We start from the raw sequence: 144179 nt of genomic DNA on the forward strand, positions 1-144179 counted from the left end.
CGTGTGTGGTCAGTAGTAACAAATAAGTGTGGCACTTTCTTATCGAAACCGTGTGTGGTCAGTAGTAACAAATAAGTGTGGCACTTTCTTATCGAAACCGTGTATGGTCAGAAGTAACAAATAAGTGTGGCACTTTCTTATCGAAACCGTGTATGGTCAGAAGTAACAAATAAGTGTGGCACTTTCTTATCGAAACCGTGTATGGTCAGAAGTAACAAATAAGTGTGACACTTTCTTATCGAAACCGTGTGTGGTCAGTAGTAACAAATAAGTGTGGCACTTTCTTATCGAAACCGTGTATGGTCAGAAGTAACAAATAAGTGTGGCACTTTCTTATCGAAACCGTGTATGGTCAGAAGTAACAAATAAGTGTCGCACTTTCTTATCGAAACCGTGTATGGTCAGAAGTAACAAATAAGTGTGGCACTTTTTATCGAAACCGTGTATGGTCAGAAGTAGTAAGTAAGTGTGGCACTTTCTTATCGAAACCATGTATGGTCAGAAGTAATAAGTAAGGGTGGCACTTTCTTATCGAAACCGTGTATATTAAGAAGTAATAAATAAGTGTGGCACTTTCTGATCGAAGTCGTTTATGTGTGGCACAAAATAATATTATCGCCTTCTGGGCGAACTTGTATAGTTTGTATAGTTGGTCCAAAGATTTGGTCTCATTCGTTAGAACTCTTTGACGCGGACGCAGTGCCGTTAATTTCCGCCCCCTCCGAACAACCCCCTTAAAGGGAAAGTGACCGAAAAAACAAGTTGGTCTCATTCAATTTAGCTCTTGGACGCGCACGCAGTGCCGTTAATTTCCGTCCCCTCCGACCAACCCCCTTAAAGGGAGGGTGATCGAAAAAAACAATTTTTCTATAGAACAATAAAAGTAAAAGATTGGAATCGTCTACGCTCGCGTCTACTTGAAAGAGTGAGACCAAAAAATCCAAAGCAGTCGAACTTAGGGCGTGTTGCAAAAGTCTGCTTTGCTAGAATCAAACATGTTAAATTCAATGGGCTAGCACTTTGCCTAGCACTTTGGCAACAGGCCTTTAAGCTGAAAAGTATGCGACCATGGGGACAGAATCTCCGTCTTGCCATATTTGTAGTACATAAATATATTCTTGCAATAATATGATTTATGCAGTTGTTAATACTCCATATTAAATATCTGCTCTAAGAAAATACTAATTTTATCACCGAGATAATATAAAATCACATGGCCTGAACAGCTTTTGTATTGGTTTGCCCACCCGGGTATCCTGAGGGTGGGCGGTGGCCACTCTTTAACATAGGATGGTAAATTATATATCAAATGATAGGAAATCACATGGCCTCAACAGCTTTTGTATTGGTTTGCCCACCCGCGTATCCTGAGGGTGGGCGGTGGCCACTCTTAAACATAGAATGATAAATTATATATCAAAAGATAGGAAATCACATGGCCTCAACAGATTTTGTATTGGTTTGCCCACCCGCGCATCCTGAGGGTGGGCGGTGGCCACTCTTTAACTTGGGATGGCAATTTATATATCAAACGATAAGAAATCACGTAGCCTCAACATTTTTTTGTATTAGTTTGCCTACCTGTGTCTACTAAGGGTGAATGGGTTTGCCCACTCGAATACACTGATGTGGAACTAAATTTAGTCAAACAGTCATCATGGTTTTCCGTAACATTAATAAACAAGTTCGCCAAGAAGGCGATAATATTATTTCGTGCTCTTATTCCATTTAAGCAGGTAGCATAAAATCATGAATTAGTAATTAACCTTAAATTTGAGTGAACTATTACTTCTGGCCATACACGGCTTCGAAAAGTAAGTACCACACTTATTTATTACTTCTGAGGGTCATTTCTCCGAACGATATTCAATCGGGATCGGATTTTATTACCCATGGCTCGCACTTCAGCAGCGTTCTCATTGACTCGCACTTCCGGGTCGGACCTAAGCGACGCTCGTGCAGCTTCCTTTTGGTTCTGACTTCGGTGCTATAAAGTCGGACTTTCGTTGTACAATTGTATATTTGTGCAGGAGGGCTCGATATCTTTGAATCAGAGGTACTACGCACTGAGCTAGTTGCTTCCAAGAGTTCTCCTTCGGGATAATCAGATATATCGGCATTCTGGATTTGGATTGGAAGGAGTAGTTCTTCTGGCTGAGCGTTGGAACCTGAATGTGTTTCAAATGCAACTGGCCCCGAAGTACATTGTTCTTACTGAGCATTAAACGAATCTGGCCCCGAAGTGAAATCTAATCGCCTCCGCCTTTTCGCTGCGTTCAAGCCTGGCGTTGCCTAACGTTTTCTCTTTTCCGGAATTCGGGATCAAGTTTTTTGGCAGCGTACCTTTCTCTAGCTTTAATCTTATTTCTTTCTCAAATATCAATGTCACCTAAATCTCTCATACCTGACATTTTTAATAATTACAAATAAGCAAAAATGACCAAAGGCTATCTTATAAACAATAAACAAAATGTAGAGGGCAATAGGAATTTGATTTAATATTTTTGTAAATGAGCTTATAACGGCCGATATAAAAACTCCTTGCTCTGGACATAATTTAGACGCTACATTTCGTAAAGGAAAAAAATTCTAAAATACTTTTATAATTGGTTGATAGGTAATGACCTCGAGCTGAATTTTAGTCAAACCGTCATCATGGTTTTCCGTAACATTAATAAACTTCAATAAAAGCAAAAAAAATGATACAAAAGGTAAAACCAAAAATTAAACCAAAGTATTCTTAATTACGCCAGGAACATTTTTATTTTTAAGGGAAATCCCCAAAAACATGCAATCAAAAGCTTAAACCAAATTATTTTTAATAATAAGAAATTAACCCCTCAAAAGACGGAGTTGCCAGATTAATTTTAAGGATCCCGCACACTCAAAAACACTATAAATTGAGAAACTAGCCCGAAATCTCGCGCAAACAACAATTGTTATCTCTTCGATACAGCCCAATTCCAGTCAAAGGAAATCGCTGTTACCTGATGATTAAAGCAATGAACTACGAAGGCACTTCTAAACGCTCTTAAGGATTTGGGTGTCATTTCCCCCGCCCCCCCCCCCCTTTCAAATATGGTTCTTCATACTTTTTGGATCATATCTTTTGATCCAATTACGTTATAAGGCTGTATAAGGATTTTATCTATAGAAACTTGGCTATTCTATATTTCATAAATGAACACTAAACTTCCGTGGCTAATCACAACCAAGTTAGGTGCGTGGGAAACGGCTCGAACTTTCAGTCAAATTAGGATTCGATGTATAATTTTAATAGTGCTAGCAACAAAATATCAAACCATTAGTATACTGTTCCGCTAAGCTGAGTTTATAATTTTCAAACAATCGCAATGTGTATCGGTGGTTCTGTGGTAGAACATTCGCCTGTCAGATAGAAGGGCTCGGGTTCGAAACCTGGGCGGCGCATTTTTTTTTATAAACAGAGAAGACGTTACATTAGAATATCTTCGATGCAATAATTTAAATGGAACACGAAATTTCGTTCTAATTTAAAAACCGAAATTTAATACTCTGTTATTTTGCAATAAACGCTTCCGCTTGAGCTGAGCTTATAATTTTCTTTCAGCCGTAGCGTGTATCGGTGGTTCTGTGGTAGAACACTCGCCTGTCATGCAGGAGGGCTCGGATTCGAATCCCGCTCGAAGTGATCGCAAATTAATACTAAGACGAATACCTTTAACAATTGGTGGAAACCTTGCCATTGGAAGTTGAGAGGATTCCATAACACTCAGCACTCGGTCCGTCCCAAAAGTCAATAAGAAAGAGTTGGAGAATACGCACCCATAACAAACGTATCGACGGTGGGCGTTAACGAAAAAAAAACTCAACGCAATCGCAAATTTATCCGTTAACGCTTACCGTCACGCGGTCCCTTATTGCCAACCTTTAAACTGCTAAAACGCAGTGATTACCTTTGCCCCGAAAATGCGAACGCGTTCGCAGGCCACACACGCACACACGCGCACACACACAGACTGACACGCTGGTTGTATAACCTCTTCTAGAGGTAAAAAGGCGTTTGATTACGTAAGCCACGAGAGACTGTTGCGGTAGATATTTAGGGATTTGATTTAATATTTTTGTAAATGAGCTTATAACGGCCGATATAAAAACTCCTTGCTCTGGAACGCTGATGATACATTAGCACTAAATCGAGGACATAATTTAGACGCTTAAAGGAAATAAAATCCTAAAATATATTTATAATTGGTTGAATTTTATATTTATAATTGGTGGAATTTTATATTTATAATTGGTTAAATTTTATATTTATAATTGGTTGAATTTTGTATTTATAATTGGTTGAATTTTAGTCAAACAGTCATCATGGTTTTCCGTAATGTTAATAAAAAATATGCGCCGAAGAGTAAAATTTATTTAAATGATATTGAAATTCCAGAGGTAAGCGAAGTCAAATACCTAGGTTTAATTACGGATAAAAAACTGGCTTGAGCTTCCCATATAAATAAGTTAGCCAAGACCATATCTTATAGTATTTATATAATTAAGAAAAATTGCGTAAATGTATGTATAAACGCTTGTAAACAATTATAATACTCTTTAATGTACTCTCGTCTTACATTTTGTATGACGGTATGGGAAACGCGCCTCTCACAAACCTTCAAAGAATGCTTTGACTGCAGAAAATAATAGTCAGAATTATAGAAAATAAACCCTTCGACGCTCCAAGAAAACCTAATTTTGGTTGGCTTAATTTGCTAAATTTGTTTCAACTATATGACCTTCTGTCCTTTAAATCATTATCCATATATAATCCAATTTTGAACGACTGCGAAAATATAACACTAGGAAAAAATATCTCTTGGTAGGAGAAACTTTTCGAGCTGAAAAAAGGGAAAGTCGATTTTTTACCAGGGAGTTAATCTGGAAATAAGAAACCTGTTGCATTTTCAAAGAGAAGACGAAAAATGGTAATGTTTAAAACAATGAAATATGGACTTCAAAATAATGTTCTTCCTGTAAACTTACGAGTAAAGTATAATATGCTTTGCATTATAACATAAAATACCTATTAGTCATTTTTGACTTGGCCTGGAATTTCAAAATCTGTAGCAATAAAGAAAGTATGAAATAAGCTCTTTATAATTATTATTTATTATACATACATTATAAAACCTATAAAACAAAATTATTAAATATTATTAAATTAAAGTATTTTAATATAACTTAAAGATTTTATTTCGTATAGCGCTTGTTTTGAGAGTAATTATAAGCTATAGAATGTTGAAATAACCGAATTAGGTAATTAATTTTTGAAATTACCCCCGACGCAAAATTAATATAAAAAAATATAGATATGTACGTTGAATTTGGTACAAAGCTAGTATTTGAGGCCCTAAGCAAAATCCTAAACGCTCTTAAGGATTTGAGTGGCACTTCCCCCGTTATGCCCCCCCCCCTTTTTCAAATATGGTTCTTTATACTTTTTGGCTCATATCTTTTGATCCAATTACGTTATAAGGCAGTATAAGGATTCTATCTATAGAGACTTGGCTATTCTATATTTCATAATTATACACTAAACTTCCGTGTCTAATCACAACCAAGTTCGAGCTTTCAGTCAAATTAGGATTCGATGTATAATTACCTCTCCGAGGGGACTTTGTACCCTAGGAGGGGTTATACAACCACCATGTCTGTCTGTCTGTGGGTGGGTGGGTCTGTCTATCTGTCAGGCCTGCGAACGCGTTCGCATTTTCGGGGCAAAGGGTAATCACGGCGTACCCAGTTTCTTAGAATCAGGGAAAAGGTTTTTCCAAAAGCGCCCTCTTTTTGTCATTGGGTGTAGGATAATTTTTTAATCGGCCGGGATTCGAACTCGAGCCCTCTTGCACGACAGGTGAGCGTTCTACCGCAGAAACACGGATACAGTTACGCTTCACTGAAAATTAAAAACTCTTCCGAGGAGAGGTATAATTTGGCTTGCCAACTTGTTTTATTAGTGCTAGCAACAAAATAGATTACTCGTTAAATAGTTAAATGAAATTATAAGTGCCGCATTGTAAGAATCTAACGCCAAAGTTTGCCTAGAAAAATATCGAAAATTTTATTCTTTATTGGCTATAAATTCTGAAACCAAAGTTTAAGGTTCTATATTCAGATTTTGAGAACTAAAATTACTCATCATCTGATGAATCGGAAAAATGGTTTCACTGGCATATGGATTTGTGTGTACTATTTTCACAGGGTACGTGGCCAACACCGCCATTGTAATAAAATGGTGAATGAGACGTCAATCGATCCCGAGCCAAGAAGTTGGTCATTTTAACATTTTAGCGCCAATTTTCGTTTTGACATCTAAATATACCAATGATTGAGTTTTCACAGGATGATTAAGATATTGTTGGGTAAAACTTGGGTCTATTTGAAAGATCATGTTTAAATATACTCAAAAATATCAGTCGTAAATTTTTTATCTTTTTTTAATGACGAGAAATTAATTTTTAAACGAGCGAAATTTACCCGCCAAGCGAGCTGCCATTTTCTTTCACCTTCCCTCCGCAGACCGCAGGCGGAGCAAGCGCGCGCAGGGAACAGAGCGCTGTTATAGCGCGAACAGCGCGTGATTAAAGTCCTAAAACGTCACCTCGAAACAAAATGGCAGATCGCTTGGCGGGTAAATTTCGCTCGTTTAAAAATTAATTTATCGTCATTTACGACTGATATTTTTGAGTATATTTAAACATGATCTTTCAAATAGACCCAAGTTTTACCCAACCTGGACTTTTCCTTTAAATATACCAACGCTCATTTTCGATCAAATTCCTTTTGGGTTAAGATTAAAATATAAAATTGTTATTGGAATGATTTAACCGTGATTAGAATTATAAAACTGTGATTGTAATTTTTAAATCGTGATTGGAATTTTAAAAACACGATTAAATTTTTAATAATTTATTCATGATTATTATAACACCCTAAATCTTAGTGACCTACCCCTCGAGTTTTCTATAAATTTGTGAAGTAGAATTGATCAATATTCATGAACGCAATACAATTAATAAATATTTCGAATTTGAAAAAAATTATGGACGCAATTAATTATCCAGTTCTGAGAGAGCGTTTTTTCACAACCTCGGGACTGACTGTTTTGAGGTCATAGGCTTGTCCCAAAAACTCCATGAGCAATATAAAATATTTGGTCATATTGATTTTTAATCCCAACTCGCTGGTAGCGAAGTCAGAAGGGAAAGAGTGGTGGAAATTGTGGAACCCTTCTCCCAACGCGAACAGCGATACGATGGGGTTCTCCTTGGGCGTGAAAGATTTGTCGTAGGGTTGAGATCCCCACATGTGGGCGAAACTGTTGACGGCGAAAGTGCAGTGCAGAGTGAAGACGAATCGCAGTATCACAAATCCAAGAGCGAGCACGACGTTTTCGTTCCAAAAGTAGACGGGAATCAACGTTGGAAGGACTAAGGCAAACCAAATCACTAATCGATCGTAGTACCTGATTGATTAAAAGATTCAAATTAATACGTGTTAAATTTCTTTGCATTTTATACATTTGTCAGGCTCAGTGTCATAACGTTTGGACGCGGGAGAACACAGTAATACCCGAAAGTTTTAGGTCTTGAAGAACTTGTTTACTGTTAATGATAATATAGATAGTGCCAAAATAGGATAAATGAGAAGCAGGAAACTAATTATACATACATAATGGTGCAAAAATTCGATGGTGGTAAAATAGATAGTATTTACACGGAATTATCACGAAATGTACACAAGTGAACAGAGGCGGCCAGCATCGAAATCAACATAACACATGGAAGTGTTCTATTATCATGGACCTTAATTTGAAATAATCCTTGACTGAAACTAGATTTGGGGAAGCGAATTGCAATCCTTAATTACATGTGAGATGGAGTGGAATTAGCACATGGTTCAATTAGTGTAAGAGAGTGCCCCAGTTTTTAGAATTTCATTGAGAGTAAAGAGCTCCCAAAAGTCTAGTGTCATGTTATTGTAGACAGATTTGTGGTATAAACAGACGTTTTTAACTTTATGCCCAGTAAATACCGATTGAATATTCAGAGTTTTCAACCTAGAAAAGGCAGAATGATTCTAAATTTTAGTGATAAGCTTTGAGAATTGGTTCTGGCCTTTTTAAAGTGTCAGTTTCTCTGCCGCCAAATGGAGGGTTCCAAACAGGGGAACAATAATCAAAGATAAGGATGACAGAGATTTAATGAGTCTAGGGAACCGAACTCGTTTAGCAACCTTGTTAGTATGAGAACTAAAGAGTTGGGTCAATGGTGAGTCCAAGTTCTCGCTCTGACAGAGTGATTTTTAGGGTAATTCCGTTGACGGAATATATATAATTTTTTTTTTTAACTTTTATTATTTTGTACTCGTAGTACAAGTTATTGCGATAGTTTGAGGGGGGAGGTCCTTGTACGAATGTTGTATCGTGAGGCTTGGCTGTTGGCGGACGGTTGAGTTTCTACGGCGACGGACTGGGCTTCTGTGGCAGGCGGCGGGGTTTCTACGGCAGGCGGCTGGAACCCTACGGCGGGCGGGTGGACTGGTAACGGTTTAATGGTAGCGGCTTTACGAACTAGGCGTATTGCTCTGGGTCTGCGGTGAAACTGACCGGACTCGGCTGAGGCCCCGGTATTTATACCAAGCTCGTTTCCGGTGTTTCCGAAAGAAGGGTGAGCGCGGACGTTATGGAGAGGACCGCGAACCTTGTGGAGACGGTTGTCGTACAATCCGCTCGTTACAATATCAACTCCTGCAAAAAGAAACCGATTGATATGCGACCAAAACGATTTAGCACTCGCACTTATTTGAGCAGCGAGATCATTATTTATGTTAACTCAATCCAAAAGCTTCAATGGCAATATACGAAATAAGAAGTATTTATTGTTAGCCCCCTTTTGGCTTAAAAAGAAACGATACCCGTCCGAACTCCAAGGTAGTGTTCACATTCGGACGCCAAACCCCGGAACCGGTATCATGGGATAGCCCCGTTAAAAAGGAAAAACGGAGAAATTCTTATGTTTATCATATGCGGGAATTTTTATTATAAGCCATGTGTTTGACGGCATTAAGTCAAAATTAAATTCAGGTACCTAAGAATAAAGCAAAGCAGAGATTCTAAACCCCAAACTCGCATATGATACTTTGTAGCGAGAGTTTGTCTGTTTTCTATAACTCGGGAACACTCTGTCACTTTTTCTCAACCGATTGTGATTAAGATGTGGACAAACATCCACTATGTGATGGTGCTTGAAGAGGCTAATGCTATTGGCCCATATCAGCCAGGCTAATACCCAAAAAACCTCTTTAGGCAATTAATTTCGGAGGCAAGACCTTCTTCACCCAGTACCACAAGCTAGGATCGATCCCGGCTAATATTTCTGCGAGGCAAAAGTGCTAGCCGCTCCTCTACCCCGCTGATGTTCTTAGGTACCTGAAAGTCCAGAATCTACGATTGGGAGATTGCTGTGCCGCGTTCGGTTTTCTTGATTTACATTTGTTAATTTGTTCATGTAATTGGGACCCTTATAACGTGGGCATTAGATGTTTAATAAATAAATAACGACGGTAGCCTGCTATGGTCTCACCTTCGATCTGGTTATTGGCGACTCTGGGGCCCTATTCTGTAATTTTTTCAGTTGTCGATTACGATCTCGAAGCGAAGTCGATAGCGAATGACCACGTAGCGATCGCGATCCTTCTCGATCGAAATGTGGTATTCTCTAACTCAGCCGTTCGACTTCGTTTCGGGAGCTTTCGATTTTCGTCAGAGCTAGGAGTAGTAAACACACTACTCCTAGGTCAGTGATAATGAAGACGATTTTATGCGCACTTCATTTTACGATTGCGCATGCGCCTGCCTTTCCACCAATCAGAATATTAGTTGCATTAAAATAATAAAACACGCGTATAGTATTTCTATTACAATTTACAAGAGAATAGATAAAAGTGGTCGAAACAGCCGTGTCTCTCCATCACAACAATTAACATTAATTACATTTTTCGAAAAAAATTAAAGATATAAGACAAGAAAGTTTTCATCTAGTGTTACGAACAGGAACTAGCCCAATTACTAAATAGTGATGGAACGGGTCGAATGAAGTGTTGACAAATGAAAAAAAGCAAGTGTACTCTTATTAATCATGCTAAATCCTATAATAAAAATTATTATTAATGATGAAATAGGTCCTCGCTGAGCTATTAGAACCTAAATTGTTAAAATATAATATATTTATTATTCATAAATAAAAATAATGGTAAAAATTAAACTCAAGACAATAACCTTAGAATCAACAGAAAGAGAAGTGCTTCTTCGTCCTGACAAAGGCAAGCGTACATGTTCACAAAGTTCTAAAACTAAGGCTTTTTCAAGCCTATATAAACGTCTAAAATTAAGGTTTGATAGCTCAAATGCCTGAGATTCATCTCGAATTACTCGTTGCCGTCTTAAATCCCTTCTTTGATCGATTTCCATCGCGAGATTAAGTATATTTTCGTGAAGAACAATAATAGCAGCCATTATATTTTCTTTCTTTAGCATTCCTCTCGAATCTCTCATATCATTGGACGATACGGCTAGCGAAGTCGATGTCGACAACTCCGACCCTTTCGCGATCGTCTTCGCTATCTTTGTCGAAAATCGAGAAGATAAATTCGATAAAAATTTTAGAGAATACCGTTTTTGCCATTTTCGATATCTCCGTTCGCGATCGACAGAGATGTCGATCGACATCTCGCTCTCGAAGCTTACAGAATAGGGCCCCTGATAATATGGCTAAACCCATTCCATGTGAGTCTCATATGTTACGGCTGGGCTGACTTGTTTTTTCAATTGCAGACTATAATTTTTGTTCTATGACCATTTTAGAGTTACAACCTGAGCGACCATTTTATATGGTGCCACTTTTTAAAAATAATGAAGATTAGTCTTTACTTTTTTTGAAACCTGATAACTGGGTCGGCTTCCAAATCACTGATGTCAACTTTACTGCCTTGAGTGATAACATCGGGATGCTTTTTCATCATGAACCATCCAATGTGCGAAAAGAAAAATCCTCTGGTTGCCGTGTAAGGGTCTGCATTGGTGTCGACGAATTTGTGATGTGTTCGATGATCTCGGCACCACCAGCGTAAATCCCGCTACAAATAAAAGGGGTTTATAGTGTTAATGGCGAAAGAAACCGAAGCGATCTCTATTGTGCTATCGCGATTCGTCCCGCGCCATGTGCTGAGCATAAACGTGATTTTATCACAAAACAGACAGCATTCTGTGATTACACTGCCACCAGACATCATTTCTTATAATTAGAAGTTGAACTATATGAATCTAGTGATAACGCCATGCTAGACGCCATGACAGGATGAGATCGGGCTATTTCAAATATGAAACTACGCTTTTAATAATGCGCTTTGAAAGGCTGAATTATTTTATAAAATTATATCAAGAATGTATTTATTTATTTCACCCGTTGGGCCCCCCCGGTATGCTCCTCCGCTTTAATAAAATCAAATAATACTGCAATCTCATTGGTTCTTAAAAATTACGTTCTTCGACGCGATTAACGCTGCTGCGAGGACGCAAAAATAAGACCTCCTCCTTTTTCCCTCCCCCCCTTAGCGTAACGGGGTTAGGGCCTCAACGTGTCCGTCGATAGTCTCGACATATTCATTCTCCCAGAGTATAAATAAATATATTCTTGATTATATAGAACATATTTCCTTTACATTTAATAAACTGAAGTTCATTAGTGAGGATAGGAAAACTATTTTTCAAAAAAAGTTCTTTCGTATTTCATTCAATTTTAAAGAGATAATTGTAAATTATTCCTTTCAGGGACGTACCTTTGGGGGGGCAGGGGGGAGGCTCCCCCCCAAAGCTTTGTAGAGTTGGCAAATCGAGGTGGACTTGGCAAAATGTAAATTATGAAACATGTTAGTTAATTAAAAAAACTCCTAAATTGATGGTAAACGAGATTGCAACAAATCATTAGAATTTCCCAGCAATTTACTTCCCTAAAATCATTAATTATGTTTGAGATTTCTATGTAGTTGCTTTTCCTTATGTATAACTTACAAGACCTGATTTCTATGCTAGGCAGCTAGTATGTCGGAACTTTAGTTCAGCCTTGTGGTAAAAGCTTTTTAAATAGTCATTTTTCCTACAGCACCTTATAAAATTGAAAGGCAGATAGACGCGTGATAGAGACTATCGGTTGTTCGTTATTATTTCAGTGTTCATTTTCTACGTTAAATTTGGCAATCCGTATAAAATGTATAAAATAGTTTTAATTTCTATAGGAGATGTTACAGTTTTTTTTTACTTAGGGTAAATTAGGTAAGTCGTGAATATTATAGTGATATTGTTCAGGAAAGTGAAAATTTCACAAGCCAATATTCCTAAAGTTGCGTTGGGTAAAGATAACGTGTGATCATATGGTGTGATACAGTGTCGGTTGCTCTTACGTTAATATTTCAGTAATAAGTGTTTGAATTGTTTGTTATATTTGGGTATGAATAATTCCAGTTATTCAAAGCAGTTCCGTTAAACAACAACTAGTATTCGTCAGAATGAAATGTATCTATTTTTTACTACAGCGGGATACACGACGAGAAAATAGTAAGCGGGTTTGATGGGATTTTTAAATTGCTGTAGCATCGTTCAATCTCTTTTTTCATCTTCGTGTATCTCGCTTTATATATAAAGAGAGTACGCAAATGCTTAACTCACTAACTAGACGCCGAGCCGTTTTCGCCATTGAATTGGGAATAGTACCGCTAGAATGACATAGGCGCGTTCGGTAGTCGTGGTTTCGCGAAACAAATTCTTAAATTTCCTTCCAGTCGGCGCACTCAGCCGTCAACTCTATAATTATACGGGGGGCGCCATCTATAACTTTCAAGGTACATTAGTACTATTAAATCAATTGTATAGTATATAGTTCCCGCCGCTAACAGCGGATGGCGCCACCGATTATAATTTTAATGAAACATTTAAATTTAAATCTGCCGTAACAATCCAAACTTAGACGACTTGACAAACTTTGTTTTTTACTTGGCAAATTTCACTTACCTCCCATCCCAAACGTACTCTCTTCGGTACGCCCCTGATTCCTTTCCGGCTTAATGTATTTATTACGTTTGAAATACCCCAATGCAAAGTTTAACCGTTAGGAATGTCGACCAACGAGATAAAATTGTTAGTAGTGTAGTGTTTGTATATAAACTAAAAAAAAGAGAGGGAGTTACTCCACCGAATGTAAAGTTAAAATGTACGGGTTTGGTGTGTTAATTAAAATAATGTTTTGTTGTTTACAAGAGAGTTATTCTTTAGTTAAACAGTAATTTCAAAATATAACATTGGCGACGGAGATTATTTTTAACGGTCATCAAGCAAGTTCCTGTGCTTGATACTGGAACTAATGCCGAATATGGGAAAGTCATTACTGCGATAAACGCTTATTTTAACCGTTAGTCTATAAAGACCATGATATTTTTCTTTTTCGCCAAGCCAGTCAAGGGGAAAATGAAACTGTAGACGAGTATTGTATTCGATTACGACAACTAGCAGTAAATTGCGATTTTCATGATGTTGAGGCAGAATTAAAGGCCCACATCATCCAATCTTGTCGTTCGTCAACGTTGCGACGCAGAGCGTTTAGGGATCCTACACTAACGTTAACAGGCCTGTTAGACCTAGCACGGTCAATGCTCCACGCTGATGCTCACACAGAATCTATGGAGAAGCAATTTCAGGCAATGAAACTCGAGCAAGAGAGTAAGGGCTCTTCGATTAGTGGAGACAATACTGCGGTACGAAGAATTCAATCCGGTGCTAGATCTGACAAACCAAAAGCTGTGTGCTATAATTGGGTAAATTATTATCCTCACACTGGTGAGTGTCCAGCTAAAACTCGCAACTGTAATTCTTGTGGACGCAAAGGTCATTATGGAAAGATGTGTTCACAGAAAAAGAACCAAGAACCTGGTAAGCGAAAACCTAAACGGGCAAGACCTCATAAGAAGAAACATGACGTACGCACTGTTGAGAAATCTGTAAAGGACAACGCACAATCTAGTGACTCAGAACATTCAGTATTCACTGTATTCCGATCACACAATGAAAGAACACAAGTTATAGTTGAAGTTGACGGTATACCAATCACTTGGCTTGTAGATACAGGAGCGGACATCAACCTGATATCTTCAAATGTTTACAAAAATTTGAAAACAAAACCACCGTTTTACAAAGTCAAGGCCAACGTGTACTCTTATGGTTCTCAAAACCCATTGACACTGGATGGAAAGTTTCATACCCAACTTGAATCTAACAAGAAGATATTAAGTACTGAAATTTATGTTATCCATTACCAATTTTAGGTTACAAAACGAGTTCAGAATTGGAGCTAGTCCATTTTGCCACTTCTATTTCCACACCACTCAAAGATACGTTTGGATGGTATGAAGATTTATTTCATGGAAAGTATGTAAAGCTTTTTAAAGGAATTAGCAAACTGAAGGACTATCAAGTGAAACTTCATATTGATCCCAGTGTGCAACCAGTTGCTCAACGTCATAGACGAATCCCTATACATCTCCGACAACCTTTAGAAGATGAGTTAAACGAGCTTGAAGAACAAGGAGTTATAGAGCGGACTACGGGTCCTACACCTTGGATATCACCTCCAGTCCTCGTTCCTCGACCGAAGTCCGGTAAACCAAACGCCATACGTCTTTGTCTTGACATGAGATGTGCTAACACGGCTATCGCGAGTGAGCGACACGTAACACCAACTTTTGAAGATATATTCACTAAACTCAGCGGAGCCAAGTACTTTTCAAAAATAGATTTTAAAAATGGCTACCACCAGTTAGAGCTACATCCAGAAAGTCGTAAAATATCGACATTTTCTACGCACAAGGGTCTTTATCAGTACAAATGTCTCAACTTAGGTGTTTATTCAGCTGCTGAAATATTTCAGAACGTAATTCAACAGATAATTAGTGACATTGAAGAAGCAGAGAACGTAAGTGATGAGAAACTGATTATGGGGAAAACCAAAATGGAACATGATAAAGCCTTACATGCTGTCCTCCAAAGATTACTAGACAGAGGGCTCACCTTAAAAAAAATTTGTGAGTTTGGAAAAACGACAATCACGTTCTTTGGTCATTCATTTGGTAGAGAAGGGTGCTCTCCTGAAATTGAGAAAGTCAAGGCTATTCAAAATGCCAAAGCGCCAACATGTGCCAAAGAAGTACGTAGTTTTCTTGGGTTACTTAACTACTGTTCACGTTTTATTCCAAATTTAACTACTATTGTCGAACCTCTGCGACAACTCACGCGAGAAAATGTCCCTTTCAAATGGTCGAACGGTGCGGAGAACGCTTGGAGTAAAGTCAAAGACGCAAGTACCAGTACACCGATTTTAAGTTACTTTCATTCAGACCGCAAAACTTTCGTCGCAGTTGAGTTGATGCGAGCCCGGTAGGCTTAGGGGCTCTTTTGTCACAAGAAAACACTCAGGGCAAACGATTTATAATTTCGTATGCTAGTAAGGCTTTAACTACCACTGAACAAAAGTACTCTCAAGTTGAAAAAGAGGCTTTAGCGTTGGTTTGGGGTATCGAGCACTTCCATTTGTATCTGTGTGGTACCCAATTCACAGCTGTGACCGACCACAAAGCGCTGGAATGCATTTTTCGAAATTCACTGTCACATCCACCAGCAAGAATTGAACGATGGGCGTTAAGATTACAACGCTATAACCAATACGTCTACTCCACTAATGGAACTCCGACGTACGCAGGAAGCAGAGCAATATGTTTATCATGTATCCAAGCTTTCTATACCACATGGGCTAAACATTGACGAAATAAGAACAGCGAATACTGAAGACCCCACTACTCAACTGATTTTTCAATTCATTAAGTGTAATCGTTGGAATATTTCTGATGTAAAAACGCGGGACGGAATTAATTTGTCCTATTTGACAAGTATGTTAAAAGTCAAAGAACAATTAAACGTAAAAGACAGCATTTTACTCAAAGACCAACAAATTGTAATACCACCAACTCTTCAAGAGCGTGTGCTGAAACTTGCGCATCAAGGACACCAGGGAATTGTGAAAACCAAAGCCATGGTCAGAAGAAAGTTGTGATTTCGCTTATCAATGAGCGAATCGACAGTATGATTAAGACTTGTGTCCCGTGCCAAGCTACCAGCAGCGAATCGGCACCAGCACCGTTATCCATGTCAGAACTACCAAAGTATCCTTGGCAACATTTATCGATGGACTATCACGGTCCTTTACCAAGTGGAGACTATCTTCTAGTTTTAATTGATGAGTATTCGAGATTTCCAATTGTGGATCGTGTCCCGTTAACATCCTGTGAAGCTGTGAAACCCATTCTATTGAAATACTTTGCTATGTTTGGAGTCCCTGAAATTCTGAAGTCTGATAATGGGCCACCATTCAATGGTAACGAGTTCAGACAATTTACCATAGAGCAAGGCATTCAGCACCGAAAGATCACTCCAAGATGGCCCCAGGCTAATGGAATGGTAGAGAGGTTTATGCGCTCGCTTGGAAAAGTACTGCAAACTTCGCAAGTTGAAGGTACAAATTGGAAAGAGGTGATACACGAGTTCCTCCTTAACTATCGCTCTACGCCACACACTACAACGGAAGAAACGCCCGTTTTATTGCTTTTTGGTAGACCGATTAGTTCAAAAATACGTCACTTCGAAACGAAGCAAAACCCCAAGGTACACGACAATATAAAGTATACGGACGCCAAGAACAAAGCGAAAGCAAAAGAATACACAGACGAGAGACGAAGAGTAAAATCTCCCGCTTTCAAGAAAGGCGATATGGTGGTGGTTAAGCAAATGAAACGCAATCAATTAACAACTCGTTTCAACCCGTTACCTATGGAAATCGTACGCGTAAAAGGTACTATGGTTACCGCGGAGAATAAAAACCGACGTGTACAGTAGCGGCGCTAAGGTTTTTCCACAGGTGGGCTAATTATTTTGTGGCCCTTAGCGGGAACTTTGGATTGACCATATTTCGCAAAAGTGGTGAAATCGAAAAAACCCAAACATTTCCAGGAAGCGAGAAGAGCAAGGTCGTTTTATTGTTGCGGCTCTCGTCGCGTTTTCTGGACCCCCTACTGACCTTGTATCTGACCTGGAAGGGACACGTGCATGCCTGGGATATTTCCCTAAATTCCCATAAGCCCCTTTCTTTTCAACTTTCTCTCAATTTCCGCTACCTTCCTCCCGAATATATAGTTTTATGGTCTACTACCTTTTTGAGTAAACAAATTGATTTTGAAAGATTTTTTCCAGAAAAAACGTTTCTTCGCAATAAAACCAATTTCTAGAGATAATGAAAATTCATAAATTAAAATATGTGGCCTCTTAATTATGAATATGTGGCCCTTTTAATATAAATATGTGGCCCCTCTCAGAAATGCAGGGGGTCTAAAGCCCACTTCAGCCTACCCTTAGCGCCGCTACTGGACGTGTAACGAGAAACTCTTCATGGTTTCGATATTTTCATGGTCAAAGAGATCCAGATACTGACGTTGCCTCTACCGATGTCGATGATGACGTCACACCTCTACCTCCGGCCCAACAAGAAGCAAGAGCTGAAGACCAACGAGCTATTTACGAGCCACCAGCTCCAATTGAACCACCTCCCTGCAGAGGTCAGCAAACAAGATACAATTTACGTCGCAATAGGCGACCCCTCGTTTCTTAATTGTTGAACTCTAAATCTAAATAAAATTCAAACTATCGTGGTCCTTTCGCAATATGTACATCTGATATATTACAAAAAAAAAGAAAAGAAGGGCAATGTAGTGTTTGTATATAATTCTTGAACCTAATGACAGATGGCGCTAGCATCTGCTTATTAGTATCTACTCTTAATTTAAAATAGGAAATATAATGTGCACGAGTTGGCAGCACTAAAAAAAAGAGAGGGAGTTACTCCACCGAATATAAAGTTAAAATGTACGGGTTTGGTGTGTTAATTAAAATAATGTTTTGTTGTTTACAAGAGAGTTATTCTTTAGTTAAACAGTAATTTCAAAATATAACAAGTAGCTAAGTAATTCTGCTGTTCAGACGATTTGACAGAACAAATTACTCCGCGCGTGGTTATTATGTTGGTTGAATGATCCATCGCTTGGACACTAACAAGGAGACATCCCGAGGTATTTATCCCCAATTTTTTCAAACTCGTTGAAAGCTTCTATATAAAGGGAAAAAATTCAATGGCCATTCGTTTTGCCATGGCAACAAAAAATGATTTTCACAACACAAATTTAAACTTTATCTACGTAAAATAGCATGGCAAAATCACCCTTACGATTTGACGGAAATTTAATTGATTTTACCCAATTTTTTTTCCAAAATTTTAATTTTCAAATTTTTTCAAAATGGTAAACCGTGATTTTCCCATGCTATTTTACGTAGAGAAAGTTTAAACTTGAGTAATGTTGTTAAAAACATTTTTGGTTCTTTGCCATGTATAATCAGTTTGAATTTGGCGCGCTTCAATGTATGACGCGCTCAATAGAGGCGCCACTTGCCGAAGTAAGGCAGACGTTTTTTGGACATTAAATAGAACGTTTCATATTTACAATGCCTCGTAATTTATAATATTAAAATAAATAAATAACAGTTAGATAATAACACATGGTGGCAGCGGAATTACTCATAAACATTCGAAGACAATTTTAGAAGCAATTTACAAGGGTTTGAACCAGGATTCTTCTTTAAAATGAAGTTCGAGTTTTCCATCCGCCGAGGCACGATACCGGACTTGTAAACAAAGCCGCTTCACGGTCAAACGACTAAATTCAGGAAAACAACGCTAAAAGCGAGGTTCCGCGAACGAGGGCTACGACACGTTACAGAGAATTGAGACAACGTCCAGCTAAAGAATATAATAGTTATCATGGCTGAAAGTAATTTTCCACCTCCTGGGCAATTTGATTTTGGCAAAGCGGAGGATTGGCCTCGTTGGAAGCGAAGGTTTGAAAGATACAGGTCAGTCGCTGAAATAGACGAAGATAAGCAAATTGACGCATTAATCTACGCTATGGGAGACCAATATGAAGATATTTTTCGTTCTTTTACACTGACTACGGAACAATTAACCGATTATGACGCGGTGCTACAGGCGTTTGAAGACCACTTCATAGTACGGCGTAACGTTATTTATGAACGAGCAATGTTTAATCGGCGCACCCAAACAGAAGGCGAATCAATGGAGGAATTTATAACTTCCTTACACGCACTAGCGGAGCACTGCGACTTTGGACAGTTAAAAAGTGACTTCATCAGAGATAGACTAGTGGTTGGCATTCGCGATGGGAAATTATCCGAGCGCATGCAACTTCAAAGCGATTTGACCCTGGAACGTGCGGTGACTATGGCTAAACAATCTGACCAAGTTAAACGACAAAATCCTCAACTACGGGAGGTCGCAACTTCCACAAAGGTAGAAATCGACCGTATTCAGACACGAAAGCAAAAGAAAAATGACTTCTGGAAACAAAAATGTACAGGTAGAGGAAAACTTCCAAAATATGGAAACCATGACACCAAGGCGAAATGTAGGCGATGCGGTGGCACAGTTCACGCGTTTAAAGATTGTCCGGCAGCGAAATGTAAATGTCACCATTGTAAGAAAATGGGACATTACGCTAAATGTTGCGAAAATCAGAGCTCCATGGTTAGAGAAGTTTACGAAACGGGCGATGCGTACATCGGGACTATACGCACAAACGTTGCACCTATATTCACTGGGCGTTGGTCAGCGGCAGTCGGTATTCAGAAAGCTACACTTAACTTCAAGGTTGACACTGGAGCCGATGTATCGTGCATTTCCGAAGATACATACAAACAATATTTGTCTGAAATACGTTTACGAGAACCAGAACGAAAGTTGGTCAACGCGAACAAAAGTGAAATGAACGCGATTGGTTATTTTTGGGAGAAATTCTACTATCGAGGGAAATCTAAAATGACGGAGGTTTACGTAATTCAAGGTCTTGGGCATTCGCTACTCGACGGTAACACCAGTGAGGCATTAGGAATCATAAAACGTACGGATGTTGAAGCTGTGGAGGAAACGGAGAAGAAAATGTCTTTCGATCCGAAAGAAGCGTACCCAAAATTATTTGAAGGCTTGGGACGTGTAAAAATTCCATATAAAATTCGACTAAAATCTGACGCTATCCCATTTGCCCTAAACGCTCCACGACGAATTCCCATACCGATGCTTAAAGAAATTAAAGCTAACTTAGACAATATGGTCTTAATGGGCGTAATCGAACCCGTTGAAGAACCGACGGAATGGTGTGCGGGCCTTGTACCGGCCCCAAAACCTAACGGCACGATTAGGATGTGTGTTGATTACGTAATTTTAAACGGTTATATACTTAGAGAGTTTCATCCAATGCCGGCGACAGAAAACATTTTAGGACGACTTGGAAAAGCTAAATATTTCTCAAAAATGGACGCGAACCACGGATTTTGGCAGTGTGAACTCGACGAAGAGTCGCAACTTTTGACAACGTTTATAACTCCATTTGGACGGTACAAATACAAACGTCTTCCGTTTGGGATAAACGCCGCGCCAGAATTTTTCCAAAAGAGAATGTCGCAAATACTGGAAGGCCTCGACGGAGTTCAAATTAATTTGGATGATTTCCTCGTCTACGCGGACACCATAGAGGAACACGACGCGCGATTGCGTAAGGTTTTCAAACGTTTACAAGACGCGGGAGTTACGCTGAATTATTCCAAATGCGAATTCGGAGTCACCAAAGTAAAATATTTGGGACACGTCATTGATCATCAAGGCGTTCATATCGATGAGGACCGAATCCGAGCAATTAAAGAAATGGATAAACCAGAAACCGTATCGGAGTTGAGAAGTCTAATGGTAACGATCAACTACCTTGGACGGTTTATACCGCATTTAGCAACGAAAGCGCGCCCTCTTAACGATCTGCTCAGCGAGAAAAACGAGTTTACGTGGGGGTCGCCCCAAATCGAAGCGTTTGATCGTCTCAAAGAGGAACTAGTCAAAGGACCAGTACTGGCTTGGTTTGATCCGAATAAAGAAACGGTAATCACAGCCGATTCATCGTCATACGGAGTTGGGTCCACGCTAAAACAGAAACAAGAAGATGGGACATATTTACCGGTTGCGTATGCTTCTAAAACGCTAACGTCGTACCAGAAAAACTGGGCGCAAATTGAAAAAGAAGGTTACGCTTTAGTATGGGCCTGCGAGCGTTTCAAAAACTTCATAACAGGAATAAAAGTACAGCTCGAAACCGACCATAAACCGTTGGTGTCAATTTTCAAAACAAAGAATTTAGATGACTTGACACCGAAGCTACAACGTATGAGACTGAGGCTAGCCAGATACGTCTACGATATCAAGCATGTACCAGGGAAAGAACTTGGAGTGGCTGACGTGTTATCTCGTAGACCACTGAAAGATTCGGAAACGGATGATGACTTGGAAGATAACATCATGTCATACGTTCAAATGGTCACGAAATACTTACCGGCGACTAATCGAAGGCTAAGCGAAATAATTCAAGCGCAAGCCGTAGACAGGGTTTGCTCGAAGCTAATTTACTTCAGCAGTCATGGATGGCCTACTATGGCAGAATTACCTAATGATCTTAAGGACTACTGGCAACATAGAAACGATATTTCACTCAGTGAAGGACTGCTTATGTTTGGCCTAAGAATTGTTATACCCGCATCGATGAGAAAAGATATATTAAACAAGATCCACGAAGGACACCTAGGGATAACTAAATGCAGAGCCCGAGCGCGCGACGCTGTATGGTGGCCAGGATTGTCAGTGGACATTGAAAATCTAATAAAATCTTGTCAGAAATGCGTAATGGAAACGAAGAACTATCACGAGCCATTACTGCCATCCGAATTCCCCACAAGGCCATGGCAGAAGATAGCGATGGATTTGTTCTATCTAGAAAATCGCTGGTATCTCCTCGTCACAGATTACTACTCGAGATATCCAGAAATAGCGTTACTCAAAAGTTTAAAAGAAACTGAAGTGATCACTCATTTGAAGTCCATATTTTCACGACACGGGACCCCGGAGTTTGTCTACAGTGATAACGGGACACATTTTGGTCCACTATTAACGTAGGAGTTCACGAAATTTGCATTAGAGTGGGACTTCATCCACAAGACTTCAAGTCCTAGGTTCCCTCAAAGCAATGGCTTTATAGAAGCAGGAGTAAAAATAGTCAAAAGAAGTCTGAAAAAGAGTGATGATGGCTACAGAGCTATGCAAAGCTACCGGGCTACACCTTTAGCCAATGGCTTTACCCCTGCTGAGCTCCTTATGGGCCGACGAATTCGAACGTCGTTGCCTATAATACCAGATAAGTTAAATCCGAAACTTCCTGACAAACACCAACTTAACGATCGGGAAGAGCAACGAAGGGCACAGCAAATGCAAAACTACGACCGCCAACACCGAGCACGACACCTCGACGAACTAAAAGACAATGAGAAAGTTTGGGTCGTAGATCTTCGCCGTTCGGGTACTATTGTAAAAAAGGCCCCAGAACCACGATCGTATATTGTGGACACTGGGAAAAGTACGGTGCGAAGAAACAGATTTCATTTGGTACCTCTTCCCCAAACTGACAATAACCGTTCAATTGACTACGATTTCCCTGATATAAACCAACCAAGAGAATTACCCCGAAATTGTCCAGAACGATTAGACGCGAAAGAGGAACCCCTAAGACCGGAACAGCGAGATCCTCTAGCTGCGGAAGACCAACAAGAGTTACCAAAAACTACAAGGAGTGGTAGAATTGTTCGTCCACCCAAGAAACTAAATCTTTAAATAAATTCTGATATTAAAATGACGCGATTTAAAACAAAAGTTTTTGGTTATTATTAAAATGTAATAAATCCGCAGTTTCAATTTAAGAGGGGAGATGTATAATCAGTTTGAATTTGGCGCGCTTCAATGTATGACGCGCTCAATAGAGGCGCCACTTGCCGAAGTAAGGCAGACGTTTTTTGGACATTAAATAGAACTTTTCATGTTTACAATGCCTCGTAATTTATAATATTAAAATAAATAAATAACAGTTAGATAATAACACATGCCACCTACGATTTGAAAAGATCTGAAATCGTTCATCGACCGAGGGTCGTACTACCGCTTCTGCATCAAGAATTAAACTCTTAAAACGCTTCTAATCATTTGAAACACTGATTACCTGTATAGCCAATGTGCTTATTGCTACCAGAAATATCCGTAATGGTAAGCGAGCCTTGTAAGAACGGTGTCCCCAAAGTCGATGGGCTCCTGCCGTGATTCCGAGAGCGGACAAGACGTACGTTACATATGCTGTTGAAATAAATTTGAAATTAAAAAAATATGTATCTTGATCTCCTTACAATTGTGAACAATAGATTAAATTATAAGTTTAGAAATATCAACACTAGCCTAGCCACTGAAACAAATCACGAACATTTCTTAAATAAGCTTTGCCAACCAAAAACGATATTTTATCCATTGGTGGCTTTTATCAGTTCGTAAAATTCGGGTGATTTCTGTCAGCTAAAATATTGTTCTAAATGGTTTCCCAAATGATCTTAATGCATTTTTTTTTCATTTTCAGTGCTTAAATAGCACCGTAATGGAACCAAAATCATTTGGTAATCACTTTAAAATCAATTGGTGCTTAATCATTGAACTTGCAAGTTGCATCAGGAACCATATTGCCATAAAATCGTACCAGAATAAGGTAACTGCCCTGATTTTAAAATCATTTACTGATTAAAGCTCCTTGGAGTTATAAATTTTCTCGTGGGTCCTACGTCATGGAAACGATTGTTTCATCTCGAGTAAAAATATTCCAATATGACTTACCCATAAGTACAGTTTGCCATTTTGCATAAGGTAAGCAATAAAGCGCTGCTATAGCTATCGCGTGAAATACTGGGGTTAAAAAGATATTGGCCCAAAGAACTTCTCCGTACTTCGTTTCAAAGGAAGCATTTATAACTTGGCTTTTCCAAATTTGAAAGCGACTCTTTTCGGACATCTTCGAGCTACCAAAATTCGGTTTTAAAGTGTTACCTTAAATTCCTAAGAATGAGAACCGACTCTCCGCATTCGTTTTGTTTATAAAAATACTCAATATAAAGAATATTCTTGATATAAACACATATCAGTGAACAAGGAAAAATGAAGTGGGTTCTGATAATTTCTATAATTATCACTAGTTATATATCTTTTTTTCGCATTTTAGTAAATTTTTCGTAATGATATAGTTTTCTCTAGGTAAATCCTTGATGAAGTTATTATTCGAAACATATATGTGTAATATCCTTATACGAAACTATCTGATTGGATAAGGAAATATATTGCATTTTTGTGCCTATAATAATTTTAAAGTCATCATAATATTTTTCTTAGTGCTGAACTACTTCCTGACTCACGAAAAATACAAATACGTAGAACTGTTTTTTAATCACGAGAGAGATTAAATTGGCGATATGTTTAATTTTACCGCTAACAGAAAGACGAGGTATTTAACAACTTGATTGTCATATTCCATTAATCAGTAGAATTCAATTGGAATTTTTGACATTAGAGAACAATTTCGAACGAAAACTATTAAACCTCTTCCGATGTACACGGAAATTCTTTACGTTCATAGCACTCTCTTTTGCGTCAGTCTTGACTCTTTTTCTCACGCAAATGTCCACGAAAACCTTTCTGCCAAGAGTCAAAGAATGAATAGGCAACTGTAGCTTACAAAATTCAATATGTGATATTTATCCTGAAAGTGCTCATAACAATATGACGTATAATGAAATTGACAATGCGAATCGGATGTAAAAAAAAAGTTGAATATACAGGGTGTCCACTAAAATATGGACCATGGCGAAAACAGATTTAGGTACGAATTTGAATAGAGTGTGTAAGGGGAAATCGTCTTTGACAATTTCGATGACCTTGAACCATGTCTGCAAGTTCATACTAAAATTATCACGAGAACTATAAGGTTTAGAGCAAAAACTCCAATAAAAACGTTGTTTTTCGTCACATTACCATTATCTTTCTGTATTAATTGCATGAGGTTTCTCACCACGATGCAATTGTTCGTTTTGTGTTAATGCGGGGTCATCACTTCAATAGATACAATGACTTAGGCCTATAGGGCCTTGATTATTAGCCTAGATGATTTTTATCATCACACAGAAGCAGAATCTCCGAGTTATCAAACAGTGCCACAAGCTGGGATCGAACCCGGCTCCCTGCGAAGTGAAAGTGATATGTTGGGAAAAGGTAATAGTAAGTTTATAGGGAGCTGTTGGCTCGCGTGACACGAAGAGCTTGCCACCAGCCTCCTACGCATTGTAACCCGGACACCTGAATTAATGGAATTAAATGTCGCTCGATGACTTGGGCCTAAGGTGGTGCCTTGGCTAATAGCGTAGCTGATATTTTAAAAATTTAATGTCGTCATAACGCCGGAGTAAAGTGGATATTGAACTTTTTTGTAACAACCACAATTACAATATTGAAGTTTCTAAATTCCAGAATAAGTAAAATTGTGTGTGCAATTTTTAAAATAGTATAAAAACGATGTTTTTAGAATTCGGGTTCGTCACAAAACGTATCATCGTAAAATTTCATCGTCCAAGTAGCTGCTTTGATATATTGTTGATCTTTATTTTTCCATTAAAGATAATACTGAAATACCGAGTTCCCAGTTTGCCCACATTTCAATAAATAAATTAAACTTTGAAAAGTTCTATAATGTTGCAATAATCTTCGTATGAAAATTTAAGTTTGAAGTATTGCTTACAAATTGAGCGTTTTTAACATCGATTCCAAAAGGCCACGTGCCGAAGCTCCATATCGTTCACTTCTTGTTTTAGATTTCGGATAAAAAGGTTTTTCAGTTTAGCCATGTAATACGACTGATTTTCCACATTTCTATCAGGTGGTTCAGCGAGTGAAGGTGGGCGGCTGATTAGTGGTTTGGCTATCAATTATTTATGATAGATCTACTTAACTGAATTAACTTTAAAAAATGTTCATAAAACATTCCTGATAGTATGGATAAGAGACATTACGCGGTAGGTGTTACTGTAGATTTAAAAAAGGCGTTTGATTACGTAAGCCACGAGAGACTGTTACGGTAGATATTTCTGATCGTCGTAAGAGTTGACTGCTATGAATGGATTGGATCCTACCGAAGTAATAAATATGCCCAGAATAAAATGAGCAATAGCCTATCTGATAAACAATTATTAAACTGCAGAGGGCCATAGGGATTTCATTTAATATTTTTGTAAATGAGCTTATAACAGCCGATATAAAAACTCCTTGCTCTGGAACGCTGATTATACATTAGCACTAAAGCGAGGACATAATTTAGACGCTACATTTCTTAAAGGAAATAAAATCCTAAAATATATTTATAATTTGGTTGATAGATAATGACCTCGAGCTGAATTTTAGTCAATCAGTCATCATGGTTTTCCGTAACGTTAATAAAAAATATGCGCCGAAGAATAAAATTTATATAAATGATATTGAAATTACAGAGGTAAGCGAAGTCAAATACGTAGGTTTAATTACGGATAAAAAACTGGCTTGGACTTCCCTTATAAATAATTTAGCCAAGACAATATCTTATAATATTTATATAATTAAGAAAAATCGCTCAAATTCATGTACAAAAGCTTGTTAACAATTATATTACTCTTTAAATTACTGCCGTCTTTCATTTTGTACGACGGTATGGTGAAACACGTCTCTCTCAAACCTTCAAAGAATGCTTCGACTACAGAAAATCTTTCGATGCTAAATTTGCTAAACGTTTTTGAACTATACGACCTTCTGTCATTTATTTTTGATAGACACAAATCGGTGTCGACCCAAGGCCTTGGACACACAATAACTGATTAATCAGGGTGAGATAAGTGTAACGGCCACGCCAACGGGGGGTTACGAGGGAACAGGGCCGGGGACACCCGTGGCGGAAGTATTCCGACCACCCGTTGGGGGATTGGTAGTCGTCCTAACACGGCCATCCACAAACTCTGCCTCCCAGACGCTTGGGATAACAGGAGTACGCCACTACTCCCGGCCGACCATCTGTCATTAATCTTTATCTATAAATCATTATCCATATATAATCGTAACATTTTTAGAAATCCAATTTGGAAAGACTGTGCAAATATAACACTAGGAAAAAAATATCTTGGTAGGAGAAACTTTTCGAGCTGAAAAAAGGGAAAGTCAATTTTTTAACAGGGAGTTAATCTACGCTTTCGTGTAGTCATCCCAAGCGCTACTTCAGACTGGCGGCCAGCTCTCTCAGGAGTCCCCCATGGTTTGGTGCTTGGCCCTTTATTATTCGTAATATACACCAACGACATTGTTGACAGCATCATCTCTACCTTATATATCTTTGCCGACGACGTGACCCTGTCCAGAATAATTTTCACTTCGCGGGACTCCACCATCTTGCAGGCGGAACTCGACCGGATCAGCGCGTGGAGTGACCCGTGGAAGCTTCCAAATGTTCTGTGTTAGCCCTGCACAGGCCTGGCCAGCCTCCTCGACGCCGTCTTACAACCTCGTGGACTCGGAACGGAGGGCAGTTTCCTCCCAGAAGTATCTTGGGGTGACTATCACGAGTACCCTAGAGTGGCACACTTATATTGCCCTGACCACTACAAAGGCTGATCGTGCCCTTGGATTCGTCCGGCGGCATCTTGCACACTGTTCGTTCTCGACGAGATCCCTGGGGATCAAGACCTATGTTCTGCCTCTTCTAGAATATGGTTCTTCAGTATGGTCCCCATCGACGACAAGCGGTGTCCACGCAGTCGAAATGATTCAAAGGCGAGCTCTGCGCTTCGCCACCAGCGTTGGCTTCTACTGGAGCATTAGCATGACGAAAGTACTAAAGAACTTCCACTGGGATACCCTCGCGGCCTGTCGGAAACTTCGGCGCCTCACCCTCGTCAATAGTGTCATCCACCGGTGGCACGGTGCCTTGACCCCACTCACCTTAGCAGTCTCCAGTTGTCGACGCACCCCTAGGGGCATTAAGCGAGCCTCCTTCATCCTACCTGCTGGCTTCCGCCTTGCGCTCCAACGGCACTCCTTCCTCTCGTCCTCAGTGAAGGATTGGAAAGCTCTCCCGGATTTCTTGAAGACCATTCCCAGTCCCAAAAACTATAGGAAAGCACTCTCCACCAACCTTGACCTGCAAGCTTAACCGCTCTTTTTGTCTCGACGTGATGGGTCTCTGACCTTTTGTTGGGAATTTTCGAGCTAAAGAATTATACAATGCAATGGCTCAAATGGAAATAAGAAACCTGCGGCATTTTAAAACAGAAGCCAAAAAAATGGTAATATTTATAACAATGAAATTAGGACTTCAAAATAAAATTCTTCGTGTAATATATAAATATTTATTTGTAAATTAATCTAAACTAATGAGTAAAATGTAATATGCTTTGCATTATAGCATAAAAGTCCTACAAGTCATTTTTGATTTGGCCTTGAATTTCAAAAGCTGTAGCAAAAAATAAACTTTGAAATAAACCATTTATTATTATTATTTATTAAGCATACACACACATATATATATATAGGGTTAATATATAAATATATATATATATATATGGGTAATATATATATATGGGTAATATATATATATATGGGTAATATATATATATGGGTAATATATATATATATGGGTAATATATATATATATGGAAAATATATATATATATATATGGAAAATATATATATATATATATATGGAAAATATATATATATATATATATATGGAAAATATATATATATATATATATGGAAAATATATATATATATATATGGAAAATATATATATATATATATATGGAAAATATATATATATATATATATATGGAAAATATATATATATATATATGGAAAATATATATATATATATGGAAAATATATATATATATATATATATGGAAAATATATATATATATATATGGAAAATATATATATATATATATATGGAAAATATATATATATATATATATATGGAAAATATATATATATATATATGGAAAATATATATATATATATATGGAAAATATATATATATATATATGGAAAATATATATATATATATATGGAAAATATATATATATATATATGGAAAATATATATATATATATATGGAAAATATATATATATATATATGGAAAATATATATATATATATATGGAAAATATATATATATATATATGGAAAATATATATATATATGGAAAATATATATATATATGGAAAATATATATATATATGGAAAATATATATATATATGGAAAATATATATATATATGGAAAATATATATATATATATATATATGGAAAATATATATATATGGAAAATATATATATATATATGGAAAATATATATATATATATGGAAAATATATATATATATATGGAAAATATATATATATATGGAAAATATATATATATATATGGAAAATATATATATATATATGGAAAATATATATATATATATGGAATATATATATATATATATGGAAAATATATATATATATGGAAAATATATATATATATGGAAAATATATATATATATGGAAAATATATATATATATATGGAAAATATATATATATATATATGGAAAATATATATATATATGGAAAATATATATATATATGGAAAATATATATATATATATATGGAAAATATATATATATATATGGAAAATATATATATATATATGGAAAATATATATATATATATATGGAAAAAATATATATATATATGGAAAATATATATATATATATGGAAAATATATATATATATATGGAATATATATATATATATATATGGAAAATATATATATATATATGGAAAATATATATATATATATTTATGGGTAATATCATAAGTACCATAATAACAAAAAGTATGACAATTAACGAGATTTACAACCAAACTGATATTGCGTAATCAAGATGTTTTCTCAGCACAGAGCCCTCTAGTGTCCAAAGTATGTGAGACTTCCGCTAAGCCGAAATATCTGGTTTCCGATAGATAGGCGAAATATTAGGCTAAAATGATAAAAATTAAAAAAAAAAATTATCGGCCCCACGAGCTCATGTTTTTTAACACGCATGATTCGCACGCGGACTTCAAAACAATGCCAAAGATATGCAAAATGAAAAGACGCGAGTCCAAGTCACAGCTTGAAGAGAAGGTTCGGTTAGAAAATTAGCATTAAAGCAATAGGAAGTATCATACTTATTGTTTTATATATATATATATGTATATATTACCATAAGTAACATAACCTCCAAAACAAAATAATTAAATATTATTAATGTATTTTAATTTAACTTAAAAACTTTAAGGGATTTTATTTCAACTTTAAGAGATTTTATTTCGACGCAAAATTATATAAAAAATTTTAGAATTTGGTATAAAGCTAGGTTGAAGGTTTTATATTAAGATTTTGAGAACTAAAATTACTCGTCATCTGATGAATCGGAAATATGGTTTCACTGGCATATGGATTTGTGTGTACTATTTTCACAGGGTACGTGGCCAACACCGCCACCACCGCCGCCTCAACCGTTTGTAATAAGATGGTGAATGATACGTCAATCGAGAGCCAATATCAAACCCTCTTTGCCACATATAAAAAAATTAAGATCGGACCCAAGAAGTTGGTCATTTTCACAATTTAGCGACAATTTCCGATTTGACATATAATATACCAATGACTGATTTTTCACCGGATGATTGAGATATTGCTTTAAATATACAAGGTGGTTGAGAAAAACGCTCATTTTCGACCAAATTCTTATTTTGTTAAGATCCAAATATAAAATTGTTATTGGAATGATTTAACCATGATTAGAATTATTAAACTGTGATTGGAATTAGAAAAACATGCTTAAATTTTTAATAATTTATTCATGATTATTATAACACCCTAAACCTAAGTGACCTACCCCTCGAGTTTTCTATAAATTTGTGGAGTAGAATTAATCAGTATTCTCGAACAATTAAGCAATATTTCGAATTTGAAAAAAATTATGGACGCAATTAATTATCCAGTTCTGAGAGAGCGTTTTTTCACAACCTCGGGACTGACTGTTTGAGGGCATAGGCTTGTCCGAAAAACTCCATGAGTAATATAAAATATTTGGTCATATTGATTTTTAATCCCAACTCGCTGGTAGCGAAGTCAGAAGGGAAGGCGTGGTGGAAATTGTGGAACCCTTCTCCCAACGCGAACAGCGACACGATGGGGTTTTCCTCGTGCTTAAAATTATGATATTTTGAGGCATATCTGATATCCGACACAGATATCTGGTTCTACAAATTGTAAACAGTTGGGTATAATTTCGATTAATTTTCAGATATTACATCTGATCTGATCCGGTAACTTTTAATTATCCGCTAGCGATAACTGATAGCTTTTTAAGTTTATATCTGTAGCATTAAAAAGATATCTGAACATATAACTCCAGTTTTATATAAATAAGAATTATACTTATAATCGTTATAATACCGGACACTTGGGTTACGTTCTAGCCAAGCCTTTAAGAATAGAACGATTCAAAATAAAACAATTACCAGGTTAAACGTACTTATCGTTACAATTTTATTGAATCAATAATTTATTATATATATTTTCTTCGATTTGTGACAACCATGGTCCACCAGTCCTTAAGACACATGGCCGCGCTTATAATTTCAGGCTTTAAAGAACAACGTTTTGTTGAAACCAAATCCGCTCCTTTAGAGAATATTCTTTCTGGAGGAACGGAAGAACCAGGAATTGAAAGAGAATTCCGCGCCATTCTGGCTACAGTCTTGTACTCTGTTTCATGAACCTTCGAGTAGATAATCAATCAGGTAATTTAGTAAACCAATACCAAAGTAGACGAGCTTCTATTTACCTTCCACCATTGAAATCTATTAGTGTGAGGTGGAACAACGTCGGTTTTTAAATATTGAAGCAATTCAGCTTCTTTATTAGCCTTTCTTTGTCTTTTAGGGTAAAAGGCTAAGAACTCGTTTTCTAAAGAGCTCGGTGTAGTTTCGAAACTGTTCTTCATAGTGAGCGGTGTAAACAGACATGACATTATTCTTTATATTCTTGCACGTGTTCTTGTCGAAGTGTTCTTTGGCAAATTCCATTTTTAGAGTAGGATTTAAAACTAACTTACAATGGAAAAACAACAGTAATTTACCATGGTGACAAAATAGACTATTATAATATAAGGTCATCTTACCCATAGACACCCAGTAAACAGTAGTGCTTTGAGAGAGCTTGAAGTATTTTTCCGATTTGTCCCTCGGACTTCAGCAAACTACTTTAATGCTACCCATTGAGTTGCCGATTTGTCGGTCCAACTTCTCCATTATCCACACGTATATTGGCATAATCAAAGATATTGGGCAGTATTTCGATAGCGAGATTCGGCGGACCCGGATGTTTTGACCCCGCCATTTTGACCCCAGTTGTTTCGCCCCCGCCGTTTTGACCCGAGGCCAGTTCGGCCACGACCCTTTCGACCCCGACCACTTTGACCCAAGCTTTAATTTTCTTATCTTCTAATTTTAGGTTTTTTATTTTCGGAGATGTTCTTTTTTAGGTCATTTTTTTAATTTTTGAGGTATATAAATAGTTGAAATTATTTCGAATTAGTCAGTGTAAAATGGAGGGCATTAAGTCTAATCGGGGTGAAGTGAAGTTGGCATTAGAACTGCCCAGGCTGGGCGAGACCAACACTACGAAGAATTCATTCGCGGAGAAAACCCCCCCAAAAAGCGTCGTAAATATATTAAAACGGACGAAAAAATTCTTAAAATTGTGGTCGATTATAAAAATCGCACGAACTTTGAGTATTTCAGAGGCCTAGCCCATAATTTTTTAATGGACTAAACATATTTTATTTGAATAAACGTATTTATTTTTTAATTAAGTATTATTAATTGGGGATGGGGTCAAACTGGCTGGGGTTCAATCATCCTAGGGGTCTTAACGTCCGAGGTCGAAAAGCCTGGGTTTGTTGGGGTGTCAACATCGTAAGTGAGGTCATTGAAATTAACTTTTGAAAAAAATCGTTTACTTTTAAAATAGCCATTAATGATTATAAGCGCATCCAGTCGCCATCGTCCAGATGGTACTTTTGGAGATCTTTGTCGCTACTTGTAAACGCTGTCAAGGACTATATGTGTGACGGTCACAATTCATTAGTTTGGGCGTATTCTATCTTCTTAAAGGGAGTATCACCAGCAGGGAAAATAATTTTTCAAACAAATACGCTGCAGCCACTATGGCGCAGATTCACACGTAAATCATCTACGCTCGTCTCGCGTGGATTATGTGGTTTTACCTCCAAAGTACGAAAATCTTATACACCCTTTAAGAACTAGTAAAGACTAAGGCAATATCACAGAAGCTCAGGACAAGTTTAGGAACAATATTCTTCAGACCTTCGAACATGTCTTTCAAGATTCACCTAGGTATTGGCCTTCAGGCCCTGAGCCGTTACGTAGATAGCACATAAATACTTGCCTGCTTATGCAAATGGCCTTTACGTATCATTGCGTAAGTCGAACCCCACCTGGTCTTTACCTCTAATATTAACTTTTTATCCGGAAGCCCGTACGCCAAGTTCAATTCCGAAAGTTTCTCGCGCTTTTGCGTTGACAACCTTATTATCACCACTATACGTCTTAACTATGAGTGTAAAGTTATAATTGTAAGACCGGGAAATTAACCTTCAAAAGTAACTCATATACGTACCTTGCCGATTAAAGCACGTTATGACGTTTCATTCGCGTTAGTCGTAGTGTCTGAAAGTAGGTCGACAAAGTCCTCTTCCCCGTGTTTCGCTTCGGATTGTAAAGTTCTTAACAGTTCATGAACTACGATATTTAATACATGGGCCAAGCATCGACCGCGGGTGTTAGATGAAAATTGAAAACCTGTTTCGCAGTGGCGTACCCAAATAATTTTAGGAGGGTCACTTTTTTATGGCTTTTCGAGATCGACACCCGATGCATTGACTTTGGTATATTTCACTTTGCTACCTCAAATTGGTATTGGTTTATCTCGCGTGCTTTCAAGTTGAAAACATACATGATGTGAAGAAGGAACAGTTCTTCCCAATGTTGAAATGACTTCGTCGTTTCCGTCGACGTCCAACCCCCAACAAATGTACAGTTTATCCGAGTGTTTTTTTAGTAAATGTGTGCGCATGTTACCGGTACTCTATTTGGCCTTTTGATCCTGGGCGTACTTTCCTCCGTTTAAAATGGCTTAATGACGATATAAAACAACTCACGTTTGCGCAAATATTACTTTTTATGGTTTTAAAATAAGTGGGTGGGAAAATTCCAAACTTACTTATCACAATAACTACATTTGGCGAAGTCCTGAATTGTACCATCGCTTAGAAGTACGCGTTCCAGCCTGAAATGTTTCCAGACTTCGCTTCTATAGCATCGCTCAGGCGGTTGATGAACTTGAATCACTGACGTCTCGACCACAGCTCTTGCCGTTGTGTCATTGGACTACGAATAAAAGTATAACTAACCCGAGGCTCGGCAAATGCAGGCTCGCGCGAAAAAATGTATCTCAACTAAATATCGGGAGGTTTTAGCATTGCTCTGTATATACAGTATTTTATAAATTATTTTTTAAAAGATTTAATTTTTTGACCTACGACAGTTTTTATCATAATAGATAATATAACACTAGTTTCCTTTCCTTATACTAAAGTAAAAAAATGTAAGTTGGGAAGTAATTGTTCGAGGTATCGTGGAATATATATATTGCGACCATATTTTAGAAATAATCCGATATAGCCATGGATAACCGATCTGATATATTTTTAAACACGATTCATCTCAGTTAGATACTGATCCGACTTTCAATCTGAAAGGAAAATCTGATCTGCACAGATAATGACGTCAAAATCCGAATCCGATATCTGAAGTAATTGGAGTAAAGGTAATTGGAGAGGTCAAGTACCTAGGATATGGTATCAGTATATTCTAAAACCTAGCGAAAATCGCTGTTGTTCGTGTTTCTTTGCGACCTACGATTTGAAAAGATCTGAAATCGTTCATCGACCGAGGGTCCTATCGCTTCTGCATCAGGAATATTTTTGCCAAAATCACCCAACCATCATGGAAAGGCGTTCCTAACTCTTAATTCGCTTCTCATCATTTGAAACACTGATTACCTGTATAGCCAATGTGCTTATTGCTACCAGAAATATCCGTAATGGTAAGCGAGCCTTGTAAGAACGGTGTCCCCAAAGTCGATGGACTCCTGCCGTAATTCCGAGAGCGGACAAGACGTACGTTACATATCCTGTTGAAAATAAATTTGAACTTAAAATATAATCAAATTTATCTCGATCTACTTACAATTGTAAAAATCAGATTAAATTATAATTTTTTTAAATATCGGCACTAGCCTATATATAGCCACTGAAACAAATTACGCACTTTTCAGGAATAAGCTTTGCCAACCAAAACCGATATTTTATCAGTTGGTAAAATTCCGGTGATTTGATAACATATTGTTCTAAATGGTTTCTCAAATGATCTTAATGCGTTTTTTTGATTTTCAGTGCAGAAATAGCACCGTAATGTCACCGAAATCATTTGTTAATCACTCCAAAATCAATCGTCGTACTTGGTGCTTAATCATTGAACTTGCATCAGGAACAATATTGCCATAAAATCGTACCAGAATAAGGTAACTGCCCTGATTTTAAAATCATATTATGTTAATGCTCTTTGGAGTTCGATATATTATCGTGAGTACTACGTCATGGAAACCATTTTTTCATCTCAAGCAAAAATATTCCAATATGACTTACCCATAAGTACAGTTTGCCATTTTGCATAAGTTAAGCAATAAAGCGCTGCTATAGCTGTCGCGTGAAATACTGGGGTTAAAAAGATATTAGTCCAAAGAACTTCTCCGTACTTCGTTTCAAAGGAAGCATTTATAACTTGGCTTTTCCAAATTTGAAAGCGACTCTTTTCGGACAACTTCGAGCTACCGAAGTTCGGTTTTAAAGTGTTTCCTTAAATTCCTAAGAATGAGATCCGACTTTCCGCATTCGTTTTGTTTATAAAAATACTCAATATAAATATTTGTCTTGATAGAAACAGTGAACAATGAAAAATTTTATGTGTTCCTATAATGTTTAGTTTTCTCCGGGTAAATCTTTCATGAAGTTAAAATTTAAATTATTTGTGTAATATCATTATACGAAACTATCTAACTGGATAAGGAAAAATATATTGCATTATTGTGCCTATACTTATTTAAAAGTCATCATAATCTTTTTCTTGCCGCTATAGTTTTCTCTAGGTAAATCCTTGATGAAGTTATTATTCGAAACATATATGTGTAATATCCTTATACGAAACTATCTGACTGGATAAGGAAATATATTGCATTTTTGTGCCTATAATAATTTTAAAGTCATCAAAATATTTTTCTTAGTGCTGAACTGTTTTTTACTCACGAGAGAGATTAAATTGGCGATATGTTTAATTCGACCGCTAACAGAAAGACGAGGTATTTAACAACTTGATGGTCATATTCCATTAATCAGTAGAATTCAATTGGAATTTTTGACATTAGAGAACAATTTCGAACGAAAACTATTAAACCTCTTCCGATGTACACGGAAATTCTTTACGTTCAAAGCACTCTCTTTTGCGTCAGTCTTGACTCTTTTCCTCACGCAAATGTCCACGAAAACGTTCCTGCCAAGAGTCAAAGAACGAATAGGCAACTGTAGCTTACAAAATTCAATATGTGATATTTATCCTGAAAGTGCTCATAACAATATGGCGTACAATGAAATTGGCATAGACTAATTCAATATTGAGTAGTCCAATATACAGGGTGTTGGTTTTTCTCGAAAAAGTGATTTTTTTCAAAAACTACGTTTTCTAGTAAGTTGAAATTTGTACTGTACATTGTACGTGCCGGGTTGACACTACCAAAATTGCATCTAAATCGAAAAATATTTTCACGTTTTTTGAAAATTTAAATTAAAACCGCTAGGTGCTACAAGAAAATTGTCAATGAGAAAATTGTAGAGCGTCACCGAAAACTTACAAATAGCATTGGCGCGAAAAAAATAGACGTCTTTTTCACTGACAAAGTACGACTTGAAAAAGTGACAAGTTGGGGGCAAGCTAAAATAAATTTTTTTGAATTCCATTGGGAGAGTAGTGTAACTTTATGAAAGTCAGAAATTTGTTAATCTGGTGTTTAATGCAATAAACACCGCTGAAAAATCAAGGAGACAATGGCGAAGAAATTAAATTAATTAATTAAATTATTAATGGCGATTTAAATTACGTAAGATCTGGCGACATTGCTGGCCAATGTGCCGAACCGTTTCACCCTATTCATCGTTTTGAAATACAGTATTTCACATTTCGGGGGTCATGAGGCGTGGCACTTTTTTTTTTATTCAAAGAAGAAAGGGCTTCTTGAGTCTGAGAAGACCGCGAGCCCGGCGAAGACACCATCTGATTAATCAGGGCGAGAGATGTGTAACGGCCACACCAACGGGGGGATACGTGGGGACCGGGGTGGGGACACCCGTGGCGGAAGTATTCCGACCACCCGTTGGGGGATTGGTGGTCGTCCTCACACGGCCATCCTCAAACTCTGCCTCCCGGACGCCTGGGATTACAGGAGTGAGCCACTACTCCCGGCACTCTTTTTGAAACCACAATCTGGCTCATTTAGCTATTGACTTTTGCTATTAGTTTTTTAATCTAATAGGCCTGTGTTTGCGTGTATTCGTATTCGAAACCTATTTTAACCCTGATAGGCGAGAAGATAAATAGACCACAGGTTGAAAGGTCAATAAAAACCTTAAATTTATTTAGTATCTAAATAACTGTAATACATACTGTGTAACCTTATTGTCGTAATCAATATTAACAATCATGCCTCAATATTCCAGAGCTGATCGTACGGAACTAGTGGCCATTGACTACGCGTAAGGTGGAAGAAATCTACCACGAGTGAGTGAGATCTTTGAGCAACGACATCTAGATAGAAGACCATCCATAACTACTGTAAGGCGAGCTGTAAATAACTTTCACCAGTATGGTAATGTACAATCTAGATTTCGTGGGCCTGGTCAGCGGGATTTGGACTTTGAAAACACCGTTTTAGCCTATTTTGCCGCATACCCACGTATTAGTTGTGCCACGGCGAGTAAGGATTTGGCTTGCAGTAAAACTAGCATTTGGGAAATTTTACATAGGCATAAGTACCATCCTTACAGAGCAACGCTTCACCACGGTTTACGAGATGGAGACGCTCAACAACGGCTGGATTTTTGCAACTGGCTGCTAAATTCCGTGCACGAAGACCCACAATTCCTCCGCAACATGCTATTCTCGGATGAATCCTCGTTTGCAAGAGACGGCCCTTATAATCACCAAAATAATCATGTTTGGGAAGACACAAATCCACACTGGGGATATGAACTCCGTCACCAATTTCAATTTGGGCGCTTGAATGTTTGGATTGGTCTTGTTGGAAACCGGTTAATTGGTCCAGTATTCTTACCCTAAAATCTAAATGGCCAGAGTTAATTAGATTTCTTGAGAAATGAGCTAGAACAACAATTTGACGAACTGCCGTTGGCGCAACGAGCAAGACTGGTTTCAGCAAGACGGTGCCCCACCTCATTACCACAGAGCCGTGATAGATTACCTAAACAACGAATTTCCACAACGATGGATAGGGAGAAACGGTCCCGTACACTGGCCAGCAAGGTCGCCCGATCTGACTCCGTTGGATTTATTTCTTTGGGGCTTCGTCAAGGACAAGGTGAACGCCTCTCCGGTTGAGACCCTTGAAGAGCTGCGCCAACGAATTGTAAGCGCTTGCCGGGAAGTAACCCCGAAAAGATTCAAGCAGCCTTCGACAATATGATTGTTCGCGCCCAAGCCTGCATCGCAGCCGAAGGTGGTATTTTCGAAACGTATTTATAAATTTTGTTTGTAAGTAGATAAATAAAATGTCTCTTTGTTTTTTCAAAAAATTCGCATTTTTCAACCTACGAAATTAAATCGTGTAATACCTTCTTTGCCATTGTCTCCTCGATTTTTCAGCGGTGTTTATTGCATTAAACACCAGATTAACAAATTTCTGACTTTCATAAAGTTACACTACTCTCCCAATGGAATTCAAAAAAAGTTAATTTAGCTTGCCCAACTTGTCACTTTTTTCAGTGAAAACGACGTCTATTTTTTTCGCGCCAACACTATTTGTACGTTTTCGGTGACGCTCTACAATTTTCTCATTGACAATTTTCATATAGCACCTATAGCGGTTAAAATTTAAATTTTCAAAAAAAGTTAAAATATTTTTCGATTTAGATGCAATTTTGGTAGAAAGTGTCCCCGGCACGTTTAATGTACAGTACAAATTTCAACTTTCTAGAAAACATAGTTTTAAAAAAAAAATGACATTTTCGAGCAAAAAAAAACACCCTGTATATTATTTTATAGAAAGAGCTATTTCTGCTGGAAATTTTAGGGGTCCACAGTGCATAGAAACGTTATATTCGGAAATGATATAATACGAATTTATCCCTAATTTAATCAATTGCGATTAAATATCGACTGTTTTGAAAATATAAAAACCATGGGACCAAATGTAAAGAGGTCATTATTTATAGGAACCTTTAGGCTTTAAAAGTGCTTTTGTAGTTTTATGAAAGCCATATGAATTCTACATGCGTACAAGCCTTTTCTTAACCAGCGTCATTCTGGGTATTGAGAACTCTATAAAATGTTAACGAAACCAACGTTTTGGTGCAAAACTAAGGTTTATTATTTAGTTAAGTTTCATCCAAATTGTTTGTCGATTGAATTATGAAAACTATTTACTTGTATAGCCAATGTGTTAAAGGTGGCCAGCAATACAGTGTAACGGTAATCAAGCCTTGTAAGAGCGGTGTCCCCAAAGTCGATGACTTCCTGCCGTAATTCCGAGTCCAGACAAGACGTAGGTCACAGCCGCTTTTGAAAATATACTGCAAATTGAAAAACCTTACATTTGTATAAACCTGAAACAATTGTGTTAATTGTATATCATTTGTTTGGAATTTGAAGGATTGAAATCTTGGCTTTTCGATCGGCCCAAGCCGAGTTTTAAGAATTTAATCATTTTAATGGGAGAAATAAGCTTACACAAACGAAGCGCGTTAAGGGAACCTAAAACCACGTAATTGTACTCATTGTTAGTTGATAAAAATCTGGTGATTTCTGAGCGGTGGTTTTTGATCCTATTACTGACGAACTACGCTCACATTCGTTGAACTATTTTGGGATTATAATGATAGGTTTGGTCGTCATTACTTCAATATTAAAAATAACATAATTGATAACAAACAGGCGAGGGGCCCTAATAGCAGTGTGTCAGAATTTATAGCCCGGTGTACCTAGTAACAGAGACCATACCACCGGAGGCCTATCATCATAGTGCCCTACGCCAGCGTCCCCCTAGCCCGGACAGGTGACAAATCCAGCATGGGTAGCAGAACCCTACTACTGATGGTCTCACCTTTGACGCAAGCCACTCAACCCAGCAGAAGGTGCAGCAATGGGTGGACCAATCCCCACTTCGCACACAGCAGTGGGATTTAGAATGGATGCTATAGCAACTCCAGCCGACACCCTACCTATGAGGGTAAGGAGCCAAACCCTTTGGAAAGAGCTCCTAAAGGGGAACGACGAGCACACAGCAGCCCAAGTAACCCGGCACAGCTGGCACCAGAGATCCCGGTGGGCTCCAAAAGGCCGGGAAACAGGACTGCCGTGCCCGCATATGGAGGCTCGCCGCCCCACAGCAGGCTACCCAATCCGCCGAGGCGGCCAGTTTGCCTGGACCCTCTCCGTTAGCCTGAACCGAAGTTCAGTATCCAGCCCAAACCTGACCGAAGTCGGAGGTGGAGATAGGACCATTTGATCAGAGCTAACATCTCCCAGTGCGCCACCGCCCTTATGGGTTACAAGAGCCGGACCCCGACTCCCCGGTAAAGCCACCAGTTATTGCACACTCTAACCCATTTAGGGCCGGGCCCTAATAGCAGAGATCCTGGCAGTTATAGAGATGCGAAACTCCCTATACCCTAAGCAAACCAGTTTTTTTTTTAAATTTTTGCCGATCGCAGCGACGCCTGTACGTGGGGAGTAATCGCAGAGATCCTAGGATTGTTACCGTTGTTTACAATTTTTGCGTCTCTCGGCTTGAAACGGGCGCTTCCGTCCGGCCGAAGGGCGGCGCTGATGCCAGGGGCGGATTAACCCTTTCGGCGCCTTTAGGCACAGAAAAATTTGGCGCCCCTTGGCATTGGTCAGCTAAGGAGGGGCGTATCGGTTTTTAATAACTAAATAAATATATTTTAGTTTCCCCAAACCTTTTCGGCGTTATTTTGTGTAGGGGCAAGCCTAGTACATGGACCGTGGTGCTTTATCAGAGTTTTGGCGCCCCCAGAAAAATGGCGCCCTAGGCACGTGTCTACTTTGCCTAATGGTTAATACGCCCCTGGCTGATGCTTGCATTTTTTTGTCAGGTTTTCGGCGGAGTTTCGCATCTCTATAACTGCCAGGATCTCTGCTAATAGGCTTCGTGCGTAGTCTAAATTTTGATCACAAGTATCGCCGCCTACCGACATAGTTTTAAATTTAATATGTGAAAGCTGTCTGCTCGTTCAAAATTATCTTAACACAACAGCTGAAAGTTTCAACCAAAGAACATTGAAATTCAAAATTCGTCTGCTATTTCTTCACATATTTAGTTGACAGATATTAAGGCAGAGCGCGCTATATTTCCTAACCTCGTAGCCTATTGGTGAAAGGATCTGAGTTAAATGTTCAATCTGTAATAATGTTTTAAACCTAAAACACTTGTAACCTCCGTAATTTTTACGTAATTTTTTTTTATAATTTCTGTAATTTCTTCGTATTCATTTTTATTATCTTCATAAATTGTACGTAAGCATTTTGTAATCTTATTACTTTCTACCAGGAATTTTTCTACTTAATCATTTTTGTAATCTCCGTAATTTCTACGTAAATATTTTGTATTCCTCGGTAATCATTTTGGACACACTCTGTAATCGCAGTACTCGATCTATAACCATAGTAATCTCAGAAATAGCAATAATAGCTCCACCGAGCCATGAATGGAAGAAATGATGTAGGTAACAATTGAGAAGCTCTTCTTATTTTGAAAAAATATAGAGTGCCAACTCATGAAACAAAGGGAAATACTACAATAGGTGGTTAAATAAACCCCTCTCGGTCTGTCTTGCCCCCCTGTTGAAAAATGCTGCCAGACCTATTGTTGAAGTTTTATAGCAGCAGCGCTTCGCAGTGATGAACAAGAACTCGAGTAAACGATAAACTGGTTTAATTTATTTAAATAATAAGAGCAAGTTACATGATTATAAGCTGGTAAATTAGTGACACACTGATACGCAGTGTAAAGGGTTTTTATATTAAAACCCGAGCGGAAAAAGTTTAAAAAACAAATAAAGCGGAGAGATAAAGTAAAAAACATCTCTCCGTGGTTTTGTTCTCTTTCCCGCTGTGTTGTTAAACAATCTTCGTCGGTTATCTTCAACATCTATGCATAGAAAATTCTTAGCTTTGGCAGTATAAAGATAAACTATAGACAAACCAGTTACATGTCTAGTCGCAGCAGCACAAACTCTATAATCGTCTATAAATAATCTTTTGTTTTAAGGACTATTGAAAAGGTTTTTAGATTATAATAAATTTAATCAATTAAAGTTTAGAAAATTTGTTTATTTCCTATTTAAAATCATTTTTACAAAGCTTACAATAGTCATTTAGCAAACCCAGATGACATCTGTTGCAATTGCTTACGTTGTCTATCTTTGGCATTGGCTTTACTCGTCTAAGTTTTATACCTTATTTTGGCTTTGAAATTTTCTCTCAATTTTTTCAGGTGCCCGTTTGCAATTGTGTTAATGAAATACCTTACGCAGTGTTGCAACAGCAATGTATTATCTGCCTCGGAAGCTACATTGTCACTTAACTTATCCCTAGTCTCTTTTACCGCGTTATCAAGATAAATCTCTGCCTTCACTTTGGTGACTCTATTTTCCACAAAAACGCCTCCATAATATTTGCTAACGTGTTTATACAGAAGTCCAAAGAACTGGTAAGCACCAGACGTTGGGTAGTAAAGACCTCCTCGATCTTGGGCTTCCATCCAAGATCGCAACTTTGGTGCAACATTTTCCTTATCAGTGTGCATTTTGGTAGCTACTTTTCTACCCGTATCTGATTTTATACTCAGTGATCTAATGGCAGCTCCAATAACAAACATAAGAATTTCTTCAGCTTCTTCCACAGGCGTCGTCACATCAATAGGAATTATCCGAATTTTTTTAGAACCAGTTTCTACCATACGTCCTCTGATGAGAATACTCATTCATTGCCCTTAATTTGGCAGTTTCTGTCAAGTCTTTGAAGGTTTCAAACTAAAAAGACATATATTTAAACGTATTGCATGTAGTTATTCAAAACACACAATATACTGTGGTATGTTTAAGCGAGTTTATAAGCAATTTTTTTGGGTTTATCAGTATCAGTTTGTTCATATTGACAAACACCTTATCTTCTGCAGTGGCTGTTAAAATTGGGCGTAGCAGTCCTGCTAGTTCGATTAAATCTCGGAACTTTAAACTTAGTATCCAATCATTACTACTTTTGACTGCTTGAGTTTCATTTAGCTTCGATCCTTTCAGAGTTTTTTGGACTTCTACCAAAATACCTCTAAACTTGTCATTACCTAATTAAAACAAAAATATAATTACATGGAGCTATATGAATTTTTGGTGATGATTAATACCAATAATCATGAAACTCCGAACTAATACTAGTTCCACTAATCCGGGTTGGGCGAAAACGATTTTTTAGGATAGGAGTTGTAGACTGTACTTTATTGTTACTCATTTCAAGTCCCGAAAATAAATTCTTTGTTAAATGTTTCTTTAAAATTTCACTCTTGAGATCTTGAGTTCAGCTTTTGCTCAACAAAGGGTTAAAAACTGTTTAACTAAAGTCTAATATACTTACGTTAAGTTTCACAAGCGTAATAAAATTTGGAATAGATGAATTAACGACATTTATAATGGGTACGTTCAGTAACATTCAACGGAAAAAAAACCCGATGGATTTGATATTTTCCACCGATGAGCGTTTTCGTCATAATGACGTCGTAAATTGCTGAACGCTTTTATTCAGTCATCGGTGTTTTTTAAAATGGCGTAGCTTTTATACTAGTTTTACGTCAGTAATTACGTAAGTCATCGGAAAAACCGACTCTTCCAGCCGATGACTTCGGTGAGCAATCGATGACTATCGTGACTTCAAAACCGGAAACGCGAAAAAGCGTACAGTAGGAAACCGATGAGCGCTGCTGAACGTACCCAATAATTCGCGTTAATATAGTCCGAGCTTTGGAAATCGTACATGCGGTTTCGCGAGCAGACGACATTTCCTGCCTAACTTCCGGCTCACTTTAGAGAAACTTCAGGGTCCGTTTTTTTAAAACCCGGCTAGATGGCGCTGACTGCAATTAAGACATTTGCTGGCTACTTTTTGGAATCCATAATACGCAGTATTAATACATATCCATGGTTGTATGCACAATTATTTAAAGTTTTTTTTTCTATTTATTGATTTTGGAACTAAACCTTTTTAGGAATTGAATGTTAATTGCCGTAATCGGTGTACAAGACTGTAGCTTTGACTGCAAAATATCTGCATAAGGATAACTGTTACCAGCTCTCAGTAAAATATTCCCCAAAAAGACCAACTTATGGAACAATATTATAGACTTATGCTGATGTGTATACAAAATTAGTTCGAATAATTTTCAAACGATTATACTACTATTGTACAATTAATAAAGCTTATTTTATTTACAATAGTAATTTTAAAACTATTTTAATTAACTATGTCAATCGTCTTCAAAAAGTCCGACCTCGCTCAGCAGGTTTATTTGAAATAATTTTGACGGCCCATTCTATTAGGTTTAAAAATACGCGTCGAAAACGGATTTTGAAAGGGGGTGAAAAGCGGAGAAAACGCCTTTCAAATTGGGGAAAAATGATTATTTTCGCTACTTATAAAGGGGAAAATAAAGAAGGCCGGGTAGAAACAAAACACTACGCGCTAGGGTACGAGAATAAATATATGAAATACTCTTTCATTTATCTATGGGTACGAGACAAGGTTTATATTATCTTTGATACAACCAGGATTTGTCTTTCATTATGGTTATTGTTTATTGGATTCGATGCAGTAGGACCAGAGATTTCTCATAAATTATGCGGTTTTAAATCTGTCTAAAACTAAATAAAATAAACAAACATAAAATAAATAAAACATATAGAAATAATAAATAAATAGATACACATAACTATCCCAGCGTTTTAGTACTCATTGCGCTTTCACTGCCATCTTAAAAACTCGATAAATAACAAATGGAAGATTTGATTTTGATATACAGTTGAAAAATCTGTGTAACCATTCACAAAAATTACGCTATCGCAGTAGGAAGCATTACTTTTGATAAACAGTCATCTAAAATTAATGTCATAAAACTTGGATTTATTTAAAACTTCCATTCATTTGAATAAAAAAAACATTTCTTACGATTTTTTCAACGTTTAAATGAAAAATAAATTGAAATCCCCTTTAACTCGATTTAAATGTAACATTTGAAATTAAACATACTAAATCTACAGTTTGACTTTTAATTTCAATAACACATTTTTGGTTTAACGAAATACACATTAAGTATCAAACACGGCACATTTTGTACACAATGTTATTTTAGGACAAAATCTAACATGGCCTCAATATACACTTTACTTAAAGTAGTTCTTAAAATACATTTCATTTGTGAATGTAGTCTGTTGCCACGTTTTCGGTACATTTAAAAAAACTACCAAGCTGTCGACAGAAAAATTAGCGTACTGATAGGATAACATTGATAACATAGGAGCTAGGTATGGTCACCCTGAAATACTGTTTGACTGACTTCTCAAGTAGAAATGTGAATTGGTGAGTTTGTTCTTAGTGATATTTAACATATAGTTCTAATTGTCAGGCGGATCAACATTGATTAAGAAAATAATCTGGTGCTTTATTTCTCCTTATTCAGACCAGAACATTCAGTTGGACTTGTGGTATTCTTCACGCGTCGCTGATTACGGGTAACAAGATAAGTTTTTTTCCCCAATACACCAACTGGTTGTCCTTTAACTTCTGAATCACGAACTGAGTGTTGCTTTTCGTTAAGATGGGACTTCTGATGGTAGATTAAACTAGATTTGAAGGCGGTAGCGTAGTCGCAATCAGGGCATTTGTATTCTTTCTCATTGGAATGAATTTTTTCGTGTCGATATAAACTGCCTTTGTTTGTTGTGCTGTAAAGGCAAAATCGACACCTGAATGGATGATGTTCAAGATGCGTCGCCTCGTGGGTTTGCAAATTAGACTTTCGAGCAGATCTATAATTACAAGTACGGCATTTAAAAGGTTTTTCTACTGAGTGCGTTTTTTCGTGTTGAGCCAAATGACTTTTCCAGGAGGTGGCGAAATCGCAACTTTTACACTTGAAATTCTTCTCTCCTCTGTGAGCTTGTTCGTGTCTCTTTAACGTGCTGTTGTCAGCTGTACAGAATTGACAGACACTACATTTGAAGGGTTTGTCGACAGAATGGGTTCTCTGATGTCGAACAAAATGACTGTTGTAGTGGGTTTTGTAACTGCAATGATTACATTGATGCAGTTTCACTCTTCGAACCTTAGTTCCCTTCTTCTCGCTTAAGTTGCATTTTGTGGGTTCATCTTCTTCCTCTGAATCTGACATTTTCTCCGCTGGGAAAGGCAATTGGAGTTAGATCTACAGGGGTGCGCCAAGTTAACCAGAAAGTTTCAAAGAAAGATGCGGAAAACTAACGTACATTATATGTAGGTAAGAGCTAATTAATTTTAATTATTAATAGCGACTTGGCAGCATGACGTCACGCTATGGCCACCATGCTGGTAATCTTTTTTTTTTCAATTGGATAAAGCATGGGTGACGTATTATATACGTCATACTGCCAAGTCGTTAATGCGACAAAGAAGATAATTCGCTATTATTTTATTCCCCTTCGAACTTACTAAGAATAAAATAGTAAAACTAAGTAAATTCTATGTCTCATTGCTTATTTGGGCAAAATTAAAAAATTGACCCCAAAAAGTTTTTTTTCGATAACATTCATTGAAAGGATTTTTCCATATAAAATTGATGGCTTACAAATTTATGTTTTAAAAAGTGTTTCTATGAATAAGCACGCTTACCCAGTGAAAGAACTAAGAGGTAGTTAGTACAGTTTAAACGTCAAACAATTTATACATGATACCATTTGTACAATTAAAATTTAAAAACAACCTTTCACTCGGAAATCCCGAAATACCCATATATTCCGTTAAAGCCACACTATTTTCATAATAATAATATAAAAATTTACGATTTTGCTTACCAAAATAAAATCCACAAATTGAGATAGTATTTTAATGTTTGCACCTCTACTTCTTTTGATTTTTAACTCGTACATTTCAATTGACACCGACATAAATTTGTCGAAACATTTTTAATAGAGAATTTTCTTAGATAAAGTAGAGCTCGCAACGAACGAAAAAATATACAAAAACGTATATCAACCAGTCATGGGTAGCGAAAGGTATAGTGCTGCACCGTAAACAGGACAATATTTATCAAATTTAATAATGACCTAATACTATTTTGTAAAAAAAAAACTAATTAACGCAGAGGTCAGTAAAATATGACTAAAATTTGATAATTTTAAAATCGACACAATTTGACCGCTTTATTTTGTTAGCCACTAGTATTTTTAAATTCTACTAAAATACCGTTGGCTTATTTACTGCGAATATAACTTGGCGGCCAGCTACAAAACAACCTATAACGATTTTCCTTTCGACAATAATTGCGAAATATATTGTATGTCATTTTGCTCCAATACGTCTAATTTATGCAAAAATAATAGGCCTTTAATGATTTTCGTATAGATTAAAAAACCGAAACCTATTTCCTTGATCCTACATTTCATTACATCTCGCTAACCGTCACCGCCTGGTAGGCCAGTTGAATTTTTATACGTTTAACTAATCTAGTAGGCTTAATTAGCCATTTCAGTTTACATAGAGCCTCATAGCGGCCAACACGAGAAGCTTATAATCAGCTGGATTTTTTGTCAAATCGTATGCTTAGCAGATTTAAGTCCAACAGTTTATGACTAGAGTTGTTAATTTTCCGGAAAAATTAAATGAGCAAACATTTTCGCAAATCGGAAAAATTAAAAATAGAAAAATATATTACTTTTTAAGTGTTTTTATTCTAGGCTAGTCTAGAGGTTTAATTTTACTTTTGGATTCGACAAAATGAGGTGAAAATGCCTCGAAATTTAATTTGCGGGATGATAAAATACGCGAAAAAGTAGATTAGTCCATAATTAAAAGGGATAATATAGCTAAATCCTAAACAAATTTAAAGAAATTAAAAAAACTTACTAATAACTCGTACCAATAGGTCTTCGAGCAAGCAAAAAACGCGAAACTCGGATCAAATAGATCTTCGAGTAATAAACTAAATTAAAAAAATTAATTTGCGAGCAATATTAGGCTAATCATGGAATGAAAAATACGGAAACTTTTCCGAAAAAAAAGGCTTCGGTAATTTTCGCACTTACAACTCTATTTATGACTCTAGGTAAACTAAAACGGGTAATTAATTAAAAAAAAAGAATTGTCCAAGTACTCGACCAGTTAGTATGATTTTCATATCAACAAGAATATATCGAGTGATGGAGGAGCTTTAGAACGAGTTTAACTGGGGGGAAAAGGGGAGCGCTCAGGTATTGTACTTGCGCCACTGCAAATATCATTATAGGTTATGTTGTTACAAAATACTCACATGACCATACCCTACCCGAATCGGACTGGTTAAACCCGGTAATCATCAATGTTTTCCCATATAGTTTCATAATGAATGAGTAAAGACCCTTTCGTCTTTTACAAATGCTATATATTTTTTATAAAATGTACACACGTGCAAATGAAACTAATTTGCTCAGAAATATAAAAACAAAATATGCAAAAATAAAATAAAATATCGGGTAAAAACCATAATAGGGACTGGTAAGAATGGGTGACGTTTTATATACGTCATGCTGCCCAGTCCCTATAATTAGCCTACATTTTTCAACCACAATGATAACTCAATATTTTTTTTATATTGTATTTTTATGTCAATGTTATTACGAGACAATGGGACACGGCACGAATACACGTAAAATCTTTTGGAAAGTGACGTAATTTCGGTTGGGAAAGAAAGAATAATAAATTGTCTTAACGTGTGGGATAATTCAGTCTGCTCGTCCATCTGATTAATCAGATATGTGTAACGGCCACTTCAACGGGGGGGATACGTGGGGACACCCGTTGGGGGATTGGTGTCCTCCCACGGCTATCCACAAACTCTGCCTCCCAAACGCAAGGGATTACTACTCCCGGCTCAATCGTCTTCTTGGCCGAAAATTCCGAAAACTAACTTAGGGAAGCAGACGAATTTCGGTGCGAAAAGAAAGAAAAAAAAAGTTTTCTTATAGCTTTTTCCATTTGACTGCTCTCGAGCGCTCTAGAACGCTCTGATTACATTAAAAGTTCCATTTGCGTGCTAGGATCTGCTCCGATCAAGTTTCGCGTGTTATATTTCCACATTTCGAGCTATTTCAATAGTCATATTTTGACGATTGAAATAGCTCCTACATAGAGTGTTGTCGTCTGATACGATTTTGAAAACTTGTAACGTCACAACTGTAGTGTTAATAGTGGCCGCCATGACAGTTATCATTTTTTATCAAAAGGCAAATTACAATGGTGACGTCGCAGGGTTTCAGACGACAACACTCTATAGTAAGTTTGAAAAAATCTTTTGGAATTTACTATTGTTTTAAGATATTCCGATTTGTTAAAAACTGAAATTCATAGATAATTAATATTAGTGTGCTTCAAGAAATTGTTCTACTTACTCATAAATTCACATATTTAGACGGTTTAAAAATTGTAAGGAGTTTAGTGAACTTCTATAGGGAATCAATCTTTGGCAGATAACGCTAACTTGCTGACGTTTTTATTTGGTACATACAACTATATATATACAGGGTGTCTCAATTTGCTCGATCAGGCCATTTTTCTCAAAATGTATTTATGCTAGGGTTCTGAAATTTTCAGGGTTTATTTGTTATGTATGGAAGGCTTTGGTTACTAAATTTCAGAAAAATCGAACGATTTTGTGCCGGTAGGTGTCACGCAAAATGTTTCAATAGATAAGTTGTAGGGCATAGTCGAAAGTGTAAAAATAATTTTGGTTCGGTTGAAAAAGACCTATTTTTCACTGAGTTTGGAGGTCGGGGGAAAAACAAGTTGTACTAGCAGGCAATAGCCTGATTTCCAACTAAACGCGCCTAATTTCAAATACCTGACATGGTTATTAATCTAATTCAATTTTCAGTTTTATTTTACTCGACTTTGGACTTTCACCTCTCAGCTGGAGGTTTTGACGGGACGGGCTTATCTTAGTCGCCTATAGGTGAGCGTCCATAAATTAAGTGAGGCGTTTAGAGGAGGGAGGGGGTCGAGTTGAATCTCACCCAATCTCACGTGGAGGAGAGGGGGGTTTCGGAAAATATCACGTATTTTTTCCCCGCAAGAAACAGTGTAAAATTATGATAAAACTGGATAAAATTAAGTAAAACATGATTATCCACTGAAATATGCCTAATCCTACACAATAACACCTTTGCTCATAAATAAATAAATCGAACGAAAATTAAGGCGGATGCAAACATAGCCTTCACGCGCGATATTTCGCTGGCAAATCGCGTCGCGTTGCGTCGCGTGACTTAAATAGAATGGAAATTCGTAGGTGAAATCGCTCGCGAACCGTGTGTGTGTGTGTGTATTTGCACTAAAAATACGAATTTTGAAAAATCTCACGTGATATTAGGGGAGGGGGATGTTGAAAATGTCGCGCATTTATGTGAATATTTTACTACTTTGTTCTTTAGTCTTTCTTTAGTACCATTGATTCATCAATATTATATTTATATTATATTGTTAAAAAGTAAAAATTTGTATAATTTAAACGCATGCATTTGTATATGAAATATTATTTTCGCTTAATTTAGAATTAGTAAAAGGAATTCAAATTATTTTTCAGTCGGTCATTTGAATTTAAAGTCGGAATAGCTCTCCCAATTAACGTAGTGTCTAATACAATTCCGACATCTTCTATCCCAGTTGAAGACTCTACAGGGGAGAGAGGGGGACGAGCCAAATCTCACGACATCTCACTAAGGGGGTAGGGGGTCGAAAAATCGCCAAAATCGCCTCACGTAATTAATGGACGCCCCCTAAGCTCTACATTGACGGACCGGTAGATGGGTCGGATTTGGGGGCTCTTCAACGGACTCAACACAAGTCATTTGGAAATTAAAACTTGAGAATTGTTAGCTCTCCCAAAACTTATTAGAAAGAATCATCAGAAGGAAATAAAAATACGAAGTTTTTTGAAGACGGTTTTGTTATGATACCGTACCTTTATTAGGTACAAATCAAAAAGACCCCGGGCGAAGCCGGGTATTAAAGCTAGTCACCTATAGAGTAAGAATGGTTCCGCAAATGCGAGATTGATTCCTACATTTAGTCTACTGTATATAAAACATAGGTGAAACCCTCCGTATTGATTTTATTTTATAAAAATTACAAAAAAATGCGCTTACTTTGGTAAAATAATAATTAATTTTATTGTAAATAACACTTTACACTTGTTTACAAAGCGAAAGGGGAAGCCCCTGGAAGAAAGGCGTTCAATAAAAATAACTTTTATAGACACTCGCTACATGGCCCTGAAACTGGTCCTGTGGTAAGTGACTGACAACACAATAAAATAGTACTCCAATCAAGAAATAAAAATTTAATTAAAAAAAAATAAGAAAATTTACCTCAAAACAACAATTATCAATAATAAAATATTTCATTGAAAAACAAATTCAAAAATATTCCCTAGGATAGCTCAATATCCTAAGAAAGCTCATCAGAAATATAAATTGAATTTCATAAAAATACAAATTAAAAATCAAAATGTTATAGAAATACGAATATAAAATTAAGACAAACCCAACGTAAATGACTTATTTAACCTATCTACTGAAACTATAAAAACAAAACTACCTGTTTCAAATGAAGTAAGCTATAACCGTACTTCCATGGATAAAAACCAAAAACAATATTACACAGCCTCAAGCGCATACTCCACCGAGCACACACCTTTACGAACACATCGAGGTAATCCTATCACCAACACCCGTTTCAGAGAGAAATTATAATTTCGTTTCCCCCTTTTAGGGGCAACGAAATAAAAAAAAACAGGAAGTATTGAGGGGTCCCAACCTTTTACTACGGAGGGCCTGTAAAAAGGGAATTGCCTGGGATAAGTGGGATTGGGAAATTCCAAATGTTTCCACTTGAGTTCATTCCAAAGACTATATATACGCTTCGCGAAGCGTATATATAGTCTTTGGTTCATTCGATGTTTTTCAAAAGGGTCATATCGGTAACGTGGTATTTTTGAGTAAAACCGAGTAAAACCCATAGCAGTCGTGTGACGCGTTTTCTAGAAATATTATCAGATCTGTCCCACATTTTGATATTGGTTGGCATGGGTAAAATGGAAAAAATGCCTTTGGATATGGTCAATATATTAGATGGATAATTAATCCCGTGCAAATGTAGGAATTCGTGTAGCAGAGCCGCTACTCGAGACACAAAAAACAATGTTGCCATACATACGGGAGGGGGGCACATTCCCCTCCGAAATCCAATCCTGGCTACCACGCTGGCTTAAGTTGTTTAGTGTTAGCGTAAATTTCAAATGTAAATACCTAATCTTTGCTATAAATAATATTGTTAAAACAATCATCACGCCTGTAAAATATTTTAATCATTGTACTTTACTACTTCATGCCTCAAATTAAAATCTAGATTTATGTTTGGCTAAAACGTCTTTTTTAAACGGGATTTGTTTGTATAACGAGGATCGGTCTCATCCATTAGTTTTGGATCAGAAATATTACCCTGATATGAAAAAAGTGTACATAACATAATAATAATAATAATAATAATCAGCTAGGCTAATACCCAAGGCACCACCTTAGGCCTAAGTCATCAAGCGACTTTTGAAGCCTTTAATTCAGGTGGCCGGGTTACAATGCGTAGGAGGGTGGTGGCAAGCCCCGCAAGCCACGCGAGCCAACAGCTCCCTACACTAACTATTACCGTTAACCTCAACAAGTTTTTATGGAAGGGGAAACCGAAGAGCTCGGGGGAAAACCCCTTAAACCAGTGGGGAGAGAACTTGCAAACTCAACGCAGAAGGAGTTGTTCCGAGTTTTCACCCAGTGCCACAAGCTGGGATTGAACCCGGCTCCTCTTGCTGCGAGGCGAAAGTGCTAACCACTCCGCCAACCCACTTTAATATAAAAATGTGTTATAATATTAAGTGTTTAGTAAACATGTAATTCTTTTTGGCGTAAAACACCATCTCTGTCAATGAATCAATATACGAATAGGTTTTTGCTTCATACAATTTGCCAATATTGTATGATTTCGATTTTTTGCTCCAAAACATTCTGAATTGAAATTCGCCAGATTTCGAACAGGCTTGCGGTCTATTTGAACAAATTATAACATTAATATTGAAAACATATTAAACTTTAATATTGGGAACAAATGTAAACTTTAATATAGTTATAGTAGGGATTGAATTAAAATTTAAGAAATCAACGAACTGATTTGCCTCGTAAATAAACGTTTTGGACTTACCATTTATCAAACAAATATTTTATAAACTGCATATTTGTGAGAGATAATTTGTTTCTCTCCGTTGACCAACGCTCAAACCCCTCGAGTCCTAAATTTACTTTATATTGCTTATTTTTTTCGCTTTTCTCCATTTTTCGGCGGACAGTATTTATAAGCTCCTTATGCTGCGAGGCGAAAGTGCTAACCACTCCGCCAACCCACTTTAATATAAAAAAGTGTTATAATATTAAGTGTTTAGTAAACATGTAATTCTTTTTGGCGTAAAACACCATCTCTGTCAATGAATCAATATACGAATAGGTTTTTGCTTCATACAATTTGCCAATATTGTATGATTTCGATTTTTTGCTCCAAAACATTCTGAATTGAAATTCGCCAGATTTCGAACAGGCTTGCGGTCTATTTGAACAAATTATAACATTAATATTGAAAACATATTAAACTTTAATATTGGGAACAAATGTAAACTTTAATATAGTTATAGTAGGGATTGAATTAAAATTTAAGAAATCAACGAACTGATTTGCCTCGTAAATAAACGTTTTGGACTTACCATTTATCAAACAAATATTTTATAAACTGCATATTTGTGAGAGATAATTTGTTTCTCTCCGTTGACCAACGCTCAAACCCCTCGAGTCCTAAATTTACTTTATATTGCTTATTTTTTTCGCTTTTCTCCATTTTTCGGCGGACAGTATTTATAAGCTCCTTATGTTCTACTCAATAAAGCAAACTTTCAAAAACTCGGTCCAAAAGTCATGGTATGGTATGACCGTACCCTTTCAGTTTTCGCCACGACCCCCTCCCCCCCCTCCGTATCTCGCCCATTAATTCTCGACCTGACAAATAGGATTGAAATATACTGTCTACAGCTATCGGCACAAGTAGAGAATGGCCACCCGCCGGGTTTCGAAAAAGAAAAGCCCATTTGCTGGTTCCATATTGAACATCCTTTTTTCGATGTTCTAGTGGGTTGTGTAGATATAATTGTCATCCTTGTATGTACGCTACCAACTCGTTAAATAATTTCTTGCGTCGTCTAACCACTAAGCGTCATTGTTATAGAAAGTTTAGACAAGAGCCTTGGGATGTTGCCCAAGAGTTGAGTGAAGAACTTCAAAACAAATAAATGCAAAACGTAAAATTGACCTCTTCCACTTTGAGTTTGAATATTCCGGTTACAAATTCAAAAGATAATTCGGATTCAGGGGGCTTGCCCTTGTAACTTGATTTTGAGCTCCTTCTGGTCGTAGGAGGCCTTTTTATGCAGTATATCATACAAATTACCATACTAACAGCTAAATACGTATGTTTCTACCAGGAGTTTATTCCTACGGGGCGAGTGGGACAGTGCACCTCCGAAGTGACTAATCAGGGACTTTTCAGGGTCATGAAATGTATCAAAGCATAGCGGTAAGCTTTAAAAATTTTATATCTGAATATATTCCCATTTCTATGGTCTTCTATTAAACTCGGACAAAGCCTAGTATTTGCTAAATGCGTCGCTTAAGTAACCGTATAGTGTCAGTTCTGTTGATAAATATACAAATAACCGAGTAAGAGATTTTAAATAGTAAACTATAGAGTTTTCAATAATAACTGTTATATTAAGAAATAGCTGAGAATCACGTATTAAAATTCAGATTGATTTACCTATTAAATTAATCTCATCAACACTTTATTTATTCCCCTTTATTGGTTGTAGCCTCTACAGTTAGCGTGGCAGGACACGCGATAACTAATCTTCTGTCTAATCTCTTTAAATTTCTTGTAATCACTTCACTATTTGTACTATGTTAATTAAAAGATATTTATATCTTCTGTCATATTCAAACAGTACTAAGCCTTCAAATTATGTTATGAAGTAAAATTACTTCATAACATAATTTTAAGGCTTAGTACACCTATTACTTCAAGTAATAGGTGTTTCTATAAAATAAGGGAGGTCACATGTAAATGTTTAATTTACGTCACAGGCTATAATTATTTAAGATAGAGAGCGCGCGCCTGACTCAATAAATTTTTTTGAATTTGAAGTTCACGTGCGAAACGTGCGTGCCAATAAAGTACTAAAAAGTTTAAAGAATGTATCGCAACCATATATGAAGGTTGTAGTTCTTTCGCCAACACTAGATGGCGCCATACGTATAGTAATGCGACTCGGAATAATAACACCGACTATCAGGACATACACCTCTTTGTCTACCTTATTCTTGGTATAAAGGGGAAAGTCCTCCTTTTTGACGGGAGGTTTTCACTGGTTTTACTACTATTTAGGAAACTCAGTTTATACACAAAGGTGATTTTGACAGTCGAATATTACCTGGTACTACATTCAAAGCTAAAGAGGCTTTTATTCTTTGTAAGATCGAGGAAGCTATAGGTCACGTACAATAACAGGTGATTTTCAAGATAAGGGGTAACGGGGATTTCTCAGCGTTGAAAAACTCGGTTGGCGGTCCGGGAAGGGGAAGAGAACAACTGAGAATTTGTCTACAAGCATATTTTCACGGAAACCGGCGTAATTAACCAGCCAGGCTTCGGTTGTGGAAGTTCGAGTACTTCGAGGTTTAATATACAGTAATGTCTAAGAGGCACACAGTTTATCTAAATGATTTAACCTTCAAACGATGGACAGAAGAAAGAAACAAATTAGGGCTAAAAAATGACGATTTTGCAATTTTTTTGTTCACAAAATGGTAATATTTAGTTTAATTTATTCTCCTTTTGTGTTTTTTTTAATTCGGAAACCAAAATTAAATTAATGGGATCCCGAAGTTATTCGGGAAATACACGTTTTAAGATTAAAAAAAGTATTAAATAATTTAATGATTCGATAAAACATCGTTTTCTAACAATTTATTATTTATTTAGGCATAGAAACGCAAACAGAAATAGATGGATCGCCGTGCAGTTCTGCATGTTAGTATTGGTTTTAATAATAAGTCATAACGAATGTAATATTTAAGGAATCTATCATCATTGAAATATAAAAATGGTTTTAGTTTATAATATATCTACGAGATAAGCATTAATCTAGCACATAAAAATGATGCATGAAATTTCACGTAAGTATCATAAATAAAATAAACTTCCGGGCAAGCTACATAATTTTGTCTGATTTAATTTTAGGTGGGTAGGACAGAAACTACGAACTTTGATTGCCGCTATCGACCATAACTCTCACGTTGGACTGAAGCAGGCAGTCACAAAATCTAAAAAGCTACAGTAAAAACAAAAAAGTTTTATGGATATCAATTTTTACCTCTCCGAGGGGACTTTGTACCCTAGGAGGGGTTATACAACCACCGTGTCTGTCTGTCTGTCAGGCCTGCGAACGCGTTCGCATTTTCGGGGCAAAGGGTAATCACTGCGTCCCCAGTTTCTTAGAATCAGGGAAAAGGTTTTTCCAAAAGCGCCCTCTTTTTGTCATTTGGTGTAGTATAATTTTTTAATCGGCCGGGATTCGAACCCGAGCCCTCTTGCACGACAGGTGAGCGTTCTACCGCAGAACCACGGATACAGTTACGCTTCACTGAAAATTAAAAACTCTTCCGAGGAGAGGTATATTTTGGTTTGCCAACTTGTTTTTAATTAAATTATTAATTGCAGATATAGATGTTCGTACAATCGAAAAAGCAGAGACACGCGGGTATCGAAAGTTTATGAAAAAAAAACTTACCCGAATTGAAGTCTCTCATTCTTAAGAAAAGAATAGAATTCAAGGTTTCAATTATAAATAGGAGGGTACGGCTTTGCAAATGAATTCACTATTTTTTTTTAATAACTAGGGAAACCATTTACAGAAGATTCCAAAACAAAGAGATGACCCTAGAAGAATACATAGGTCTAGGGGAATGAATAACCCCCCACCCTTGGAAGAAATGATCCAAAGGCACAATTCTCGTTTTGTTTTAAAAGATAAAACTTGTTAATAGATAGCGCTTCTAATTTTTAATAAAATACCTGAGTCAACCAAAACAAATCGCTTTATTTATCCACTCTCATATAAAACCTACATTAAAGATTTTCCATAAAAACACAATAAAATTTAGAAAGGTAATCTACCAGGTACAAATCCAACGTAATCTCCATTAGCTTCGGGAAATTCGCTCCTAATTTTTAATACGCAACATGACGGTATAGCTAGCCTTCGACCTTCCCCTAAAAACCCATATTGCCACAGTGTAAAATTTCGGTAGGCAGAGTGACGATAATTTTTATTTACTAAGTTATGGAGCCCACGAACTATTCCCCCTTCGTGGCGTAGTCTCATGGTCAAAACCAAGAGTGCGGGTAATAAGCATTCCAACGCAAATAGAGGCCCTAATGTAATGCAATCGTGGAATTTGAATTGGTCAGATCGGAATCATTAGTAGAAAATTTAGTTTTCTTTGTGGTCTTTTTCTTCTCTTTTCCACTTGGTGCTCTTTTTTCCCCTCCAGATTTGATAACCTTTTTAGGTGAAGTTCCTTCTTCTCCATTAATAGGCAATTTCTAAACAAATGTTGAAAATATATTTAAATTCTACGTCCTAAAAATCAAACAATGATCTACGCCACTGATGTACAAAAAACAGATCCAATGTCACGACGAAATTTTATATTTATAAGAAATAAGTAACTAATAGTCTTATAACTTTAGAAAACACAATATATACTTAACCACTGCCCATACTTTCAATATGACCCAATATGTCATAAAATTATAGTAAAGTTTTTGGCAATACAATAATAAATATTTTAAACGTGCAACTTACCAGTTCATTCATAGAGTCGACATTCTCAAGATTCTTGCATTTCAACACTCCTTTACCACATCGGCAACCGTCTTCAGGGCGACATTTTTTTTCCATTTTTCCTACATGGGCAGTTATTGTTTCTAACGGAACAAGTGTTTTTGCACGCGCAAGAAACAACAAGCGAATCATCTTCCATAATTAGTTTGGCGAAACTGATCGCGTCGATTCCAGCCATAGCCTACTCTAAACTCTAAACGTTGAAAAACGTGAGCGCGTATTCCGAAAGTCAAGCTTCAAGAAAGAAACTTTATATTGCAAATGATTGCGACACGAAATTCCGTAAACATATGTACATTCCCGGCGACCTACCTTACTTTTGCAACGCTAATTTCTAGAGGACGATTAAACGTGACTATTGGTTTCCCTAGCGTTAGCAAAGTAGAAGGAATCTCGTGAAAAACAACCTTAACGTTAAGTAACCGGGTTCAAGAATGTCTAGGGGTATGATATAGGTAAATATATAACGAGAGTACGGGTGTCCAAACGGTTTTATATATTATAAACCAAAATAATAATAACAATACAAATAACAATAAAATACTTAAACACTTAATAATAATATCAATAAGCATGCAAAAACACGAAATACGCGGGGGGGGGGGATACGCGGGCTCTCTCTCTTTATAACAATAGTTTGAAGCCTGTGGCTTTCGCTCACCGATTGATGAAACGGTCTGGTGCCGTTCAACGTCGCTCGTTTGGGTCTCCTTAACCCTTTGGCTCTGTCCGCTCTTTAACTCGGCCCACTCTCTGGCTCGATCCGAACTCTGGCTCGATCCGAATTCTGGCTCTGTCCGAACTCTGGCTCTGTCCGAACTCTGGCTCTGTCCGATCTCTGACTCTGTCCGGTCTCTGGCTCTGTCCGGTCTCTGGCTCTGTCCGATCTCTGGCTCTGTCCGATCTCTGGCTCTGTCCGATCTCCGGCTCTGTCCGCTCTCCGGCTCTGTCCGCTCTCCGGCTCTGTCCGCTCTCCGGCTCTTCCGTCACTCAGGACCCTGAGGACTTACTCAGGCCTCTGAGGACTCACTCCATCTCTCTGTCTGACATCAAATCTCTCTAACTCCCTGGTTTTGTTCAGCACCATTTCAGTAGGCGTGGTTTAATTACGGAAACGGACATTTGGTGGATTCTTATTGGAGAGGTTAAAAGGTTAAGGGTAGCTTGGAGTAGGCGACTTGGCTTTAAGATTATTGGCTGTAGAAGGTTCGTGTATAAAAGGAGAAAGATGAAATCATCTGGTGTCTTTCCCAGGAAGAAGGTCGCACGACGGTACCACATGTCGCCACGTGGCTTTCGAGAAGGGTACACGTGGTTGTAGTTTTTATTTTTAAAGGTGGCCGTTTGAAATAACGCTTCTTTCAATAGTTTACTATTGACGTCCGAACGCCGTACAATAGAGAGCGCGCATCTTTAAGTCATTTACGATACGACGCCGAGTATTCAACAATAGAGAGAGAGAGAGGGGTTATAGCGCACAATGGATGAGTCAAGATGTGCGCGCTTTCCTAGCACCGAACGCTGGTTAGGGGAGAGCCACATGTAGAGAGGATACGATATTTTACACGGACAACAATAATACATTTTACAAGAAAAATACTAATGATACCCTTTTACGACTTGGACACCCGTAAGAAATTGAAAAATATAAAAGGGACTTAAAAACTAAATGTCATAAGTTTTAAATAACACTAATCTAAATAGGAAATATTTTAAATGCAATAAGTTTTAAATAACACTAATCTTTATATAACACTTTTAAAAATGAGCGTTACACTTTACAGTATTGACTAATAAGGGAAATAGGTAAATTCTATATATATGAGCTGTTTGGGAACTTCCCGGGATAGTAAGCTCTATTGTCGCGGGGGGGGGGGGGGGATTATAACCCATTAACCTCTCGGCCATCGTTTTCGCGGCGCGTCGACTTGCCCAAGGGTCGACAATGGGACGTCATACAGCTTTGAGATGGGAGCGGAAAAAAAGGGTTCGGTTGGTATGATAGGAAAACTACCATAAAACACTCAATCGCCTCTTATTTTTTTTTGGTTTCCGTTTTCAAGCTTCTCGAAACAACCACTCTTCGAATTGTCGCATGATCTTGAAACCAATTTTTGGGTAGAGAGGGAGGGACGCAAAAAAAAGGGAAAGGAAACTTTTTCCTTGCGATACTTTCTTTAAAGGAGCTACAAAGTTCGGTGGCAAAAATAAAATAAAATTGAGCATGCTTTTCATTCCCCCCAACCCCTCACTCGACCTTGGCAGAGGCGGGCAGAGTCAACCGTAAATTTCGCACTTTACTGACTTTACACACATTTTGCCACCGAACTTTGGAGCCCCTTTAAGCTCGTGACGCAGATAAAAACATTTTATACCTTTATTTTTTATTTTATGGAAACCCCTATAGAAAATATACTCTTTTCTCAAGGGCTCTTGAGAACTGATTAATTTTGATTAAGAAATATTCGTGTTTTATGACTTTTATCTTATTTTGAATGGTACTTTTAATAATAGACGTTATTTATATTTCCTCTAAGTGGCGGATTTTGAAAGTTGATGAAAAGAATTGGGGAAGGATACGATATTTCAACAGGATTTCCATGCACTCATTGTTCTTTAATATCAAAACGATGCTGGTCTAACACCAGCTAGTTTAATTAACATGATCTTAAGTATAGTATTATTGTAAAGGCGGTACGTACACTGCGACGCGCCATATTTTAGTATATTATATAATTTATCTTTAAATATCAGGATATTATTAGCAGATGTGTGACTAAACTTAGCTACCTTACGGTTCCTTATTTCAATTGCGCAAAAATCCTCTAACAACTCAAAATAATTTTTCATATAGTAACCTAATTAACCTAACCTAAATTATCAACCACGATAATCTAGGTCTAGCCCTCAATTCGCGATTATCACATAGAAACAAGATGACGTAATCTGCAGCTAGTAAGTGCTAGCTTTAGGCACGTGGTCTCGCATTATGTGAACCTTTGCCTTGTTTGAAATGTCAGCAATTCTTTGGTGGTTTTACAATTTATTTAGAGTAAAGTGTCCTGGTTTCTATTTACAATCTAAAAAGCCAAAGTATTGTTCTAAGATATCGGAACAGTATCAGTTTCCTAATCCCATAACAACCGAAGGAACGTGGAAAAAAGATCACCAACCACAACACGGACACGTAGATAACCGACCTAAAATTGCACTGCATTTTAGACTCACATGGCGACTTTGCACCTTATTTTCGCCAAGTCGGCCTACAGTAATTATTCTAAGTCAGAGTTTATACCAGTATCTTCAGTTTCGTATACCTTATCGGGGTTTTCATACTTGAAATTGTAAATTTTCAAATATCAAACTTCTGTAAATTCTTAAATATTGACTCTATCGCATCGGGTTTTACGTAACTCAAAATTATATCTGGTAAATTTAAAGAATAAAAAACCTTTTTCATACTAAATTTAGATTACTTTCAATACAGGGTCTTTTAAATTGATAGATCCAAGCGTTTTTCACAAAAACGACGTGACGGAAAATTGTGTTGTTATTTGTTGTTATTTGCTTATTTTGGTTTCAAAAGAAGTTATTGCCTCCTACAGGGAACTTATCTTCTTTCAAGCCCTCAAAACGTGGGGAAAAATAACCGTATTTTGACTGAACCAATTGTATTCTTACTTTTTTCAATATGCTCTTTAACTTTCTCATGGACACTTTTTGTCTCCGACCTACCAGTGAAAAAATAAATTTCCTAAAACGCACAAAATGCTTCGATTTTTTTTTAAAACAAATTCAATCGATTACTATGCGTTGTATATAACCTGAAGATTTCACAATTTTCCGTTTTGGAGAATGTTCATTTGTAATAATTTATATTGATTTAATCAATTTAGTATTGTCGGTTTTATTTATCTTTCACAGCTATATTGCCCATACAATACGCAAATTTGATTTCATTTTCATAGTGTTGGAAGTGTTACCAATTTATTCGACAGAAATGTCGAAAACCTGAAAAAGAAAAATCTTTACGTCAAATTATACATAAAGTATATTTTATGTAATAGTTAAAACTTAAAATTCAAAATATTTATTTTCCACTGCCTACGTTCGTACTAGAGACTCAACGTAAATTCCTGTCCTAGAAAACGAAAGTTTGCAATTACAGTACTCTAGCGCTATTACCAGTTTTCTTGCTGAAACACAATTTACGAGAGTAATCTTTATGGAAGATTCCTTCAAATTTTTAAATTACCCTGTACAGTGGCGCCAAACATTTCTAAAACCAAAGGCAAGAGCAGCCAGAGCTGCAAACGTTGGTGTTCCACACCAAATACCTGAGGTGATATTCCCTTTAATATAGAACTGAAAAAAATACCTTCTCTGTATGTTTGAAAATATCGATTTCTTGGTCTACTTTCGCAGCTGAAGCGTTTTTGATGTCCTTCAGAAGTCCCACGGCTTGTTGGGCAACTGCGTCAGTACCGTACTGAATTTTTCCTGAAATCAATTAATGCAATCACAAAATTAAATATTTCTTTAATTAGGATTCATGGGTGCTTCAATACAAACACAGCGCCGCGACGTACTAGCTACTCTTTATATTGTCCTTGTAAAAGGGCAAAAACGTAACGATGGTAAGCGTCGACGAGAAAAACTCGTGTTAAGCCTAAAGCATAAACTCGTGTTAGGCCTAATTTAACTGAAGGATAATGTTTGCGCCGAGGAGAAAATATACTCTAAATCTAACCGAGATTTTTTACGTCGATACAATATTTAGTAAACAAATCGTGTTTATAAAGTGAATGTCAAACCTAGTTAAGTTAATTATCCCTCTATTCGTCTATTTGGCTTTCTGTTGCTTTGCATCACGTTTGGAAAATTTTAATGTTTAGGCCTAGTTTATCTTTTCTGTGTAATAGTCGTAAGCCAGATTTCCCGAACGGTACTGATGACTCCCAAATAGAATGAAACGGTCTGTCGTTGGAATTTCTGGCTATTTAATTTAGTTTTTACTCAAAGATCTATTTGGTCCGAGATTCGCGTCTTTATGTTTTCTCAAAGACCTATTGGTACGAGTTATTTGTAAGTTTTTAAATTTCTTCAAATTTGTTGAGGGTTTAGCTTTAAGGTCCCTGTTCATTATATTGTATTCTACCTATTCACGTATTTTATCACTAGTTGACTTGGTTTGACTTGAGTATGGATTGCAGTTCTTTGGCTAACTAGACGAATTTGGCATCCTGGATTAATAATGCACAGACACTGCGTTTCCCCGCACGCGCACACCATGGCAATGAGGCACAGTCTTAAGGCCCAAACACACATACGGTTCACAAGCGATTTCGCCGGCGAATTTTCGCACACGCGCCCATGCGCCATGACTTCCGTTCTATTTAAGTCACGCGACGCGACGCGATTTGCCAGCGAAACTTCCACCTTTAATCTGGTGTTCACCAAATATGAGTGGTCATAAAACCAATGGCTCGCAGTAAAAAGTTTCACGCGGAAAATAAGAAACTGACATTCTTGGGAATATGTCGAACGTAATTATGATCTTATAAACATATTGACAATAGATGTAATATTGTCAATAAAACAGTATACATACTTTGTTCTTTCGCTAGTCTCTTCATCATGATTTTCAAATCTTCGATGGCTTCGATAATTTCTTTGGGTCCCGCTTCCTTCGTCTTGGGCGTCTCTCGCTCGTATTGCTCCCACAATTTCGTCTCATTTTCAGTAACTTTGTCGCAATGGAACCAAGCCTTGGCCGTGGATATCGGGTACCTCGATGGCACTCTTAACATCTAAAAATTAATAAGCTATTTTATAAAAGTGTGATAGATTGCGATTTTGAAGTCTGCCAGTAAGGCGGTATTAATGTTAGGAAAAATAAAGAACGCATTGTTTTGTCAAAGTATTCTCGGAAAATGAAGTAATCCTGGTATTGAGTTAAGATAACATACAAGATTATGACTATGTTGAAACGATTTTTAGCGTTTCTATTAGACCATGATGCTCGCGAACCACACTTTGAAGCTCTCTGGCACTCTTTTAACTCATCGTACGAAAATGGGGAAAAAACAGGCATACTTAATAATAATCATAATAATCAGCTAGGCTAATACCCAAGGCACCACCTTAGGCCTAAGTCATCGAGCGACTTTTAAAGCCTTTAATTCAGGTAGCCGGGTTACAATGCGTAGGAGGGTGGTGGCAAGCCCTGCATGCCACGCGTTCGAGCCAACAGCTCCCTACACTAACTATTACCGTTAACCTCAACAAGTTTTTGTGGAAGGGGAAACCGAAGAACTCGGGGGAAAACTTCTAAACTTACCCCCCACAACTCCTTAAAATTTTTGTATAACCTTTTCATACACCCTGTATAAATTTTATCTTGATATAAATTTGAATCGCAATATAAATATGTTGTGAATCTTTAATTTAAATAGGTATATTAATTATTTAATTCGCATGGCGATTGAAATATTTATTAAAAATTTTATTTGAATGGCCATTTAAATATTTTTAAATATTTGAATTAAATATTTTTTAAATCTTTGATTTAAATAGCGATTTCAATATTTTTTAAATCTTTGATTTAAATAGCGATTTCAATTTTTTTTAAACTTTGATTTTAATAGCGATTTCAATATTTTTTAAATCTTTGATTTAAATAGCTATTTCAATTTTTTTTCGACTTTGATTTTAATAGCGATTTCAATATTTTTAAAAACTTTGATTTAAATAGCGATTTCAATTTTTTTTCGACTTTGATTTTAATAGCGATTTCAATATTTTTTAAAACTTTGATTTAAATAGCAATTTCAATATTTTTTAAAACTTTGATTTAAATAGCAATTTCAATATTTTTTAAAACTTTGATTTAAATAGCGATTTCAATAATTTTTAAATCTTTTGATTTAAATTCCTATTTCAATTTTAATTTTCCTCTAACTTTAAGGGTTTGATGGAAAGTAATTCAGCTTCATGTCAACAGGGGAAAATGCGGTAATAGCGTAATCCAAAAAATCGGGGATTTAGGTTATAACGTCATACTTCAAAACCTACCGATTATTTTCAAAATTAAGAAATGTTGATTTAAAAAAAAGATTAGTATGAAATTTGAAAAAAATTGCTTAACTCATGGTGACATTACCGGGTTACTGTAAATGGAACGACTCATTTAAAAATATCAACTACCCTGTTTAAGCCAGTAATTGAACATCATGTTTTAAAAACAAATGAGGCTATTTGGTTTAATGCTCAAATGACAAGCCATAGTTATTGGTACTTACGTGGTTATCGTACTTGTAATAGTTATCTCCTTTGAAAAAATAGCTAAGTCCGTCTTCCCATCGAAGAGCGGCAGTGACATTGTCGGGGATGCCTCGCCAACGGCTCAACGGCGAAGGATAGTTTCCGTAGATCGGGTTCACCGCTTTCGGCATGTATCTCCAATACTGGGAGCCCTTGAAGAAGTAAGTGTATCCGTTATTTTCCCACACCAGGGCGGCGTCAATGTCGCTTGGGATTCCTTTAAATCCATCGTTGATCTGACGAGGGTATCCCGGAAGGGCAACTTGGTTCGTAAACCTCCAATACTGCTCTCCCTGAAAAGGTATTCAAACAATCGTTACATTTCGCGTAATAGAACCAGTGAGGGGCCGGGAGTAGTGGCGTACTCATGTAATCCCAAGCGTCTGCGAGGCAGAATACTTCCGCCACGCGTGTCCCCACCCCTGTCCCCACGTATCCCCCCCTTCGCGTGGCCGTTACACATATATCGCCCTGATTAATCAAGTGGACGAGCGGACTGAATTTGTCCCACACGTTACAATCCCGAATAAAAAAAAAGAATCAGTGAGGGGCGCGCTCATCTCATTTAGAACGGTTTTTGTCTTTTTGAGCAAGATTGAGAGGTAAAATATCTTTTTGAAAGAGCACAAAACGAAAATGAGAGTACTTAGCAAAAATTTAATCGCTCAAAAAAGAGCGAACAGAGAGGATCCACAATTTTACCGCTCAGAAAATAGCGAAAAGACAGGAGCGAAAATTTTACCGCTCAGAAAATAGCAAGAAGAGAGTATCCAAAAATTTTACCGCTCAGAAAATAGCGAAAAGAGAGGATCCAAATTTTACCGCTCAGAAAATAGCGAAAAGAGAGGATCCAAATATTACCGCTCAGAAAATAGCGAAAAGAGATCATCCAAAGTTTTACCGCTCAGAAAATAGCGAAAAGAGAGGATCCAAAGTTTTTCCGCTCAGAAAATAGCGAAAAGAGAGGATCCAAAATTTTACCGCTCAGAAAATAGCGAAAAGAGTGGTTCCCAAATTTTACCGCTCAGAAAATAGCGAAAAGAGAGGATCCAAAGTTTTTCCGCTCAGAAAATAGCGAAAAGAGAGGATCCAAAGTTTTACCGTTCAGAAAATAGCGAAAAGAGAGGATCCAAAATTTTACCGCTCAGAAAATAGCGAAAAGAGAGGAGCGAAAATTTTACCGCTCAGAAAATAGCGAAAAGAGAGGATCCAAAATTTTACCGCTCAGAAAATAGCGAAAAGAGTGTTTCCCAAATTTTACCGCTCAGAAAATAGCGAAAAGAGTGGTTCCCAAATTTTACCGCTCAGAAAATAGCGAAAAGAGTGGTTCCCAAATTTTACCGCTCAGAAAATAGCGAAAAGAGTGGTTCCCAAATTTTACCGCTCAGAAAATAGCGAAAAGAGTGGTTCCCAAATTTTACCGCTCAGAAAATAGCGAAAAGAGTGGTTCCCAAATTTTACCGCTCAGAAAATAGCGAAAAGAGTGGTTCCCAAATTTTACCGCTCAGAAAATAGCGAAAAGAGTGGTTCCCAAATTTTACCGCTCAGAAAATAGCGAAAAGAGTGGTTCCCAAATTTTACCGCTCAGAAAATAGCGAAAAAAGAGAAGAGCGAAAATTTCGCGAGTGCATTCAGTTCTTTCCGAACGGTTTCCCAGAGAAATGCGTAACTATGGTCTTTGGGGCCCTTTCTGATCGTTATGCCGTTTTATCGGAATCGATTGGGGGCACTTTAATATTCGGGGGTCCGCCCATCCCTTTAGCCCTGTGGAGCCGTTATTTACTCCACTGAAAAGATGAGAACATTGGTAAGTGTACTGTGAAACATCATCACGAGCACTCCGAGAGCTGTCGAGATCTACCATCAAGCTACAAGAAAATAGTGAAATCCATGTGGCTCAAACGGTACAATAGCTGATGAGAGTCCGCTAGCGAATTATCTCTAACGTCTTACACGTGATATGCTGGTGGCGCCATCTTGTAAATTTTAGAGTATTTCAAAAACTAACCTTTAATGTCGTTACCCCTGTGAAATAATATTTCCCTTTCTCATATGTCTATCGATCTACTGTAAAATGTCCCTACTTTGAAAATGAAGGTTGATCCGTCATTCCAAGTAAAGGCGGCATCAATTGGTCCAGTGACGCCCTTCCAGTCATCAGAAATTAATCGTGGCGTGTCTATTCCTCCTTCAACGTATCTCCAGTAATTCACACCTATTAACCATTCATTTATTCAAGGTGTACTTAGCGGTTTGCCATAAATAATAACATTCACTCGAAGACAGCATTTTAAGTGTGATATGACCAAATATTTAAATTTTAAAAGGACTTCACAAAAATTATCAAACCTTTAAACAAATATGTCGTTCCATCTTGCGTTCTGGTTGAAGCGTCAACTAAACCGTTCTTGCAAATATCTTTGTTGATTTCACTCAAATTTGAGCTTAAAACTACAGCCACGTTGGTCACAAACAAGATGACGCTTAGTTTACGATACATTCCGAGACTGTTCTCCTGACTGCTCGTGTAAAACAACGAAGAAAGAATGTATACATCTCAATAAATATAGTTCTGTAAATATCGTTCGTTCGATGATTACCTCTACAACTGGAAAACATTTTATGTCGAATATTTGTTCATACGTATATATATCGCATTAACTTTGTCAATATCTATCCAGCCTGTGTTGCGAACCTGAACCCTATTTGCTTTGAGACGAATTTAGTTTAAACAGTCGTGTAATACTTTCGAAATGTCTCGATTAAACGAGTTAATAGTTCTGAACCTAACTTAACATATCGCAAACCGTTTGGTACATCGCGTGTTTTTGATATAATGGTTTATCCAGTTAATCTGTTATTTTGTTCCACTTTCTGTTCAAGGGTTTGATAAACTGGAAACTTAAAATTGAAAGATTTCTTAGTTTTATTTTCTTCATTAAAGTTTATTAATTTAACATTTAACAAAGATTTCCCAATCATCGTTACGCTGCTTTCCCCAAAAAATATTAATCCGCCTGGTATATCGTCGGTTCCCTAAAATGTACATCTTCCTACGTCGATTGAAGTGCACGCCGGTAACGGTTTTCCTTCCCCCCTCAATCGTGCCATGATGCCCGTGGAACGTCTCAACAAAGTCGCCATCCTTAATTAAAAATAAATGCACACTAACGACGTAAGTGTCCAAAATAATCAAACGTGTTAAGTAGTATGAGAGAGAAACACTTTTATTAATTAGGAACAGTTAGTACAGATTACATTTCTTCAAATATAAAACACTACCTTGTATTAGCTATACGGGTTTACAAGCAAATTACCCTAAATAAATTAATTACACTGGAATTATGACTTAAGGAGAATAAATAATTCCTTATTCTAAGTTAACATTTGAATTCGACGAAGAGGTTGTATCGTCAGGTTCAGTCTTAATTTTACTCTCGAGAAATTCATCTTCGAAGTTATTTTCCTGCGAACACGACTTGTTTAATTTTTCAATCATTAAAACGCTTGGATTATCAAATACTTTAGAATATTTTTCAATTTCTGATCCGTGAACGCTACTCTCGTGTTTTTTCACGAGAATTCTCAACGACGCATTGTACTCGCACCAATTGCATTTGAACGAAATTTTGGAATGATGCACGCGCACGTGCGTGTTTAAGTTGCTTTTGCGTGCGGAAGTGTAGGAGCACTTGTCGCACTCGTAAGGTTTCAAGCCCGAATGGATAACGCGGTGCCTGTTTAAATCTCCGCTCCTCACGGTTGTATAAGGGCAATCTTTACAGCGCAGAACTTTAGTTACGCCAGCGTGAACCCTCAGATGCAATCTCAGCTGGTTATTGCTCGATGTAGTGAAGCTGCATTCGGCGCATTTCTTCAACACCTGAACAAGATGAGCTTTCAGTTTGTGCCTTATCAAATGGCTGTTCCACAAAGTATTGTAGCTGCATTCGTCACATTTGAAAGCTTTTTCATTGGAATGCTTCAGTTCGTGACGCCTTAAGTTGCCCGCCTGGGTCGCGGCGTAAGGACATTGATTACATTTAAACGGTTTCTCAACCGAGTGTACTAAAACGTGTCTTTTCAAAGCTTTCTTGGTGGCGGCGGCGTACGTACAATCGTTACATTTAAAAGGCTTAATATCCAAGTGCGTTTTTTCGTGCTGAGTAAGGTCGCTTTTCCACGTACTGACGTATTTACACTGACTACATTGGAACACTTTGGCACCGAGGTGGCTTTTCTGGTGGTAGGTTAACTGATTTTGGGAAGACGTGGTGAAGTCGCAATCCGAGCATTTGAAAACCTCCACGTGGACCAACTGATGTTCTACGAAGTCGTTTCTTCTGGCGGTTTTGAACGTACACTGATTACACTCGAAAAGGTGTTTACCACTGTCTAAATGAACCATACTATGACTTTTCAAATTGTCCTTCCTGGACGTAGAGTAATTGCATTCGCTACATTTAAAGGGTTTCAAATTTGAATGCGTGGTTTGGTGGATTTTCAGTGAATTCTTCCAAGGAGTGCCAAAATCGCACTGATCACACCGAAAATAATTAGTATGCGTTGCTTGGTGTTTTCTCAAAGTCGATTTGCTAGCAGTTGAAAAGTCGCAGTGTATGCAAGTTAATGGTTTGACGATGGAATGTTTAGTTTCATGTTTTGTTAAATCCGTTTTTCGCGCCGTACTGTAGTTACATTCTTTACACTGAAACGGTTTAATACCCGAATGTTTCATTTGGTGAAATTTGAAGTTTGAATTGCTGTCGGTAACGTAGTTACATTCGTGACACTGATACATTTTATTCGTCGGTGTTTCGATATCTTGAACATTTTCAAATTTCCGCGCGTCTTCCGTCGTTGGCCCGTCTGCACTGTCTTTTAAAAACTTTTGATCCGAAGTTGACATAATTTACGTGCGATTCTTTCCACTAGGCCTAATATTTTATGTAATTCCAAAAATAAAATTTGAAAACAAACTATAAAATGCTACTGCACACGATGATAGCAATATATTTTGTTTTATAAACTACATTACGTAGGTAGTGTATAAACGAAACACTAGTATTTCCCTATATATAATAGATGTCAGCATTCGCCTTTGAAAAGAGGTTTCGTTTATCTTTACGTAATGTTTTCATAATTACGGCCTGGAGTCTTTTAACAGGAACTGTCCAAAAGGTAGACGTGTTTAAATATAGTTTTACTTCCGTTTAATTGAAAACGCCCATTTACCTTTTTTAGGAATGTTGTAGAGTATTATATTTCATTAATCAAGTTCGATTTTTACCTTTAGCACGTTACCATGTAGAGCAGACATTTTACCGAAATCCTGTCATGACAAATAAGCTTTTCAACGCAAAAAACTGTACTTAAATAACTTAATTTAATGACAAAATATCAAATTATTAATATATTGGATCATATTATAATCATCACTAACAGATAATTTGGTAAAATTCTGAGAGCAAACTCCCGCTGTCAAGGTGAACATTGGTTTTCGACAGAGAGAATACGGATAATTGTTAGACGAGTCTAGCGTAACTCGAATTTTAGTATTCGAATTTATATGGTTTAAAGCAGAGGACACGACGAAATAAAAAAGGTAGATTGGACAATACTACAAGGAAAGATGAATATGAAGAATCTGAATATTTTTAGTATTATTGATCGTTTATATCTTAAAAACTGTCATTGAGCGTTGAAACCTTACATTTTTACAGTACAGGGAGGGCACTCATCATAGCTAATAATTTTGACAACGATGGACTGGTAATAGGCCTTTCCATAAAATATTTCTACATGCTTTCACTGTTTTTTCAACGTCACCCACCACAAATTTCGTTAAAATTAAACATTAAGTGGCTGTACTATTTGAATTTTCCGGTAAGATTTCCCCAAACATTTTACATGGAGCTCGGGTTAGGCTTAGTGATATCAGAGTTCAAACTTATTGGAATTTATTTTCGATACTAATTAAATGAATTATTATTGCAATACTCATATCAACTCTGTGAAAGTATTGTTCATACTTAGATATCTATTAGCTAGTATTTTATGATAAACAACAATCTTTACCTGTTACACTACTGTGGCTGTCAATGAAATGTTAAGCCTTAGTTCACAAGGCTATAAACTGTTAAACATCATCGAAACCTTAATAAATTTTTGGTTATTTTAGTTTTACGACTAGTTAAGTAAACGAAATACTTTTATACTTTAAACATTTGGTATAATAAATTTAACAAGATAATTTGGATTTATTTTAATCAGCCGTGTTTTGTAAATACTTACACTCGGTAGCAGACGACATACGGAGCTCAAGAGTCGAGCAAGGGTAAAAACCAGGAGTAATATATATAACGTTGATCTAAATGATCTTTGCAAAAACAGTTTTCCTTCCCCCTCTTACCGTAACGAACATTTTACGGAAAGGGCTATTAGCCTTTTCAGTTTACATAGAGCCACGTAGTGGCTAATGCAAGAAGCTCATAAACTGCTGGATTTTCGTCTGCTATCACTTCTATGAAAGCGTGTAATCCTAATTCACGATGCACTTTTAGCGCCCTCTATTAGCTCTATCTAATATTACAGCCGAAGTGAGGCCTACGTCATAACCATTTCTCGCGCCAATGGGAAATTTGAATTTGGCAACGGTAATTTTCTATATTCAACACCAAAGAGACTGGTCCAATAATGCAAATGAACTAAAAACTGTGTATGTTTTTCGTTTGATAATGAATTCTGATAAATATATAATAATTAGAATATTTTTAGGATGTGTTTTTCTGGGGATTCAATACATATGAGACTCTTAGTATAAACAGGAATGTATTTATTTATACTCAGGGAGAATGAATATGTTGAGACTATCGTCACGCTAAGGGGGGGGGGGAGTGGAGGAAAAACGGAGGTGGTCTTATTTTTGCGTCATCGCAGCGGCGTTAATCGCGTCAAAAAACGTAATTTTTAAGAACCAATGAGATAGCAGTATTATTTGATTTTATTAACGCGGAGGAACATACCGGGGGCCCCAACGGGTGGAATTGAAAAAACGCTAAAAATAAATAATCACTACATATTCATTATCCCTGAGTATAAATAAATACACTCTTGGTATAAAACCACCAGAGATAAATAAGTAGTTCATGTACGAGCTCGGACTCCGAACCCTGCAGCTCCGAACAAGACAACTCTAGCAAATCTACGTGTTCTGACTGCTCAGATATTTTTAATTGTATATTGGTATGGCAGTGAAAGTGTCCGAACAATACTAATTTGAAATTATAAATGAAACAGATGAGTCAACTACAGATAGTGATGCGAGTTTTAAAACCGTTATGTAAATTTTTAGAATGAGTGAATATTGTTATTCGTGCTCTTGGTTATCTTATCTTTAGTAAATTCTTTCCTAACATCTTTAAGCCATTTCAACCATTTAAAACATATCACAGGTTTGGTAATGGGCTTTGGAAAAGGCATAAATGAAACCCCAGTTTTGTCAGCTAGAACGCCTAGAATCACTGTTACACGTTGGATATACACAGTTCTTATTTCTTCCCATGATGAATAACAGTTGAATTTCTAATATTTAATTTAAATGTATCTTAATTTCCGCGTTTTAATTATATTATTGATACCATTTTATCGCGACAAGTACAAGGACTAAAATGCCAGTAGAGGATTTTAATTTTGAAAATCTTCTGGTGGTGCCATCTCCTAAAGCGCCTCACTTCCGTCACGTTACGGGGGAAGAAACTGAACTCCCCCGAGCTTTGAACCAAGATCGCGACCTAAAGAGATTGCCCTACTGAAGGTACGAGTGATATATTCAGGAACGATTTCATTAACCATGGTAGCATTACAGTGAAAATTGGGCCCACTGTAAATTATCGAAACGAACGTGTTAATAAACTTTATGTTCCAATTCAATAATGAATTCAAAGCTTCCAAATTTCGAAATGAATTGGCCTCAAATTACGAACAAGCGAGCGCAGGCGATTATATTCCCTGGATGCTGGTGTCGCTATTTTGATGGTGTTTTTAGCATATCTGTGAACAGGAATCCATACCTCTACTTGGAATGCTTATCCTGCCGTATCGCGTATGGTAAGATCACTCTGACGACTTTGGCCCCGCCTACGAGAGAAAATATCGTCTTTGCGCACACTTCCCTCTCACTTTGTTGCTTGTTAAGTTAACATGTTGACGTCATAAAAATCGTCAGCCACATCGAGACGAAAATCTGCCGCGATAAGCATTTCAAGTAGAGGTATGGATTCCTGCTGTCAGTGGCGTAGCTGAGAACCCAGAGGCCCCCCGCAAAAATCTCAATGGGGCCCCCCTTTTTGGGTGAGCAGGGGCCCCTCCCCCGCCGCGGGCCCTGCGGACCATCAGCTACGCCAGAGCCTGCTGTGAAGATAGGATATATTAAAACTAGTAGGAATTACATTTTGTGCTTACAGAAAAAAATCGAATAAAAGGATTCACTGCTATGGTTTTAGGGAGTTTCACTTTTGATGAATATCTTTCAAGCGGTAATTAAAAACATTTATTTACTTATTTTTATAAATTAACAATCAATTTATTGTATGGTTTTTATATGTAAAGATAAAAATGAATCTTAATGAAGAATTTCAACATCTAAGTGTAAACGATGCTTCTCCCGAAGCAGCAGCCAGCAAGCAGGATGCCGGAGATGCCATTCCTGAAACAGAGTCCACAGAGACATCTTGCAAATTCGTCTTAAATACGATATTTCATGTAGATTCGGACGAAAACGCTGATTCGGATTCTTCTTGCGACGAAGATTTTGATGAAGAAATATTTCGCAAAAAATACCGAGACTTTCTTGAAAGTAACACCAAAGAAAACTTACCATTTCAAACCACTCCTCCAATATGCAAGAACCGAAAATATAGTTTAAAGTTGATAGAGTTCAGCAAGAGTGAAAGCGGGGATTACAATGTAACGATGAATACGTGCTTCCAAAAGCAAAACTATAGCTTATCAGGAGAAGATCAGAATTTGCTCGCTCGTTTACGAAGGAAGTGTGAAGAACAGAGTGGTTTAATTTCGACATCGGTCATTGATCATTTGGTTGGCAATCTGCTGAACGAAGGGTTTCATCATGTTGATAAGAATATTCAAGAGTGTGTTTCAATTAGTATTTGCCCTAACAGAATGTTGTCATTAAGCACGAGGAAAAACCAAATATTAATCGCAGAAGTCGTCAAAGAAGCTAAAAACAGTGACCAGCTACAAATTGGAAAATTTTGTTGCTTTTGGACCTGCACTTGGTATGATCACAGAAAAGGCAAAACATTCGGTCAACCTATTAACTACGAAATCGTTAGAAAGTTTTACAAAAAGCTCAAAAAAGTCAATAAAAGAAATTCGAAGACTTTTTTAAAACTAACCGAGAAGGAAGTTACAATTCCTTACCAGGAGTTAAGAGAATTCGTGAAAAATCACGATCAAACAAAACGACTCGTTAAAAATATCAGACGCAACTATCCCGGAACTAACGTGTATCTTAGCGTCATTGACAGTGATACTGTAAGTTTTAACGGAATTTATAGTTGTTATTTAAATATTGTTAAAAACTGCGTCGTGAAACACGGTATTCCTCCTACAGTTATGAGCACTGGTTACGAATTTCCACTTGATGCATCGGGAGGTCAGGGCTTCAAATTTGCGAGCGAAATTGATCGAAAGGTTCGAGTGGCTACCGCCAAACATCTTCCGCTCGGCGTATATTACCCTGAACCAAATATTTGCGTGCTAATACCCCCCTGGTTTACTACAATACCGGAATCGTTTATCGAGACTGGGAAATCTCGGACCCAAAAGAGCGACACGGAATCGGTGAATTTAATCAAAAACATTTTGGCGAACAAACCCAATACGAGGGCCAACGTCGATTTGATATTTTTATTCTCGAATTTAAATCCTTTAATAACGAGTATTCCAAAGCGAGTCCGAATCTACAAATCTAGTAAGAATGTTATTTCGTTTTCCGAGGATTTCAAGCTGTTTGGCTCCCCCTCGTCTAGCGATTTTACAAGTTGCAAGCAAGTTTCCCAGTCACATTTCCACGAGAAAGTTTGGTACGACAATCTCTTCGTACACGGTGGTATTAATCTAACCCACATCGCCTTAGAGGACCACGTTCGTAATCCCAGCGATTTATCAATATTTAGAAGTTTATTGTCAAAGGCGCGAGGCTGTAAAAAGAAAGACGATAAAGCCGAACTTATGGCTGAAATGAAACGGCTAACTGACGATCCAGAAATTGTTACGATACTGACAACTGGGAAGTTGCAATATTGCAAGCGTCTATTAGCGATTATACGGAACTGGGGTTCTGATAAGGAAGTCGCTATTAAAAAGCTTAAGATGTGCATTTCCCCAGATGTTGTCGACGATATCATGAAATCGGCTGAGTCCGTGAACTCGATGGTGCGTAGAGCCAAAATACGTTTTGTCAGAAGCGAATCAATACCAAAACTGATCGATATCCTAAATGAACTCGGAATTGCGAGCTCTGACGTTGATAAGGATAAAATTTTGATTTTTGCCCAAGATCGTATAGTTAGTTTGTTGCGTAACATAAATGGAGAACTACTGGTTAACGAGAGAAACACGAACCATCTTCTCTCATCTGACCTCGAGTACTTAGAAAGAATATTTCGCGACGACGACGTTGTGGACGCGCTCATCGATGAGACCTCTTTTGAGAAATTCATGAAACTAATCGAGGAAGACTTCCTCGAAGTCGTCACGAGAATATTGAACAATTCGGACGAAGACTACTCGATGAAGGACATCCTAGAACGTTACGAAGAAGATTGTCGTCATTTGATGTTCATGGAGGGGGACCCTACTTCGGTGCTTTATCTAAATTCAGAAGATCCGGAGTTGGTGGAATTCGCTTTGACGCATTACCGAAACGAGATCGATTTGCAATGGGTGAGAGCCGAAATTGGCGGCGAACGATCCGGGGAAAGCGCCGCTTTGATGTTTTTCGATATGATAATAGATAATTTGTACGGTATTGACGAAAGCTCTGATGATTCTTATAAAGATTGCGAAGAAAACGGTTTCGATGAAAGCGCTTGATTTTTTGCTACTTTGTTTCGCACCAAAATCTGTACTATGACTTATGGTTGTTTATAGTTACAGAAAGAAAAGTACAATTTAGTGAGTAGACTAAGGTTACCTACGTTAAAAGGGTTTTTTCTTCAAAATTTACCAATTATTATAAATAGCATATTAATACAACATTGCGATAATATTGATATATCATTATATACAAAAGTCTGTACCTATAAATGAAGTAGAGTTTCGCACTCATATTTAAAATATTTGAATTATTATGTTATTACAATGATTATAAGTATAATATCATTTTATGATTTAAGTTATCTATTTTTTCTTAGGCTAACAGTATCTACGATTTATTTTGAGTCTTTCAATTCTAGTAATATAAATAATTGCTGACTTTAAGTGCCGGTTAAAAAGTTAGTTAGACATTAATTGCAGCCTACTTTCAGAGGCTAGTAGGCCACACCTTGAAGGTCTCTGGCGCTCTTTTCACTCATCGTAGGAAAATGAAAAAAAAACAGGCATACTTCTCGACTCACCCCCTACAACTCCTTCAAATTTTTGCATAACCTTTTGAAACACCCTGTATAGTCTGTAAGTACAGTGTAACAGTTGTATTATATATCACTGTTTAAATCTATACACGAAACTCTATTTTCTTACATGTATTTGCTGGCGCTATTTACAATTTTGATTTTATTTTAAGATAACGATCTATGCTTTGTACTCAAGTACATGAAGAAAAGTTAAATATAAAAGTTAATTTAATTAGAAAAATAAAGTGTTTTCGGTCCATTTGTTGTCTATTTTTATATACAGGGTGTCCACTAAAAAATGAACCAGGGCGAATATCTCAAAATCTGTTATAGGTACGATTTTGAAATTTTCAAGTCGTATACAAGATGGAGGGGGAAACCTACTGCGAAAATGTCGATGACCTTTACCATGTCTTCAAGGTCATCCAAAAACTAACTCTAGAACCATAAGTGTAAGAAAGTTGGTTCCAATTAGAAAGGTGTTCCATGTGACTTTTTAAGTACAAATAGCTTTGACCTTGATGACCTTGAAGACATGGTACAAGGTCATTGAAATTTTTAAACTAAAGACCCTCCATCCTGATGAGGATGTATAGCAAATTTTAGTACTCTAACACGAGTATCTCTAGAGTTATCAGCTCCCGAACCTCGCTTTCGACACGTTATCAAATTAACGAACTTCTTGTTTTTCATCTAGCATTTATCGGCTTCCTATTGGTCAAATCCGATCAGGTCAAAGCTATTTGAATTTAAAAAGTCACGTGGAACACTTTTCTAATTGGAACCAATTTTGTAACACTAACGGTTCTCGAGTTAGTTTTTGGATGACCTTGAAGACATGGTTGAAGGTCATCGACATTTTCGCAGTAGGTTTCCCCCCCCCCCTAGATCTTCTATACGACTTGAAAATTTCAAAATCGTACCTAAAACAGATTTTGAGATACTCGCCCTGGTTCATTTTTTAGTGGACACCCTGTATTACTGAAAAACATGGTTGTCATTTTATATTTCAATTTTATGTTATAATTCCATTAAAAATACATTTTTAACAGACTTTTGTTGTTCTCCATAAAAATATATATTACATGTTTGTATATATATTATTATTGTATATATAAGAAACTTATAGTTTTTTTTCGTAGCATATATAGGCGACATTTAGTACATGCCATTTTAAATAAATTTCCTTTCCTCCACTGAACGTGTATTACGCGGTAGATGCGGCTCAAATTTTGAAACGCCTTTCCTACATGTATCTTATCTTTGAAGTGTGTAGCCTCAGCTGTTCACGGAGAGACAAATATGAAATGATAAGAAAAAGTTCGAGGAAAAAACATGTACCTAATGCCGTCAGATTGCGGATACATTGTGCAACACGAACGACTCTTTAAACCGGTTTTTTTTACGCCCGATATAGACAAAAAAGAAACACATATCGTTTGGATGACACGCACAATCTTAAGCCTGAACTACGTCGCGCTTCGCAAATAAATAGCTACGTCGTCACATCGGCTGCGAAATTTCGGAGGTAATTTTGCCATTTCTCTATTAGTCAAACTAAGCCTTTGACCGATTCTGACGCTTCTACTTCAAGGTCACGTGGCTTTTAATCTTATGTTAACGGGATAGGCCTATTGAAATCCTAAAGGCCTAGATACTGACTTACTAGGCCTTTTTTTCTGCGCGCAATAGGCCTTTCTATAAAATAAGCTACGCTTGCTAAACTTGTTTTTATGTAGCTCATTAGTCACGAAATACGCAGAAGTTCAGTTCAGTTTATGGTCTTCGAATTCACTCTTATGTTCAGGGCTTTTCTTAGTAAAACATCATCGATACGTCGCCTGTGACGCAGAAGCAACATCAACACATGAAGGCCAATGTTACTTTATAGAAAGGCCTATTGTACCCTGTTTTCAATATTTTCTAGAAAACCACCATAGGCTTAAATTATATCTACATATATATTTATACATATACATATTCAAGGCGTTTTTTGGCTATAATGGCTAGAATATTGATTTTTTTACGGTTCGTTAAAAACGCCGGAGGTGCTGATTAGCGAAATTTTATAAATTTCTGATTGTTTTCACAATTTTCAAAGAGGAAAAATTCGATTTAAAAATTGACAAGCTGGGAAAACAAAAATAAACTTTCAGTTCATTTCGCGATTGCACACTTATTAAGAATGTTTTAATCGTTCATTGAATATTAATTTTTAGGGAGCCAATAAGCTACTTCTTTCACAAAATTATTTGGAATTTGGAAAGTATTTGCTTTTGGTGGTTCTATTTTTATTACAACGCTTCCAAACCTTTTAATAAAATTATTTTTAAATATTACTAAAATTATTTCCTTATTAAGTAGATAACCAACATTCAGGGGCGTATTTTTTAATCAAACTAAAATACAATATTGATTCAAATAAATGTTTTTGTTCAATCTTGATTTAAATCGAACCGTGACCACTATGAAAAAACTCATGTTTAAAAATCGAATAATAACTTGAACATTTACCCTACTTTTTTTATAGAGAATGGCTGATGAATTACTTGAGGAAGAATTGCAAAGTCTAAGTTTGCACTGTTCTTCGGATGATATTAGTAAAAAATCAGTCGTTCCAAAATCTGTGAACCTAAAGAATGGTTCTAAAATTAGAAAACTAAAAAGCGACACAGTTAAATACTTATCTGACATTTTAAAGGATATTGGAATTGCGGACAATGCTAATACGGACAAAATTCGGATTTTGTCCCAAGAAAATGTCATTGGTTTATTTTTTAATGAATCCGGAGACCTAATGGTTAATCGAAAGTACTTGGAAGTACTACTGTCCTTCAACGTTGAGCAGCTGGAACGGATATTTTGTTACGAAGACAATCTGGAAACCCTGAACAATCCTGTCGATTTTGAAATATTCTTGGAGATAATTAAAGAATATTCAATTGAGAGCTTGTTGTCAATTTTGGACAACGCATCTACTGATCTAAGTGAAGAATACTCTTTGATGACAATTTTGAGAAGGTACGACGATGATTACCGACATTTGATATTTATGGCGGATGATCCAAGTTTAGTACTGTACCTAAATTCAGACAACCTGGATTTGGTCGAATTCGGACTGCATAACTACGATATCAACATCCAGTGGGTGAAAACAGCCCTTGTCGAAGATCACGATGGAGATACGGGTGTCCTCGAGGAATTTGAGAGGATACTGACGGAATTGAGATATTACGGTTGCGAAGAGAGCCCCGATGAATGGGAAAGCGATCAAGAATACGATAGTGAAGAAAATGACAGTGGAGGAAGGTAACAAAGAACAAATTGTTTTACATCACTTTTCCTAAAGGCAAACCCTGTGACTTTTGAGTACCGGCGTCTGACGCTAGAGGGGGTAAGATATCCCGTAGCTTCGCGCTCTACCGCCGTGTTAGGATTAATTCAATTATGTCGGAATAAGAACCTGTACACTTCTAAATCTTAAATGTTTTAATTGTTCATATCTCCATCGCAACGAAGATAAAATAAAATAAAATGATTGGGAAATGTGGAAAGAGTTAAGAGGAATATAAAAACGTAACTTTTCGAAAGGTACACGCATCGAAAAAGAAAGCTAAAGTTTATTATTTTCATGCCTGACCTATCTTTGACCACTCTACCACCAATTTGTCCGTACATTTAACGAATATTGCGTTTTTAAGTATTTCGCCCATGTTTCATATTCTTGAACAAAATAATGAAAGAGTTAGTATTGCAGTAATTCGCGTTTTAAAATTATATCTAAATTCAAACGCCAACAAAATGAATTAAAAATATCAGTATATGCCATTTCCACAGTGTTTCACCTTAAAGGGCTTCAACAGCATTTGGCTTTTATTCGCTTCCCGCCAACTGGCGTAGCGATACATACTGCCAAGTGCCAGCCCTTGTAACTGGAAAATATAACGAGATTGTATTGATCTGATAGGAATTGAACGGTGACATTTTCAATTCAATTTCAATTTATTAATACTTTATACATTGTTGAAGGTATGGGAAGCGAGATTTCAGCTCTACAAAAAAAATTAAAATTAAAACAATTTGTTTAATAGAGATTCACCATAAATTTGTTTAATAGAGATTCACCATAAATTTGTAAGAATAGAAATTCATAATAAGTTCATAACTATAGAAATTCACAATACGTTTGTATGTATAGAAATTCGCCAGACGTTTGTAAATATAGAAATTACCAATAAATTTGTAAGTATAGAAATTACCAATAAATTTGTAAGTATAGAAATTACCAATAAATTTGTAAGTATAGAAATTACCAATAAATTTGTAAGTATAGAAATTACCAATAAATTTGTAAGTATAGAAATTACCAATAAATTTGTAAGTATAGAAATTACCAATAAATTTGTAAGTATAGAAATTCACAGTAAATTTGTAAGTATAGATATTCACAGTAAATTTGTAAGTATAGAAATTCACAGTAAATTTGTAAGAATATGAATCCACGATATTCACAATACGTTTGTAAGTATAGAAATTCGCAATACGTTTGTAAGTATAGAAATTCACAATACGTTTTTAAGTATAGAAATTCACAATATGTTTGTAAGTATAAAAATTTACAAATTTGTAAAAATAAAAATTCACGATAAGTTTATAACTATATGGAAATCCACAATAAATTTATAAGTATAGAAATTCAGGATAAGATCACAACTATAGAAATTCACGATAAGATCACAACTATAGAAATTCACGATAAGATCACAACTATAGAAATTCACGATAAGATCACAACTATAGAAATTCACGATAAGATCACAACTATAGAAATTCACGATAAGATCACAACTATAGAAATTCACGATAAGATCACAACTATAGAAATTCACGATAAGATCACAACTATATAAATTCACGATAAGATCACAACTATAGAAATTCACGATAAGATCACAACTATAGAAATTCACGATAAGATCACAACTATAGAAATTCACGATAAGATCACAACTATAGAAATTCACGATAAGATCACAACTATAGAAATTCACGATAAGATCACAACTATAGAAATTCACGATAAGATCACAACTATAGAAATTCACGATAAGATCACAACTATAGAAATTCACGATAAGATCACAACTATAGAAATTCACGATAAGATCACAACTATATAAATTCACGATAAGATCACAACTATAGAAATTCACGATAAGATCACAACTATAGAAATTCACGATAAGATCACAACTATAGAAATTCACGATAAGATCACAACTATATAAATTCACGATAAGATCACAACTATAGAAATTCACGATAAGATCACAACTATAGAAATTCACGATAAGATCACAACTATAGAAATTCACGATAAGATCACAACTATAGAAATTCACGATAAGATCACAACTATAGAAATTCACGATAAGATCACAACTATAGAAATTCACGATAAGATCACAACTATAGAAATTCACGATAAGATCACAACTATAGAAATTCACGATAAGATCACAACTATAGAAATTCACGATAAGATCACAACTATAGAAATTCACGATAAGATCACAACTATAGAAATTCACGATTAGATCACAACTATAGAAATTCACGATAAGATCACAACTATAGAAATTCACGATAAGATCACAACTATAGAAATTCACGTTAAGATCACAACTATAGAAATTCACGTTAAGATCACAACTATAGAAATTCACGTTAAGATCACAACTATAGAAATTCACGTTAAGATCACAACTATAGAAATTCTCAATACGTTTGTAAGTATAAAAATTCACAAATTGGTAAAAATATAAGTTCATGACTTTAGAAAATTAGGAATTATTAAACAGATTTGAAAGTTTTACTTTCAAAAGAGCAACCAATTCCGCTAAAAAACCTAAGGACTAAACAACACTTTACGTAACTAGTTAAGAGGGAAGGTGAGTTTGTAAAAGCGGTAGTAAATATTACAGGGGGAAGGGTTCGCTAAATTGTTACGTCACAATTACCAGAACCAGAATTCCAGAACCTATATTATCAACTATTTTAACTGATTTTTATTGTTACTTACTGAGTTAGTTTCCGAAGTGTTAGACGTTGATATTTTCGATTTAACAATGTTTTGGAAAAAATTATTAGCCAATAGTCTTAGTCGATAGCTACGCCGCAAAATTTTCGTTTTGAAAACGAAAACATTTGAGAAAGTTGGCCGTTTTCGGTCTATCGAAATCTGGCAGCCTTGTCTGCCTTCCGTCCTGCATCTCCATACCGAAAATGGCCGACGATTATGTCACTGAAAATATTTTACTAAACTGATCGGTGGCGTTTTTGACCGTTATTTTGAATTATCGACTAAGACTATTGAATATTGTCAATTATGGAGGTTGAAACATTAGGCCTTGGACGTGGTATATCTCTGCCGCTAGCCTATATCCAGTCTCCCTTAACAATTTCCAAATCATTATACCCCGACAGAATATTTATTTAAAGGATCCGACTTGTTGGTAACCTCGAAAACTTCATATTCCTCGGAATGCATGGATTTTGCTTTCGCATTAGAACTTTATACTATTATACTTTATACTCCCGTTAAGGAAAACATGGTACATTTTTCATAACGATTTTTGCCAGTATATATGGAGTAATAATTATCTTAGCGTCTCGCTGTGTCGCGATTACATTTACAATAATAAAAATCTTATCTGAGGGCTGTACTTTTCGAAAACATCGGCTTTATTAGTTCCTATCTCCGCTGCAAAGTAAATGAATTTGAAAAAATGTTACAGGTTTAGAAGAATTTATCGTCAACTAAAATATTTGAAAACATTAATTATTAAACGATAATAGAATTTAATAAGAATTAATTTTAAATATTTCCTGATCCGCATCAAGTTAAACTTTGAAACAACAATGCCCAAAGATAATAGAAAACTCGTACCCTAGATTCGTAATCAGAAAGCTTTCGGATTGACGGTTTGGTAACGAAGCGTTTACTCACTTCCAGCACGTGACCTCCGAAATGTCAGCCTCCATCGGTCGCTGCCATAGACCTATAATGGCCAACTTTGATGACGCGCTGCTGTTTCTACTTAATAATAATAATAATCAGCTAGGCTAATACCCAAGGCACCACCTTAGGCCCAAGTCATCTAGCGACTTATAATGCCTTTAAACAGGTGGACGGGTTACAATGCGTAGGAGGGTGGTGGCAAGCCCTTCATGCCACGCGAGCCAACCGCTCCCTACACTAACTATTACCGTTAACCTCTACAAGTTTTTATGGGAAGGGGAAACCGAAGAACTCGGAGGAAAACCCCTTTAACCAGTGGAGAGAGAGCTTGCAAACTCAACGCGGAAGGAGTAGCTCCGAGTTTTCACCCAGTGCCACAAGCTGGGATTGAACCCGGCTCCTCTTGCTGCGAGGCGAAATCGCTAACCACTCCGCCACCCCACTAGGAAGAGGGACTATGCTGAAACCATTGAGTTGGAAATATAGTACTTCTAGGGTCAAAATTTGTATTTGATGGCTGGGAACACTTTGAAATCATGTACGAAGCAAAAAAGTTATCCTTAGTCGGTGGCGTCATCTACCGGCAGTTAGCGGTGATGATAATTTAAGCCATTAGCGCTATCCACCACTAACGTGAAACGAGCATAAGCAGACTACATTTAAATTTCTTTGAAAGATAGGGTACGCCAACGACTATTGATAGCTGTTTCGGTTCGCACACGACTTAAAGAAGGTGTTCCTCAATACCCCAGCCACAGCAGATATAAATTGTGGCTCTTAAAGTACTATATTGCCAACTGAATGGCTGAAACAATCCGTGGGCATCATTGTCGAATTTCCCCTTTCACGAATGGGGGATGGAAATACGTCACCGGTGTGTGCTTTAATCGCGTCGGGCTGATTTGATTGTCGGGTCGGGTCAGAGTGTGCAATAACTGGTGGCTTTACCGGGGAGTCGGGGTCAGGCTCTTGTAACCCATAAGGGTGGTGGCGCGCTGGGAGATGTAAGCTCCGATCAAATAGTCCTATTTCCATTTCCGACTTCGGTCAGGTTTGGGCTGGATACTGAGCTTCGGCTCAGGCTAACGGAGAGGGTCCTTGCAAACTGGCCGCCTCGGCGGATTGGGTAGCCTGCTGTGGGGCGGTGGGCCTCCGTATGAGGGCACGGCGGTCCTGTTTCCCGGCCTTTTGGGCTCACACCGGGATCTCCGGTGCCAGCTGTGCCGGGTTGCTTGGGCTGCTGTGTGCCCGTCGTTCCCCTTTAGGAGCTCTCTCCAAAGGGTTGGACTCCTTACCTCAGTAGGTAGGGTGTCGGCTGGAGTTACTAAAGCATCCACTCTTAATCCCACTGCTGTGTGCGAAGTGGGAATTGGTCTTCCCATTGCTGTACCTTCTGCTGGGTAGAGTGGCTTGCGTCAATGGTGCGACCACCAGTAGTAGGGCTCTGCTACCCATGCTGGTTTTGTCACCTGTCCGGGCTAGGTGGACGTTGGCGTAGGGCACTATGATGATAGACCTCCGGTGGTATGGTCTTTGTTACTAGGTACACCGGGCTATAAATTCTGACACACTGTCATAAGGGGGAAGGAGCTTACTCTTTGAGCATAAGGGAATTGGGAGCAACGCCAAAAATAGTGCCAAGGTATAAAGTCATTCTCTATAAGTTCAAATAAGTACGTTGTTGACGATACACAATCAACCCCGACCCTTTATTTAAAGGCGTTCTGCTTCAAAACGGTGCTTGAAAATACAGGAAAAAATCTTTTAATTCTTGAAAATGTTTTAAAAACAATAACAACAATAATAATAGTAATAATCAGCTAGGCTAATACAACTGAAAAAAAATCTTAACTAGCTTGAACTGAGAATAAATTTATAACGTACAACTGGATATCCTTATACATGTATTATTATTAATATTAGTTGGGTTGGTTGGTTGGGTCAAACCCAACCTAGCACTTCGACCAGAGGTCCATTATGCAGCCCCAGCCTATTAGACGTGGAAAAGCCTAGTCTCGGAAACGAAGCGCTGAATTTGCTTCACCGAGATGTTGGAAAGATCACTCGTTTCTAGCCTATGCATACCACGGTACTCAAACCTTTGAGCCGCATAAGAGTCACAGACATAAAGGACATGAGAGGAATTTTCCTCCTCTTTAAGGCATGCCCTGCACATAGGTCTCATTGATGTCAATCAGAGGCCTGCACGACGTCCTATTTTGCGCGTTTTAGCGCGTCTTGGTGAGCTGGCTCGTACCGATCTCAAAGGAGCTTCTAGCTCGCCGAGTTTTAAGCACGCTAAATCGAGTTAAAAGAAACTCGGCGAGCTAAATCGTAGCTCGGCGAGTTGAAAGTAGCTCGGCGCGCTAAATCATAGATCGCCGAGTTCAAAATAGCTCAGCGCGCTAAATCGTAGCTCGGTGCGCTAAATCATAGATCGCCGAGTTGAAAGTAGCTCGGCGCGCTAATCCGTACCTCGGCGAGTTGAAAGTTGCTCGGCGCGCAATTCCATAGCGCAACGCGCTAGATTAGTTTATTGTATACATTTTGGTTTTTAACTTTAAAAGCGCTTCTGAAATGATTTTAATATCAATTCCCTGAAGGGGGGCGTATGGGTGTAAGAATTGTTAAGTATAACGTATTCCGCTGTCCGATATATTATATTTATGGCCGTCTGGAAACAGTGAATTTGAGATAAATGGACGACGTTTGTTTTAAAATTTTCACGGGTGTCGATGGGTTTGTTGGCTAGCGTAATCCTTGATTTGGGAAAAATTTAAACGAGACAAATAATGTGTCAACGTTATGGAATAATATTTAATCAATTTCAATATAAACTACAGTATTGTCGTAAAATATTTGTAGTTAAAAACTTATCTCTTCGCAACAACTCGCGTTAGACTTAACGAACTTCGATTCTTTCGTTGAAACGAAACCAAATTTCACAAGAAAGTTTTTATTTTGATTTTTTTCCTTCAGATGGCGACTTGGACGTCTTGGCAGAAATCTCTGTTAACGAATCAATACTAGGGAGCTGGTATATTATACACTTATGATATTAGCTAATACAAATTTAGTTACAGAAAAAAGCTTTCCATCCGCGATCGTTCTTTAGTCACAGTTTGTAAGCTTTTTTTTGTAAATAAAATTGTTTCTAGCCATGAAATAGCATATAGCAGTGCGTTTAATAAAACGTTTAAAGGGAATATAACCTCAACTCAGTTTTTTATGCTTTTCTAAGCTAACAATTTTATCAAGCAGTGACTCACTAGCGCCAAAAATATCTAAAGCCATAGAGGGAGCGGAGTGTATTGAAACCAAAAAACCCGAGATTCTATTCCCTTATACCAATTATAACTCGGATACTCCACAACTAGTATATAAGTTAATTATAACTACTTGTTTAAGAACGGCGGCATAATCGCCGAGCTCGCAATCAACAGACCGAACTATCTCCAACGCTACTAGGGTCAAGCTGGAATTATTGCGCATAGCTATTTATTAATTTTATCCCAAGGAGCTAATTTTAACCTACCAAGCTACGGACTAGCACTTACAAAATAGCGCGCCAAGCCAATTTCAACCCGCCGAACTATGGACTTACGTGCCGCGCTACTTTCAACTCGACGAGGTACGGATTAGCGCGCCGCGCTACTTTCAACTCGCCGAGGTACGATTTAGCACGCTGAGCTATTTTCTGCTCGACGATCCGCGATTAAGCGCGCCGAGCCAATTTCAACTCGGCGAGCTACGATTTAGCTCGCCGAGTTTCTTTTAACTCGATTTAGCGCGCTTAAAACTCGGTGAGCTAGAAGCTCCTTTGAGCTCGGTACGAGCCAGCTCGCCAAGACGCGCTAAAACGAGCAAAATAGGACGTCGTGCAGGCCTCTGATGTCAATCAGATGTCGATGTCTGTTAAGCTGATAGTGACCAAAAATAGACCAGCAACCACCCTGATACTACTCTTAGAGAGCAAGAGCAACTCAGTTGCTCTTTTCTTAAAAGGCCCAGGGATAAATACCTCGGCCTGCCTTTGACCATCCGTCTCACGCCAAAGCTTGACCTGTCTTTCAGCCATAGCACATGGCTGCGAACCAGGCCATTGGATATTGGAAGAGCAGCCAGAGTGTCGGCCCTCTCATTACTATGATCCAATAGAGTTGAACCCTATTATTGGTGCCCAGTTCTGAAAGGATATCCAAACAGCTAAGAACAAGCTTAGAAAAGATACTAAACTGATTATGATCATTAATGGCCGCCTGGCTGTCCGAGAAAATCTGAACAGTTTTGCCGTGATACTTCTTCTTAAGACAGAAGTCTACACAAAAGCAAATGGCAGAGATCTCAGCCTGAAAAAACAGTAGCAAAAAAGCCGAGGCTCTCAGAAAAGGCGAACTTCTTAGTCTGATAGTAAACTACCACTCTCACTCCTAAGTGAGTGTGGGAGACATCCGTGAACCAAACCATTTCACCCTTGGTTCCCAAAATTGTTTTGCCAGTCCAGTCTAGTCGCCTTAGAAAGTGAACACTAAACAGCTTTTCAAAGTGTAACTTTGCAGCCATGTTGTCAGAACCTATCAGTAAGATCATGACCGGAATATTGTTGAAACAATTTGGTGTGGCTGCACTCCCAATTAGCATACGTCCACCAACCATTATGTATAGTAACCGATTCGCACTCATAATTGCAACCTCCTCTATATATAGATGGGGCGGTAGAATATTCAGGAGCACCTCCAGGGAAGCGCTTGGGGCTGTTCTCATAGCTCCTGTAATGCTGACACAGGCCAGCCTTTGCACAGTGTGTAATTCAGCCTGAACTGACTTAAGCACTACCCTTGGCCACCAAACCACTGCTGCATACGTCAGCATAGGCCTGATTATCATAGTATACATTTAATAAACAGCCTTTGGGCTAAGACCCCAAGACTTGCTTATGGTACCCCTTACTCTCCAAAATAGCATTTTAGCCTTCCTGATACTATGATCAAGATGAGGCTTCCATGTTAGCTTACTGTCGAGAATGACAGCAAGGTATTTTACATCAGTTGACTTGACCAAAATGGTCCCAAATAAAGAAATATAAGGAACCAGGATCGTATTATCAGGATTGACATAGAGGCCAACCACCCTACACCAACATTCCACAGAGATGAGAGCTCTTCTCATCATATCCGAAATGGTTCGTGGGAACTTCCCAGTAATAATCATTGCGACATAGTCAGCGTAACCAAAACCATGGCAGTCATCTCTCTCTAGCTTCACCAAGGGTTCTTCCACAACCAGGCACCACAGCAGGGGTGAAAGATCACCACCCTGAGGTCAGCCCGGCTACCGGTGACCCTCAGCGATTTGCCAAGCGAGGAGGCCGTCGCGACCCGATCAGTGATCATAGAAATGATCCTTAGACGCAACGTATCATTGATACTGAAACGTTTAGCGGCTTTAAGAATGACTGCCTTAGAGACTTTGTCAAAAGCCCCTCTATGTCCAGAAAAACAGCTTAAGTTATTTCCTTGAATTCAATTGCACGTTTAAGGCAATTAATTATGCCATGAAGGGTAGTCTCAGTAGATTTGTCCTTTTCATAGGCATACTGAGCATCATAGAGGTGTGTAACACTAAGTATCTTCTCTCTAATATGTCTATCAACTAATTTATCCAAGATTTTTAGGAGGAATGAAGTTAGACTGATTGGTCTAAATGCCTTAGCCTCGAGGTAACTAGTTTCCCCGGTCTTAGGAATAAAGATAACCTTTGAATGCTTCCAAGAGCCCGGTATATGCCCGAGAGCAATACAGTGCCTGTAGATTCTGCACAACACAAGACAGAGAAAATCATTTCCCTCCTGCAATAGGATGGGTGAGATTCCATCAGGCCCAGAAGCCTTGTAGGGCTTAAATGACTTTATAGCCCACGGTGCCCACCTAAGCCTGGAGTTCTTTTAAGTTCTTTTGAACCGAAGAGGAAGACCATAGGAATAATCGGTGACTCTGGAGTCCGGAAAGGAAACTCCACCATATGCGTTGGTGTCTCCTTTCTAGAACTGGAGTAACTGCAATCCTTCAACTGAATAGTATCCAGATGCTTTGTATTGTCATGTGCCAAAGTTTTCATTAGTTTGGCCGTGCCGGGAATATCAGAAATACTTATGATAGGAAGTGAGGGTCTGCTTAAAGGCTGACCAGTCACCCGACCTCTTAGCTCTGTTAAAAAGCTTCAGGGTAGTATTGCGAAGTCTACCAATCTCATTATTAATTTGCCGGACAGTGTTGGTGGTAGGAGTCGATTATGGACTGTTGCATGTGATCAACAGCCATTTCGAGCTCCAGCACCGAGTAGAGTTTAGGACCACATCCTCGTATACATGTATGTTTTATATTAGTTTTTTTCGATATCCGTAGTAGTCAGTATTCCGAAACAGTGGTGATAAGCCTCAAAAAGGTTAAACAAGTCTACTTTTGGGGTAAAATTAAAAATTAAATTAGCTATAATTTCTTTAAACAAAACTATCGTATCAGAAGCCGAACGCCTGTAGCAACGAGGACTGAGGACCACACTAGGTGTCCCCTTCAAAAGAAGTGACACGCGTGATAATAAATTTATTAAATTTATCTTTTTCTTCGTTAATGTTGGACGGTCTAGTAAGTTTGTTCTAGGGGAGACACAGGCCTTAGTGACGCTACTGTAGTCACGATACCAACATTTCAGGTTGGGAATTTGTTAATCACAGTAGCTAAGATTTTGGTTGGGGGCTAAGGCACATCATTGAAAAAAAAAAAGATTTCTACGTACGACTTTACTTTTCAGGGTGGACGGATTAACGTGCCCCCTGTTCCACCCCTGGTTACGCCTCTGGTTAACTAGATTTGGCTGCAGGCCTTCGCTGACACCATACGCTAATTTACAAAAAGAAATATAATGATTTGACTTTTGCTTAAAAATCTAATATGTTTCCCGGGGAGGGGAGCTGGGACAATTTTCCCCCGCTTCTATTTCACCGCGCTGTATTCTTATTTGGCACAGACGGACTGTTACGGTGTCGCATTTTTAGTCACCTGACAGGTTGAATAAACATGCGATACCTTTGTTTTGTATTTTATAACTCATTTTTTTCCGGACGCAGCCTATTTAACAAGGTTGTGCTTAGAACATTGTTTTTGGTATGCCCCTGTGTCTTTCTGGAATTGATACCCTACCTCTTGGAGCGCCCCAAACTTTTCACAATTGTTCTAAATCTACAGAATAAGCGTATATCGGACCCGACTAAGGCTTTCATTTATTTCCATGTTTTTCGTGAATACAGAGTATAAAATGATTTAAACATGAGGAACTGTTAACCAAAGATATAGGCATAACTATGTGAATAGCCAATAAAAGGGCACTCCGCGACATGAGACACGTTCGACTAAAAGTAGCAACGATTCCAAATTTTCATTGGTAAAAAATCCTCTAGCACGCCAAAGTAATTTCTCCACCAAAAGACCTTAGTATTAATAAAGTAATCTAATTTAACATAACAAAATATAACCTTAACTTAAACCGAACAATAACCTAACCTAACATAACCATACCCAATCTAAGCATACCATAACATAAAAATACCCTAAACTAACCAAATATACCCTAACCTAACCATACCCTAACCTAACCTAACCATACTGTAACTTAACCATGACCTAACCTAACTTAACCATACCCTAACCTAACCTAACCATAGCCTAACCTAAACTAACCTAACTATACCCTAACCTAAACTAACCTAACCATACCCTAACCTAAACTAACCTAACCATAATCTAACCATACCATACCATACTCTAATCTATAGGCTTATCCTTAAACTAACCTAAACCTAACCTAATCCCAGAAATTAAGCAATATAACGTAAACCGCAGCGAATTGAGAACCGTTGCCCCGTTTAGTCGCTAATTTTTCTTCTTGTAAGACTCTTTCCTTAACATTTTAAAATCGAGTGATATGGTGGACTGAACTATTTTCTTTATGCGTTCCTACGTAAACTTTTAAAGCATTAGTATAAGATTCCAAAGCTTGGTTCCACTAGGGCGGGTTTGTACGGCCAAATTTGAATGACGCGCCATTAGCTTGGTTTCCACTAGTACACTCAACTTTAGCGTTAAAACATTATGAGACGTGCCTATGGAAACTAAGGCTTACGCTTGCGGATTCTTTCTAACTGTCTGTAACTTGTCGATGCCTTTGAATGCTTTAAACTTTAATTTCACATACATGCTAATTTAAATTGCGTAGTCAAGAATTAAATTTCAAGAATTTTATTCAACTACACGAAGCTGAGGCCCCGGACAAATTCAAATTCAAATTCAAAAATTCAAATTAAATTATTTTTATTTATGTCCAAATTGCATTAGATGTTGGAGGGCCAAGTCTTCAAGCGATTTACAGACAGGCTACCCAAATAGTTAATAATAATCTTTAAATATCGATTCGATTCGAATTTCACTCGTAAATCTCGTCCGTGAACTCCGTGGGAAAATGAAATCTATGTTTCTCCGCTTGTTATCACTGTTTATATTAAATCTTTGGAAGAATCTTTTAAGTGCGGAGGACACGATAGGAGCGTTGCTTTTTCATTTGAACTTGATTCGAAGCGCACGTATTTGCTTTTCATTCTTTTCCAATTTAAAAGATGGAAAACAGTTTCGTTGGAAAGCGCACCTTGGTAACTGGTGCCGGACAAGGTAATGAAAATAACACTCATTATTTCCAGGGCATTTCCAATTTTCGTTATGAAATAAATCAAATGGCAATTTAAGGTATTGGAAAGGAAATTGTGGCCAAACTTCACAAATATGGATCAAAGATTGTGGCCTTGGATGTGAACGAAGTAACGCTTAACAAACTCAAGCAAGAAGTAAGTTCATCTGAAACCACGAAAATTGTTTATTTCAAAATAAGATTTTGAACTACTAAAATGAAACGTGTATTCACAAAGTTTTGATTTTATTGATTTTTTTTATGAAAAATTTATTAAATTAATATTTATGGTTATTTTAGTTCCCCGATATAGAAACGGTGAAAGTGGACTTAACGGATTGGAAAGCGACTAAGGCGGCAATTGAGAGAAACAGCGATGTCGACCTATTAGTCAACAATGCCGGCATAAACATTCTCCAAACAATGGGGAACGTCACTGAAGAAGCATTTGACAAGTTAATTAACTAAATATTTTTTTAAATTATCGAATATTAGTTTTATTGAAAATCTTTTAGGGTCCTTGCAGTGAACCTAAAAGCTCCAGTCAATATAACTCAGGTAAAGTTCCACATACAGGAGATGGGCTCAAAATGACCCAAGGGTTTATCGAAATGGCCCTTTCTGTCCCTGTTCGGGGAAACGGCCACCTTGCCTTTCCCTTAACACCACAGACTTACATACTTACAAACCTCACATTTTTAATTTGCAGGTGCTACAAAACTTACATTTACAATTTTTAAAATAGAAAGGATATTCAAAAGACTTACTAACTAACTTAAAAACAAGCTAGCCCAGCCGTAATATTAGTTCCACATCAGCCAAATGTATGGGTCCCCAAGGGCCCCAATGGGCATCGCTATCGGGAAATTTATATATCAACGTATCATTTACATGTGGTCTCAGCGTTTCCAAGAAATCAATTTCCCAAAAAGGGCCCCTAAGGGCCCTTATGGTTATCGCAATCAAAATAAAATTTAATCACTCACAACTGGATGTATATTTTATATTTGTTAACTCAGCGGTTGCCGAATAATCGAGGACCCAAAACTACGGGTCCCCGAGGGCTCAAACGGGTATCATGCCTCTGAGAGTTTTTCATGTCCCATTAATGGACGTATCGTTCATATTAGTCGCCTCAGTGGTGGCTGAGAAATCAAGGACCCAAAGTTACGGGACCCTGATTGTGATAGAACCGTTTTTAGTTACTATTATATTTATTTATTTATAATAATAAATGATATCATTATATTTATATAATTATAATTATATTTATTTATAATATTAAATGATATCATTTTATTTATATCATTATAATTATATTTATTTATATCATTATTATTTTATTTATTTATATCATTATTATTTTATTTATTTATATCATTATTATTATATTTATTTATATCTTTATTATATTTATTTATATCATTATTATTTTATTCATTTATATCTTTATTATATTTATTTATATCATTATTATATTTATTTACATCATAATTATTATCTTTATTTATATATATTTTTCTAGTTTAAGACATCTTTTATTTCATGGTGAGGCTATACAATTATAACATTATGACATTTCATAGGTATATAGGAATATTTTTTTTAAACTATTGTATAGGAAAAAGAGGAAAAACAGTTAAACAAATATGCACAAGGTCTATATGTCAAGCAAAAACGGTAAAAACGTAATTTAGTTTTTAGAACGATGATCAATCAAATCAGCTTGTTTTCAAACATTTCGGAATTGGGGCTTTAGCCCGGATCTATTTCACAAATGTTAATTTTTTCTAGTGAATGTTCGATGTTTTTTAGATTTAAATCTTTTTTGTACGTCTCGACTAACACAAATTGTTGTAATTTCTCTCTGTAGCGTTTTTTTAAGAAAGGTAAGGGGTGTTGTAGAACTTCGTTACACAATGAAAGGGAGTAGATGGATAATTTAGCAGCGGTTATAATTAGACATTTAGCATCAAAAAAATTATTTTTTCCGTGGTTTGAAAGTCAATAGTGTTGTTCATTTAATGAGAATTCGGTGTCAAATGTGCGAATGATTTTTTCAATATAATTTAAAAAACTTATAACGGTGGAACACGTAAAATATACATGAAGAAAGTTTGCTGGGGTGACGTTGTAAAAGGGGCAAATATTTTTAAAATTTGAAAACGCCTTAGAGGCAGTATTAGGGGTAATGATAACCTTTCCGAATTGAAATCTGTAAATGAGGTTATTCTCTTGCGAGTTAAATCTACTGGACCAGCAGAAATTCCAGTGTATACCCCTCGGGTCCACACACTGTACAATGGGTGGGAATTTATCGATAACGTTTACATTAATAGAGCAAACCTTCGGGATTTGTGTTTTGGAAATAGTTGTCATATAGATAGGAATTTATATCTTTATTATTATATTTATTTACATCATTATTATTATCTTTATTTATATCTTTATTATTATATTTATTTACATCATTATTATTATCTTTATTTATATCTTTATTATTATATTTATTTATATAACTATTATTATATTATTATTATTATACGATGTTTAAAACGAATATTAGCGAATTACACCCATTAAATCGGATACTAAAAACAGCCAATAAATTTGGTCAGGTAATTGATTTTTTCGATTGCAAATTGAAAGATTTGAGAAATTTGTAAATGTTCTTCAATTTTGTTTTCCCTAACTGAATGTTCTTCAATTTTGTTTTGCCTTACTGAATTCGACTTTGTATCGTCAATTTACTCATATTCCAAGGAAAATATTTCTTTTCATATACCAAATTGTTTAATTAAGAAAGTACTCCATGTATTGTATTACTTTTTAACTTTCTGAATACATTTTTGTAGTGTGTGTATCAACTTGCTGATACAATTGTATTGTTTTGGTACACATTAAACCCGGTTTCATTTCATTTCATTTCATTTCATTATATTATATTTATTTATATAACTATTATTATATTGTATTTATTTATATCATTATTATTATATTATATTTATTTATTTATTTATTTATTTAGAATATAAAATGATATCATTATATTAATATCTTTATTATTATATACAGCAAAAGAAGTTTTAGCATATTTTATTATTTTAATGGATTAATTAATCAATTTTTATAATATAAAAAACATTATCATATTTATATCATATTTATCATTTTAATAGATTTCTTATTACAAAATACAAACTAGAAAATACTTTAAACTTATTTATCTTTTAATTTTTTCTAATATAATTATTAATTTGCTTATAATATGTATTTTTTATTATTTTAATATATATATTTTAATTATTGTAATACAATATATATTTCTCCTATTATAATATAATATATATTTTTATTATTTTAATATAATATATATTTTTATTATTTTAATATAATATATATTTTTATTATTTTAATATAATATATATTTTTATTATTTTAATATAATATATTTTTTGTTATTTTAATACAGGGTGTTAACTAAAAAACGATACAGAGTCAATTACTCAAAATGTGTTTTATGTAAGAATTTGAAATTTGCAGGTTACATAGAGGGTGCAGGGGGACAAATGCCTATGAAAATTTCAATGACCTTGAACCCGGTCCTCAAGGTCATTCAAATTTTATCTCGAGAACCATTAGGATTAGAAAAATGGTTCCAATTAGAAATGTTTTCTACGTTCCATTTTAAGTCTAAACAACTTTGACCTGATCTAATGTGACCAATGGGAAGTCGATAAATGTTAGATCAAAAACCATTAGGTCGTGTGTGGTATTCTAATGAAGACACGACATTTAACGGCTTATAAATCTAAAACTACCAGATCTAATTGATCAAAATTGTCGGGTCACTCTAAACTGAGTAGGGCAGTTCAAAATTTGTAACTTATGATGACCTTGAAACATTAGTTCAAGGTCATTCAAAATTTATCCCGAGAACCATTAGGATTAGGAGAATGGTTCCAATTACGCGCGCCAAGGTTTTTAATGTCAAATTACCTTTTACCCGTGGTAAATAAACCAATAAAACGTACCAAGTATTTTTAATAGTAAAGGACCCCAAAACTAAGTAGGCAACTTAGACGTCGATATTTTAGCGTATTTTAACGCAAATCCCCGCCGTAGTACCAGAGAAGCTCCGGCAGAATTGGGAAAGTTAATCTTCAGTTTTTTCATTATTTATTTATTCAAATTATTTGTAAATAATTCTTAGGTTTATTAGTTGCTTATTTATTTCAATTAATTGTTTCGTTTCTTTTGTGTTTAAAACATTTAAACTCAAAAAAGTTAATAAAAATACTACTAAATTTTGAATGACCTTGAAATAATGTTTCAAGGTCATCATAAATTACAAATTTTGAACTGCCCCACTTAGTTTAGTGTGTCCCGACAATTTTGATTCATTAGATCTGGTAGTTTTCGATTTATAAGCCGTTAAATGTCGTGTCTTGATTAGAATACCACACACGACCTTATGGTTTTTGATCTAACATTTATCGGCTTCCCATTGGTCAAATTAGATCGGGTCAAAGCTGTTTTGACTAAAAATGAAACGTAGAACACATTTCTAAGTGGAACCATTTTTCTAATCCTAATGGTTCTCGAGATAAAATTTTAATGACCTTGAAGACCTGGTTCAAGGTCATTGAAAGTTTCATCTTCATTTGTCTCCCTGCACCCTCTATGTAACCTGCAAATTTCAAATTCTTACCTAAAACCCATTTTGAGTAATTGGCTCTGTATCGTTTTTTAGTTAACACCCTGTATAATATATACAAAAAGATATTATAATATTTATATCATATTTATTATTTTAAATATTTTATATTTTATAATTTTAATGGATTTTTTATTATAATAAAAAATAAAAAAATAATATAATATGTTATTATTTTAATGGATTAATTAATTTTAGTTATCTTTTTAATTTTTATAATATAAAATGATATCATTATATTTATATCATCATTATTATATTTATTTATTTATATTATTATTATTCTTACCCCTCCCCAAACAAATAAGGGGTCGCAATGCGACGAAAGGGGCTTAGAGTTTTATTGTGTAGATTATGTAGATACGAAAATAAAAGAAATACGAAAATATAGTTTCACTCCACTATGTGCTACCGCCATCTGTCAAAGCTGTGGAGAAACTATACAAAACCTAATTTAAAGTGTTGTATATAGATTTTTCATAAATTAAAGCTGATACTGGTGTATGTGGGTTATATAGCGCCTTAAAACTCGTTGTGGAACTAAAAACGTGCATACGATTTCAGTTCGTCGATTATATAACGTAGTTTTCCCTTCGGCAGGCTTCGACGTTCCACATTCAATATTATCGATGTCGTGGAACATCGTAACTTGCTAGTAAATCTTGGTAATAATGAACCCTTTTACCAAATCATTCAAATAACAGAATATGTGTAAGTAGCTTATATAATCAATCCTCCATTATTTCACCATCCAACTAAAAGAATCGGTTTTTGAATTAACTCTTTACTTTAAGGGTAGGATTATCGAATCAAGCACGACAAGAGAGGGGGAAGCCGGTGCAAGTCACCGGGGCCCGTGCCGCCTAGGGAACCTTGTTTGAACTAAGGGGCCTGTGCAGCTTAGACGCCCGTGTTTGAACTAAGGGGCCTGTGCAGCTTAGACGCCCGTGTTTGAACTAAGGGGCCTGTGCAGCTTAGACGCCCGTGTTTGAACTAAGGGGCCTGTGCAGCTTAGACGCCCGTGTTTGAACTAAGGGGCCTGTGCAGCTTAGACGCCCGTGTTTGAACTAAGAGGAACGTGCCGCCTAGGGAACCGTGTTTGAACTAAGGGGAACGTGCAGCTTAGACGCCTGTGTTTGAACTAAGGGGCCCGTGCAGCTTAGTGCCCGTGTTTGAACTAAGGGGAACGTGCAGCTTAGGGGCCCGTGTTTGAACTAAGGGGAACGTGCAGCTTAGGGGCCCATTTTGAACTAAGGGGAACGTGCAGCTTAGGGGCCCTGGTTTGAACTTATCCCGAGATTATCTCCGAAAAAGTATAGCTATCTCCCGTAGAAACGGCTCTCTTGGTACGCGTAACTTACATTCTACCGGGACCCGGGCCATTATTTTATCACCAAAAGGTTGGAGCTACGTGAAATTTTATCAGAATTTTTCTAAAAATTCGGTGGACCTATAATTTTCTTACTTTACTCTAACCATACTTACTATACCCTTAATAGACACATTTCCTTACTTATATGTATAAAGTGAACAGATTTCCTTGACCTCCGTCGATTATTTTCTCGCAAGGTGGCATCACTAAAAAATTTGTGCCAAATGCAAATTAGATCCCCCTCTATAACTAGTTCATTGGTCGTGGCGAACGTCCGAGTATGTGGGCCCCTATAAATAACGCTGGACGAAATGCACAGCATTGTTTGCATTGGCCTAGATACGCCACTGTATATCGCTCTACAATTGTGGATATTACTCTTTACGAAATAATTATCCGTGGTAGGTTATCAGCAATGAATGGAAGAAGAAAGGCAAACCCGGAGCGATCGTCAACATCTCAAGCATCGCGGGTATCATTGGTCTACCTGAACGGGTCGTTTACTGCTCCACGAAAGCCGCTGTCAGTATGGCTACTAAGGTTATGGCTTTGGAACTTGGACCACATCAAGTAAGTTTACCAATATCACTTTTTATAAATTCCACTTCTGAATTTGAAAGGATGGGAATTTTTGAATTTTTCCTCAAGGAAGGCGTCAAATAGTTTTAAGATTTTGCTAGGAATTTATAGAAAGATTAAAATGCCTTTTGATTGATTTGCTTAAATGAAAGGCTAGTAGAATAAGATCTATGTACAATTACTACAATGCAGGTAAGCGTTTCTTTTGGAGTAGATTAATCAGAAAGACATCTGTGTTATCACCTCATAAGGGATTATCTTAATTTGTTCGTCTTATTTTGTTTCTTAAACACTTGTCCTTTTCAAGGAACGATGAAATTTGCTTTTTCATTGAACATAGTGTCATCTATCGACCAACTTACATTTTATTTTTTAAATAATCATAGTAAAAGATTCAAAATAATATGAAGATAGTTTTAGTTTAAATATAAATTTTATAAAGTTGTTTTTCTAGAAACAATCAAACCAACAATCCAATAACGACTGCTATTGATATTTTTAGATAAGAACAAATGCAGTTGCTCCAGTTCTGGTGGATACTGAATTGGGAAGAAGGGTCTACACGGAGGAAGGAAGAGCCAAGTTAATGAATCGCATACCACTCGGACGATTCGCTGGTAAATAACACATTTTTTATTATCCTGGAAATTTATGGATTTATTAATAGACCGGTTTTTATCGGTATTTATAATTTTTTACACTCTTAAAAACATAGGGTTAAATTATTTTTGTTATTTCATTTTGAACTACTTTTTGAGTCAAAATTAACCCAAATGTAGTTGAAAATCTTGAAACGCAAAATTTGGGTTAAACACAATTAGGTTGTTTTTAAGATAATATAATAGCAACCCAAAATTGGGTCATACTATCAAATTCAAAGTTCCCACGCGCCAAAGACGATATGATCATCGAAAATGTGTCCATCGAACTTGTAGTCTTTGGAAGACTGGAAATTAAAAATTTTGCGCCATTCTTGCATCGTTTCCATGAGTGCTTGAAAGGATTCTTAATTTTTGATTCTTAAGGTATAGAATATTTTTAATTTAATTTACTAATTATAATTTAAATTTTTCCAATATTTTAAATTTATTTTTGTATGTGGTGTTGATATTTCATTGGAAGAACGTAATGAGCTCCTTTGTTTAAATTTATTGCAAATGGCCAAGGCCCTAGGCTACGATATTCTTTCTAGTGTGATAAATTTATAAACCAAATTAATTGTTAATTTATAACCCAAAATTGAGTAACTTATAAATTTAACCCAAAATATCGTTATTAAAATAACGCATTTTGGGTGAAAACGAAAACCACCCAATATTTTGTTTGGTTAAATACTGACCCAACAATGGGTAAAAAAACTACCCAATTAATTGTTAAATTATAACCCAAAATTTAGTCATATGTTAAACATATTTTGGGCTAATGTTCAACCCATATTTGGGTAACTTATAAATTTAACCCAAAATAGCGTTATGAAAATAACCCGTTTTGGGTGAAAACTAAAACAACCCAATATATTGTTTGGTTAAATACTGACCCAACAATGGGTAAAAAAACAACCCAATTTGGGTCAAAAACAACCCAATATTTTTAAGAGTGTACTTGTTGTGTGAAGTATTAGGAAGAATGTGGTCACGTTCGATCGAATTTCAAATGTCCGAATGGTGCTTCAAATGTCCGAAATATGTTTTCAAGTGTCCAAAAACTAATTTTCTATTTGGGCTATTTTGAAGTTACTTAATGCATTATTATTTATTTAATTTTTCAAATGATCTCCAGATATTACATAAAAAATAAATTTCGTGAATATCAGAATAGTATAGGATTATTGAAACCTTACTCAACGAAACCTAACCTAACCTAAGCTAACCAAACAAACTGAACTTACTTAACTTGATGTAACTTAACATAACCTAACTAACCTAACCCAACGAAACATAACCTAATAGAACATAACACTGATCCATTATTTTAATTAAATGTTGTTACGATAAAACCAACAAACTTAAAGACTTAATTTCATAATGTGATAAATAAAATTTATTTTCATTTTAAAAGCTGCTTACTATTTTACACAAAAATATTACAATATGCCGGTGTAAAACCATAAAAATTAATTTTTAACTTTAAAAAAATAAAATTTAACCCTCAATTGAAATTCGAACGTATGAAAAAAAGGTCCTTAAATTCGAACATTTGAAACCTTTTATAGTATTAGACAAATGAATTTTGGACATTTGCAACATCATTCCGACAATTGAAATTCGAACAAACACGTCAATATTTTCGTCCGAAATCTATTAGATAAATAAAACTTAGCGTGAAATGTTAGGCAAATAATCAAAGTGGTGATGTTCTCTAAAAAAAAAAATTCTTTATTTGTGAAGAGACCAAGAACATTGCCGACGCCGCGATCTTTTTGCTGAGTGACCAAGCATCCATGATCAATGGAATCACTCTGGCTGTCGACGGCGGATACACTGCCATTTAAATTACGCATCAACAATATCGCTCGTGAAACTGTCCTGAAGTCCATTATAAGCATTTGCTAAATTTCAATTCGACTTAAAATAAAGTCATTGTCTTAAGATACAAAGTTAATCAGTTTTTTTAAAATCAACACATAGAATTAAACGTCTAATGAGTAATTAATTCCAAACGCAAGATACCAAATTGTATTGGGCTACCGATTAGTGCTTCAAACCGAACCCGTTATCTGTTACGCGCATCAGATAATCTGTGCCTTTTTGTATCCGATCAGTTTGTAGATTATCAGATTTCTTACTCCATATGCCAATAACGGCTACCAGTTGGTGCTTGTCTGAAATCGTTTAACGTTATTCAATTGATATCTGTGCTCTGATCTATTTTATAATCCACGATAACTGCAGCTGAGCGGTTCGGTAGGCATTTCCTATTTAATTTTAAAAATAGCTCAATTTATAGTTAGTGACCAAATTAAACAAATAGAAGATTATAATATCTATCTTATCTTTTCTTATCTCACTTGGTAGACAGACATCAAAAGCAGCTCTCAGTGTGGCTATTAAGGTTATGGCATTGTAACTTGAACCACATTAAGGACGTTTACCAATTGAATTTTTCTTAAAAATCAAGTGTTTGCTTAAATTTGTAGTTTGCTCGTAGATGTGAAGGGTTTTTGTTGTCATGGTAACGATTTTAGGTCTACCATTACATTAATCCGCCCATGCCTTGCCATGAGATACAAAACAAATAATTGGCTCAAACGTTTTCTAAGATTCAAACATCAAAAAATCCTAGTTACTCAAATTGTGACGCTTGAGTTATTAACTATGGCGCTACAATATACTTAACCTTTAATATCTCTAAAACGTAAAATTCGCTGAGGAAACTTGATATTTATGGGGGTACCGAGATGGAAACTGGGCAGTCATAAACTGAACGAAAACATTGAAATTTGGCGCAAATGAAACGAAAATCTAATTATATAGACTTTATTGCATTTAAAATAGACATAAAGATGTAACAATTCAAAACAGATTTTAGAATTTGTATTATAAATATATATATAGTAAGAGAACGGAACAGGTGTACGTATAATTTTCAAAAATATCTCTACTTGTAGCTCCCCTATGTCAAAGCGGTCATTTCTTACGCCGGTAGATGGTGATTTGTTCATTATATAATTCTACATTAAATAAAATTATACCTGTCTACTACAGAATCTGATACATTTTGTGCCTGTTATGGTACAAGTGAGCCAACACCTAAACTGTTAACAAAAGAAAGAAAATATAAAATTCAATTCGAATAGAGACACAATACATTATGACAAATATAAAGTTTGAAATACAATTTATCAACGACCTAATTTACTCGTTTCTCTTTTCAAAAAGAGAACATTTTTAATAGTGCTCTTATTTTACGACAACAAATATCAAAAATATAATTCATATGTAACTTTAATGAACTTATTTTTATTTATAAATTTAATCAAAGACTTTATTGCATATTTAATTCAACACTTTATATCAACATACCATCAACCATTCAACGCTTCAGCTCCAATACGTTTCGTTATCCTCTGCAGTCTCTTTAAGATAAATCATTAAACTATGTAATTTTATCCTAGTCAATAATTCCCTTATACCAATGATTTACAATTTTTGAAGCCAATGAAATAGATGTCATAACAATAGACCTATTCGTTACGGGAAGTTAAGAAGTACATCTTTAAGAAACACGAGATTGTATTGCATCCAAATAAATTTGGGATACTGAGGTCAATCAGGTCATCACCGAAGCTTAAACTAGAATGGTCCTTTTTGTTCAACATTTTCTGATTCATTCATTCATTCATTCTGTTCTTCTCGAAGCGTTCATTAACAAATAAAAATAATAAAAAATATTGAGTTAAATCGTTAAGCAATAAAAAAATCAACCATTTCACGATCAAATCCTTAACGCTTATGTGTACTTGAATACGTATTTCTATACTTGTCCTTTTTCTAATCCACCGTAAAAAACAGCGAAAAATTAAACTAAACTAAAAAATGCCAAACTAAACGCAGAATTTCCGAGAGCGTGTTCAGTAAATTGAGATCGTTAACCATAAAAATGAGACAACTTCATTTTCCAATGCACTGACAAGGGGCACTTTCGTTTAAGTCGAATAGAGAATATTTATACGAAATATTTGAGAAGTTATCGATTTATACGTGAGCGGACTTTACAGCGGCACGTTCCAATTTTGAGATGATAACATCGGCCCCTTGCATGTGCGATGAAATTGAAATTTTATATTGCAACACAATGATATATAATTTACAATAAGAATTATTCTGAAATTCAGGGTTATATTTTAGTTATTTATTTAAAAATTCGATGGGCACATTGTATATCTCCTTATACGGTTCAGAACTTTTCAAAATCACGGAAGGTTTTCAGAATCAAAGCTATTTAAAAACGCCTCACAGTGAAACTGTGGATTTAAGAATAGAACTTTCTTTAACTTGAGTAATATTTGTTCTACATTTATCCAAAGCTATGAGACAATACCAAGATTTTCGAGTTTTAGGGGAGAGCTAAAAGCTTTTGAAATTTTGACAATTAGGAACAATTCAACGCTTTTCGCAAAGAAACTTCAAGAAATTTAGTTATAAATTATTAATTTAATAATCTAAGGTGTTGAAGTTTGTTAATTTGATCTTTATCTTTTTTTTTACTGAAAAACTAAATATATCTGACAAAACCTTGAACGTTTTTAAAGATTCGAATATAATAAGGAGGATATATCAATGTACCAACTGGTTCAGCGTATCATTTCGCTCAATGACCAGTGCGAATAGCTGCATCTGGTATATGATTTATTTTCGTAGTACGATATGTATCTACAGCGCACAGACTGGTACTGTTCTTTAGTATAATAATATAATACTTTTATATATTGATACTGCTTAGGTATACTTGTAATTTTACCGGTATTCGGCAAGTATTAGCCCCGACTGTCCGAGTTTCAGTTTCGTGAACTTATTTTAATATTTTATTCTTCCGTAGGCACTGTCTTAAAGCGTTCATAGAATAAGCCCAATTCCAATCGTTCATCCAAACACGCAGAATTGAGCATTTCTGGTTCGATAGTCTTAAGTTAGAGTAGTATTGCGGAAGTTATTGAGACATCGTTCGATAAAATTAACACTTCGAACGCGTAACACTTGAGCTTTTACATTCGAAATGTAATTATTGCGTTGATGACTGATTCGGACTCAAATTACAAGCTTAAAGACAATATTTTCGCACCGAATATTATGAAACTGTCCGCTCTGTTAGTTTCGGTGTTGATCAGCGCATCATCATGGGCCTCATCTTCTTCTTCTCTTTCTTCTTTCCGTCTTTGGCCTCCGCGTCTTTGTTCTGCTCCGCTTGCACTTTGGCCGGGTTGTCTTCGTCCGGCGTCCGGCACAATTTGCAGTCAATGAGGAACGACGCGAGGAGAGGCATTCTCCATTTGCCCTTGCTTTTGGGCTTGGACATTCCGAAGATCAGGAACTTGAAATATCCCATTCGGATAGGCGTGACGGTGAAGATGACGCGCTTGTCCGAATCCTCTCGCTGGATGGTGCCCTTGACGTCCATCTCCATGCCATCCGCGTCGAAAAGCTGCATCGTAATGACCATGTGCTCGTTGTACTCCATGGTCAACTTTCGTCTCCCTCCCCACGTCGCGATGACTGGTCCCGAGTGGTTGATGAGCTTCATCTGAACGGAGAAAAGTGAGCCCATTAAACATCAATTTCACGAAATTTACACGAGCGATTAAAAGGCTTAAACAGCCAAATCCCAAATCGACTTGGAGGGTATAGGTAAAATTACTTAATCGCAGCTTTCGAGTCTGGTTCGCAAAACACGTTGCGTTTTTGTTCACACGCCTCACAAACAGTTGACCAGATTTCGCGCGATAAAGGAAGTTACTAGGAATTCTTAAATAAACTGCCTTAATTGCTACAAAATATGACAACTTGCCACAAGAAAGTTATAAAATATTAATATTATCAAAATATTCTTATTCTATAAATATTATGGACTTGTGAACAAAAGAATGTGCACGAAACTTATTAGATTTACGTATTTTAATCTATGACTCGGACAGAAAAACAGGCCGTTCTAGAAAACCTGACCAAGAAAAGCTTTTCTGTGTTCAAATATATTTTGTGGAAATTTTTTCTTAACACGGTAAACTCGCTTTTCGACTCGTGTTGGTCAATATAGTCTTGCAAAAATGTTGGCTCGTGTGAATCGATATTTAGTCTTAAGGAAGTCTTTCAATTGTAAACGATTATCCTACACGTAAGAATATTTTGGTATAATTTAGTTTAATGCAAGGGTTCGAATGCGTTGTTAATTAATGAAAAAATCCGTTAAAAAAATCTCTAAAAACCAAGAAAATCATTTATACTTGTGTGCATATTTTTCCAGTTTTGTGATAATTTGCCGTAGCGCGTGCTTTGGAGGCCGTAAGGTTCAACTCCACGTTAAAATCGTTGAAATTACAATTATTATAATTATATTATATATTAATAGGCGTTTATTAAAAGGTGGATAAAAATGGCGATCCACCCTGCAAAATTTTAATTTATATGAAAGACCAATAATAAACTACTATTTTGTTACACGTCGTCGGAAAAGTAGACGATTTTAAACCGAAAACACGAAACTACGCAAGACAGGAAATTCGTCTCCATATCAATTCAAATTTCCATTTGCGAAAAGAATATTTTCTATCTGGCTAATGAAAAAGTTTTTTCTGCGTTCAATAGTGGTGATAAATGGGAAGATTTCATCATATTTTAGTGCAACCTCATCTACAGCCTACTTTTGATTTGATATGAGGCCAGCCCCGTGAGGGACTCCTTAAGTAAATTTGATACCAACTTAATCCACAGTTGGCTTTCCAGGACGATTGATTTGCGAATAACGTATTTCATCTAACAAAATGTAAACCTAAAGTAGAAGTTTCTTCAGAGATAGAGGCAATAAATATTATCGCTTCCTTTTTTTATTTGATACCCCTTTATTAAGATAAAATCTGATCATACTATTAAAATTTGAAATTAAGAGTACAGCTTACGTACTCGTATAATACTGAGACGCGTCTTACCTTGTAGTCAAAGAAGGTTTGCGTGGGTCCCCAAGGGATTTCGTTGACGGGGTAAGGCTGCAGGTACTTGCGCGCTCGTATGCAATCGAGAAAGAAGATAACAACATTATGCAAACTAGTGTCGTTTCTCATTTCTCTCTCCGATTTGGCGTAAATCTTGAGATAGTACGTTCCTTCGACGGGTGGAATGACGGAGAACGATCCAACCAGACGGTCTTCTTTCAATTGGCAGAACACGTAACTGTTCAAAGAAGAATTCTCCAGTTCGTCAGCCGGGTACAGTTTGAATTTGTATCGCATGGGCTCGTGCGAAGATAGTTTGATTTCCGTTTGGACTTTGAAGGTGACGGGATTCTGGGGTCTGGTTCGCACTTTGAGGCAATATTCGAAGAAGAACGGCGTTACTTTCGGCAGCGAATTGAATAGTTCGAGATCAACGGGTTTGTCAACCAGTTGCCACCTGCGCGCAACACGAAATCAATCGCTATTAGGGCATCATTCTTCTAACGATTAAAATTAAAAATTCTCACCTGGAGTAATTTTGCTCAACTTCGTCGTGGGGGAAATGCGTCCACACCATAATTTCCGGATCAGTCAGGAAGAAGTGTTCGTTAATTTTACGCTGAAACCTTCCAGTGTGATCCGTGTAACCTAAAACACGGTCATCCCAAATTAATAAAATGATTTGAAATGACCCACGAGTGAGATCATTACCAGTTCCCCAAGTAGTATCTATGAGTCTCCATGCTCCGAATATAAAAACAGCGTTCCACGCGTGCGTTATGTCTTCGCCGGGCTTAAAACAATGACCCGGGCGATAATCATAACCCTTCGCGAAACCATGTAGCTTTTTACATCTGATATCAGCGATTCTGCATTCGTAAAAATTAAGGTTTAGGCCAAAGGTTTCTTTTATTCAATTGAAAGGGTTGTTGGCGGTATAACTCACTTGCACATTTCGCTGAAGAGTTTGCAGTAGTCTTTGCACACGCCTTCTCCCCTCCGTAGAACTTCTTCCGCGGACATTTTTATTTCCATATACCTCCAATCGTAGGTTATGTTGTTGGCTATCCACTTGAAGAAGGCGCGCACTTTTTGGAGGTCGTTGACGCAAGGCGAGGTCAGGTACTGGACTAAGTTCTTCAGTGAAGATCTGGCTGACTCTGGGACCTAAGACCGAAAGAAGCATCATTATCATACTAGATTTATGGATTTGGTTTCATTCTTTGATTTATAATACTTAAAATTTTAGTCATTTGACATTTAAAATATCGTGGTCGTGTGGTCGTGGTTATTTGCTCAAAGAACTGGGCCATGAGAATACTGCGTTTTGATTAAATAATACGTAACTCATGCATAGGAAGCTTATAGAGGTCCCCTAAGATAATCAAAAATCAAAATGGGGTTATAATAATTACAGTATTTACCAAGTATCAAAAGTGAAAATTTCAGCCAGAGATTCCAACAGTAGACCGGTTTCGCCCTTTTGGGGCTCATCAGTACTGTGTAGGGCACTCTGATTGTTTATTAGTATTTACCAAGACCTTTTCTACTTGAATAGGGACTTAAAATTACTTATGAAAATAGGTTTTTGCTCTTCTACTTTACAATGCTACTCATTTCCAAGACTAGACAAATAGCGTGTTAGAAATTAATACGATTTAGGCCTGTTAACCTTGTCAAAAACCGGTAACACCGAGGATTCTTGGCAATAGTCAGAAATATTTTAAGGCCCTTTCCTTAAATCAGAAGGCTAACAAAATTATTCTCGACATTTTAATTTTTAAACTCACTATAATAAATTTCAGTATAAAATTTAAAAACTAACTCCCAAATGTTTTCGCCAATTTTAAATAAATGATCCTCATTTGTAGGATTTAGGGGGATATCTTGCCTACCCCCTGACACAGCCACTGTATCTTGGACCATGCGCAACACGTTAGTATATTTATTTAAAAATGTGTTATTGTGAATGTCACAAATAGAGGCAAAAAAACATTTTATCCGTTTTCAAAGTTTGTCGAGAAAAATTTTAAACGTTCACTATGTCAAACTGTAATTAGCACGGTCCGGAATGTTTACGTCGGCAATCTTCGCTGCATCAATATATTTTAAACTTGACCCAAACTAGATGGCGAGACTTATAGCTATCACGAAACTGGTAATTTCCCGGGTATCGGTTTTCTAGAATTCGCGAAATCTCCCACGAGCCAACTTCGTATTAGGGAAAAAAGCTTTGGCGTTTCCATGACAACGCGTTAGACTAAACGGCTGTTTTCCGTGCCAAGCATTGTTGGTTAAACTCTGGCGTGACTTAACTACCGCCTCGAGCTTAAACCCCTCCCCCGGCCCCTATTGATTGACATTCAAAAATATTTTTCCACGTATAAACAGGCACGTGCAAATGTGCCAGAAAACACGAAAAAAGAAAACCAGTTCATTGTTAGGAAATGCGATCTACAAACATAACCGCGTTATATGTATTTTCTCATCAATTCTTTCCTTACAGACAAGCTTTGACATACGATTGATTCACGCTCGCTTTTGCATTAGTATATTGCATTTTCGTTTTTCAAGACTGATTAAATTGAGCTCAGTCATGGACGGATTTCCACAAACATATTGATTATAAGCTTACGTCTATAGTTTTTCAAGGAACTAAGACTTTAAGTCTTCGGGTTTTGCAATTTCTACAAAGTATTAGCTTAAAATTGAAATAAAATAATTAACAAATTTTGATGAAATTCTATTAAATTCTTAAAATGACCTTGATATTACGAAAACACCTATAAGAAGTTTAAAGAAAATCCCTTAAATGTTTATAGAAACGGTTCTTTACTAGAAATTATTCTATGGAATCTATAAAAACCTCTTAAATATTTCTAAAGATATTCTATAGACAATCTATGAAATCTTTACTAAATATTCTTAAGACGTTTTTCACAATTTATCTACTAACATTCTATATAACCGCTTTATAGAAATGTCTTTAGAAAGTTTTTATGAGGGCAGTGATTTCCTAATACGTTTTTATACGAAAAACGAAGCTGTACGGCAGTCTCTGAAAAACACTACGGTGCAGGCTTGGAATTCCCATAGATATATAATATTGTCAAAAATTATACTTTCCCCAATAAAATCCAAAGACCATACCAGGTCCTTCCAAGAGCTTTACATTTAAGTATGCTTCCTCTGTTCAGTAAGCTTTGATACGCGTTCGATCTGGTGTCGATTTTCGATGTCGGTTTCGCATATAAAGGCGGACTGTTTCCTAGACTCCCCATTGCGACATTCATATTTCATACGAATGCAGGAATTTATATTTAGATCAGAAATAAGTAAAGAAGTGGATATCGGAGAAATTTTAAGTGTTGCAAAAGAAAAGTCCATAATGTTCAGGGACTTCAATTAAATGAGACTTTTTATATATTAGATATATATATATATATATATATATATATATACATATAGTCGCAGAATATTATGGATTATATATATATATATATATATAATATATCGGTGAATAAATCAATTCTGTATTAGAATTTCGAATACTAAATAAATTGGTGTATTTCGATTTGGAGTTTTAAATTTAGTTTGCTGCTCTAAAATATTTCAAATCATCTAAAGGTTGAATAATTTAGACAAAAATATATCTAACCACTGAGTAACAGTTTTGCACACTGATGGGGATACTAAACATTTGTACTCCGCTTTTCGAATAATTGACTATTTGATCAGGAAAACATTTAACAGACCTATCCGTTTCAATTTGGAATTATTAGCTATAACCAAATTTTGTGCACGTATTTCTATGGTTCGGTATATGTGAAATATGAAAATAATTGGAGATACTTTTAGGGGTTTTTTCGGTGTGATACGAAATAACATTCTAAGGGTTTTCTTTGGAACCGCCACTTGATTTAAGGTACTATGACGAATTCGAACCCGCTTTGGTCGAATTCACGGCCACGTAATTTCTCGCCTTTCCAACAGTTACGACCAAACCTAATCTCGAATGCACACTTTGAGATTTCTGACGGTGGTCCGCCCCCTGCGCCTAAGATTACTTTCCCCTTCTAAATTCCCTTCCCCGGACAAGAGAAGGGTGAAGCGGGTACAAATTGGTGGGACCCGTGTTTGAACCAACGAGGCATACTTCTCAAGAACTACTCTCCGAAAAAGTATAGCCAGGGTTGCCACGGTACCTGGAAAACCTGGAAAAGTCAGGGAATTTGAATATGGGTATAAAAGTCAGGGAAAAGTCAGGGAATTTTAAAAATTAGTCTTAAAATCAGGGAAATGTCAGGAAATTCAATTTCGGTTGCGAATAGGAAACTTTTACTAGATTATAGGTTAAAATATACAAAATCTTGGCACAAAATAAGTCAGGGAAAATCTTTGGAGATGGTCAGGGAAAACTTGGAAAAGTCATCGAATTTGATTGTGAAAAAACTATGGCAACCCTGATAGCGATCTCCAGTAGTAAACGGTTTATCGAGGGCCAGCATTATTATTTTACTGGGGCCTGGCCCGCTCACTGCAGCTCTGAAGACCGTAGCACTTCCAAGATTTGATTTATTTTTAAATAAAACTTAGGAGGTTTTAAAACCACGTAATATCAGTCACTAAAAATTATTTCAACACATAATTAGTAATCCACCGTTGTAAAATTGAATTTTAACATTTATGACTTCAGTCATTGTTATACTGATGTCAAATGGCTATTGATTTTTTTATGGTACCTCAGCCACTTGGAACTCCACTCATAGGCTCCTAGCTCAATTACTGACTCTTTTAGCATAGCCCAATTTAATTTATTTAAAAAAAAAACATTTTTCAATTTCATCTAAATTGTTATTTTTCGGATTGTGTATTCAGAGTTGAATGGCTTTATGGCCTAGCAATTTAAGAAACTGAAACCCCAAGGCCATTCTGCGTGTTGATTCAAGGCCTAGAAAGAGCCTGGTCTAATGAATAATTTAATCAGTCTAAAGCACACAGAAATATATCCCTGGCTAAAGTAATATTTTGATCGATCAGGACTAGATCACGCAAAAATTATATTTTAAATTTCGTTATTGGTGCGGGCAGGAATCCATACCTCTACTTGGAATGCTTATCCTGCCGTATCGCGTATGGTAGGGTCACTCTGACGGCTTTGGCCCCGCCTTAGAGATAAAAAATCCCCTTTGCGCACGCTCCCCTCTCACGTTGTTGTTTGTTCAGTTTACATAGTGACGTCAAAAAAGCCGTCAGCCACATCGAGACGATAAGCATTCCCAGTAGAATTATGGATTCCTGGTGCGGGATATTCCCCTTTTGAAACCAATGGAGAAGGGCCGTCATGCATTGGAGAGAAAATTGTAGTGCACTGTTCTTAAGTTACTATAGATCAAGAAGGCCCTACTGCTATAAATGTTTCAAAAGGAGTATATAATATCATCTTATACAGAAGTCTCTATCTCGCTATTCTGCGAATGTCATTTCGTTGTGAAAAATAGAGCGAGCCAAATATTTTATATAGTGACTTACTAACACTATTACAATTTCAAAAATAAGTAAATATCTCTACGCAGTGTCATTTATACGTTTAACATTAGGCGTAGTAATACACGTGGTAAATACCGAGATTCGCGATTTGGAGGGAGACGTTGAAATTAAAACCAACTCAACTTTTATCCCAATTTTTCAATCTTTGGATGCCTTTTTAGTGGTTTTCTGCCAAAGTACCCTATATTTGTGTAACTTTGAGATGATAGAAATTATAACGCGGTATTTATAATTCCCAGTTTTTTAGAGAGCAAACGTATTAATCCTTTGTCCTGAGAAATTGTTAAGTCTAGATTAAGATCAATAGAAAGTAGGCCTTTATGAAAATTAATATGTTAATATTTGCCTTGATAAAAGTTAGGTTGTCCGTTTAATAATTTAGACCTCGACCTCAGTTATTTATTTCGTTGCCACTTGCAAGAGCGAATACCGCTCAATTGCCAACTAATGGCGTGACTTTATTTTACTTTCGTGTATCGTGACTTAAAAAAATTATTCCACTTAATCAATTGGAAGAGAACAACACTGCCAACATTGTTGGTATAAAATGGAATGAGTCAAATATTGGCGAAAAGATAGTGGGGGAATCATTAAAAATCCCAATAACATAATCTCAATAGAACCTTCAATAATTTTCTTTGCCAGTACAAGTACAAAGGTTTGACAGTAATAACACTTTTATCACGAATCTGGCAAACGTGAAAACCTAGATATGAGTGCGAAACCTTATGGATCAGTTACATTTTAAACCAGCTATTGCAAGAATATTTTATTTATATTTGGGAGAATGATTAATTAATTATCTTGAGACGATTTTCTAATTTATCTTCCCGTATAGGTTACATTAGCTATATACAAAAATATCGAAAATGAGTTTTAACCACCAGGCATGAGCTTGGTAGGTTTAAACCCTACCAACCCAAAATAACTGGTCAGAATCAAAATTTTAATAATCAAAGAATGGTCACAATTTTAAATCACAAATTGTAAATTATTTGGCCGGTTTAGCTAGGAATTTATAGAAGGGAAAAATTTCTAGGTAGGAAATAATCAATTTAATAATGTAGATTTTAATTGGGTAATTGGAGTAAAATGTGTCCGCTGTTGGGGAACACCTCTTATCTTGGAACAATAAGTCATCCGTCATTTAGAATTAATTGCAATGGCCTCCCAGAGTCCAAGAACAAAGAGAGAATTGCCTGTCTTACCTCACCCACGTGATGGTCGATGTCCTTGAAGACGGCCATGTTGGGAATCATTTCTCTTTTCTTGCAAGGAGGAGGTCTGGCGGCGAATTCAGGAGCTTCGTCGGTGATCGGATCATTGTCGGTTTGAACAGCAGAGTCCCTCTTCGGAACTTCGACAACTCGGTAAGACACTGAAACCGATGGCTCAGTCAACGAATCTTCAACGTCCTCTAATAACCTCGCTATGCTGTCGTGAATCGCAGCACCCTTTATGGTCATTTGGCCGTCTGTAAATAATAATCAACACGATGCTGTAACGCTAGACAAGTCTTCCAAAACAAGTCATCTCGCTATTGGTATCAATACAAACATATGTAACATATTCACTAGTAAGTATGCCTCTGTATTATAACATATCCATTAATTTCAAGCTGTTTAGAACAAAACAAAGAATCATTAGACTGAAAACCTTATTAGGTTTATATTCCTTATACATTTGAAAAGGTATATTATTCTACTTGACCAATCAAAAAGGCAATAGTTTATAGATTAAAGGTTAACGAAATCTCGCGAATCCCAGGTGCGAGATAAACTTGGCTTGCCAAAGAAATTTCTCGTGCTCTCAGACACGATGACGATGTGCCACTTCACTATGTTCCGTTTCCCGTCTAAAGATTCGTATAACGCGTATATCGTCATACGTTGGAAGTTACGCAATTTACGTCACAACTCTTGAAGAAGGTTGCATAAGGGCAGTTTGTTCATTCCATACTTCTAAGGGATTATGTTACATATGGTGTAAGTTAGACGTAAGCCTGTACTGTAAAAATCAAGAATTAAGATGTTTGAGTTAATACAAAAAGTTTTAAAAAAAATATTGTTTCAGCTTTTGCTTAAGGAATGAAAATGGATTTTTGAACGTAAACGACGTACTTTCTAATTCCTTTTCGATGTGAGCTATTGGTGAAGCGTCGATTGTGTCAAAAATATTGACGTCGGAATCAGCCGCATTCGCTGCCAGCGCTCTTGCAACCGGGTCCGTCTGAGCTTCGAAATCTGCTGTCGTTGGCAGTTCTAGGTAGTTTTTATTGTTGAGAAACATTTGTTTGTCCCTCTTGTAGCTAAGCGTTGGATCGGAAGACTGCACCTAATGAAACATACAATTTTCTAAGACTTTTTACACCAAAAATTAGGGTTTTAAAAGTGACATAAAAATAACATTTTATCTTAGGTAGTACAAGTGAACTTGCCGTGTATTAACTTTCAATACAGTTTTGGGTGAAGTTACGTTATATTTACTACGGAGGATCGAAATGTTTTGGACACGTTTTGGTTCGGTCTTTAGCGTAAGTGGTATTTCATATGTCTCAAAAATCATTCGGCGCCTATACTTATTAATTTTAGCCATCAGACTAGAGTGTAGGGCGCAATTAAGCTACTTATAATTGATTTGTATTATAAATGATAAAGACCTTGAACATTTCAAACCCAAATGGTAATTATTCAGTGCATGCTCGTAAAAGCTAGTTGTCAAGGCACCTACACTGGCTCACTAGAAATTAAATTCAGTAACAATTTGAAACATAGATAATTTAACAATTAACTTTCTAAGAAATGTAAGTTTTGGTAATTAAAGAATCACAACTTACTCGAAGGAGATTTTTGACATTCTTGAGCTCGGACTTGTCATTTGCTCCCCTTCTAGTAATGACAATTAAGTCGGTCTGTGTAAAGTGATCCGTTTTGCTGTTGACCACTTGAATCCCAATGTCGATGGTCACTTTGTTGGCCTGCTGCTTAATGTCCAAATGCATCATTCTGCGGCCCAACACCACGATATGGTGTTCCGTTTGCACGAGAACACTTTTCACGTCGTCGGTGGGCGTTTCAGTGGACTGGTGGGTTTGAGTCTCTACATCGGATATTAAGGGCCTTAAAGGCTGCATTGGGCTCTCGTCACTGCTGCAGGTTCCGGCGCTGCGTCTCCCGGGACGGCCGCCCGACGTCTTCGATTCTCGCTTACTCTTGCGACTTAGAAAGTTCTGATTGTCATCCAAGAGATCTTGAATGTCTTCCGTATAGGAAAAGGGTAAGTCCGTTTGAGTCGTCCTATCCACCAAATCCAATAAATTATCCACCTGCGAAACGAAGAACGATACCTTATTACATTTAACCACACTGTGATGATGGCAATTAGTTGGACGACTACTGGGATACATGTGTTTATTTCGACGACAATATTGGGATAATGTGTTTTATAGTTAGTCACCTATGGCAAGCATGTGTTTTTGGTCAGATGACTATTGGGATAATGAGTCTTTTGACTGAAGTAATTTCAAGTAAAGTGATTACGTAACTAATTATCGATTTAGAATAACCGAAAACCTTAAAAACTGTAAATGAGTGGTACAAACCTGAACTCCCTTTTCCAGTAGAATAACATCTGATGGTTTTTGATTAGAGACTTTGGTGCCATTATTGGAATTTGGGCTGATCCAAGCAATGTGCGGTAATATGACAGCTTTACTGAGCGGGGAAACGACGTGGCTTCCTTGTCTGCTGCTCCCGCAGCCCATGACCACTCGCCCCTCTCTGAGCCACTTTCAATTGTTTCAGCGACCTTCCACGCAATTCAGCCGATGTCTTGAAGAACAAAAGACACAATTCAAAGGATTATTTTAATTTTTAAATAGTATTGATTTCTACAATAAATTTTTAAGACAATATTTCAAAGAATAGTTTACCATTATATGAAAATAGCTTAAGCCCTATTAATAATATTGTAGATTTATTACATAATGTTAGTTTTATGATAAGTTTCACTTATTGAAAGTATAAAGTTTTGAGAAATTTTCATCAGTTTAATTCAGTTTACTGTATTTGATGATTTTTATCAAGTAATCAAAAATTTACATATTTTTAATTTGATATATTTAACATTACTGACAGAAATAAAGGAAGTTTTGAATCGACTTAATTCGAAAATTTAATACGTGACTCACTAAGGGCCAATTCGAAAATTCGAAATGTGTCTCGGTTCGCAACATTAAATTTTAAATTTGTCTATTACCAAAACCAAATAAAACCGTTCAGTCCATTTTTCATGAAATGTACGATTTTCATATATAAAATCCCGCGTTCCTTCAACTATTAGTAATACTTTAGCATGCGGCACTATATCGCGGACGCTACCAGCCTTCTCTAATACTTTTTTTATTCGGGATCGTAACGTGTGGGACAAATTCAGTCCACTCGTCCACCTGATTAATCAGGGCGAGGTATGTGTAACGGCCATGCTAACGGGGGGATACGTGGGGACAGGGTGGGAACACCCGTGGCGGAAGTATTCCGACCACCCGTTGGGGGATTGGTGGTCGTCCTCACATGGAAATCCACAAACTCTGCCTCCAAGACGCTTGGGATTACAGGAGTACGCCACTACTCCCGGCTCTCTAATATTTCTCTTATAATAGAGAAGGCAGTGCCAAGGAGGTAGCATACAGAGAAGCAGACGACGCGAGAAAAAAGTTTCCCAAACAGGTTGAGAAAAAAGGATTTTTTTTTATTATTCAGAGGGAAAATTCAAGGCTACGACGCTGCTGTTTTCTCTAAGGGAATGATAACATTACAAAATACATTATCGATTACTTTCGTGGGACGTATTTTATAACACGGCGGGTGGGAAGCGTGTTGGCCATCCCTGCGCTAAAATGAATACCTAGTTTTTTGTTAAAAGGGAATTGTCACCAAAACCAAAATTTACGAGGTATTTTTACAGAATGATAGAAAATATATTAATGATTATGTCCCTGAAATTTTATAGTTATTGGAAAAGTATTTAAAAAGTTACGCTACTTTTTCCGCAACCTACATCCAACCATGGAGAAAGAAGGGAAGGAGGTGTTTTGAAAAGGGAAACTCTCCCAGGCTCGTGATGTGAGCCTCCCACAAACGGGAGAATGGGGAGGGTTGAAAACGTGGGGAGCGCATCCTGGTAAAATCTCAACAGGCGGCCGATTTCGTCAGCTCGCGCCATCTAGTGCATCTAGCTGGAATTGTAAAACAAAAAATCGAGTGTAAACAAACATGGAGGATCGCGTAGTAGGATTTTATTAGGTATAATTTAATTAAAATATCTTTATAATGGGAAAATATTGTGTGTATAGAAGATGTAGGAATTACAAAACCGCTCATCAATCTCAAAGTCAGGAAATAAAATATTATCCTGTACCTAAACCAAAGAAAAACTTTGAAAAATGTATGTTATGGGTTAAAGCGATTAACAGAGTGGATATAAACACTCATTACGATGTTCTATCTTTCGTTGCATTGCTTTAGTATTTTTCTTACGAATACCAATTTTGAAATAATTTTGATCATTTGGCTCCATCGTTGTTATTATTTTAAAACGCGCTTTGTTTAGAAACCGAGGAGTCCGAGGACCGCGTGGAAAAAGCGTTAACACGAAATTCAAAAAAAAATTCGTTAAATAATTCTTCGGTAGGTGAAGAGAGGGCGCGAACAAATGTTTTCAATATGCTCACGTGATTTATTTTTACCAGGCTTCCCTCTTTTTTTTTATCCCCCTGCTCTCCCGCCTGTGGGAGTTATTTATTACGGGTAGGGAGCTAAAAGGACCGTACAAAACACCTCCTTCCCTTCTTTCTCCATGATCCAACGGCTCCAAAAATTTCAGAAATCGTGTTTGAACCTACGCGCAGCGCCAAAAGAATGAAGCGGCAAAAAATTTAGAAAGGGCGGCGTGTAAGGCATTTTAAAAACACGATAAACTACAATCTACGAATATAACTCGGTTAAAAAGCCAAGGAGAATGTCGTAGTAGACGACAGTTCCGACTGAAAAACGATAAAACCAGGGAAAATAATATTTCGTTCACGAGATAGCGCTGCAGGTAGGTTCAACCAAGCGGTTTGAGATTCTCGAGTCGGGGGGGGGGGGGATAAAACACGAAATTTGTTTGCTAATAACAAATAAAATACTGGAAATATTAACATGAATTTTTTTGTATAACCATTTTCGGACGTAATCTATCCATTTAAATGGTTATAAACCAATTTTAGGGTGGTGACAATTCCCCTTTTAAAGGAATTTCGGTTTCTTTTGAATTCCTTACAAGTTTTGCAAACAAACATACATACATTAATAATTTGAATGACATTTATCCGAATAACCCTATAAGGCATGAATTATAGCAGTGAACGAAACGGTACGTAAAGTTTAATATAAACAATTATTAAAATATACTTATTTTAATGTTAAATGGTACTTTTTCTATTAGTTCAATTTAATTAAAGATACGTGAAAAAGATCTATATCCAAAAAACGAGTGAAAATAGAAATAAGAACTTCAATTACGCAACATTCGTTTGATTTTATATGCAAAAAGCCAAAAATAGATTTAAGTTTTATTGAAGGTTAATATTATCAGCTCTTCGTGTCAACAAATTCATTTATTAATTAATTTTCATATATATTTAAGTTGACGATTAAATATAGCAATGGTAGTATTATGGAAAGCATCGTGAGGCATCGACCATGGACACTGTATCTCTAATCGGTCGGGAAAAGCTGTAGCTTCCAGCATACAAAATCACCTGCCGCCGCCACCGTCTCTCTGTAAAGGGGGGAGGTTCAAGAATTTTGAAAGTTTCGGGTTGTCAAGGCCATATTATTCGTCACGTGGTTGACAAAAGGTTCCGTTTGAAATGGGGGTTTACATACTTTCGAATGACCTTGACGGCCCTGCGAATCGAGTACGGCCGACTATTTCAGCTAATACGAAGTAGGACGCAAACGGACAGTGAGGGGGTACCTCTTTTATGCTGCTTTTCCCGTCCGGTTAGAGATACAGTGTCCATGCATCGACCAAGGCCGATTCGACACGGATCCGGTAACCTTCATTTTTCATTTTCGCGTTCTGAGGAAATTCCATCTACAGTACCGCCTAGAACAACGTTCACTAAGCGAGCGCTCGCTTAAAGCGAAGCGGGGGTCTGGCAGCAGCCCTAGCTCATTTTTCCTCCCCATAAGCGCCGCTTTAAGCGAGCGTTCGCTTAGTGAACGTTGTTCTAGGCGGTACTGTAGAATTGGAAAGCGAAGTCCTTTTCAAACGAGCCAACATTTTTATTCACACGTTCCACGAAGATCTCAACTTAGACCAAGAAAAAATTACTTTTCTAGAAAATAAACTTCTACAATTGTTAATTTGAAACTTTTCATTACTTAAATTGGGTGAGATTTGTAATAAAAATATTAATAATAAAAGCTTTCATTGAGATAGCCTTTACAGCATTACAATATGGTCTGAAATATAGTGATTTAGATTTGTCCAATCAAAATTATGCGTACGGAAATTGACGGAAAATAACTATCCTTCATGTTTGGGGCAAAAAAGCAAGTGCTCCATTTCAAAAATCGGCCAATGGCTGCGTTCAGTAACTCTCAACGAAGTATCTGAAAAATTATTTTCGTTGAGACCGATGCTAACGTGACGTAGGATCTTGTTGAAAGCTTTTTACGCTTGATCTAAATTTTGTAAAATATCGTCTGTCGTGGCGTCTGCAGCTAGCCTTACTCCGTTCTGTGACGTCACGCGACCGTTGAGCAACGGAAAAACCGGAAGTTTAAAAACCCGTTCAGTAAAAAACCACTGACCGTTTAGCTCAGCGCTGAGCGTTATTATAGTTACTGAACGCAGCCAATTATTATATTTTAATATTCGGAGCCAAGCAGTGGCGGATACAGAAAAAACTCAAGGGGGGGGGGGCGCTTAAAGACATCTTGAGCTATGAGTGTAATAACAAATCATCAAGTCACATGCAAAGCTTAAGCGTCAAGGGGGGGGGCTGCCCCCATTCCCCCCATATGTATCCGCCACTGGAGCCAAGCCTTGGTCACAAACCTGGCTTTAGAGTCAACAAAAGTCTTTGTGTGCTCAATTCGTTATAGAATATTTTTCTTCATTCACACTGAACAATTTGTTGAACAACAATGTTTTAGGAAAATTTTGGCTCGTGTGAATTGGTCTTTAAATTTACTTTTAAGTTTTTCACCCAAAAACAAATCACCGGCAAATTTAACAAAGTGTAAATCCAGTGCACAGTCCGTTCATTAGCTTATAATTTATGAAGAATCGTTTTCCGAAGCACGATTCATTTCCAGAGTACTGACATTATGGCTCCCGAACTGCTCCACCTGTTGCAATCCCAAATTGATTCAGGTCGGAAGTTCGTGCTTTATGAAACGCCCGTATGCTCACAGCAAAGAATAATGGAACCTTTCCGGAAAGCTCAGCGGATCTAACGCCGCAGAAAGGAAGTAGCCCACGATCATTTCCGTCCGTTTACAAATTGTTCGTTACGCCAGAAATCAGCGTAGCCAAAGTAATTACCCTGGCAGTATCCAAGTCGAATCGAGTGCGCAATTATTTTGTGGGATGGACCTAGTTTATTTTCCGGCAATATCATCAAATAATAATCGTATTTTATTTAATCATCATTATAAATCTATTTAAGTACTTGCCATTTTTAAATTATCACCGTCTAGGTTACTTAAGAGCGTTTTTATTTTCTTTAAATAAATTTAAATTAAAAATTATTGGAATTAATTGATTTTTATGCAATTAATGTATATTTTTTCTGCTGATTAATTCAAACTGCTTGTATCGATAAATTAATTTAATGTTACTTAATGTTAATTAAGTTTAATTACTATTGAATTTCTATTTGTTAAGTTATGTGTGTTGCTTAATTGAATTGGAGTTGTTACAGAAACAATTTTCCTCATATTTATACAACATTCACTTTTTAAAAACATGATATGATTTAACTAAATGACATTTTAAATCCGGATTTAAATTAAATATATTTTAATCATTCAATCCTGCCTTAATAAATTATTTTTGACTCTTAAGATAAGTTTAAATAAAACTTAAGTTATAAGAGCAGAGTGAACCATTTCTTCTAAACCTTTGCGTCGGGGATCATAAATTTCTTCATAGTTTACATATAATTGTGTTGATTGTGACTAGTTTTCATATAGAGAATGTGTCTAAGCAAAGTCCCATCAAAGCTGCGTAGTTAATAGTACGTTATTTAGAAGATACAGACGATTATGTTTTCACCCAGAACACACTATAATTCAGTTTTCGAAAGATGTGAGAAAACTTTAGCGATGTCACTTCCAGCTTTTGTGCTAATTTCCCAGTAATTCCACCTAAGTTACTAGTGCGTGCCAATTGTCCAATTAACGGACAGATATTTCACTTCATTTAGAAGTATTAACGTGTATTAAGCTGGTCATTATATAAGAATTAATAATTCTTGTTGCACAGTGCTGGCACGTTTCACGTACTTTGCATTAATTACCCTTTAACTGATTGCTTTTATTTAACTCTATCACGGAAATGTGGTCTAGTTAAACGAACAAAAAGTCAATTGAAGCTTTAATTGAACACTAATGTTAATGATATACAAGGTAATTTATTTCGGGTTAAAAAACATAATGTTTTCAGCTCTTCTTTCTCACAGTAATTGACCTATCTGCAATAAACCCATACATATACGTTGGGCTGTGATTTATACAGGCTCTTGATTATTAAAACTAACATATCTCTTTCGAGATAAGTTACTATTTACCTACATGTAAGATTTAAAACGAAACCTGTACCTTAACAGGCTCGAGGTAGGAGCACTAATTTCCCGCGACAGCATAAAAATAGCGCATTTTTTTACGATATGAAATATAAAAAAACCATTGCGTATTTATTTATTTATAAAACAATATTTTCGAGTTGACTTGGTATGAGAAAGTTACTTGCCCTCACACTAATTTTTCTACTGAAACGTTTTTTTTTTCAAATGTAAAGGGAAGTCTGCGAAAGAAATATGTTTCAAGCGAAAAACATTAGCAGCAAAGAGAGAGAGAGCAATTTTAGCGGGTGGATAAGTTTATTTTCTCGCTCGTGAAGGAGAGTATTGACGTCAAAAGTCAGAGATTCTTCTACTGACGTTCTCTCTTTGACGTCATAATTACGTTTCACCCGCGAAAAAGACTCGTTATCCAGCCTTATTTTGGTCGATTCTCTTTATCCCAGTGGCATCACGGTCACTTGTTGAAATTGTTTTACAGCACGACACCTTACCTTTTATCCATAGTTTTGCGTATTCCGTTTCTTTGAATTTCAGTATTTTCCCGCGCTAATCTTCAGAATTTGATTAGTAAAATATTTTAACATAAGTCATTTGAAATGCAGGTAAATTTTTCAAATGATACTGTGGCCCTTTAAAATACACGAACTCTGACCAAATTTATAAAATATTTATATTATTCTTGTTGGTAACAGAAGCCGCGAGACTCATTAATGACAAGGATTTAGTGATACGAATATTCGACCGAGAGTATATAGTTCATACACTGTTTTTCCAGCCATAATCCCCCCCCCCGCGCGTCCACCACTGTCTCAAATTAAAAATTAAAAAATCACCATTTTAAAGATCCTGACCACCATTTGGCCACCCCTGATTTAATCAGATGAGGGTGTCCTATTAGTCAAGGGTGTGATCTTACTCTCGGTATTAACTTACGTTTTCATTGAGAAATCCGCGAAACTGTATATAAAAACAATTACCTGGATCCTGAGGTCTCCATATCAAAATAAGTTGAGACATGGGATTCAGTTTATCGTCTTGTCTGCCACCTGCAAACAAAATCAAAACCGTAAACTTCTATTATCAAATACACAAATAAGCCTAGCGCCAGAATAAATGACTATGTTGAGATAATCCACGGACATTGAACATCATGGTCTAGTTTTCCCAGGGACACTAGAGGAGTGGACATTGAACATCATGGTCTAGTTTTCCCAGGGACACTAGAGGAGTGGACATTGAACATCAGGGTCTAGTTTTCCAGGGACACTAGAGGAGTGGATATTGAACATCATGGTCTAGATTTCTAGGGACACTTGAGGAGTGGACATTGAACATCAGGGTCTAGATTTCTAGGGACACTTGAGGAGTGGACATTGAACATCAGGGTCTAGTTTTCCCGGGGACATTAGAGGAGTGGATATTGAACATCAGGGTCTAGTTTTCCCAGGGACACTAGAGGAGTGGATATTGAACATCAGGGTCTAGTTTTCCCAGGGGCACTAGATGAGTGGATATTGAACATCGTGGTCTAGATTTCTAGGGACACTTGAGGATTGGACATTGAACGTCAGGGTCTAGTTTTCCAGGGACACTAGAAGAGTGGATATTGTACATCATGGTCTAGATTTCCAGGGACACTAAACATCATGGTCTTGTTTTCCCACGGGCACTAGAGAACAGTGTGTCAGAATTTATAGCCCGGTGTACCTAGTAACAGAGACCATACCACCGGAGGCCTATCATCATAGTGCCCTACGCCAGCGTCCCCCTAGTCCGGACAGGTGACAAATCCAGCATGGGTAGCAGAACCCTACTACTGATGGTCGCACCTTTGACGCAAGCCACTCAACCCAGCAGAAGGTGCAGCAATGGGTGGACCAATCCCCACTTCGCACACAGCAGTGGGATTAAGAGTGGATGCTGTAGCAACTCCAGCCGACACCCTACCTATGGAGGTAAAGAGTCAAACCCTTTGGAGAGAGCTCCTAAAGGGGAACGACGAGCACACAGCAGTCCAAGTAACCCGGCACAGCTGGCACCGGAGATCCCGGTGTGGTTCCAAAAGGCCGGGAAACAGGACCGCCGTGCCCGCATATGGAGGCCCGCCGCCCCACAGCAGGCTACCCAATCCGCCGAGGCGGCCAGTTTGCACGGACCCTCTCCGTTAGCCTGCGCCGAAGCACAGTATCCAGCCCAAACCTGACCGAGGTCGGAGGTGGAGATAGGACCATTTGATCAGAGCTAACATCTCCCAGTGCGCCACCGCCCTTATGGGTTACAAGAGCCGGACCCCGACTCCCCGGTAAAGCTACCAGTTATTGCACACTCTAACCCATTTTGGGCCGGGCACTAGAGAACAGGACAAACGTCACCCACGTTTGATTAAATCGCGACTAAAGACGTCAGTTTTAAGGGGCTGGTGCCGCCGGTGGTGTGACGAATGGCCAGCACTTTCGCCTCTCAGCTTGTGGCAAAGAGTAAAAACTCGGAATAGCCCGTCTACGATCAGTTTGCAAATTATCTCCCCACTGGTTAAACGGGTTTCCCCTTTCCATAAAAACTTGCTGAAATTAATAGCAAGTGTAAGGAGACGTTGGCTCGCGTGGCATGAAGGGCTTGCCACCACCCTCCTACGCAGAATAACCCGGCCACCTAATTTAATGGCATTAAAAGTCACCTAAGGTGGTGCCTTGGGAGCATAGCTGATTATTATAATTATTTTTATGATTATTATTACTGGGCTGATTTTGTTAAGGGGAGCTTGAGTTGAATTTCAAGCAAAGCTAAAAATCGTCTCAGCATAGTTATTCTCCCGAAGTATATACATACATTCTTGCTTAGCGCATAAATATAAAAAAAAATCCGTTTAAAATAGTTGGATCGATAAAATAGTCAGTGGACATTCAGTCGATAACCGACCTAAGATTTGGCCTTATTCCGTCGATATTGGAATCACAGGATAAATAAATGCAAAAAATGTTTCTGAAAAACTAATGTTACGCGACGGCTAGTCCAAGCAGATGGTTTTGAATTGATTTGCCCTTTATGACTATTAAGTAGTATTGATCTAAATTATAAACAAAATAATATAAAATAAGAAATCATAACCGAGATTTTGAAGGAAGCGCATACGGGTGATAATACCTTTGTGACTTGCCATCGATCAACCGTTAGTGGGAAAAATATGATTTTAAGGCTCCAGCATTGCCATAATCGGTACTTTTTACAATTTCAAATTCAAAATAGAAAAAGTACATTAGTATTCTCCAAAAGGTTCATTCCGAAATATCTTGTGGCGACGCTACGATGCACCATTTATTGATTTTTGAAATTTGTATTATATTACATAATTTTATTTAAGTATTAGCAAGAATTTATTAATTTATACCCAGGAAAAATGAATATGTCGAGACTATCGACGGACAAATTGAGGCCCTAACCCCGTCACGCTAAGGGAGGGGGGGGGGGTGGGAAAGGAGGCGGTGTTATTTTTTGCGGCCTCGCAGCAGCGTTAATCGCGTCGAAAAACGTAATTTTTAGGAACCAATGAGATAGCAGTATTATTTGATTTTATTAAAGCGGAGGAGCATACCCGGGGGCCCCAACGGGTGGAATTGGAGAAACGCTAAAAATAATCTCGACATATTCATTCTCCCTGAGTATAAATAAATACATTCTTGGTATTCGCATATGAATAAAAATAATAAAAAATATAAAATGTTATATTGCTGCTATAAAATAATTTGATTTATAGCCTGTTTTTTCTCTGAAAATAACAATAACTATAACTTTTATTACCGACAAAAATATTTACAGGGAAAATTAACATAGATGAACTAGAAAGTAATCCAAGAAAGCTCCTGGAGGGAATGTGCCCGGAATAGACGCGGCATTACCGCGCTGACCAGCGACAGCGATACGCTTTATTAGCATAAATATTATTACATGAGTGTGACACTTCCTATTCTTCACATGAAAAAGTTTTACAGAGAGCTATTCACAAGACAGACTGCATTACGGGCTTCGTCCCCGTTTTGCGTCCGCTGGCTAACGCGTTACACGTAGCCTTTGACAGTGCCTCGCTAGGGGGAGATTTTCTTCTTGTGATGACGTCACTCCGTTACTAGCTCTCAGTAAAATATTCCCCAAATTGGAAAACTAATGGTACCATGTTATAGACTTAATATATTATCGAACCCACACTGAGACACAATCAGTGATCGTGCCTGATGGTGTTCCCAACCCCTTTCCAAAAGAAAGAGAGGATAGTTACACGCGGAATGGCGGATGGTCGTGGTGGGTCTTGCCGGACTCACGAGCCTAACAGTGCTACCCACATATTCTCGGTTACCCTGAATACATTATTGATGTAAGATATATCTTTGGCTTTGTAAACCTTTTGACATTTACTAAAAAGCTTAACAATTTATTAAGTTTAATGAAGAACCAAAATTAGTAGTGTTCCTTAACTATATAACCTTGCCAATAATTTAACAAATTTCAAGATTTTATTGAAATTCGGCTTAAATCTAAGCATAGTTGATCTAGAAACATTCTGGTTCGACCAATTATTTAATCAGTTACAGTGGTAGTGGTTATAAAATATAGCTCATAATCAATGCAAGAAGACAGTTTGGCGAATTGGTTAGCATTTTCACTTCGCAGTTAGAGGAGCTGGGTTCTATTCCTATTTGTAGCACAGCTAGCACTCCTTCCGCGTTGAACTAGCAAGTTATCTCCCTGCGTGTTAAAGAGGATTTCCTCCGAATAATTCGCAGTTAGAGGAGCTGGGTTCTATTCCGATTTGTAGCACTCCTTCCGCGTTGAACTAGCAAGTTATCTCCCTGCGTGTTAAAGAGGATTTCCTCCGAATAATTCGCAGTTAGAGGAGCTGGGTTCTATTCCGATTTGTAGCACTCCTTCCGCGTTGAACTAGCAAGTTATCTCCCTGCGTGTTAAAGAGGATTTCCTCCGAATAATTCGCAGTTAGAGGAGTTGGGTTCTATTCCGATTTGTAGCACTCCTTCCGCGTTGAACTAGCAAGTTATCTCCCTGCGTGTTAAAGAGGATTTCCTCCGAATACTTCAGCTATTTCCTCTTTTCATAAAACCTTGCAGAGGTTTTAAAGCAATAGTTAGTGTAGAGACGATAGTGGTTATCAAAACCCTCCCACGCGGTTTAAATAATAATAATCAGCTAGGTTAATACCCAAGCCACTACCATCTATCGACTTTTATTGCCTTAATTCAGGTGGCCGGCTTATACTGCATAGCTGTTAATAGGGGCTCAGGCTTTTTGCAACTCAGTTAATTAACATAGCTTAATATTATTATATTTCAATTCATTTAGTTAAGTTGATCTTTAATATTTAGGTGCATGTAGAAGTAGTTGCTAAGATAAACGACCGAAAGTGGCCCAGTAATGGGATTTATCGTCAAAACAAAACGTGCAGACGATCCGTTTTCAGTTTCAGGCACTGCTGACATATATATATATATATATAAAGGCTTAGCATATACGCTAGCTTCTCTAACTATAATTTTGTTTTGAAAAGGAATATATTTCTATAATTTATTTTATTGGTAGATAAAAACATTTACGGAAAGAATTTCTAGAAAACGTTATAGCAGATCAAGTGCTATTGCTTTAAATACACGTTCGCTAGCAATATTAGAGGTTTTAGTACAAGCCAAAACTTCCCTTTAGCAAATAAAATTGTAAACAAGAGTTTTGTACTCCGTTAACCTTCAGTATTTCGGACTTGCAGATGGTCATCGTCGCACGTAGAATATTTTTTACTTTCTGCGCGCAGCGGCGCGGCGTTTGAATATTTTTATCGCGAAATATTTTGAGCACTTCTATTTAATTGCATTGAAGTCGGACGCAATATTTTTGCGTTCAACGTTTTATTAATTCCCCCATTAGCAATTAAATAAGGATTCGCACTCATGCTATTTAAAAAATGCCACAGCCCTTATAGGTTACAAGAGCCGGAACCCGGTAAGAGCCTGTAACTCTAGGGGAAATAAAATTGACTACCTACTTATAAACATTAAGTATATCAGTGTTGCCGTTCATGATTTGTTTAAAAAGGCGACGATCACATTTGGCCCCGAAACAAAAGTGTAATCCCTTATCTCCATAGAAGGCCCGACCAGAGAGGGGGGAAGACGGTACACATTACCAGGGCCCGTGCCACCTAGGGGACCGTGTTTGAACAAACGAGGGATGTTTATTCCGGGTTTCTTCCCGAAAAAGAATAGCTACCTCCAGTATTAGCGGCTCTCTATTATCATACCGGGGCCCGGACCCTATCTCGGCGGCCCTGCCCATAGAGTAACAACATCTAAGACGTAACGTATTAACAATGACTTCAGCCAAGTTTAATAAACCAACTTTAATTTTTAAACTATAACTGTATTTTATATTTAATAACATTTCGCTTTGCCAGTACTGATCTAAGACCTAGAGGGCGTGCGTCGACCACAAACTAACAAGGAGAGTACCAGAGGTGTTTATTGCCGATTTTATTCAAAATCGGGCATGATGAGATATGCAATTTCCCAAAATGAGACGTTGCACTACCCCTTCGATTTGCCATGGCAACCGAAAATGTTTTTGACCATATAAAACAAAAATAAGATTTTTTCCTTATTTTACCCAACATTGTTACAATTTTACCCCAAAAATGTTCCAATTTACCAAACTTGATGAAATTTACCTTAATGTGGTCCAAATTACCCATTTCGTGATTTTCAATTTTTTAAAAAAATTTCGTGGGTGAGTACCCTGTGAAACCGAGAAAATCCCATGCTTTTTTAAATGGAGATTTTTGGTTTTAAGTGGTCAGAAACCTTTCCGGTTGCCATGGCAAATCGAAAGGGTAGTGCAACGTCTCCTTTTGGGAAATTTCATATCTCATAAAGGTCTACATTATGCCAGACTTTGAACAAAATCGGCAATTAACACCTCGGGTACTCTCCTTGTAAGTGAAACCCTAAAGCCGGCTGCACACATAAAGCTCGCATGCTAATTTTGGGCGCGCACGCATGCGTAGTTTCAAAAACCAAGCTAGCGCGAAACTAGGATTTTTTTCTACTTTCGCGGCGCGTCGGTTGCTTCACGTCTCGTGTGTCCCAAAAACCAAGTGAAACCCTTACTTGAAGACGAATTTGGTGCACACGCGGGTTCCGTGAGAGAAGGCGTGAAGTGTGTACGGGAAACGTGCACTCGCCCACCAAGCACGTATGCAAGTGTACCGGTTTCGTCGGAATAGTTCTCCCGCTTTTCTTAAAATCGATAGAAGCTCTCGGTTCAAATGAGAAAATCGTGCAGGCTGAACTTTCTCATTTATAAAGAATACGCGCTTTGCTGGGATAGAGACCCACAGAGATGAATAAATTGAAATCTTTCTCGATTTTTAAGATTTGTCCGTTTAGATCATGCCAATTTTTGTGTAAATATTATAGATAACGTTATAATTTTATAAAAAAAAACTACGCAGTAAACTCTAGGTGTAAAGTTTGCAAACTACGCCAACTAACAAAGTTGGGCAAAAATGTTTTTAACCGGGCCATCGTCAACCACCCGGCCCCTCCCCTTAATTAATTTTTTTGGTACGCCACTGCATCCTTGATAAGAATGGTTATAGCTTTCTATTAAACAGCGTCATTTATAGCTAATAAATCTAAGCCTTGGACCGGATTCTCACACCCCTTCACCAATATGGCGGAACAAAATAATTACAAATCTTCAATGCTATAATGATGTATTCCATTCTGAAGGTCCACAAGCGCTGTCTCCTTATTGGTGACAATTGTGGCATTTGCAAATGCTCTGATCTGTAGCACAAATCATTTAACATCATAATTTAGGAAATCAAATAATTTAAGAAAATCTATATTTTGCGCCCTTAGACCATGAAATTATTATTATTTTTTTGAGAAAGTCACCAACACCCCAGTAAAAGAATTAAAAATCCTAATCTCAACTATTTAAAACGTACGTTCTTAATTACCGGTCTATCTACAATAAATATTCCCACCGTAAATCGTCAATTAATAGACACGTAAAGAAGATCATCAAACATCTAAGGAGAGGCTTCACCATTAGACTTATTAGCCTCCTTTACTTCAATAATTTCGTTTTTCAAACAGAATCAAATAACGAAAGAGTTGACTGGATTAAGCCCTGGTTTAAACCAAGTGGTTATTTAAAAAAACTTCAAGGATAGTTTGAACTTTGAGGGTGGGGCTAGGTAATCACGGGCTTTGGGAAGCGAGAATGGGAAGGGGAGGAGTTACCTGAAATTCGCCCAGAATTTTTCAAAAGATTCTGTTGACCTTAACGGTTTATTTGAAAAGAAAACGGTTTTCAATCGTAACTTTAACAGAAACTATTTACAAAAAGGAAAATAGTGTTTAGTTTAATCTAAGCGCAGAATTTTGTTTATCTAAAATATTTATTTTGTTAATGGAGAATGGGAATTTAGGAAGCAACAAATAGTTTAAATTAGTTTAAACTAAGAAAACCTGGCTTAAGCAAAAAATCATTAATTGTTTGAAAAACGCTTTTTACATACCGACTAGAGCATCATTTTATTAGTTTTACTTTATCCAAAAAATCACTTTGCGAATAACTAAAAAGTTGGAAAACTGAATACAGTGTATCCCCAACATAAGTAATTTCTTAAAGTATTAGCCTTTTTGGAACGCAGTTTGCTATGGTTCGATACTACGTTACATTTTTGGCGCAAGAGCTATAACCATAAGCTTACAATAAGGTCCGCATACGTAAAGATCTACCATAGCGGCCCATGGCAACGGCTTAGTCCTGGAGAGAAGAAAATGAACGTACGACGATAAGGCAGTAGCGACATCTTTTTCAAAATTTCTACATCTAAAATAATAATAATAATATCTTACTTGGTAGAGCAGCCACGCAGTGGCGGACTGGGTCTAATATTTTGGGCTGCCAGAAGACAAAGGGCCCCAGCTTTAACAACTATAACGCTATCATGTTTGAGGGGCCCACTTCATGAACGGTCCGTGGGGCCCACCTGCCATCGGGCAGGTTCACTCAATGGCCAGTCCGCCACTGCAGCCACGCTCGGGTTGATAAATGCCACACAAATTTTAATAGCCAGTTTTAGGTTCTAATAAATCATTTTGCAAAAGATAAGTGTTAATTTTAAGTTTTAAAGCGATAAAATTGTGAATAAACCTTGGCTACGATGCTAAGGGCTCGCGGCGGAGCTATCTCCCGCGTGGTTCTAAGTTTAAAAACGTTCGCATACGGCTTGGGCGCATTCATAATGCATTTCGCGAAATATTTTTCAGAAATGCATAGTTGAGGACGTAACCACTAGGAGGTGCAGATTTAGAATACCTATATCTTAATAACTGGTATGTGATCGTAAAAAAATTGGCTTAGACCTTTGTTTATGGGTCCATATGATAGGCTTATGATATAACGAATGATCAATGAAAATTTCAATCAATCGCGTTAAACACGCTGAACTCTGAATAAACCTGATTCAAATTGATGGAACAAAGCTCTATATGTAAAGATCGATATTTATATAAAGAGGTGTTAAACCTGTCCGCAGCTCCACGGAGCACCGTCACCAGTCAAAAGGACGCTATTAACCAAACTAATTATACCAGATAAAGCGGCGTTGGCTAAATTGTCCCGTCACTGTAGAGTCACTAATCTGTCAAACCTGAATACGACTTTATTCGATTTATACGAAGAGCACACGCGACGGAGAGAGAGAGTCCACTTTCCTCGCCCATTCCCGTGAGTAACTCGCGATCGAAGCGAGGTCTAGCGTGGAAAGCGCGAAATCATTACAGCCGGCCAAGGCCTAGACCTAATTTTACCTATGTGACGGATCTATATTAGAAGAGGTGTTGCCGAGCCTAAGTGCGTATGGGGCTAAGCTAAACAAGAGGACCGTGCGTACTCCGCGAGTACATGCCTCCGTAGATCGATGCCTCAGGTGCTCCGCGACCTACATGTTTCTATCCCGGTGACTTATTACTTTACTCTATCGTTCAAATGTATGCGCTCTTTAATGGACTCGATTTGACGTCGTTAAATACAGGGACACGAAACATCGATGGTCTAGCTTCACCCGTCCGTGACACGATCAACTGACCACCCTTCGGTATCCATCATTGATAAAAATCTTTGGCCACTTTGCCTCGGTGTCTATAGCGGATGACCTTAGACATCCGCAGCGCCCCAGATCGCTCTCAAAGTACGGAGATAATTTGTACAAATGTTCTTTAATTATGTTCTTATCTAATTATTATTATTATTATTAAAAAAAATAACTTCTAAATATTGAACTAGGTGTTGTCTTTAATTATGTAACGGTCCTTTCAATTATACATAAATGTTTGCAGTGGTTTTTAAGTGATACGATGGTCTTTTAATATCACTTTAAGTTATGAACCAAAATAATAATTGATAACGAAAGAACCCTTGAAAATTACAAAGATCTTCTTTCGTAAATGAAATTCATTCTGAGTGTAAAAACAGTTTTCTGGATTTTTTGTATCGCAATGCGGTTAGTGCAAAATCGTTTAGATTTCATTTGATTTTCCTTAAAAATTCTCCAAAACCTAGCGTATACATCAAAGAACGAAATGTTATGTTACTATTGCATTTCCAAATTCCTCCACAATCGCAAAGAGATCTATAGGGTCTCCGAGAGCGGTTCATACAGTATCGTAATTTGCTTTTCAATATACTTAAGATAAGTTTGCACATTTGCAAAAATGCCACCTGCTGTATAATGTAACCATTGCATACGTATCCATGGCCATTTCCAATATCCTATTTTATATTTCAAACTAAACCGTAACACTATAGGTTTAAAAATGCGAAGGCTTTCACTCGAAGCCTATAATTTGAACGCTTTGTTTCATATCAATCAATATAAACTACCTCAGTCGTAGACTTTCGCTATATACGTTCTAAGCCGTGTGACATTTTACAATTCCATGGAGCAAATGGGTATTATCCAGCGACCAGATCGCGGAAAGGCGGTCACCGTATTCAAATGTCTGAGCTGTAACCTTTATCGCGATTGAAGGTCGAATAAAATTAAATACATTCGGTTGGGCAAATGTTAGTTTTTATATTCACTCGGAAAATTATGCGCATCTGATTTTGCGGCTAAAATCGTCTGTATTTTAGAAGTCCGTGTAGCGAATTATTTCACTAGACAGGAAAACGGTCTTCGTATGAAATCAAATTCTGCGCGGTGCGTCAGTTATTATCCAACATTTAATATCGGTGTATTTACTTTTCCCAATAACTAAAACCATTGTAGTTAAAAGGCAACACTACAGTTGGTAAATATTTTGTTCATTTTCTGTAGCTTCTTCTTAAGGGGCCAACGCGCGGGTTTGTATAATCGACCTGATCAATAAAGGTTTGAAATGTATTCGGCTCTATATTTAACGGCGTGACTAATCTCTCGCTGTTTGATTGTTCACCTTTAATTACTTTCGCCAAAGCTGTAATTCAATTGCAAAACCTCTAAGAGCGATTATTTAGGTCAAATGTACGGCGAACGCAAAGCAAAAGTAAATTTAAAGCGGAAAATTACACGGTAAATCTATAACAACGCGTGGGTCTTAATGCTGACTTAGAAATCTACAGAAAATGAGCAACATAACTTCGAGAGTCAATCATATTTCCTGTTGAATGCTGAAAATAAAGGTGGCGAAAGAACGTTTGAGAAGTTGGAGGGGGGATGGCTCAAAGCAGTCTAAACCCGGGGGTCTGTTAGGTGGCCAATCCCCTGGCGATAAAAAAAAACTAAACCCAAAACGGACGAGATTTAGTATTTTTTGCATTTTGCAATTTTATAGATGAATTTAAATGAATAATAAACAGAAAAATAGAAGAGATTTTAGTAAGTTTCAAGTTTATTTTGATACAAAACCAATATTTAAAAAAAAATTATTTTCAATCAAGCATAAAGTTGAGAGAGCTGCCCCCCTCTGAAATTGGCCTCCTCCCAGTTTTTAAGCCCCTGGTGGGAATCCGTAACCCAAAAGTTTATCTTTGCCAAACCATAATATGAAAAACCCGTTAAAAATGACCTACCCGACCCAATAACCAGAACGTGAACTAAGGCTTGATACCCGCCCGATGCTACTCGAGTATTGTTCCCCAGTCTGGTCCCCCAACACCGCCAGCGGCATGCATACCATTGAAACCATCCAACGTAAAGTCCTCCGTTTTGTTGCCAACATCGGTTTCTCTTGGAGTACAAGCATGACGCGAGTCTTGAAAAACTTAAAATGGGATTCCCTCTCGGACCGTCGCCGCGTCAAACGCCTCCAACGGAGCCCTGGCCCCGCTTACGTCCGCCATCTCGTCTTGGCATCGAGCTCCGCGCGGAATGAAATCTGCGGCCCTCATTCTTAATGGCTTTCGACTCTCCGTCCGCAGGCACTCCTTCCTCCCCTCTTCGATCCGTGACTGGAACTCTTTCCCGGACTTCCTAAAGTCCATTCCCAACCCCAAACAGTTTCGCAAGGAGCTAACTGAGTTCCTAGGCCTTTGTATTTAACACGTTTACATGTAATAATGTAACTCCTTTATTTTGTTTTATTTCCCTTGTATCTCCCTCACATTGTACTGTTTTCCTGTACATACAAACTGTATATAATATCTCCTCTGTATATGTATAATTTGTATTGTCCACTGTCTTAACCTCTTGTTGAGCAATAAAAGAACTAAAGAACTACTCATGGATGCCTGCAGGCACGGGCATGCCAACGTTTTAACGAGAGCGGGGGCAACAACAATATTATAAGCACAACCTTGTTAAATAGGCTGCGTCCGATAATGCCGAAATTAAAAAAAAACACAGGTTTCGCATGTTTAGTCAACTTGTCAGGTTGACTAAAATTGCGACACCGTATGAGTCTGTCCGTGGCTAATAAGTAAAATGAGTGAAATACAACACTGTGGAAATTCTTCCCTGAGAAAAAGTAGCGGGGCAAGTCACCCCCGCTGCCCCCGTGCTTGGTTGCCTTCCATATAAATTTATATTGTTATAATTAGAGTAACCAAATCTTAATAATTTATTTAATGTTTATTTTAAATAAAATGTTATTTATGCCACAGATTCGAGAAAATTCACTTTTAGTTTGGTAGACAACGCCACTCTGGAAAATGCCACGTAAAGCTGACCATAAAAAATAAAAAAATACCCAGCTAGGCTATTCTCAGTGGCGTAGCTAGCATGGGTGACACACGGGGCGGATATCATGGTGCGCTACTTGCTAGTCACTAGTTTGTGTAAGTTTTTATGTTTCTCATGGTCGGGTGTCACCCCCAAATCACACCCAAACTGGTAGTTCGCGTCTGTAGAAGAAATATGAAACTATCGATAGTATTGGTCAAATTCAAAATCGTGGCAGTCTGTATTGGCCGACGTAAGTGATTTTAATGAAATGCTTCGACATACGGTCGATGGAACCTTGGGAACCCAAAATAAACAGGTATTTCAGGTCCGCTTAATCAGTTAGTGTATAATTTGACTAAAATACCAGATAAAGGGTAATATATACTTATCCTACTTAAAATTTAACTTACACAATCGATATTTTGATATTTCGATATCCGCGCCTTCTCCACATGCGCATTGCCGTTTGTGACGGATCGCATTTGGCGTTTTTATGACCTCCACCAGCATATCGTCATGACTCGCTATATTAGCTGTGGTCCTCCCCATCTTAATCTTTTACCCGGGATATGCGAACAAAAACGTTCTTTTCTATATTTCTTCAACTTAATTCAATGTGACTATTGTCTAGTAACTCTAGTTTTCTCAAAATTAATAAAAAATGGTTTTAGTTTAGTTTTAGCCTGGGATAACCTTTGAATAGGGAACACACAATAGCGGGGCACTCAAAGGTGGGAAGTAGGTATAATCCCCAATGTATTTGACACTTCGAACTTCGACCGGGCTCCAGCTAATTGTTGTTAAAATTAATGTAACAGAATCTTAAAAATTTAATGTATCTTCAATTTCTTCATGGTAAATATTTTTTTAATAATAAGATTTCTCTGAATTAAACGGATCCAAAGCGATTCAATTTTCGAATGCTATTGGATAGCGAGATAAACGAATGATACAAAGAGATCCAAGCGATATAGATTTCTGCGGGACGGGCAATTAAGCGAATCCATAAAATGTAAATAGTTTCCGGTTTTTTTAAATAAAAATCGTTTTAGACCTAAATTAACTTATTTTAATTTAATTTAAAGTACGTTAGATAATACTATCTTCAAAGAAATTAATAAATGTGCGTGATAAAAAATATAGAATAAATATCATAAGCGAGACGTATCCATCTGTCCTCATGATATTTGCTTGCAACACGTTACAGCAAACCAATCTTAAAAATTTAATGTATCTTCATGGTAAATAATTCTTTTAATAATACGATTTCTCTCAATTAAACGGATCCAGAGCGATTCAATTTTCAAATGCTATTGGATAGAGAGATAAACGAATGATACAAAGAGATCCAAGTGTTATAGATTTCCGTGGAACGGGCAACAACAACAAATATTTAGACCCGACCTTGGACCTTCTCGCCCACATGCTCTTAACAGTCGATAACCAGGCGCTGTCATTACACGCAGCTTTGACAAACCCTCGTTAACCTGGCGCTGTCTTTACACGCAGCTTCGACAAACCCTCGTTAACCTGGCGCTGTCTTTACACGCAGCTTCGACAAACCCTCGTTAACCTGGCGCTGTCTTTACACGCAGCTTCGACAAACCCTCGTTAACCTGGCGCTGTCTTTACACGCAGCTTCGACAAACCCTCGTTAACCTGGCGCTGTCTTTACACGCAGCTTCGACAAACCCTCGTTAACCTGGCGCTGTCTTTACACGCAGCTTCGACAAACCCTCGTTAACCTGGCGCTGTCTTTACACGCAGCTTCGACAAACCCTCGTTAACCTGGCGCTGTCTTTACACGCAGCTTCGACAAACCCTCGTTAACCTGGCGCTGTCTTTACACGCAGCTTCGACAAACCCTCGTTAACCTGGCGCTGTCTTTACACGCAGCTTCGACAAACCCTCGTTAACCTGGCGCTGTCTTTACACGCAGCTTCGACAAACCCTCGTTAACCTGGCGCTGTCTTTACACGCAGCTTCGACAAACCCTCGTTAACCTGGCGCTGTCTTTACACGCAGCTTCGACAAACCCTCGTTAACCTGGCGCTGTCTTTACACGCAGCTTCGACAAACCCTCGTTAACCTGGCGCTGTCTTTACACGCAGCTTCGACAAACCCTCGTTAACCTGGCGCTGTCTTTACACGCAGCTTCGACAAACCCTCGTTAACCTGGCGCTGTCTTTACACGCAGCTTCGACAAACCCTCGTTAACCTGGCGCTGTCTTTACACGCAGCTTCGACAAACCCTCGTTAACCTGGCGCTGTCTTTACACGCAGCTTCGACAAACCCTCGTTAACCTGGCGCTGTCTTTACACGCAGCTTCGACAAACCCTCGTTAACCTGGCGCTGTCTTTACACGCAGCTTCGACAAACCCTCGTTAACCTGGCGCTGTCTTTACACGCAGCTTCGACAAACCCTCGTTAACCTGGCGCTGTCTTTACACGCAGCTTCGACAAACCCTCGTTAACCTGGCACTGTCTCCGAGGGAAACGCGGATAGTGAAGCCAAAGGTAAAAGCCACAAAGGAAAGACACTCAGTAATAAACAGGCCCGCTCGGGACGCAGTGAACATTGACTGAGTATGAAAAAATAAAGGCAGTAGGAGGTATACTATCTTTGATGTAACGTGGGGTTACGCGGTGAATGATACAGCCCTTTCGGTTTCCCCGGGCCGCCTTTCGACGTCTCACTGACTGAATATGGAAGAGGCGAACGACGACCGAGTGGTTTATATTATATAGATAGATGTGGGTAGAACTATTCGTCTTTAAAAAAAACAATACTTTTTAGGTTAAAATTTCGGATATGTTCGAGCGGAGAACACAAAAGATATAAATGAACCAAACTTAATGACCTCATGTCTCTTTTTATCTCAGAAAAAAAATGCGAAACGTTTGTAGATCAAACATCAGTTTCGACCTGTACCTGCAGTATCCGCCCACATCTAGTACCCAATGGCATAGAAACCCGAAATATAAACTGTACATTTTCCTTATAATATTGAAAAGCATGGGTGACGTCGTGTGACGTAGAACTGTTAGCTCCCTTTCCATCAACGGTTGACGTTTTTTTGCAGGTTACCCGGTGTTTCGACTGCAGCCACCAGGCTCCCACCTTAACGTGAGACCAGCCTTATATACCATAGAAGCTCTGTAGTATTCACATAATAGTCAAAAAAATTTATACCGTATACATTAGTCCAAGAAACAATCATTTCGAAAAATATTAAAACATTTCGGGGTTCAAAACTATTAAGCGAATCAATAAAATGGTAAAGTTATACATATATTATATTATATTATATATGACCGTTGTTCGATATTATATAAGTCTGATTTCATTTAACCGGAGCCACTTCTTTCCGGGTTTAATATTTCATTTTAGAAGTTTAATAATGAAGAACCGACTTCAAGATACGGCTAGCTACCCAACCCTCTCGCATAAAATTGGCATTTTTCAAGCCAACGTCATAATCTCCAGGGCTATACTTGTGCTCAAAGGTTAATAAAGTATAAAGTCACACAAGACGAGGATGCTCAAAATTGGAAGTGACAAGATTTAAAACAGTCCCTGGTTTTATTTAAATAAAAATCGTTTTAGACCTAAATTAACTTATTTTAATTTAATTTAAAGTACGTTAGATAATACTCTCATCGAGGAAATTAATAAATGTGCGTGATAAGAAATATAGAATACATATCTTAAGCAAGACGTATAAAATGATATTTGCTTGAAACACGTATTAAAGTAAGCCGATACGTTTATACTAGGACCAAAACTATTCGCTCGCTTTGGGACGAAAAGAGTACACCTTTTACCCCAAACTACCAACTTCTTCCTTACTATAACAGCCAAACTGTATTTTGAAGATTCTCGCTATTTCCTAAAAAATTACTCCAAAACTAGCGAATAGTTTTCGCCTACTGTTTATTCTTAGACTCGATTTATGCCTTCCCCAAGCCCCCACCCCATTAGATCTTGCAGCTTTTACCCTCCTGCGTAGCTTTAATCATTTCCTGGATTCTTAGTCCGAAAGTTTTGGGAGGGGAGAACATTATTACTTTCATTTAATCCCGCGGATCTAGAGAAAAAACTACTCATCAAAGACAGATTCTGAAACCATCATCGGATTCCTAACATTTCAATCCTCCGCCTTTTCAATATTTCTGGTCTATTAAATTTAGTTTTAATTACTAAATCATTAAATACAAATTACTCTTGTAGCAAAATAGGGTCGGGCCGACGTCGACGATCAAAATAAATGGCAGGGTCGGCCGTACATCCCGCCACCTCTGTTGAAACGGTCGAAATGTCATACCCAAAGTCGGCTTACAATGTATAATTACGTCGAAACGACGTTGGTCCGACTTGCAGTATACCCCTGTAGCACAAGCGGGCCGACTTCCTTTTCTAAATTTTATATGACTGAAAATGACCACGTAAAATCGTAAATATACCTTTAAAAATTACATAAACAGCAGTGAAACAATGAATTTCTTTCCGTCAATCGGAAAGCTCTCGAATCTAGGGTACGGAGTTCTAGTGTTTCTTGTGGCTTAGTAAAAGTAACATATAAATCTTCATTAATAATATCTAACTCTAACATTTTTAGCTTTACGTATGTATCCTACTAGAGTTGAGAGATTTTTAATAAGAAAACATTTTCAGATGGAATATTTGATCTTTTTCGAAAACATATAATACATAAAACAAGTTATTTTAAAAATATTTCAAGTTGTTTTTTAAATCGGAAAAGTTTCACAGTTTTGCGCGATTAATTGGTATATAAAATGTCGGACATAAGTCGGCCGTTGATCGGGCTATAAATTTGTCATGTCATTTTCAAGTCACGACAGCTATTACAATTTAAGGTCGGCGTTCGGACTCTAAATATGGTTTGAGTCTATTTGATCGATTCCCAAATGATCGAACGGATCCCATTTGATCGAATTTCCATTTGATCGAATTGCATTTGATCGAAAGGCATTTGATCGAACGAAATTTGATCGAAAGCTACTGTAGGGTAAAACTACTAGTTTTTGGGAGTAAATCGAAAAGGCAACGGTGCATACGCGCCTACGGGGCGCGTACATCAACCTAACCTAACCTGACCCTATTTATATATATCAAAAACAACGGGCCGTTATCGTCGATGTCATAAAAAATTCCATCATATAGTGTATTAAGTAAAAATCTCTTCATCTTTGTGGCTTAATACAGTTAAAGCAATGAATTATTCCATCATTATTCCTTCTGCACTTAAGCAATGAATTATTCCATCATTATTCCTTCTGCACTTCATATTGACATTCGGTAAAATAAAAACATACCAACTGGTACTATAAATACTCTTGAATTCGATCAAATAGTATTCGATCATTTGAAGGTTCGATCTTATGAAGCAAATGACAAATGGGATTCGATCAAATGGAATTTCGATCAATTGCAACGTATAATGATCGACTGTCGATCACATATTTTTCGATCAAATGGACCAACACCCTAAATATAGTTCCAATGATAAGACTTTAAGTGGATCAAAATGTTAAGTCACCATATACCGACTTTAAAAGCGACCAAAAACGTACTTACAAGGAATTATCTCACAAAAGTTTAGGACTTTTAGAGTCGGTATTTGGACTAGGACCCAAAAGCGACTTTTCGACCAAAGCCCGACCCTAAATCAACTCTTTGTGCTACAGGGAGAGTTAACAGAGGTCGTTACGGGCCAAGCGGCTTGAATGACGCGTAAGCGTACCGTAGCCTTAATTTTACAAAGGGACAAAACCAGTTCTTTGAACTGAAAAAACGGTGTTTATTCTTTAAATAGTACTGCTATCAAGCGACAGATATTAAAATTATTATGCGAGAGTTACTTTACAAAGCAACAATTTCAATTAAATAATAAGATTTTTTGATTATTTATCTGAGTATCTATGTGGAATTTTCTTAGCTAATAAATCAAAATTCCACATAAATATTCAGAAATAATAAAAAAAAATCCTATTATTTAAAGGGAATATAACCTCAGGTTTTTTGGTGTGGAACACCAACACTTCGACCATTTCCCGCTCCCTTCTATGGCTTCAGATATTTTTGACGCTGCTTAGTGATTTCCCGCCTAAATTGTTAACATAAAAACATAAAAAAACCTTAAAAAAGACTTGAGGTTATATTCCCTTTAATTGAGATTCCTGCTTTGTAAAGTAAGTCTCGCATAATAATTTTAAGATCCCATTGAAAAGTTCTTCGATGACTTAAATGGATACTTATCTCGGAATTTATATATTATAAACCTCTGGTGTGATTTAGTTATTGTTTCGGTAGAGATTCTTTCTCTTTGAAAATAAAGCTCGTATATTGTTACTTTTCTTATAAAATGTACGGAAGGGAGAAAGTTATTACTGGACAGAAGCTTCTCTCCTAAATTTCTTCAACCGCCCATGTATAATCGATGAAAATGGAGTTTCCTACTCTTCTAAAATTGTGTTAATTTTTTTTATAGTCTTAAACGTTTTGTAATACCTATTCCAATCTTTAAATATGAGTGCGCTATTTCCACGCTAGTATTACGTTTTCATTCTCTTTTTATATTTTTTCCCCGAAGGACGTCTATTATATCTTTCGTTTACACGTTTTTGATGATTAGGAAACTGCAGACTATCCTCTCCGATATCGTTTTTGGCAAAGGCCCAACGGCTGAAAATAAAGTTTCCGCTTCTAGATCATTAATTCAATGATTTTGATTTTATAGGCTTTTTTTGGGGTCATGGGTTTGTTCAATATACATATTATTAACCTTGGATAAATTTGAACAGGCCTGCCAAATCAATAACTGCCAAACGGGGACACACGAAAGAAAAATTCGTTTGGGAGGAATCGTTATATGGAGAAATGTCTAGCGTAATTAGCAGGGATTTTGCGAATTTTATACGGATGCATGTAAATGGGAAAATGTTTAAGGTGAAATGGTAGAAAAGAAATAAATTCTGAAATATATATAAATGGTAGAAGATAAATAAATTCTGAAATATATATAAATGGTAGAAGATAAATTAATTCTGAAATATATATAAATGGTAGAAGATAAATAAATTCTGAAATATATATTAATGGTAGAAGAGAAATAAATTATGAAATATATATAAATGGTAGAAGAGAAAAAATTATGAAATATCTATAAATGGTAGAATAGAAAAAATTATGAAATCTATAAATGGTAGAAGAGAAAAAATGCTGAAATATCTATAAATGGTAGGACAAAAAATAAATGTAAAATGTTTATAAATGGTAGGACAAAAAATAAATTTTAAATGTTTATAAATGATAGAAGATTAAATCATGAAATGTCTAAAAATGGTAGAACATAAAATGATGAAGTGTCTATAAAGAAAGAAGAAGAAAATAATAATAGAATGCCTAAAAAGTTGAATAGAAAATCGCAAAATATCCATAATGAGGGGAAGAAGAAAATAATAGAAAAGAAAAATGTGTATAAAAC

The 144179-nt window shown here is 37.0% G+C and overlaps 6 protein-coding genes across 6 annotated transcripts; 2 read left to right on the top strand and 4 right to left on the bottom strand.

Moving 5' to 3' along the window:
- Positions 1-46275: 46275 nt before the first annotated feature.
- Positions 46276-48010, bottom strand: LOC149951567 (uncharacterized). The gene is made up of 2 exons (XM_090170076.1): positions 47792-48010; positions 46276-47141 (listed from the first exon to the last, which is right to left on the bottom strand). The coding sequence occupies exon 2, from the start codon at positions 47131-47133 to the stop codon at positions 46405-46407; it is 729 nt and encodes a 242-aa protein (XP_090026202.1). The 5' UTR covers positions 47134-47141; positions 47792-48010; the 3' UTR covers positions 46276-46404.
- Positions 48011-62950: 14940 nt separating this feature from the next.
- On the bottom strand, positions 62951-68839 carry LOC149951568 (uncharacterized). The gene is made up of 6 exons (XM_090169589.1): positions 68689-68839; positions 68424-68554; positions 66318-66632; positions 64628-64826; positions 63395-63516; positions 62951-63027 (listed from the first exon to the last, which is right to left on the bottom strand). The coding sequence occupies exons 1-6, from the start codon at positions 68837-68839 to the stop codon at positions 63004-63006; spliced, it is 942 nt and encodes a 313-aa protein (XP_090025715.1). The 3' UTR covers positions 62951-63003.
- A 706-nt stretch (positions 68840-69545) lies between these two features.
- On the bottom strand, positions 69546-71901 carry LOC149951569 (uncharacterized). The gene is made up of 2 exons (XM_090170077.1): positions 71630-71901; positions 69546-71276 (listed from the first exon to the last, which is right to left on the bottom strand). Exon 2 carries the CDS (start codon positions 71246-71248, stop codon positions 69710-69712), a length of 1539 nt encoding a protein of 512 aa, XP_090026203.1. The 5' UTR covers positions 71249-71276; positions 71630-71901; the 3' UTR covers positions 69546-69709.
- A 7468-nt stretch (positions 71902-79369) lies between these two features.
- LOC149951570 (uncharacterized) lies at positions 79370-82319 on the top strand. Its single transcript, XM_090170078.1, has 2 exons — positions 79370-79509; positions 80512-82319. The coding sequence occupies exon 2, from the start codon at positions 80515-80517 to the stop codon at positions 81292-81294; it is 780 nt and encodes a 259-aa protein (XP_090026204.1). The 5' UTR covers positions 79370-79509; positions 80512-80514; the 3' UTR covers positions 81295-82319.
- Positions 82320-93592: 11273 nt separating this feature from the next.
- Positions 93593-103007, top strand: LOC149951571 (L-xylulose reductase-like). The gene is made up of 7 exons (XM_090168096.1): positions 93593-93722; positions 93798-93895; positions 94039-94193; positions 94254-94296; positions 100233-100397; positions 100909-101023; positions 102794-103007. Exons 1-7 carry the CDS (start codon positions 93671-93673, stop codon positions 102895-102897), a joined length of 732 nt encoding a protein of 243 aa, XP_090024222.1. The 5' UTR covers positions 93593-93670; the 3' UTR covers positions 102898-103007.
- Positions 103008-105805: 2798 nt separating this feature from the next.
- Positions 105806-117361, bottom strand: LOC149951572 (uncharacterized). Its single transcript, XM_090169590.1, has 9 exons — positions 117200-117361; positions 116435-116923; positions 115719-115932; positions 114807-115072; positions 108995-109215; positions 108760-108917; positions 108576-108696; positions 108046-108505; positions 105806-106646 (listed from the first exon to the last, which is right to left on the bottom strand). Exons 1-9 carry the CDS (start codon positions 117359-117361, stop codon positions 106230-106232), a joined length of 2508 nt encoding a protein of 835 aa, XP_090025716.1. The 3' UTR covers positions 105806-106229.
- Positions 117362-144179: the final 26818 nt, after the last annotated feature.

Source organism: Leiobunum rupestre, chromosome 3 (assembly GCF_980474605.1).
Source record: "Leiobunum rupestre chromosome 3, qqLeiRupe1.1.hap1, whole genome shotgun sequence".
Lineage (NCBI taxonomy): Eukaryota > Metazoa > Arthropoda > Arachnida > Opiliones > Sclerosomatidae > Leiobunum > Leiobunum rupestre.

Excerpts from the sequence above, each read along its gene's own strand:
- LOC149951567 (XM_090170076.1), bottom strand. The coding sequence starts at position 47,133 with ATGTCAGATTCAGAGGAAGAAGATGAACCCACAAAATGCAACTTAAGC.
- LOC149951568 (XM_090169589.1), bottom strand. The coding sequence starts at position 68,839 with ATGTATCGTAAACTAAGCGTCATCTTGTTTGTGACCAACGTGGCTGTA. Across the intron at positions 68,555-68,688 it reads AACGACATATTTGTTTAAAG|GTGTGAATTACTGGAGATAC; the intron begins GTTTGATAATTT and ends AATGGTTAATAG. Across the intron at positions 63,028-63,394 it reads TTTTCAAACATACAGAGAAG|GTTTTCGACATTTCTGTCGA; the intron begins GTATTTTTTTCA and ends TTTCTTTTTCAG.
- LOC149951569 (XM_090170077.1), bottom strand. The coding sequence starts at position 71,248 with ATGTCAACTTCGGATCAAAAGTTTTTAAAAGACAGTGCAGACGGGCCA.
- LOC149951570 (XM_090170078.1), top strand. The coding sequence starts at position 80,515 with ATGGCTGATGAATTACTTGAGGAAGAATTGCAAAGTCTAAGTTTGCAC.
- LOC149951571 (XM_090168096.1), top strand. The coding sequence starts at position 93,671 with ATGGAAAACAGTTTCGTTGGAAAGCGCACCTTGGTAACTGGTGCCGGA. Across the intron at positions 93,896-94,038 it reads TTAACAAACTCAAGCAAGAA|TTCCCCGATATAGAAACGGT; the intron begins GTAAGTTCATCT and ends TGGTTATTTTAG. Across the intron at positions 100,398-100,908 it reads TGGAACTTGGACCACATCAA|ATAAGAACAAATGCAGTTGC; the intron begins GTAAGTTTACCA and ends TGATATTTTTAG.
- LOC149951572 (XM_090169590.1), bottom strand. The coding sequence starts at position 117,361 with ATGGGCTGCGGGAGCAGCAGACAAGGAAGCCACGTCGTTTCCCCGCTC. Across the intron at positions 116,924-117,199 it reads TACTGGAAAAGGGAGTTCAG|GTGGATAATTTATTGGATTT; the intron begins GTTTGTACCACT and ends TTCGTTTCGCAG. Across the intron at positions 106,647-108,045 it reads AAACCTTCTTTGACTACAAG|ATGAAGCTCATCAACCACTC; the intron begins GTAAGACGCGTC and ends TTCTCCGTTCAG.